General features: G+C 42.7%; 7 protein-coding genes across 16 annotated transcripts in view; 2 read left to right on the top strand and 5 right to left on the bottom strand.

The window, feature by feature from the left end:
* Positions 1–1,941: 1,941 nt before the first annotated feature.
* Positions 1,942–28,596, bottom strand: shtn3 (shootin 3; the record flags this gene model as incomplete). Its single annotated transcript, XM_079497257.1, has 17 exons — positions 28,529–28,596; positions 25,303–25,363; positions 15,566–15,660; positions 14,966–15,131; positions 13,864–13,961; positions 13,279–13,360; positions 11,894–11,988; positions 10,262–10,408; positions 8,567–8,720; positions 6,779–6,959; positions 6,448–6,518; positions 5,971–6,074; positions 5,690–5,704; positions 5,452–5,514; positions 5,213–5,342; positions 4,425–4,746; positions 1,942–2,095 (listed from the first exon to the last, which is right to left on the bottom strand). The coding sequence occupies exons 1-17, from the start codon at positions 28,577–28,579 to the stop codon at positions 1,942–1,944; spliced, it is 1,989 nt and encodes a 662-aa protein (XP_079353383.1). The 5' UTR covers positions 28,580–28,596.
* Positions 28,597–39,168: 10,572 nt separating this feature from the next.
* Positions 39,169–51,775, bottom strand: cysltr1 (cysteinyl leukotriene receptor 1; the record flags this gene model as incomplete). Its single annotated transcript, XM_079497247.1, has 5 exons — positions 51,757–51,775; positions 47,489–47,775; positions 41,240–41,504; positions 40,120–40,389; positions 39,169–39,375 (listed from the first exon to the last, which is right to left on the bottom strand). Exons 2-5 carry the CDS (start codon positions 47,773–47,775, stop codon positions 39,169–39,171), a joined length of 1,029 nt encoding a protein of 342 aa, XP_079353373.1. The 5' UTR covers positions 51,757–51,775.
* A 15,269-nt stretch (positions 51,776–67,044) lies between these two features.
* On the top strand, positions 67,045–70,720 carry LOC306920469 (uncharacterized protein; the record flags this gene model as incomplete). Its single annotated transcript, XM_079497231.1, has 2 exons — positions 67,045–67,125; positions 70,027–70,720. The coding sequence occupies exons 1-2, from the start codon at positions 67,109–67,111 to the stop codon at positions 70,718–70,720; spliced, it is 711 nt and encodes a 236-aa protein (XP_079353357.1). The 5' UTR covers positions 67,045–67,108.
* Positions 70,721–72,666: 1,946 nt separating this feature from the next.
* On the bottom strand, positions 72,667–85,532 carry znf711 (zinc finger protein 711). Of its 3 annotated transcripts, XM_079507691.1 has the most exons (10): positions 85,397–85,532; positions 83,620–83,720; positions 82,030–82,114; positions 81,787–81,896; positions 80,783–81,553; positions 80,324–80,470; positions 77,946–78,119; positions 77,446–77,559; positions 76,930–77,064; positions 72,667–75,882 (listed from the first exon to the last, which is right to left on the bottom strand). In XM_079507691.1, exons 4-10 carry the CDS (start codon positions 81,863–81,865, stop codon positions 74,702–74,704), a joined length of 2,601 nt encoding a protein of 866 aa, XP_079363817.1. In that variant the 5' UTR covers positions 81,866–81,896; positions 82,030–82,114; positions 83,620–83,720; positions 85,397–85,532; the 3' UTR covers positions 72,667–74,701. The 3 variants fall into 3 exon arrangements, with proteins under 3 accessions (XP_079363817.1, XP_079363819.1, XP_079363818.1); XM_079507693.1 differs by lacking the exon at positions 77,446–77,559; XM_079507692.1 differs by lacking the exon at positions 83,620–83,720.
* Positions 85,533–88,702: 3,170 nt separating this feature from the next.
* Positions 88,703–112,904, bottom strand: LOC306927853 (SLAIN motif-containing protein-like). 3 transcript variants are annotated; one of them, XM_079507718.1, is made up of 12 exons: positions 112,631–112,904; positions 108,801–109,017; positions 107,976–108,465; positions 101,325–101,461; positions 98,473–98,598; positions 94,953–95,111; positions 93,965–94,067; positions 93,373–93,511; positions 93,134–93,218; positions 92,375–92,518; positions 89,740–90,043; positions 88,703–89,149 (listed from the first exon to the last, which is right to left on the bottom strand). In XM_079507718.1, exons 2-12 carry the CDS (start codon positions 109,006–109,008, stop codon positions 89,095–89,097), a joined length of 1,950 nt encoding a protein of 649 aa, XP_079363844.1. In that variant the 5' UTR covers positions 109,009–109,017; positions 112,631–112,904; the 3' UTR covers positions 88,703–89,094. The 3 variants fall into 3 exon arrangements, with proteins under 3 accessions (XP_079363844.1, XP_079363843.1, XP_079363845.1); XM_079507717.1 differs by having other exon boundaries at positions 112,635–112,904; XM_079507719.1 differs by having other exon boundaries at positions 94,953–95,093; positions 112,635–112,904.
* Positions 112,905–119,278: 6,374 nt separating this feature from the next.
* LOC306925123 (uncharacterized protein) lies at positions 119,279–133,406 on the bottom strand. 5 transcript variants are annotated; one of them, XM_079503802.1, is made up of 7 exons: positions 133,202–133,405; positions 127,646–127,772; positions 126,128–126,241; positions 124,392–124,505; positions 123,513–123,626; positions 122,311–122,424; positions 119,279–120,403 (listed from the first exon to the last, which is right to left on the bottom strand). In XM_079503802.1, exons 2-7 carry the CDS (start codon positions 127,755–127,757, stop codon positions 120,363–120,365), a joined length of 609 nt encoding a protein of 202 aa, XP_079359928.1. In that variant the 5' UTR covers positions 127,758–127,772; positions 133,202–133,405; the 3' UTR covers positions 119,279–120,362. The 5 variants fall into 5 exon arrangements, with proteins under 5 accessions (XP_079359928.1, XP_079359930.1, XP_079359927.1 ...); XM_079503804.1 differs by having other exon boundaries at positions 127,646–127,769; XM_079503801.1 differs by having other exon boundaries at positions 133,206–133,404.
* A 3,915-nt stretch (positions 133,407–137,321) lies between these two features.
* kctd12b (potassium channel tetramerisation domain containing 12b) overlaps positions 137,322–144,179 on the top strand; it is a 33,447-nt gene continuing 26,589 nt past the window's right edge. Inside the window, exons 1-2 of one of the 2 annotated variants that reach the window (XM_079507779.1) lie at positions 137,322–138,978; positions 142,265–142,396. In XM_079507779.1, coding sequence (XP_079363905.1) covers positions 138,135–138,978; positions 142,265–142,314 — 894 coding nt within the window. In that variant the 5' untranslated portion in view covers positions 137,322–138,134 and the 3' untranslated portion in view covers positions 142,315–142,396. Of the gene's footprint in view, positions 138,979–142,264; positions 142,397–144,179 lie in introns of those variants that run through there. The other variant, XM_079507778.1, reaches the window with a different exon arrangement.

Genomic DNA, 144,179 nt, shown 5'->3' with positions numbered 1-144,179 from the left:
CTATGCTGTAGGCCTCACCAATATGCTCTTGCTATGGTAGGCTATATAAATAGGCCACATTTGCCAGATTGCAGTGAACTCACTCAGATCTAGAAAAGAAAGCAGAAGTTTGGGTTTTTTATATTTGTTCAGTAGCTCCTTTGTCTCATAATGGAATATGCTTCATGAAGAAAATGAACTACTGTTTACATGTGATTTATGTGTTTCAAGAAAGACTCAAGTGGTGAAGGCATACTTTCATCATAGTAAATGTGCATCATGTATTTGCATAAAAATTTTCACAATTCAGTTATTTAATGTTGCACGTCGATTATGGAAAGCGATATAAACAGCAGGCCCTACAAACAAAATTAACCACTTAAACCCTCTATACAGTAAACTAATATACTTAGTTGACTTGGGTTGGCTCTTTACTTGTTTCCCGATCTACAAGCTTACAAAGTATTGCGTTGTGACATGTTGTGAGCTTGTAGATCTGCTATATTCCCCCAGAATAGTGATGCTATAGGGTTCAAGTGGTTAAAAGAATACATGTTGAAATAAGAATGGGTGGATGAAATAAAGAAACAATGAGGGTATCTTAGCAAATGTGCATAAGGCTCTTGCTTCCCGTGCTTGTGAGCCAGCTTGAGGAGAGTGGAAGACACACATGTACCATTCTGTGATGGAAGGACCAATGACAACATTGTGTGTTACCTTACAGTGAGGAAATACAATTTAGGATATAGTTATTCCTGATTAATACTTTGTTGTGCATCGCGTCGCACAAAAACAAAAATGCTGATCTACAAGCCCACAAGCCGCACTGTGAGATGCGGGGAGCTGGTAGATGAGCTATTTTCGGTGTGAAACACCAGTGCACAACTACAGTAAGTAATTCAGGCTTTAGGCTAAGAGGCAGGTGTCTGTGAAGAGGTAGACAAAATACACAAGCACCTCATTCCTCAAAAAGGTGTTCCTGGCTTTCCCCGTTCTTTAACACGTGCATGGCTTTAGATTTTATTGTATATGCTGCTGTTGCATTATCACACATTGATAGTCAACATACTGAAGCTCGTATGACAGCTTCAGCTGAAAAAGCAATAAAAAGTGCCTTTTACATGTGCAGTGCTGTGCTGCATTTGCTTCACGATAACCCTGGTTGTAAACATTGTTCCTTACTGTTTGAGCATTTCCCAGATACATAAGTAAGCAGGAATCTCCCTCCTTTCAGATTCAGGACTAATATAGGTATTAGAGGGCAAGTTACTGAAAATATTCTAAACCTGTCTACTACAACTGGGTGTGCGTGTGGAAAGAAGAAATTAGAGCAAGAGGAAGTAGAAGGATAAGGGGAGAAGGCAGAGTAAGAAATTAAACCCCCCTGAAGACACAAAGTTACTTTTAACATCATTTGTGTGTCAAATAGAACAACCCAAAGTCTTGTAGAGCTGTACATATTGTTACATGCTTATACAGTAACTGCAGAAAACCGAGATTCTGTGCAAATGGTGCAGCTTTCCTTGTACAGTTCAATCTTTCACGTTGTCTTCCAGAATCCAGGACTTGCATTCATAAATCTCTCTGAAGATAGCTCTACACAGAAAATCCAAAGTGTTAATTTGACCCTGAGTGTAGTTAAATCAACACTTAATATCTTGCAGCAGTTGAGACGAAGAACCATCTAAGTCCATAATAATTATCCATAAAATGTATAAATTATGGATAAGGGGTCGGGACAAATAGGCCTTTTCAGAGAGGCTGATTAGACTTAGATGGTTCTTCATCTCAACGGCTCTGCTCAGGTCTCTTGACTTATCTTTGCATCGCTGCAAATAGTTTGGGAGAGGCATTATAGTCAACAGTATATTCAGGGGCGGGTGGACTTAAATAAACCTGAGTCAAACTGGATTCAAACCGAGAGAGATTATGGAGACATGCCCAGGAGCCAAGGAGCCCATCTTAGCATTCAGCATCTGTGTTTCCATTGACTGGGGTGGTATCAGCAGGAAAGCTGGGAGACAGAGTGGTGTGTGTGTCTTCACTTGGATCTGTGTGATTGACTCCATTGGACTGAGCAGAATTCTCAGGGGCCTTCGGGTTGCTTTCACCACTGCTGTGGAGGATAAAGAAAGAAAAAACAAGACCAGTGTGAAGGTTAGTGACCACTTGAACCCAGTGTTGCCAAGTTTGATTATTTTCCGCAACTTTTGCTTTTTTTCCCCCAGAGTTGAAAAAAAAGGAAGAGTTGCGGGTTGTGGTTTTTGGGTCTTGGCAACACTGCTTGAACCTTGAGCATCACTATTCTGAGGGGAACATTTATCAAGCTCACAACACATAGCTTACTTCTTTATCATTTTTATCCCACGATTTTGCAACCCATGGTCCAGGATTACCAGGATTACTGCATGTTTTTTGTGAGGGTACCTACCCTGGGGGACATGGGGAGAGCATGCAAGCTCTTGCATGCGAGAGGGGCCCTTTCGCCAACCCCGCCTTGGGTATGGGCACTGATGACGCGGTGGGGAGACGAGAGCGCACCCACGGCGTCCCCAGCGGAAACCGAACCCAGGACCTTCTAGCTGTGGGGCGACAGCACTACCGACTGTGCCACCGTGCCCCCCACAACACATAACTTGTAGATCTGGTATTTTTGCCAAAATGGTATTTTAGTAGCCAGTCACAATCAATTCACAAACAACTCAGAAGCTGCATCGGATACAATTTATAAGAATCAAACTCTCCATAGTGAATGTTAGACAAACTGCATTGTGCAGGAGGATGCTAAACGCACACCAGTCTTAGTAGTGGTGCCAGCTCACGGCAGAAACAAAGAGCCGATTATTTATTAGAATGCAGAGTAAAAACCAACGTTTCGGCAGTACAACTGCCTTCTTCAGGGTATATGGAAAAACAATTAAAATCACATATATATAGAGCCAGGGCTCAACAGTCAACCAATCACATACTGATAGTGTTGCGGGCAATCAGGATCAGCTGTCTCACATTCCTGGGTTATTAGGGAGGAGTTATACCTCATGAATAGCTGATGAGACTCTGGAAGGTTAATTCCTTGTCACTAAGACAAATAAATCTATCCAAGATATTGTCTATACATTACAGTTTAGGAATATCAAATAGAGATGGAACCACACAGTAAAGAACAACTATACAATACAAAACAGTTCAATCGATCACAAATATATAATAAATATAGAGATACATTTCCATGTCCTGTATTTAACACAAGTCCCCTAAAATAAACTGAATATAAGCCTCTGGTGGGTAGGCCATCTGTGGATCAGAAAGGGGAGAGAATAATAATAGGGTTAAAAAAGTATTTGTACAAAAACATTTTTTAGAATTATTTATTTTTATATTTATAAAAAAGGCTTGAGATCAAAGTCTACATTTAGGCCAAATGGGGACAATGTTTTTAGAGACTGAATCCAGAAAGCCTCACGTTTTAACAACAACTTGTCGATGTGTCCCCCTCTTCTGGGCACAGAGACGTTTTCTATGCCAATATAATGAAGAGAAGAGACAGGGTGGTTGGATTCCACAAAATGTGCGGCAACAGGATAATTCATATTCTTGCACCTAATAGTGCTGCGATGCTCTGCTATGCAAGCTTTAAGTTCACGGGTAGTCATACCCACATATGCCTTGCCACACGGACATGTTAATCTTGTGTGAGGCGTTATGAATTTGGGTGTTAGAATAGCCCCGTTCTTTAAATTTAGTCTGCATATTAGTTAAATGCCGGTTAAGATCAGCGGGTTTACTGCAGATGCGCTTCACTCTACAAAATTGGCTGTAGGGAAGGCTGTTTTTTAGAGGCAGGGGATGACAGCTGTCTGCCCTCAGTAGGCTATTTCGATCAGTAGGGTTTTTGTATAGGTCAGTGTAAAGAATATCATCTTCTCCCCTGGTGATCAACAGATCCAAAAAGTTTAATGAGTAAGAATTTCAAGTGATCTGAGCATGAATTGACAAACAAGAAAAAGTTCTTGAGTTGTTCTCTTGTGCCTTCAAACAAACTTGAGACAAACTGCATTGACATTAGTGTGCAAGAATTCATTTGAATTCGGCCTGGGCGGGTTCGACTCCCGATCCCGACGGCCCTCACTCCATGTCACCCCCCCATCTCTCTCCCCCATTTCCTGTCAGCCTACTGTCTGTAATATAAAATTAAGGCGAAAGCCGCAAAAAATAAATAAAAAATAAAATAATTCATTTGAAGCTTCAAATGTATAAAAACTGTTTCTGAAAGTAACGTGTTACTCCACATTGAGCAATTGTAAAAAAAAAAAAAAAAAAAAAAAAAAAAAAGAAAGGGAAAAAAAAGAAAAAGGATATACACTGTAGATACACTGTATGTTCCAAACACTTTGTACAGGTTTAGAATGGGCCGTGTCTGTGTGCGAGTGAGCGTGACAGCATACCTGACAATACAGCCATTGGGGACCGGAGATCCGGGGGCTCCTTTCTCACACAGAGAGCTCCTCTGAGAAGATCCAGCAGATCTTCTCTGCTCGCAAGAGGCCACTCTGGATTCTTTGCCCGTGTCTGCACTCCTCCGCCTGGCAACCACCGGGCCTGGCCCTGCCCTCCGTCTCTGCGAGGGGCTGCCAGTACTGGGCCCCACGGGGTCGGAAGAGGGAGGGGTCAGACCTACAGGCCCCTCTGGCTCCTTGCCGGAGTCTGTGCTGGTGCGCCTGCCATTCAGGCTGTCAGAGGAGTGACTCATCTGGGCTTCCCGCAAATCTGAGAAAAGGCGGGGAAGGAGCGTAATTTTTATTTTGAGTGGTGCAACCACTCCCTTACGGAGCTATGTGTTTATGTCTATGCTCGCCACCATCTGGCGGAGTCAGATTAACAGTATATAGCAACTAACTAGAAGTTAGTTGCTATATACTGTATACTATATACTGTATAATTAGAAGTTTTTCAGAAAATGTTAGTATTTAGAAGGCGTTTTTAGAATCGGCCTCAGTCCTGAGCTAGTAATTAATTCATTACAATTGAGGCATTTAGCAGTCACTCTTAATCCAGAGCGATTTACAGTACAGTAAGCAAGAACAAAAAAATCATGTTCATGAGTTCAAACCCGGATTGTGAATTGTTCTTACCTATGTACATCCTCTCTGTTTTCCCCTCCCCGTCCCTTCTTCACTTACAGTACTATATTATCATTAACTATGTTTTACTGAGTACGGTAAAATGGGTGTACCTCCAGAGCCGGGCTCTCCTGCCTTGTTGCGCCTGCGCCGGAGGATCACCTCCAGCTCACTGTCCTTCTTCCCTGGAGGGGAGGGAGCCGGCTCCTGAGACCCACGACTGGGGCTCCTCTTTACTGTTTCCTAGCGTGGAATAGATTGTACGATATGTACATTACTCTGCACAGAGACTATATACTATGTTGTAAGCTTTTATTTCTTGCCTTGCCCTCGTGTCAGTTAATTTTCTCACCAGAATTCCTTTCAGTTCCTCCATGGCACTTTCCTGTGGTTTCTCCCCAGATACTGGAGTTACCTGGAATTAGTTTACAAGAATTCTTATTATAGTTTTATAATATTTGAATAAGCGCAACAAATTACATATTTGTGACCATGACCACCAGAACTATATTGCCATGATTAGATAGGGATGTCTTATTTCTCAGATGACCTCACCATCACAAGATAGACGTAGGTGTCAATATACTCACTTTTACGGTGATCCTCTGGCAATGTCGATTGATGCCACAGGACAATCACGGGAAGGGAATAGAGGAGAGTAATCAGTGTGAGTGCACTAAACCTTTAATAAATCTTGGTCCCTTCAATGTGTGTGCATTTTCTTGACATTGGAGCGAGGAGGACGAGTACTGAATAATAAAGCATAGGTAAATACAATAAAACAAAAAACCAAGCAGCAAAATTAGTTCATTGAGACACTGAGACATAGTTGTCAGTCTCATCTGACCCATCACTCCTCTCAAGAACTCACCTTCTTGTCCTGCCCCTTGACAGGCCTGAGGACCACACCGAGTTTGATCCTCTCCATCATCTCATTCACTGCCTTCGACTTCACCTCTGCTCCACCCTCACCATCTGGAACGCGCAGAGAAAGAGGTGGGGGGGGGGGGGTGCAAGGCAAGAGAAAGAAGAAATGGAAAGAAAAAGAAGAAGAAAGACATGTGAGGATATAAGTATAATAAGTGTTAAACAGGAAGTAGGGCAAAGTAAAGTGGAAATGCATTTTCAGAACATGGCTTAAATTACAGCAATGTTTCTCTCCCAGACTACTGCTAGTTCTCTATTCTGGTTCTGGTAGTTCCTCTTCATTCACCTGGTGTGTCCAGACCAGAGGGGAGATCTACTCATGCCAAGGTGGCCTATAGTGGTTAGAGTGTTCTGTAAACATAAGGTCCCATTTTGATTCTCATAACAAAATAATGAGACAGAATACCAACGTGAAACGCACCAGGAGACTGCTCTGTCTTCGGAGAACCCTTTGATCCCTTAGAAGACTTCCGCATGATGGCAATCAGTGAGCTGTTCAATGGAAGGGTAGAGAGAAAATAAGTTCATTGCATTTTTCTCATTCAAATATTGATACCACGAAAATATGTTACAACAATTATTATATTGTTTCTGTTCAGTATCAGTTAAAGGTAAAATGTAATTAAAAACAAGATAATTATGGACAGAGAGAGAGAGATACAGAGAGAGAGAGGTAATTAAACCAAACGCACTACACTCATTCACATAAAAACAAATTGAGTTGTGCATCATGCATCCTTGGGCTCCCTTACCTGAGGGGGTTGCAGCGTGATGGGGGAGGGGGTGGCGGAGGGGGAGGGGGAGGAGGAGGGGGTGGAGGCGGCTGGGGAAGGGGGGCCGGGGGAGGGGCGGCGGCCCCAGCTGGAGGGGGCGGGACGCAGGCCTCTGTCGCCATGGCGCTGCAGCTGCTCTGGGCCTCCTCCAGGTCTCGGACTGCGTATGGTAAGAGGAAGAGAGAATGGAACCGGGCCGGGGTTACACTTTAACACTGATTGAACAATTGATGGAAAACTTTATTAACAGTTTGTAGAATAAGCCGAGGGAAATTCAATACAAGGTCTGCTAAGAGGATTAAAAAAAACCAACAAAGCACTAAGGCTTGTTTCCATTGTATTTGTGTTAGCCATGGACCCCCCATTTGACAAGATTTTGTGTCAGGGTCCCCCTTTAGCTTTGTGTCGATAAAACCTTTCAAGATCATTTCAAATGTTAGATTGTAGATCTCTATCTTCGGCTATTTGATAAATAGCCGAAGTAGATGAATAGCCGAAGTAGAAAATAGGATTCAAATATTTTATTTTGAAACCAAATTGGCTGATTTAGCTGGGGACTCCCTGGAACCCCTGGGGGTCCCCAGAGAACCACGGCTAAACATGATGTATAGGTCATGATAGGGCAGCTGCCTCCCATTTAAAATGAGGTTTCTTTGTTAGATTGAAGGAGGAAGTGGTACAGCAACATTAGAGGGTAATTCATACCCAGGTAGAAGTAATTGGATCTGGACCTGTTCTGTGATGTGATACACACATACAGAAACAAATGAATTCATGCATATCGTAATTGTGTTTTGTTCTCACCAGGTAACGTCTATTTATGTATCTATTTACTTAATGCATTAGGATGTGTCACTTATTGTAGTCAAACATGGTTGTAAAATGCAACTGGTATTTCTTCTGAACCATGACAGCACCCTTCCACATTGCTGCATTTTCTTCTCATGGAATTAACCGTTGTCAATAAGTAGCTAAACCCAAGACACAAGGGGAATGATTTCAAAATGACCCATTTGAAAGCAACAGACAGCTGTTATACAGCACACAGGGGAAAGATCTGCCTGTTTGCCAGATTGATGGTGCCAGCTGCTCCAACCGTCTACACTGGCTAGGAAGGAGCAATGGAATAATAACTGTGAATGGTACAAGCCATTTAGGTCACTGGAGAAACAGTTAAAAGCCTGATCTGGTGTGCACCTTGTACTGTTAATAAAACTGTTAACAAAGTAGCAAATTAAACCCGGAGAGATAATGTAGTGGTTAAATCCATGTGTGCCCCTGTGTGTGTGTGTGTGTGTGTGTGTGTGTGTGTGTGTGTGTGTGTGTGTGTGTGTGTGTGTGTGTGTGTGTGTGTGCGTGTGTGTGTGTGTGTGTTTGTGTGTGTTTGTGTGGTGTCCGTCTTCTAATTTCTGCACCTCTAGTGTGTGTGCGTGCGTGCGTGCGTGCGTGCGTGCGTGCGTGTTTTAGAATGGTGCATTTATAAAACACATTTCTCCAAAGTGCTTTTCAATGTGATACATATAATTGTACAGTTTGTACATTTGTTTTCATTTTTTATTTCAAATTGACTTCATGTTTTTAATTTCAGTTTGTTTTAATGTGTGAGAATCACTGGTTTAAACAGCATTAGGAAACAAGCCCAAATAAGCGACTACACTTTAGAAACAAGCCCCAAAAAACCGCAAGCCGCAATTTACAAGCAACTTTACAGAAAAAACAAGCCCAAAGTCGCTTATAATAAGCGGACATGGCAACACTGCTCCCAACCTTTGTTCTCCAGCTCTGTGTTCCTCCTCTCTGCCTGCTCCAGACGTCCCTCACACTCCTTCTTCTCCACCTCCAGGAGGTCCAGTTGTCTCTGCAGAGCGTCCAGCTCCACCCTCACCGAGCTCTGCTCCAACTCCCTCTCCAGACTCTGCACCTGAAATGCACATTCGATAGAAAGACTAAAATCCCATCCACGTTCGGATGGAGAAACCTCTGCAAATATCTATTTCACACAAGCCGGTGAAACAGTGTAATTGTACGTTACGGTTTCAGTCCTGTGCATAATGGACACTACAATACCGCATATTGCTCGATCCTTCATGCTGTCCAGTTAACCACAACACACCATAAACAGTAAACACACAATAACTCACACATTCACACAAGGGAATCATTCTTAGAGGGGCATACATGTTTAAACACACAGGCACAGAAGATAGAGATGCGATTAAGGTTTAGCTAGACCTAGGCAGTCTGTCAGAATACATGAAATTATACAGAATGTGTTTTTGTCTTTTCAAGGAAGACAGGGTTCTGATAATTCTCTCGATGAGGGATTGCATTTGTGCAACCAAGCTGCACCAAGTAGTGAACGTGTAATGAAAAGAGATCAGTCATCGAAGACGTCAATCACCAGCCAAATGATCTCTCTTGATCCAATGGCATTATAAGAACTGACATGACAGTTTGTGACGCATCTGCATATGTTTAAAAACATACATGAAATGCACACAGCCACACGCACACACACACAGTCATACATACAGCAGATGCACACATGCATGCAATTTGCTCCTAACCAGAGAACACACATATCCTCCACGCTGTACGTATGCACGCACACGCACGCGCGCACGCACGCACGCACGCACGCACGCACGCACGCACGCACGCACGCACGCACGCACGCACGCACGCACGCACGCACGCACGCACGCACACACGCACACACACACACACACACACACACACACACACACACACACACACACACACACACACACACACACACACACACACGATGAGCCAGTACAGTAATACAGTCCTGCCCTATAAATTCTGTTAATGGTGCAGTCTGTCATGCACACAAGTCTTGATGATGTCAGTTGTGTCTCCTGTGCATTTCAGCAGATTACAGTGGCTCTACAGAAGCCCTTGTCTGCTAACTTCTCAAGATCAAGTTCCAGATTAACCACTTGAACCCTACCATCCCTATTCTCACCGGGGGACATTCCCCGGAAAATAGCAGATCAGCTATTTTCGGTAGAAAAGAGATTTGGTGTAGAGGCGAAAAGAGAGCGGACCATACAGAGCTGACACATGTCAACTATGTATTAGGGTGTAAGTACTTCAAGTCAAACACGCTTTGTAGCACAGGAGACTGTGGTGATATTGGACTGCCTCTTCTCCTTTACGAATCAATATGAACTCAAGGCCATGTTCTGGCCCGTTGTTGTATAACTGTCTCAATCGACCAAAATTATTCACAGTAGTCACAGAGCAGTTCACTTCACAAGTGCTCTTTGCTCCCCAAAGAGGAGTCAAGTCACCATATCACACAAGAGCAACATGGCACCCTCTCTCTCCCTCTCTCTCTCTCTCTCTCTCTCTCTCTCTCTCTCTCTCTCTCGTATATAACTACATGTATTTCTTCACGCAGTGAGGGCTGCCTCATGTGTCTCCCGCACGCCGCACCTTTTGCTGATGCTGCAGCCTCTCCTCCTCCAGGCTTTTGTTAATGTCGGCCACATCCTCCAGAGCTTTGAGAAGCTGCACGCTGGGTTCAGAGTTCTGCATCAGGATCATACTCTGCCTGTTGGCCCCTTTCTGTTTTACCAGCATCTGCAGGAGAGGTGGGGAGGGAGGGAGGGAGGGAGGGAGGGAGGAACAGAATGATGTGTGAAGGAGAGATGTAACGGGTGGAGGAAGTGTTAAGAAGAGAGAAGCGGCTAGCTCGCATCCTCCACAGAAATGTACCCATCAGTGCGTGCGTGCGTGCGTCACTAGGGTTTATCTTCATCTTCGAGGTCTGTTTGCTTTTGAGGTCAATATATTGCACCCTTCTTGAATTCAAGACAATCGATAATCTAAGTTATTCATGCACACATTAATTACCAGCCGCAGAATGTGGGTCACACAGTATAGACTAATTGCAACATCACTCACTCATCCAACTGTAAAACTTGGGCTTTAAAGATTGCAGCATTCACCTGGCAGTCTGCTGCATGGAAGTACAATCAACGTATTGTAAAATCAGGTAAGCTGATTCTGCACCAGGCTCTCCCCTGTTTTGTCTGCATGTATGCTTCATATACACACTGAGAACAGTGTGTTTTCGCCCCCTTAATCAGTGGTGTGATATTAATATGCTCCCCTGCAGAGCCACACGTATCCCTGCTGTTCTGGTGTCAGATCCTGACACAAACTCCCCCCGGTGCCTCCCCTGTGATCCTCTCAGATTTCTTTCTTCCTATCAGAGCTGTCTTTTTGTGCAAATCTCAAGTAATTCGAGATTCAACAGCACAGAAAGTGTGTGCAAAACAAGAGGCTAGTGGGCCTGTCACAGTGATAAAATAACAATGTTCTTTGAATGCAGGCCAACTTAAGTCTGACTAAAAGTCTCACGTCTACAGCTCTGCTTCCTATCTGAATAAAATGAACAGTATATTGTTGGGAGAGAGAATTGTGGTCCATTTTCACCACATAATATACATAGGCCTACTAGGTGTCCACAGAGTATACTTGATAACGTGGTAACGTGGTAATCTCCCACGTTACATTGGTTCTAAATTTGAACTTGTCCAAAACTCTCTCAACCTCAGATCAAATGCTTGGTTACGCTATGTCGTGCCCCCAACAAAATCTGAGGCTGGAAAAAAAAGCATTGCTTATTTCGGACCCTGGTCTTGGAATGACCTACAGACCAGACTCAAACTGGCTGCTGTGATTCCCCTAGTGAGCTTTAAAAGGATTGCCATGGGCACACTTCCCATACATTGCTCCTGCTTTGACGTATAGCAAATGTCTGCTTGCTTTTTAGTCTACTAGCAATTTCCGTTGCTTAGTTTTTATTTATTAGTCCTTATTGGTTGCGTTACTAAACGTTCCTGTTCTCCCTTTGAGCTTCTTCGGTAGTGGGTACTGTATTTATGAGCATTGTATGTCCTGTTTTTTGTTGTGTATTTTTTTTGTTACTGGCAGAGCTGTGTCACTTATTATGCCTCTTGTCTTGGCCAGTTCACACTTGTAAAAGAGACTTCAGTCTCAATGTGGTTTTTACTGGTTAAATAAAGGTTAAAAAAAAAGAAAATAGTGGGATGTTCCTACCTCATGTGCATAGGTCTCAGCCTTCACTCTCAGGCTCTGCTCCAAGTCCAGCTGGTCCTTCATCCCGTCATATTCATGGGCGGCCAACATAGACACTAGAGAGACAGAGAGAGAGAGAGAGAGAGAGAGAGAGAGAGAGAGAGAATTGATGGCAATTATAAAAAATAATTAAATATGAATACATTATTTGACCAATAGAGACCCAACTTTATCCAATCATACTGCTACATATTCACAACAAATAAAGACAAACATAACGCCTCGTCTCTCTCCTTGAAGCTTTATCGCAATTTTAAACCACTTTAGTCGAGCACAGGGTAAAACGCAGAAGAAATGTCAAGTGGCCATAACCACTTGCCCAAATGTGTTGACATCATCACATTTGTGATGACAGCTATGGCCATTTTAGCCCCAAGGAGTGTTTTTTGTGCAAAACTAACTTGGAATGGATACATCATCATGAAAACCCCCTAGTTTGACACGTCACATGCTACTTAAAGCATGATGACATTTCGTTTTTTTGAGTGGTGTAAACCACTCCTACAACTGGCTTTTGTGTGCAGAAAAAAATGACCATGGTTGCTATGTTCAAAATAATTTCTGACGTAATTAAATCACACCCGGGTGAACTGGATGACCGTAGCAACCGTGGTCATTTTCTCTGCGCAAAAACAGCCAGTTTTGAAATCACATCCAGGTGTGATACATACATTTATCAAAAATGATAGCTTTTTTTACTTAACATATTTTGTGTGATTTCATTACGTCAGACATTACGTCAGACCACAGCTGATCATGCTATATAAAACCTTACACCACTCAGTTCACACGGGTGTGATTTTTTCCTTATAGGTTGTTAATGGTATGGTCACATATTATGCCATTTATAGAAATTGCTCAACATATGCAAGTTAGCATCCATCAGTTTCTAAATGCTGGGGTGGGTCCCCAGCATTTAGAAACTGATCAACATTTCTAGCATAAAAACATTGGTGTACTCAACATGCCTGGGTTCACATTCTGGCAGACTATATGGGGAGGATTTCAGTGTAATATGTACAGATATTCGGGTTTTCTAGTAGTGTATGTAGTCTATGTACGGAATTGCTAATCCGTGTTATTTCACCGTGTTTGGGTGAGACCGGGTTGCCATGGCAGTCGGTGTGTTAACATTATAGGCCATATATATAGTTTAAAAGGCAGAAAACTAACATTGGTAACAGTCAATGTAGTATCTCCACAGTGCATGAAAATCAGAGCATTTTCAGTGGCAAGTTTCTGCATAATAATATGGGCTTATGTTCAGTTGTTCAGCTATATGACTCATCTCCGGGTCTCAATCCAGTTGGAAACCTCTGCCGTGTGTTCTCCTGCATGAGACTCACCTCTGTTGAATCTCTTGATGGTCTTGTTCTGCTCTTCGATGGTTCGGTGAAGTTCCTTCATTTCTGCTTGCTCCTTCTCCGACTGTGAATGCAGAAAAAGAAAAACGACAAGAAATTAGCTGCAGACACAGACAGGCACAGACAGGTTATATACAGCCAGACATCTTCAGAGCCACACTTTAAAAATAGCATTTCATAAGACAGATATCTTTGTTTATTTTTGTCAGTACTACGACCAAAAGATTGGGTATATTAAAATGGTTGGGTTTCAGCAATATTCCGCAGCCATATAAAACCTTTGAATTGATCAATTGTGCTAACATTAAACGTTTATTACCCTCAAATTAGCATTGCTTTCATACAATTATTAATGTTACATTTACAGAATTGTACGAACACTCATTCTGTGCAGTAAACTCATTTTGCTATTGTAGTTGTGCTACCTAATAAAATCTATGTATAAACAATTAAACATCTTTCCTGTTACACACGTTCAATTATTTCCATTACATACATTTTGTCTCTTGCCATCAATGCCATCATCATATCATTACCACCTTCTATTTTATTTTTCAAAATCCTCACCTGTGACGTGAGCTCCTCTATCTGTCTCTGCTGGTTATGTATCTGGCAGACATATTGTTTCTTCTCCTCCAACAAGTTGCTGACAGTCTCACATAGCTCTGAACAAAGCACAGAAAAGATGTTGGTAAGTCTTTGGAAATCATACCACCAGAGTAGGTTCAATTCAAAATCACACCTACTGATACCTGTAGCTAACTGTTTTGGATATATTTTCATATTTTGTATTGATCACATACCCATCGTGTATATGCCCTGGGTGAGGGGAGTAATACACGCTCAGAGTGGGTGATAAGCAGTATCAGCCTCTGGGCTGTGCCACCATGTACTGAACTATCACAGCGACCTCATGGTTGAGTAGTCACTGGAGTTTATCTGAACCAAAACAGAGTGGACATCAATACAGTATGGGATTGTGGAAAAATCCTTATCCAGCGATAACAAAATGTCCCTAAATTCGTTTTGGGTCTGAGAGGCAAATCTCATCAAATGGTGGTCTGTCTGTGGCTCTAACGCCAAATAAATAATAGACCTTAACCCATTTAGATCTGAGGCCAATTCTACAAAATGTCTTCTAAATCATGACAGTTTTCTGAAAAACCTATGTTTCTATGTCAGTGGTTCTCAAACTATTTCATGTCAAGGACCCCAAAAATTATGTAATTGACCGCCGATACCCATTGGAAAATATGTTGTTCCAGGGACACCCCTAGAAGCAAAGATATGAGTTAAAAACGTTCACTGTGAAAGACTATAATTCAAAGATTTGCGGCACATCTTCAAGATTTTTCAAAAATAGCAGATCTACGAGCTCGTCGCGCGGCACCAAGCTGTACTTCCTGGTTGCCAAGGATCTCTTTTTCTACTGTGGCGCGAAATGCGCATTTGACTGGCACTGGCCTTACGATCCCGGCTAGTGTAATACGGGAGGTAACGTGTTAATATGAAAAGGGTTGAAAAGCACTGTGTTATGTGAATACTATGTCCAAACTTTAACCTGTTAGGGTGAATACTGTCCTGTACCTTTAACCTGTTGCTGGTACTGTGTGAACGTGTCAGGACTGTGGTTGTCCTGTACCTTTAACCTGTTAGGGTTGTCCTGTACCTTTAACCTGTTGCTGGTACTGTGTGAACGTGTCAGGACTGTGGTTGTCCTGCGCCTCTCTGTCCTCCTCCTGGGAGATGCAGTCGGAGATGCTCGGCAGCAGTTCGTCCAGACATGGCCGAGACGACAGGCTCAGGTACTTCAACTTCCTGTTTTCACAGTTGAGCTGGAGTGCAAAGGTCACGGAGTCGTCGTGGGCAATAACGATGAATGAAAAGTATTGAAAAGCAAAATGTTACGATTGTACAATATATCTCCGTCAATGCCAAAACCCTGACCTGAATTTCTGGCCTCTAAATAATTTCATGGAAGGAGGTAGAGCCCGCACAAAACACATGACATTACATATTTTTACACTAGACATAACATGTACAAACTACAGGATGTAATTTTCCGGATTATAATGTTTCCAATACATATATGATATAAATATATAATATATGTGTTGGAACAGGTCTGCAGAGTCATTCTGAGTCATCCAGTCAATCTGTCCATTTTCTTTCTTTCTCCTTCAGACAGCAGGACCCTGGGCTAATCTAATATTATTGATTAGCAAGTGTGTGTGTGTGTGTGTGTGTGTGTGCGTCAGCAGTGTGTCACCTTTGTGGCCAGGGCTTCTGCATTCTCACGGCATGACTTCTCAATCTCCAGCTGAGTCTGCAAAACGCTCACCTCCTCAATCACCATCTGGGACACTGGACACACACACACACACACACACACCACACCACACCACACACACACACACACACACACACACACACACACACACACACACACACACACACACACACACACACACACACACACACACACACACACACACACACACACACACACACACACACACACACACACACACAGAGACAAACAAGGCAATAAACGGCATGTCCACTCCACACTTGTAATGTCTGATCCTTTTGTACGTTGGTGTATTAGGGGGGTACACTTGTATCTACTTCCCAAAGTAAGTTGATGCTCTTACTGTACATACTTCCAATGACAGAGCAAGAGCAGTAGATTACAGAGCAGTAGATTACAGTGTTTTGAACAAATGAATCCATGACCTCTCTACAATTATCACCCATGGAAAACAGAATCTTACCCCAAATGAGTCATTTTTCTATGTGCGAATGTTCTCTTCACGCTTTTCTCCCCTCAGCCTATTGTATTTCTCCCTCTCCTTCCCTCCCTCTCTCCTTCCCTCCCTCTCTCCTTCCCTCCCTCTCTCCTTCCCTTTCTTCTTTTTGCCAGGAGGTGCTTGAAAACTACATTTGCTACTACCTCTAGAAGCGACCGTAGCGGACACTTTTTCATGATTGGCTGCCTCGTCTCTAGGCTGCCTCTAAGCCAATGGGAAACGTACCCATAGTCTGAACGGCATAAATCCCATACTCTGAACGCTGCAATGTGAAGCTGTGAGCTGAGGCAGAGGCTGCGGCACACACACTGATTATACCGTAGATGTTCATAAACGAGAGCTTTCTGCACCTGGTAGTTATGACTGAGTCATTCTTGTTTCTCTCTCCTCCTCACTCTCTCCAATGTACAACCAACTCCTTGGCTCTCCCTTCATTTCTCTGCCTCCGTCTCGCATGTCCTCTCCTTCATTGTCTCTGCGGGTTCCTGTCCACCTCTCTTCCACTCCCTTCCTCACTCCATCCATCACTCCGTTTTCCCCTCCTCTTTCCATATCCCCAATGAGAGTTTCAGTTTTCAGCGTGGCAACCAGGATGCTACCAGGGGTATATCACGGCCATGTGGCTGAGGAGACCAGTTCATATTTCAGTGAGCAGGAAGAAGCTTCCGTTAACCATCCATTAACAGAGCTTCCTCTGGCTAGGAACACACGCTTCCAAAATGGATTAAATCCAGTCTTCTGCCATGGCCTGCCCTGCTGGAAACCCTGAGCCACTGATAGTGTTTTGTGGTAAGGCTCCCCCCCCCCCCCCTTTTCGTCCGTTTTTTTCAACAATAACTCAAAAAACTAAATGATAATATTAATACACAATTTGCTGGTGACCTTAACAAACAATAACGGCCTGGGCCATGGCTCAGTGGTCCCGGCACCTTGGCTGGTAATCCAGTCTGGCAGTGTGCCGCGGGCTCGACTCCCGATCCCGACAGCCTTTACTGCATGTCTTCCCCCCATCTCTCTCCCCATTTCCTGTCAGCCTGCTGTCTGTCCCTCCATAAAATATATAAAATAAAGGCGAAAGCCACAAAAAAAACATTAAAAAAATAAAATAATAATAATAATAACAAGCCTAGTAAGTATACAACAATGAACAATTTCACTACCACCTTTTTATTGCTATGCATCACATAGAAAACACCAATTTAACCCCTAATTACACACCGCCTACCCGGCACTTTTGGTGTGGAGAAGATTGGTTGTTAACCTGCCGTGTGGTCGAGCTCTGCCTGTAACTGGAGCTGTTGTGACTAACCGACTGACTGCCCTCTCAGCAGAGGATAGGTTTTCATAGGAGGGTGACGGGTGACGGTCAAGGGGGTTGCAATGGGACAGAATAGTAGCCTATAGCTTAGCTATAGAGACAGTCCTGTTAGCGGACGGTCACAGGTTCAATCTGGAGTGGCCAATGACGTGTGGCCGTCAACACGTGTACTGTATGTCCTATAACTGTATTTTTTAAGATACTTAAACCCTAAAATTACCACAGACAGACAGACAGACAGACAGACAGACAGACAGACAGACAGACAGACAGACAGACAGACAGACAGACAGACAGACAGACAGACAGACAGACAGAACTAGATAGAGATAAAATAGCAGTAAGATTTTAAAGTCTGACTGAAAAAAGAAGACATTGCGACTTTGCGAGAACACCATCATGACAAAGAGTCTTCATTTGTGTCGAGCAAGCTTGCGGGCCTGCTGACCCCATTCCAATATTGCACTCTTCATTTCAGGTAACGGCTGATGTGCTTGTGGGCTAAATGACTAATGTTTCTTTGTCTAGCTGTATCGCCTGAGCACACACACACACACACACACACACACGCGCACGCACGCAGGCACTCACACACACAAACACCTGTATCTGTGTACACACACACACACACACACACACACACACACACACACACACACACACACACACACACACACACACACACACACACACACACACACACACACACACACACACACACACACACACACACACACACACACACACACACACACACACACACACACGCATATAAATAGGCCTACTCTCCCACCAATGCCAATAAGCAAGACCAGCAATTTCTACAAAGCCATTGATGTAATATGCATGAATACAATTCCCTTTGGAGTAGGTGCTTTTGGCAAAGACACCAAACTGAGCAGTACTACATCATGAGTATCCTAGGGCTGTCCTCGACTAATCCAAACAAACTGTTTAATCATCTATGAGAGGACAGCCAGATTAAAAATGGATATACTGTACATACATTTCAGAACACATTTGAATAGCCAATTTTAAGGTGGGAAAACATTTTTAGGGAGGGTTTCCCCCCCCTCCCTAAAAGGCCACAATACTGTAATACTGTAACAGTATGACATCATATGGCATTTGGAAACACAATTATGGCATTGACATTTGTGCCAATATAGACACAGACATGAGTAAGTAGACCTAGGTAGTCGAGGGGACACAACAAATTGCTCCCTAAAGAAATGTGCCACATAGTTCAATTCCCAAACCTCGACTGACAGGTGCAGTACATCTTGTTTTCCAAAAAGCTCATAACTTCTTCTAAAATGGCATGTTTCTGTTCTTACAGTAACTTGCAAATACTGTACTGTACTGTACTGTACTGTACTGTACTGTACTGTACTGTACTGTACTGTACTGTACTGTACTGTACTGTACTGTACTGTACTGTACTGTACATAAACTTGCATGTGGGCAATATTCTATTCTATTCATGCACAAACACACGCACTGACAAAAAGTAACACATTTGACCAATCTGGCCCCTGACCTAAAATTAGTTTGACATGCAGCCCTGCTCTAAGGGCTCTAACTGTCTGGCTAAAGGACGGTCACAGGTCAGGGGAAAAGGTGCAGACATCGCATAGACATACACTGCTTTTCTATTCTATTCTATTCTTTTGGCACAGCGTCATTGTTTAATGCTATAGAACAGGGGTGGGCAACTTTGACGATGGCGAGGGCCACTATATTTCCACACTCACTCTAGAGGGAAAGTAGCTGATGTGCAAGCTCAAAGCGCGGCGCAGTGCGACGTGTTTTGAGCTTGTAGATAAGCTATTTTTGCTATTATTTGAATTGAATTCCTGATTATTATTATTTTTTTAAGATATTTTTTGTGGCTTTCGCCTTTAAGGGATAGGTATACAGTAGGCTGACAGGAAATGGGGAGAGAGATGGGGGGTGACACGCAGTAAAGGCCGTTTTGGAATCCTGAAAAGTAAAAAAGATTATCGAATTTCAAATGCATTTAGTTATAGTTATGTTAACTTTATGAACTAAATACAAATACATTGGACATAAAAAACAACATTTTATTACTACTCATTAAGGTACTAATTTCGACTGAAGTAATTAAAGCGGGTCATGTTTGCAAATCAATAATATATCAGTATTCTGATATTAACCTGAGGGCCATAAGTGAAGTTGGGGGCTGCTATAGAACACCAGAGCTGATAGAAAGCCTCTTTGGTGGTGTTGCATGTCATAAACAGATGATTAGGGGATTAGCAAACTGTTAGTCATATTCACCCTTTTGTTATGCCCAAATAATAATAACCCTGTTTAAAAATACCTGACAAAAACAGATTAGGAGATTATCAACAACCTCCAACTAAATTGAGAATACATTTGACGGTCTCTGCCAGTCTCCTTTTGGCAGACAAGAAGCCATGATTTTCACGTGTTACTGCAGTATATTTTCAATTAATTATTTCTTCTTTGAAGGGAGCATGTTAAGGGCCACTCACACCGAGCACTATAACAATAATAACTATAACTATATCACTATACCTTTTTGAGGATGTGCATTGACTGCATTCTGATCCCCGCACGCGCACATGCACACGCACACGCACATACACACACACACACACACACACACACACACACACACACACACACACACACACACACACACACACACACACACACACACACACACACACACACACACACACACACACACACACACACACACACACACACACACACACACTTTCATTTTTTTAGGGCAATTCTAGTCTAAAACTCTAATTGGCTGGTGATTTAGTTTACTCCAGAGCCATTGAGAGAGAGAGAGTTAAGACACAGTTAAGACACACACCGACTTCCTTTGTAAACTAAGAATAGTCACATAATATTCAATATACAGCAATTTATGGATTTTCATCAGTATCTTCAAGGCAGGTGCTACTGATAGAACGTACAGTTCCCTGGGAGGATCGCATAGAGTAGGCGAACGAGCGGAAGCGGTCAAAGTACCAGGAGCTGGTGGAGCGATGCCAAAGAAGAGGTTGGAAGGCACGCTGCGAGCCCATTGAAGTGGGGTGTAGAGGCTTTGCTGGCCGCTCACTGTGCAAGGTGTTCACGCTACTTGGCATCATGGGGGCTGCAAAAAGGAAAGCCATCAAGTCCACCATGGAGGCACCAGAGAGAGCCTCTAGATGGCTTTGGATCAGGAGGAGCGATCTGTGGGCCAATGCTACTGGGACACAAGCCAGGGTCTGATCATCCCTGGCCAGGTCACCTGAGGGAGGGCGTATGATTGTTGAAAGACCCGAAACGCCTGATGATCTCAGGAACATCACTGAAGATGTGTCCCAGTCCCAGTGCATCTTAGGATGTATCTTTCATTCATTATGGTTCAGTGTGCTCAGAGATAATAACAATAACAAGAAGAATGTAGAAGAAACCCTTGCCATGGGGCGACCATAGTTTCCATTTACTCAGGTACTGTACTTGGTGAGGTATTTTGACTTTACTTGAGTATTTACAATGTCACAATGTGTCCTGATGATGTGACGCATTGTGAGCTTAGATCTGCTAAATTCAAAAGATGTTGTAAACTTGAAGTACTTTTACTCAAGTGCATTTTGAATATGGGACTTCTATTTGTAACAGAGTTTGTCTACATTGCAATATTGATACTTTTACTTACAAGTAAAACACTTCTTCCATCACTGCTACCGAGTAATTCCAGTGTTTAATGTTCTTAATAGATGTATTATGTGTGTGTTTGTGTGTTGCGGCAAGATAAAAGTCTTGTAATACTGTGCTCTTTCAATGGGTCTGGTCTACTTTATTAATAGCCACTTTGGCAGCCTGGAAGGTAGCCAATGCATTACTTGGTGGTCCTGTTCTACCAAAATAACCTTGTTTGGCTTGAGGTATTATACTGTATCAGACAACATTGGCGAGTGGATTTTGGGATAAGTCAGTAACAGCAGTCACCAGTAAAGGAACGTTAGCTTCCCTCTCTACCAACAAAGGATTCTAGTAAAAACTGAAAGCAACAGCCATGGGTAGTAAGACCAGTGATGCATTAGCCGCAAAACACTGACCCAGAACTACCGTATGAACAATACTGTAGGTAGCCTAAGTGCTGCCACAGGCTTTCAGTACTAAGTACAGAAGAGCAAATAAGTAGGTCTCACGAGTACATTGTGCTTCAGGCAGTTTTTTTGTGCAGAAACACAGAATTAAGTCGCAATAGTTACAAAAGGTTTAGATATTTTTTTGCAATATCGAGGTCTATATAGGTGTAATATTCAACTTGATAATCAAGTTTTGTGTTTGTTGTGTTAGTTGTTCTTTGACTTCCTCAAAACACCTCCTAGACATGTGGTTGCTATAAATATGTGCAGGCACACTTGCAGAGACATCTCTTTTGAAAATGACTCGCATTGTAGTTGCAGTAGGCGTCATAGGTGGCATAAATTACAGACTATAAGCTGCAGAGATAAGCTAAGACTGCTTCCATGGAGCAGACAAGCTCATGTACTGTAAAGCCACTACTGTGAGGAGGTAAGTAGGCCAATCTTCCTTGACATTTGCAGCGTCACACTCCCTGTTACTGCTGCTATGCTGTATCAAGGCTCAGTCTGTCAACAAGACAGTTCATAGCAAATCATAGTTAAGGAGATGTTTTCAGTGCACACAGAATATGAATCAGTGCTCCTGTGCCACTATTCAGAAATATCCATTCTCTAGTCTAGGCTCGCTGGCCAGTAGTTTGACACCCCTGCTTTAGAGTTTGAAATTAAAATGAGCTTGAAATCAAGTGTCCTTTTCACAAAGTTAATTCTACCCTCATTGAGCGGAGTAAAAAGTGTCCATCAAATATGGAGTAGCAGGTAGAAAGGCCTTTTGAAAGACGCGACAATAGACACAGCGGAAGGCAGCGAGGCGGCCCCCCTCATTTTCTGCCACTGAATAATTCATAGGAGAAGATTTTAATAATTCAGTGAAATAACATGATGAGAGCGACTGCTGTCTTCATCGGTGACCGCAGGCCTCTGGGGTGAGGTAATGACTGGATAAAAGCATGAATGAAATAATAAGTCCATGATGTTTTAAATTATTATATCATAGCCACTGAGAAGAGGAATCATCAACAACTCGAAATCCAAATTACTAAATGATGGAATGTGGAAATAAAAGCCAATGTCATACAGCTGGCTAGTGCAAATTATTAAAGGATTTGTTAACTATACATCTTCATTGTGGATTTCATACAAGACTGCCAAGTATGTTCTTCATTAGTTTCAACAAATACTGCAGCTGATGGGGTCAAGATTTTGGATTTATGATGTTCCAACCCAATGAACAGGCTTAGGTAGAAACTGTGATGCAAGTACATTGCCACACCTGTCTTCGCTTCGGTCACAAGCTGAAAAGTTGGCATTCCTCAACAAGAAACGGATTTTCCAAGGGAATTAAGCTGACACTGTAAGTCGTTCTGGATAAAAGTGCGAGCTAAAAGTGCCTAAATATATGTAAAGTACATATGAAGAGATGTTCAAGTGGAGTTTGCCTGGTTCTACAGTTACCAGCTGAACAATTACCATCATGATGCTTCACTCAATTGCACACAGACATGCCGCTGAAAGCAGAGAACGCTGCCTTGCCAACTGTAGATCGACACAAAACTGTCGTGCTCTCGTGTTTCCTGAACCCAAGACCTCTGCTTTGACGCCTTCTCTACCAAATGCGCTTTCAGACAACTCAAAATTTTAAATGTTTTGATTAAAATGGCCAAGAAAGGCATCTGTATGTTAAATATTCTGCAAATATATTTGTCTCACCTCTGAGAATGGTCATCAGAAAGATCAGCAGCTCCAGTGATACTGCCTTCCTTCTAACCCAGATCAATTGTTAATACTGAAGGTTAAGAAGACTAGTATTACATCACCTGCTGTTGGCTGGCAAGAAGGGTTATAAGGTGACCAAAACACAAAGTCAAGTCTTTGGTTGGCTGTCTGACTTGGGAGTAGTCACGGAAACTGAAGCCCCCACCCAAAAATCCCCTAACCCATCCATTCAGAGGGTGAGGTGTTGGCGGTGTCATCAGGAGAGAGGTGTGGAATAAGGTGCAAAGGGGAGGAGTGAGACAACGATATAGGAAGTCAAGGTGTCAGTGTGTCACTGGGGATAGATGAACCCAAGCCCTGTATAATGGTAGCCTATAGAGCAGGGGTGCCCACACTTTTTTGACCTGCGAGCTACTTTCAAAATGACCTCTCAACAAGATCTACCCACCAAAAAAAGTATTATCCCTTGTTGAAAATGTACTAGCGGCACATTTGGGATGGGAATGGATGGAATTGGTAGGGGGTTTTATATGTAACTTCATAATGTAACTGACGTCTATGCTCAACACTCTTGAAAACAAAGTATTGCATTGCGGGTGTGAGCTGACAGGCCCTTTTTGATGTCAATCAATCAAGTCACCTTAATTCCAAGGGGCAGATGCCAAAAATACTTTTACAGGCATTTTTAGGGGCATGTCATGTGATCTACCTGCACAGGACTTTTCTGTTTGGATGTGGGCTGTCAAGGCCAGAAAGTAGGCATTCCTGCATAACTTCCGGGTATAATGATGATGTCACGCGCATACCCTCTATAAGCCCTACACCAAAACTGAAATCTGACGTGACGGCACACTTTAAGTAACTTAATGGCATTGTACCTTGACAGATGAAAAAAAGAAAAAACACCAAGAAAAGATTCACGTATAAAGTATACAAAACCAAATCATTGCGTAAAATCAAAGCTGTTATCTCATCATATCTTAACGATTCTCCACCTGTGGGCAGAGGCCCATTGGTGTACCGTGAGGATATACAAGTGGGCCCCCAAATAATTGGCCAAACACTATGATTATATTAATATATCATTAATATAACAAAATAATGCTAAAAGAAATGTCATGTTTCCTTTAAAAATCACACCCATGTGAAGTGAGTGGTGCAACTCCGTGTGGGGGTCCCCGGGGGGTCCCCGGAAGTTCCAGACCCACAGGAACGCGGCCAAGGTGCCGGCCCGGTTCCGGAAAGATGCCCCGCGTCCGAAACGGTCGAGAAATTACAGAGTTACCATGTGGGGGTCCCCGGAACATCCAGACCCCCAGGTACGCGCCCAGGGGGCCGGGCCGGTTCTGGCGAGCCGCCCCGCATCCGAAATGGTTGAGAAATGACAGTTACCGTGTGGGGGTCCCTCTAATGTACTGTACTGTACTGTACTGTACTGTACACCCCAAATCATCATAGTTAATGTGCGTGCGTGCGTGCGTGCGTGCGTGCGTGCGTGCGTGCGTGCGTGCGTGCGTGCGTGCGTGCGTGCGTGCGTGCGTGCGTGCGTGCGTGCGTATGTGCGTGCGTATGTGCGTGCGTGTTAGGCTGCACAACACTTGGTTGTGAAAACCAACAACAGGCTACAGCGTTATTTTCGTGCTCGGACACAGCCGGAGACACAGCCAGGGACACACATAGCTGTCTATAGGAGTGGTTGCACCACACCAAAAAAATACTTTTTATTGTGATAAATGACAAAATGTATATTTATTGATCCAAACCAGAACACAATCGATTGATTGATCATCAAAATAATATGCTCTGAAAATGAATTTACCTGCTAAGTGGTCAGATGGGTGGGCCGTGAACGCTTTTGAGATTTTCAAGTGGGCCCCGATCCAATAAAGGTTGAGAACCACTGTCTTATCCGGTCAATGGTCATGTAATGTAAACCATACGTTCAGGTTAAACTATTATGTGTATTGTGTACAGTCTTCCCCCCTGCAATGCTGATACATGTGTGCATTGAACTCACCTCTCTTGATGTGTTTGAGCTGTCTTTCAGCCTCATCCCTCTCTTCTGTCAGTCTGTCACACTACAAGGGGAGAGAACAGAGAATAAGGTCAACAGACTGTAGGCAGGCTACTGAGACCATCAGAATGCAATTACATAGCCACGCTGTGACTGAGTACAGACAGGGAGCAGAAAGGTGCATCTACACAGACATAATATGCAGGCGCAATTTAGGGACTCTAGTTATTTATAAGGAGCACAGCTAAGTCTTTGCCTGTGAACGCCCAATTCAAATAAGCGTGATATGTTCTTGGGAAGATTGGGCCATGGGCTGACAAAGAACCTAAGGCAGAGCATGATTTAGAGATTGTATTGTTTAACCACATGAATCCTAGCATCCCACAGAGGTTGACACTAAGGTTTCAGAAGCCCTTGCCCGGTCCTGTCGGGCAAGTACAGGTCAAGTTCTACTTTCCCGAAAAGTAAATAAATGTAATGCTAAATCCAATCGATAACAGTCGAGTGACGACAGTCACTTTGAAAATCTGAATGAGCTACTTGTAAAAGGTTAGCATAATTTGTTCTTCACGAATAACCAATAATATTTAATGAGGTCAGTTGCTTCCCCATTCAAACGCACTTCCCGTCGGGCAACCTGAAAGCAAACTCTTCCTTGCCCGAATGTTTTATTTACTTGTAAATTGCCACGTGAAGTCGGACAACCATTAGTGTCAAGTTCTGTCAACCCCTGGAATCGGGGGTAGCCTATTAATAAACTCAAAAGGCATCTTGTTCATCTAGTTTGATATTTAAATTCAAAGTTATGTCAGTATCCACTACACAGATAACAGCGGAACAATCATTTTGTGACCTCAACACATATTTTATATTTTTATTAGATATGATCTCATCATTGATATGTTTTATAATACTAGAGGTTCGGGCGCTATGCGGCCCTCACATCTACAGTTCACAGTCACACCAAACTATGTGATTATTTCTAATTCCTATTCTAGTTGTAAACTAGATAAAATTACTGTTCAAATACATTTGAGATGCCCGTTAGGAATGATGCCTATGGGATACAATGCCCGTTGGCAGCAGCAGTTACGCAAGTCCCTCCAGGTATGCAATGCCAATACCTGTTGTTGTAACTGTTATACCCATTGTCATACGCGAGACAGACAGAGACACAGACACACACAGTCACACACACAGTTTCTGTGCATTTATAGATAGATTTAGAACCACTTAAACACTATACTTTGTTGCACATTAAATAGTACAAATTGCAGATCTACAAGCTCACAACTTTTGCATGTGAAGTTCATGTGAACTTGTATACTTGTATGCTGAATATTTGCCTCTTTTCAATGTTCTCCTATTAACGTATGTCAGGCTCGGAATATGGACTCTGGAGTTCATGAGCTTCAATACATTATTATAACCTCATCATTTGCCTATCTGGCTCACTAATGAGTGTAGTACTGACCATCTCCAAGGGCTGCAAATGTTGCATGATGGCCTTTTTGAGAACACAGAAATCCTATTAGCTCTGACTGATAACATATCATCTTCATCTGATTCTGCTGTAGGCCTATAGGGGCTTTCTACTAGTACAATGTGATCAGTGGTCCTAAGTGGGCATACAGGCATACATGTGGGCGTATACAGGTTTTCACTAGGACCCAAGTGTTGTGTAGACCAGTGGTGCTCAACCTTTTCAGGCCGCGACCCCACAAAATAATCATATTTGACATTTGATATATTCAAGTCTTTAGTGCTTTTTCTGGTTTTATATCCTCGTAGCAGTTTTTGTATTGATCTGTACTTTTGTTGAAATGTACCCATTCTTCATACTGAAGAATAAAATGTTCAATCAATCAATCAATCAATCAATCAATCAATCAATCAAACCACTGGGGACTCCCTACCCTGTCAAGCACTTGGAATTGAAGGAGTTGAGGCATTACATTTTGTGTGACTCGGTTTCCACAGAAAAATATTGTGAAAATAGCAGATCTGAAGGTGCTTGTACGGCTACTAAAAAAATTAATTGTCTCTTATATTATATATAGCCTATATATATATATTATATCTGTCCAATGTTTGATCCGTTTTTATAGTATCGTTTGTTGGTTACGTTTGATCATGTGGGGACCCCACTGGGGTCCGCAACCCACATGTTGAGAACCACTGGTGTAGGCCAGTATCAGTGACTGATACAGTAGAGATTGACTGCACCTTATTTAGACACATTAAATATATATACACATGTAATGATGCTCTTGTCTGCAACCTAATGTTGCGACCTACTTTTTTGTCCCAATTCTAAGTGGGCATTTGCAAGCAACGCGTTCTAAAACATTCAGAGGTAATGGGAAGTTGTAGAGTGACCCCTTAGCCTACATCAGATAATAACAGGATATATAAAGATGGGGAAGTAGTAGCTCTGGTCCACAGCCCAAGCATTAGGGCTATGGACCAGAGCTAGGGAAGAAGTAGTAGCTACACGGTTATCATTATAACATTCCAATTATTCTACAGCAATAATTGGCTAGAAAATATTTCTTCCTCTGTCCTCTTCATTATCTCTGTCCTTCCTGCCCAAGAGCAGAACACAGACCTGGCCTGGGAGAAAGCACATGGCCCACTTTCATCCACCTAACACACTGTCAACTCTGATAAATCCCTGAAGGGTGGAGGGAGGGGAGCGTGCACCATTTGAGGTTAGTGAGTTCACAAGAAAAGACCCATGCAGGCAGCTCAGACAGTGGCCTATCAAAGGTGTGATGTGAGTGACTGTGAGCCGAGCTTTGTAGAGAGGCAAATTAGGCTAGCCAGTGCATCAATAATAGGTCCAATTCAGTCCACGCTGCATAACTTTAGGACCGCTGGATAAGAAGACAGATATACACCCCACTTCAGAGCACCAAAGGCGCACAGGCCAGCATTCGGTGCACTACAATTAAAATACATCTGAAAAAGGAACCATATATAGTCTCGGGCTACTATTTCTCAGGCAGGTTTATATGCCTGTGTAAATGGCGAGACTATAGGAGCGACAATTTTAGGGAGGGGTCAGTCAGCTCTCTTCCATTAAAGCGACTATAATAAATAAGAGCAAAGCCGGCTGGCAATAAGAAAAAAAATAAGAAAATATGTAAAAATAAACTTCACATTTATATCTACAGCAGGCTACTATACAATATCAGTGAGCACAAATTTAAAGATATCATTTCTTTACCTCTATGTGGATCTGTGGTGGTGGGTCTCTCTCATCTCCGCAGCCCTCCATCTGCGCTGATGAACAGGGTAGCATTTCAACCCCCCGCGGACCACAGTTGAGCAAAAAATAACAAAAATAAAATGTCCGTTCTTGGTAACGTGCTAAAAAACAATGACATATATTTACAGAGCAGCAAGTTTACCGATGATCCTGCATGGTAACTCAGCACATGTTTAAATGCGATTCCATTTTTTACACATGGATGGTTTGGATGGAGACCGCTGCTAGCACCGCTGCTGGGACCCGGCGAAGAGGAGGATCCTCCTTCCCTTTCGCTAACAGCATCATCTGCCCCCCCGTACCAGCCCCCCTGTAGCCCTCCTCCTCCTTGCCCCGATTCTACATTTTATTGCGCATGCAATAAAACGCCTAAAGCTAGCAGCTGAGGCTGCGCGGAGGCGAGGTCTGCTTAAATACCGGTAGGCCTACTTCGTGATACAACGGTGCCAAACGAACTGATAGCCTACTTATTAGCTAGTGCTACGCAGCAGCATCGTCTCATGATTAACATGTCACTGACTGAGCCTGTAAATTACTGTAATAACAACTAGAATAGAATCAGGGAATTCTACGTTTACACAGTATACACAAAAGAAGGGGAAACGTGTATAATATGTTTTGTTTCCAGCTAGGTAAACCCATGATAGAGAACATTACATGCCATCTATGGAGAGTAGTCTCTTGAGTTGAGACAGGTGCTCTAGTCAGTCTAGAGAGATCCAGATGGCCAGGTGGGGGCAGTAATGCTGATGTTATAGCCCATGCAACGATTCATTGGATTGATCCCTATATTTGCATTTTAGACTACTATTGCTTGTGTTATGAAGTAATAATAATAATAAATAATAATAATAAAACTTTATTTGTATAGCACCTTTCATGACATGAAATGCAGCTCAAAGTGTTTTACAGAGCAATGGAGAAAGAAAGAAAAGAAAAGCAAGGCATAAACATTAAAAAATAATAGCAGTAAGAAGTGAAGTATTGTAATGAGGTGAAGTGTGTTATTATACAAATAAGTGTAGGCTATACTCATACTGTGGGTATACAGTATACTCTCTGGCTGTCCTGTGGCTCTTGGTCATTTTAAATAAAACTGTCCATACAACTTGACTTGAATGTAAATGTCCTCTGGTCTCCTGTGTGCAGCTACCGTCTGTTTGATGAACAGAAGGACATATTGATCCTGGTGTTTGATCCGGGTCTCTGGACCGTTGAAGTGTATAGGGGGGGGGGGGGGGGGGGGCATAGTGACGCGTTCTGTAGGATTTTGGCTTATTTGGGCGCCATCTTCCTGCCTACATGTAGGCTAGTAGGATGCTAGGCTACTTGGCTGCCAGTCTGTAGTTTGTAAGTTTGCTTGTCAGTGACGCTGGTGTGTATATTGTCACTGCAGTACAGCATCTTCCATCTCTCTACTATCTTTGACATGTCACAACTCTTCTACTCTATGGCTCTGGATCGACGGTGGTATTATTGCCGTTAGAAATGATCTCCCCTCCCCTCACGTCAAAACAGTTCTCAATGTTTACATCTTACTTGACGAGAAGACATGTGGACATATCCTTATGGAACCAGGGAGAGGGGGAAAAACACCACGAGAGTGACGAGTGATCAGTCAAACGTGTTCTCTCCGCAGTAAATAAGTAATCTGTCTGTATGCGATCTGACCATTATTATTTTGATTACACTGTCATGCTCGTTTGAGGACAGGTAGAGAGCAGAGCATACTCCCAATGTGTTTGGGAATGTTGTTATTTTGTCATCTGCTCCGTTGCTCAGATCTGGACTTATTTATGTTTTGGACTAGGACCGGCGGACACCTGTACTGTAGACACGCAGATGCATGCATGCGTGCAGATGCATGCATGCGTGCAGATGCGATGCGTTGCTTATTGATGATTAAGCCTAAAACAATTTCTTTGTATTGTTAATGTTGCTTTTTTGTTTGGAGCATAAATAAATGTATACCATTCGACTACCAACGTTAATTATGTAGCCTATACATGCATATTACATTTGGGGTAGCCTATAAAAAAAAAATCAACGACCGTTAATTAACCGCATAATGCCATCGGCTACCCGGCTGGGAAATTAACTGTTACCGACATCCCTACACCAGTCCACAACATACAACAGTGTCGGAGTTTGTTACACACGATGTGTTTCCCATTCAATCGGGTCTAGTTGCTTGTCATGCTCAAAAATGTTCCCCTGTCTTTCTGTCTGAGGCAGCGTCGTTTAGATGAGAGAGTTGCGACAACTCTGTCCGCTCAGAGCTCGTCTCTGAGCAAGATGGCGGCATGTCACATGTCCCACACGAGGCAACAAGATCTTAGACCATGTCTACACTAACATCAAAGAGGCGTATAGAGCTGTTCCCCTCCCCCACCTGGGACGTTCTGATCACCTCTCCTTGTTCCTCCTCCCCAAGTACACACCACTCATAAAACGGATTAAGCCCCTGACCAGATCTGTGAAAATATGGCCTGATGGGGCAGACTCGGAGCTACAGCGCCTGTTACAACCCACAGACTGGAGCCTGTTTGCCACTCAGGCCACCATAGACTCCCACATTGACATTCACTCCTACACCTCCTCTGTTCTGGCTCACATCATCTCCAACATCAACAGTGTCACCACCACCAAACAGATTATCACCTTTCCCAACCAAAAGCCGTGGATGAACAGTGAGGTCCGGTTGCAGCTGAAGGCACGTGACACCGCCTTCAGATCAGGTGACAAGCAGGCCTACTGCTCAGCCAGGGCTGACCTAAACAAGGCCATAAAGCAGGCCAAGCTGAGCCACAAGCGTAAAGGTTGAGGATCATTTTTACACCAACGATCCCCGACGCATGTGGCAGGGCATCCAGGCCATAACGGACTACAAACCCTCCAACCCCCCCCCCCCCCCCCCCCCCCCCCTGCAACCGACCCTTCTCTCCCCAACGACCTCAACAACTTCTATGCCCGCTTCGACAGAGACAACCGGGAGACGCCCACCAGGGTTGTCCTACCTGCTGATCTCCAACCCCTCACTCTCTCCACCACGGATGTACGCGCCGCACTGAGCAGGACCAATCCACATAAGGCAGCTGGGCCTGACGGCATCCCGGGTCGGGTGCTTATGAGCTGTGCTGAGCAGCTGACGGAGGTGCTCACGGACATTTTTAACCTGTCCCTAGCCCAAGCAACTGTCCCTGCGTGTTTTAAGTCCACCTCCATCGTGCCTGTGCCGAAACACTCCTCTGCGAAGTGCTTTAACGACTTTCGACCTGTCGCACTCACTTCCACGATCATGAAGTGTTTCGAGAGGCTGGTCCTGCCCCACCTCAAAGCTGGCCTCTCTCCATCCCTCGACAGGCATCAATTTGCCTATCGAGAGAACAGGGGCACTGATGACGCCATCTCCTCCGCCCTACACTGTGCACTCACTCACCTGGACAAGAGCAACACTCACGTACGGATGCTGTTTATCGACTTCAGTTCGGCATTTAACACTATCATCCCATCCAAACTCATCACTAAGCTTGGTGACCTTGTGGCAACCAAGGACCTGGACATCACTCCCTCCATCTGTAATTGGATCCTCGACTTCCTCACAGACAGACCCCAGTCTGTTAGGATAGGCAACCTCACCTCCTCCACCCTAACCCTGAGCACTGGTGTCCCACAAGGCTGTGTGCTGAGCCCCCTTCTCTACTCCCTCTTCACCCACGACTGCACCCCTATGCACGGCACCAATACCATCATCAAGTTCGCTGATGACACAACGGTGGTGGGTCTCATCAAAAATAACGATGAGACGGCCTACAGGGAGGAGATCCAGCATCTGGCGTCGTGGTGTGCCGATAACAACCTGGCATTGAACACCAAGAAGACCAAGGAGCTTATGGTGGACTTCAGGAGGACTAGGGCTGTCACTCACGCTCCCATTCACATCAACGGAGCAGAGGTCGAACGGGTCCACAACTTTAAATTCCTGGGGGTCCACATCTCTGAGGACCTCTCCTGGACCCTCAACACCGCGTCTCTGGTCAAGAAGGCCCACCAGCGTCTCTTCTTCTTGAGGAGACTGAGGAAAGCACACCTATCTCCTCAGATACTGGGGAATTTCTACCGCTGTGCCATCGAGAGCATCCTCACGTACTGCACCACGGTCTGGTACGGAAACTGTACAGCCTCTGACCGGAAGGCACTGCAGAGGGTGGTGAAAACTGCCCAACGCATCACCGGAACATCTCTCCCTGTCATTAAGTCCATCTATGACAGACGGTGCCTGAGGAAGGCTCATAACATCATAAAGGATCCCTCTCATCCCAACCACAGTCTGTTTGCCCTCCTCCCCTCTGGGAGACGTTATAGGAACCTTGGTTCCAGCAGACTTAGGAACAGCTTCTTCCCCTCCACTGTCATCTACCTAAACTCCTCATACACTCCTCTCCCCCCTCCAGTGTCAGCCCCCAACCCATCCACCATCCCTGTCGAGACTCTAGACTAGTCTTGCACTATGTGGACTCGTGTGATATGGCCACTGGACTTGTGGAATATGGTCTCTGGACCTTAGTTTAGCACTTTGTGCATTGGGCCACGTGCAATAAGGGCTACGTGCAATATGGACAGATCATGTTTTTTCTCTTCCTTCTCATATTCTTATTTATTTATTTATTTAAATGACTACTGCTCAGCCCATATCTACTGTTACTACTGTATTAATGTATCCTCCTCCTTACTGACATGTTTGCACTATTGGTGAGATGCGAAAATACTTTTCGCTGTGCTGTACTTGTACTGTACATTGACAATAAATTGAATCTCTCTCTCTCAAATAGTCGACTTTTAAATTTCAAAGTCGACTTTGAAAGTTCAAAGTCAGAGACATTCAGAGACAGTGAAGTCAGAGACAGCAGCCTACTACTATAGCCTACTAGCCTACTGGTAGGCAGGAAAATATGGAGTGAGAACAGTATCAAAAGTGTCACGGTAAATCTTACATATTTGTAACTCACAAGTTCAGATTTGCAACTCACGTGAGTGAACTCACAGGTTCACATTTGTGTTTTGTATCCACAAGTTCAGATTTGTGTTTTGTATCTGTATTTCGCATCTGTGTTTTGTATCTGTGTTTCGCATCTGTGTTTTGTATTTGTGTTTTGTATCTGTAATTGTCTCCACCAGGCCGAAGGCATGGGGAGAGTTGTCTCCACCAGGCCGAAGGCATGGGGAGAGAGTATGTTTTGCACTCCGTCCGTCCGTCCGTCCGTCCGTCCGTCCGTCCGTGTGTCCGTCCGTCCGTCCGTCTGTGATCAGCTAATCTCCGGCACTGTTAACCCGGGCGATGCCACATTTTGCTCACACACTCCCTGGATGCCAACGATGAACCTCTGCCCCAAAATTTCCAGAACGGCCTGTTATAGCGCCACCAGGAGGCCGCTTTGTGCAAAACAAGTTTTTGGACAGTACACCTACAGATTTTTTCCAAACATCACGCAAATTGGTACACAGTCTCTCTAGAGCCATTCAACAAAACGGGTCTTTCAGATTTCTCAGACTCCATCCTGATTGGCTAAGATTGGCTCCCAAAGTTCACAGGAGTGCTTAGTTTCAAACAAAATGCTGCAAATCATGAACACATCGTGTGATTTCCGTGAAATTGCGCACGCACATTCCCACTAGGCCGAGGAAGAAATGCCACGTGAACATTTTCAACTCAGCCTCATGGTGGCGCTATAACTGGCCGAAAAGTGTTTTTACCTCCAACTGCATGGATTTGTGGATAACTTTGTATGCCAACTCCCTAGAGGCCAAGGAAAAACCTTTGCCTGGAATTTTTCACATCTGCTCTTTATAGCGCCACCAGGAGGCCGACATATGTAAAACACATTTTCTAATATTACTCCTTCAGATGTTATCCAAATTTCACGCAAATCGGTACACGTGCTCTCCATAGTCATGTGATCAAGACGGGTTTGTTTGATTTCTCATAATCCACCTTCATTGCCTACGATTGGCTTCAAAACTTTTCAGGAGTAGCCCGCTTTGTACCCGCTTTGTACAAATCGCCACAACTACTCAACGCAGCGTCCGATTTCGGTGAAACTGTGCATGCATATTCCCACTAGGCTGAGGAAGAAATGCCACTTGACAGTTTTCAAATCAGCCTCATGGTGGCGCTACAACAGGCCAAGCTGTGTCTCTCACACACACACATACACACACACACACACACACACACACACACACACACACACACACACACACACACACACACACACACACACTCCTATTGTCCTGGTGGAGACCTGTGCCCAGAAGGGCACTTTTTCTAGTTTGCATCTGTGTTTTGTATTTGTGTTTTGTATCTGTAATTTGCATCTGTGTTTTGTATCCGTGTTTCGCATCTGTGTTTGAAACACAAATACAAAACACAGTTGTGAAACACAGATACAAAACACAGATGCAAATTACAGATACAAAACACAAATACAAAACACAGATGCGAAACACGGATACAAAACACACAACACAAATCTGAACTTGTGGATACAAAACACAAATGTGAACCTGTGAGTTCACTCACGTGAGTTGCAAATCTGAACTTGTGAGTTACAAATCTGTGAGACCTTTGAGACTGTGCTAAAACTCTGCTGCTCTACTAATGAGACTCTTCTGACATTGGGCGTTAACGAACGTCATCATTGGCTGAGGGAATCTGTCAATCATTCTGATTGACAGATTCCTCGGCCAATCAGATCGGTCCGCCTTCAGCCAATCCTATGGCTCTAATGCCCTGGGGGCACGCTGGTCCATAGCTCTAATGCCCTATGGTGGGGGGCACGCGGGTCCATAGCTCTAATGCCCGGGGGGCACGCTGGTCCATAGCTCTAATGCCCTATGGCGGGGGGCACGCTGGTCCATAGCTCTAATGCCCTATGGCGGGGGGCACGCTGATCCATAGCGCTAATGCCCAATGGCGGGGGGCACGCTGGCCCATAGCTCTAATGCCTATGGCGGGGGGCACGCTGGTCCATAGCTCTAACGCCATATGGCGGGGGCACGCTGGTCCATAGCTCTAATGCCCTATGGTTGGGGGCATGCTGGTCCATAGCTCTAATGCCCTATGGTGGGGGGCACGCTGGTCCATAGCTCTAATGCCCTATGGCGGGGGGCACGCTGATCCATAGCTCTAATGCCCAATGGCGGGGGGCACGCTGGCCCATAGCTCTAATGCCCTATGGCGGGGGGCACGCTGGTCCATAGCTCTAACGCCCTATGGCGGGGGCACGCTGGTCCATAGCTCTAACGCCCTATGGCGGGGGCACGCTGGTCCATAGCTCTAACGCCCTATGGCGGGGGCACGCTGGTCCATAGCTCTAACGCCCTATGGCGGGGGGCACGCTGGTCCATAGCTCTAACGCCCTATGGCTGGTCCATTAGAGCTATGGACCAGCGTGCCCCCAGGGCGTTAGAGCCATAGGATTGGCTGAATGCGGACCGATCTGATTGGCCGAGGAATCTGTCAATCAGAATGATTGACAGATTCCCTCAGCCAATGATGACATTTGTTAACGCCCAATGTCAGAAGAGTCTCAAAAGTAGAGCAGCAGAGTTTTAGCAAAACAAAACACAAATCTGAACTTGTGGATACAAAACACAAATGTGAACCTGTGAGTTCACTCACGTGAGTTGCAAATCTGAACTTGTGAGTTACAAATCTGTGAGACCTTTGAGACTGTGCTGAAGGAAGATATATAGCTACAGTGAAGTAGTATAAGTATAACGGCAAAGAGTCAAATTGATTGATTGATTGATTGATTTATTAACAGTTTGCAGAATTACAGTACATTTCAAGTACAACTCAATACAAAAACTGTTAACAGTGAGTGGACGACACCATAAAGCATTACACTTGTTTACAATAGGGCCCAGCCAGTTTTGAATTGCAGCCGTCCGTAGGTGCCCTTTGAGAGCAGTTTTGAAGGAGTCAAGGGATTCGCATGTCTTAATGACTGTTGGTAGGGCGTTCCACATTTTGGTGGCATAGGAGCGAAATTAATTTAGTCCCTTGTTTGTGCCGAATCTGGGTTGCACATGGTTTGTTGAACTCCCCCTGGTGTTGTGGGTGTGGACTTCGTTGACATTAAGGAAGTATTTAGATAGGTACATGGGTATTGGTAGTGTAGCGAATCTTGTGGACCAGACCCATTGCAAGGTGCTGTACTCGTCAACCCTAAGCCATTCCGGCCTGTCAAAGTGGGCAGGGGTGAGGTGGGTTCGGGGAGTGAGGCCAAATAGTAGCCTGACCAGTTTGTTTTGGGAAGTCTGGAGCGTTGTTTTAAGGGCCTTAGAGGTGCTGTGGTACCAGGTGTAAGCGGAGTCAAAGAAACCTTGTACGAGGGCTCCTGTTAGGGTCTTCAAGGTGTTTTTGTTGACCAGTGAGGAGATCCTGTATAGGAATTTTGTTCTTTGGTTGACCTTTTTGATTACGTTGGTGGCCATTTTATCACCGGAAAGATTTGCCTCCAGGATAGAACCTAGGTAGGTAATTTCATCTTTTCGTGTGATAATATTGTCACCCACTCTAACCAAGAAGCCACATGCCTTGCTGAGATTATTATTTGATCCAAATAGAATGGATTCAGTTTTTCCAGATAGTTTGTTATCCTTTTAATGTAGCTCAAATAGAGGAGGCATGTGTCAGTGGAGTGGGATGTTCTGAAGCCAAGATACTTTTGAATCTGTTCATAGACTATTTTTTCCATCACTTTCGAGATGGAGCTAAGAATAGAAATAGGGCGGTAGTTGCCGGGGTCTAATTTGCTCCCTTTCTTGTGCAGGGGGGTTACTTTGGCCAGTTTGAAATCTTGGGGGACCTGTCCCTGTTTGATGGAGAGGTTTATTATGTGGGTGATGATTGGAGCTATAGAAATGGCCGAGTCTCTGAGAAATTTGGAGGGAATATTGTCATGGCCAGTGGCCTTGTGGGGTTGAAGTGCACTCAGTTGTTTTTTTTTTGGCTTTCACCTTAATTTTTTATATTTTTTTTATGGAGGGACAGACAGTAGGCTGACAGGAAATGGGGAGAGAGATGGGGGGGGGTACATGCAGTAAAGGCCATCGGGATCGGGAGTCGGACCCACGGCACACTGCCAGACTGGATTACCAGCCAAGGTGCCTGGACCGCTGAGCCATGGCCCAGGCCGGCACTCAGTTTTTTAAGTACCTCCTCAGTTGTTACCATTGTCAGCTTAAAATCATCTTTACAAACACCTAGGTTTTTGTAGAAGGCTTGGATGTGCCCCAAAAAATATCATTATTAAAAAATAAAATCCACAGACCTGACTCAGTGGGATTAAAGTGTAGTAGGACTTCATTCCTACGCCAGAAAGAACTGGGATAAAACAGGTGGGGGAAATCATCAAATGGTGTGTGAACTGTAACAGACACTGTAACAGACCTCTCATAATTACTGTATATCTTATTTGGAAAATACAATTTTCAATTGAATAATGTTCATAAATAAAAACACTATATCTTGCCATACAAGTGTTGTGCAAAACTAGCAGATCTACAAGCTTGTAGATCTGCTATTTTATAATAAAAATGTGGGACGCCAGGTATAATGTTGTTAAAAGGATAGCTGAGCTACAGATCAGTCACACATTACACATTTACTTCATGTTCCCTGCAAAACACTGCATACTATATATCTGTATGTAGGATTTTATGCTACATGATTGATTCAGTATAAATATTTACACAAGTAGTCATGCACACATGCAACAATATGCACATAAATAAATAATATACTTATTGTATAATTTAATAACTCATATATTGGGTGTGGGTCTATGCATTCTTATAGCTAGAGTGACATTGCGTCCTGTAATTCTCACCCAGATCTCCCGTGTGGGAAATGACACTAAAGCCAAACATCTCCTACAGCGGACCCCAAACGTTTTTGGCCATGCACCCCCTGTTAACTCCTGACCTAACTGACGCACCCCCCCAACGCTAAGTCTCGTTGTATTTGCCGAAAGAATTTGCTGAAATGAATCACAGAATGTCACTGCACTGAGAGACATGCATCTGCTGTATACTCCCGCAGCTGCTCTATACATCTCCTTACAACAGTGGTTAACCGGATTTTGCCATTTGTGCTAAATAACACCATAAAACCGCCATTACCCTTTTCATGTCACGCACACCCCTAGAGGGCGTTCGCGCACCACAGTTTGGGAACCCCTGCGTGACTAGCCTGCTACAGTACTACGTGTGAATAGGAAAAGTGTTGGAGGTGAAATTAATTAAAGTTAAAAATTATATTATTATTATTATTATATTATTTAATTCAATAAAATTTCTCATGTGAATTTAGCTCCTTTCTTGTGGCTCAGAAAAACAAATATTTGGGTGTTCCGTCGTGTTGGGGTCCCTGAACTGCATGTGACTGACTTACTTCCTGCTGCCTGTCTTCTTCTAGCAATGTAAAAGCCATGTCCAAAATGTCTCTGCATGACCAATAGACTCCCGATCCCCCATCCCCACATCCTTGCGTGGTCTAAGTGGAAAGCCTGGTGGCGCGAGGTTATGTGGTCTCAGGCCTTCAGCTGTTCTTGTTCTTGCGAGACTGAACGCTGCACCGCATCCGCGCTGTGCCGAGGTGCCATGGCTTTGCTGGAGCGACGCATGGAGGTCAGGCGAGTGCGGAATCCTTCCCCGGAGAAGAAGTAGAGCAGCGGGTCGAAGCAGGAGTTGGCCGCGGCCAGGCACAGCGTCACCACCACAGACTTCTGCATAGCCACCTGCCAGTTGGAGGAGGTACAAGTGCTTTTAGATATGGGGTCTTCAAAGTTTTTCAAGCGAAGGACCCATTAGCCAAGAGAGAGAGATGAAGACGTGGCATGTTGTATAAAATAAAATCTGTGTTGCAGATTAAACATTTTCATAGATTTCATAGATAGCTTCATAGACTTGTTTGACAGCACTACCATCATTGTTGTTAACGCGTGTTTTCAATACGACAACTATGAAGTATAATCTGGAATAATCTACATCTACAAAGTACCAACATGTAACTTTGTAGTAGTTTGTAGTAAAAAGTATTGAAACATGGAAATACTCTCGTAACAAAAACAAGTATAGCACTGGCTAACAGAGCATCACAGTCCCGACGAGCAGCCCGGAAGAGAATTTCCAATTCATTTTTCCCATAGATGTTTCAGAAAGTATTTATTTAAAGACCTTTAAAGCCTCGGACAAAGCCAACTCGGATCATGACAAACCATGACAATAAACACAGTTTTTTGGGCCGAACAAATAGTTAGAAAGAAGAAAAAAAAGGGTACAACATATTATTTGTTGTTTTTCTTCTTTCTAATGATTTGATCGGCCCAAAAGTTTTTGTTCATTGTCATGATTTGTCACCATCCGAGTTGGCTTTGTCCGAGGCTTACAGGTCAAAATTTCCCATTCAAAATTAATGGGATTCTCTTTTGGGCCGCTCGTCGTCATGAAAGGGGCGGAACTGCGACGCTCTAGTGTGCTACCTTCTCGGCACAGCTGGTGCCGTCCCTCGCCAGGAAGTTGATGTGAAGGCTGCGCTGGATGTGGTACGGCAGGAAGCTGACCAGGAAGGTCAGCGTGACAATGGCGATCATGCGGATGGCCTTGGCGCCGGCGCTGCTCTGCCTGCGCGACATCGGCGACACGCCGCTGCCGCGCAACAGCAGCACGCGGATGATGCCCGCATAGCACAGCAGGATGACCAGGAAGGGAAGGATGAAGCCCACCACCAGAGAGAAGTAGTTCAGCATCATCTGCATACAATTAAAGATGGAGTGCATTTTTCCATCCTAAAACATGACCATCAGGTCCTATGATTATACTAAGAGGAATATCTTTTTCAAAAAAAGGTGTACAGAAAGTGTTAACATTATGTTTTTATGTGGCCAGTTCATTAACCAGGATTAATTAAAGAATGATTACTATATGCCAGGATATCCCCCGTTCAACCATTATTTTGAAGATCCAAAACACGGCGACCGGAACCGGATGTTGTGTGTGTTGTCGGATTAGGTGTTGATCTCTCACTAGCCGATGAGAAGTACAGGCCGGCGCCATTACAGCGACCGCTATGCAGTGTCATGGCTATAACAACAGATAGCCATCCGAAGCTAATGTGAGAAGCCTTTCGACTAGATCGGAACAAAACCTTTATATAACGTATAAACATATAAACGTAACTTACGTTTATTTGCGCTTGCCGAGACTAATGATTAACGTAGGTTACGTTTTTCGGGGAAAGTATTAAGTATACCTGGTTTTCAGCTTAGCACCACATATACCACATATCTTAACTCATTCATAGCTAAATTGCAGTAGCAATAGTTAGCACAGGCCGACATTTTTTTTTTTTTTTAGGATTAAAAAAAAGTAATAGATTCTTTTCTTCTTTTTTTTTCAATGTTAAAAAAAAAGACGTTAAAGACGTCTTTGGCCTGGATGGCTATTTGTTAAAACAAGTCAAAAACGTATTTGGCCTAGAATTAAGGATGGTGTTTGCCAATGATTCGGGGGGCGCCTTGCAATACCCTCAAAGCCCGGTTTCCACCCGACAACGACGATATTATATAAAAAAAAAACATCAATCAATCAGTCACCACTCACCAGCTTGTCGATCTGTTTGCCCGGCGTGGGCGGCTCGAAGCACTTGGTCTTGTTGGTGTGGGGGTCCACGTGTTGTCCTCTTATCAGGAAGGGCGAGGCGCTGGCGCAGATGAACACCCAGATGGCGGCACACACCAGCCGTGCGCGGCACTGTGTCACTAGGCGCAGGTTCTGCACTGGGAACACGATGGCCACGAAGCGCGTGACGGACATGGCAGCCATGAAGAAGATGCTGCAGTAGAGGTTCACGTAGAGGGCATAGGAGCTGCGTGTCGTGGAGAGAGACACGCACAGAAACATTACAAGGTGCCAACTGGAACCAAAATGGCTTCTTAGTCCAAAAAAAAAAAAAGTAATACTGCAGTACAAAAGTACGTACACACACACACACACACACACACACACACACACACACACACACACACACACACACACACACACACACACACACACACACACACACACACACACACAGGCTGAAGTGGGTAAATAAATTCAGTGGGTTGAAAGTTGGGGTACCATTAAAAACATATAAGGCAATGGATTCTGAATCCATTCCAAGCATTAGTTTTGCACGAAAATCACTGCATGGGCTAAATTCGGCAATAGTCACTTGCCCAAATGTCATGACCTCATCACATTAGTAACAACAGCTATGGACGTTTTTAGCTGAAGGACTGCAAATGGCTATATGGCCTTATATAGGTTTTCAATGGTACCCCAACGTTCAACCCCTGAATTTACCATGATCCACAATTTATATAATACTCAATGTTTAATGTCATTTGGATGACCCCCTTTTTTATAGCTTAGATTGGCAGTAGGGCTTTCTTCCTTTCACTGGTCCTCTGCCGCCCCCCTCTGGTTAAAGATAGAATACATGGCAGTCTCAGAAACCTCACTCCCATCTCTGCTTTTCTCCAGAGTACAGCCTTCACGTAAACTGTTAGATCATAATTTTGTTCTTAGGAACTCCCCGAAGATTCTGAACCAGATTAGAAAGTGTTTTACTCTGGCTAATATTTATGTATACACCTATAGCACAATCTATTATTCAAACCTGAAAAATGGCGTATTTTCAGATTATAGGGGACTGAGCTACGTGGAGATCTTTACATAGAGAACGAAGTGGCATCTTTAGCTCAATTGCAGACTAAATATCATATTCCTCAAGCACATTTCTTCCGGTTCCTCCAAATTAGGCATTTTGTGAGTGAACATATCCCAGAATGTACAGTCAAACCCAAGGGCCACAGGTTGACCTAATGCTCACACATCCCAACTCTAAACATTTAGTTTCTGGCTTTGTTGCTGCCTTTGGGGCGTCGGTGGACTCTGGTCAACTCAGAGATGCATGGGCTGAGGAGTTGGGCATTGCAATATCAGATGAGTTGTGGGAGGAGGGCCTGTCTAGTATTCAGAGCTGCTATCAATTCTAAATATACACTTTTTTCATTATTTACAAGTCAGACATCAATTTAATAATTTTCAAAATCTACCTCAGGAACACTGTTTATATGCGTTATTGAAACAACTCCAAACAACTTATCTCCAAATTGATATCAATGTTCTCCAAACTGTCTATTCCTTTTTTTTTATCCCACGATTTTGTAACCCATTTTTCACCCCTGTGTCAATTATCTAATGTGATCCTGGGCTCTACACAGTACACACCCTCCGCCAACCTAGTCCCCATATATGGGGGACATGGGGAGAGCAACGGACTTGAACTCATGCTTCCTTCATGCCTGAGTTGCTCCTCCCTGGTTGGACGTAGCGCGTGGATGGAGCACGTTATTCCAACCAGTTCCTTTCCCCTTTCCTTTATCCAGATTAAAGTCATCCATAGATTACATTACGCAAAGGTCAGAATGAACAAAATGTACCCAGCTGTTTCCGATATCTGTGGTAGATGCAATATCTCCAAGGGCCACACCTTCTGGTCCTGCCCAAAAATGGTTTTGTTTTGGCAAAATATTTTTGCATGGTACAGCAAAATATACAGCAAAGTATACCGTATTAATATTGTTCTAGCTGCCCTGTTCGGATGCTCCGACGCCTCCCTCGCGCTGCCATATACTATACAGCAGACGCTCATGCTCGGCACATTAGTAGCCAAAATAATTATCTTAACTGAGTGGAAGACACCCACTGTACCATGTTTCATTAAAAGGCTTAATGAATTTGTATCTTTGATACATTTGGAGAGGTTGCGTTGCAATGGCCAGGACAGTCTAGCAACATTTGAATATATACTGTATGGGGCCCGATTACAGCTCACCCTGATTCCACTGTGTAACTGCTAGCCTGTTTGCCCTGCTGCTGTGCTCTTGTTGATGTTTATGTTCTGTATGGCTGCTGCTCTGCATGCCCTGCTGCTGTGCTTTTGTTGATGTTTCATGATTGTTGTGCTCAGAGGCCTATTAGTAAGAGAAATCTATGAAAATCTGGGAACTAAATCGTTACCAAGAAATTTCTTCACCAATGTGTTTCTAAAGGTGTCTAATAACATGTACTAAAAGTTTGAAATTCAACTCCCGTGGGAAATTGAGTTATTAGCATAATATGTGACCATACCATAGAGTATATATATAATAGAGACTGAACTGGCGCGAAGCTCCGCCCCCCCAGCTATTCATGTCAGTGGAAGTTGCTCAGTGGCGTTTTGAAGCACCCGGAAGACTGCCGGAAGTCCCTCCCCAGACCTCAACTTTGAGGTCCTGAGTGACGTAGGGCAACCGAGCGCTCAACGTTAAAGCCCAGCTGCACGTTTCCCGGTCATGAATCCACGGGTCCGCCTGTAGTCCCTCCTCCTACCACTAGGACCCAGAGCTTCAACGTTGAATAGCCTCACTGCCCCCTTGGACCATACCCACAACATCCTATATAAGGCAAAAAAGTCCAAATTTCATCATTCTTTAAGTAGCATGTGACATATGAAACTAGGGGGTTTTCATGATTCTGAATCCATTCCAAGCATTAGTTTTGCACAAAAAACACTCCTTGGGAGGAAAACGGCCTCACAAACGTGATGAGGTCAGCACATTTGGTCAAGTGGATATGGCCTAATTTAGCCCAAGGAGTGTTTTTTGTGCAAAACTAATGCTTGGAATGGATTCAGAATCATGAAAACCCCCTAGTTTCATATGTCACATGCTACTTTGGACTTTTTTGCCTTATATAGGATGTTATGGGTATGGTCACATATTATGCTAATAACTCAATTTCCCACAGGAGTTGAATTTCAAACTTTTAGTATATGTTATTAGACACCTTTAGAAACACATTGGTGAAGAAATTTCTTGGTAACGATTTAGTTCCCAGATTGGTCAAATACCTGATAAAATGCCCGCCCCTTACTATATGCTATCTCATCACAATAGGTCTCAATTTCCCACAGGAGTTGAATTTCAAACTTTTAGTATATGTTATTAGACACCTTTAGAAACACATTGGTGAAGAAATTTCTTGGTAACGATTTAGTTCCCAGATTGGTCAAATACCTGATAAAATGCCCTTACTATATGCTATCTCATCACAATAGGTCTCAATTTCCCACAGGAGTTGAATTTCAAACTTTTAGTATATGTTATTAGACACCTTTAGAAACACATTGGTGAAGAAATTTCTTGGTAACGATTTAGTTCCCAGATTGGTCAAATACCTGATAAAATGCCCTTACTATATGCTATCTCATCACAATAGGTCCGCCACTCGTTTTATATACTGTACATTGCCCAGTCTGGTGTATGTGTCATTGTTATGTATTGTCTTGTTTGTCGTGTCTATAAAAAACCTAATAAAAACTAATATAATAAAATTTAAAGAATTGCACAGATTGTATTGCTCCAAATCTAAACTTAGTCAAATGTACCCAACAGTCACATATGTGTGATAGATGTGGTATCGCAGAGGGTTCTGTGTCACATAGTTTCTGGCAGTGTTCAGTAAAAAACAATTTCTGGGGAAATATATTTAATTGGTTCTCCAGACAACTGGAAAGGGATATTCAGTTGTTTGCTCTGATGAGACAAGGGCTCTTCCTTCCCACCAAAAACAGATTCTTAACGCATGTATGGTTTGGTTGCTGCCAAAAAATGTATACTGATAAAGTCTCCAACTTCTCCATGTTTCAAGAGATGACTCAATGAGATGTAAGTAACTGTAACTATCCCTGCTCTCTGATGGTCATCGATCCCACCCATGTGTTCCCTTGTTTTTCTTCTGTGTGTGTGTGTGTGTGTGTGTGTGTGTGTGTGTGTGTGTGTGTGTGTGTGTCTTTTGTATGTAGTGTTAAGCTTACTTTTCTGTCATTTGATGTCTTGTATTGTTGTCTTGTCGTGTATTTGACAAAAAATGTTAAAAAAAAATAAAACATTTATAATATTAACTAGATTTTAAGGCCTTTAAATCTAGTCCTATATTGCACTGATGACGGCAATGGTCACTGGGGTGCATGCGTTTGGTTAGACATACCAACAGTCCGACAGGCATTAGTCCGACAACACCGTCGCTCCCGACATGCGCGGCCGGTTACAACTAACCCGTGGTTTCCTGTGAGGTTTAGGCTTTGGGTAGAGTGTCTGAATAATGCCTGTCGGCGATCATGGCCATGATGTTTAACACATGGCCAAGTGTTAAACACTGCTGTAACACTGCTGTAGTGCCCCATACAGTATTTGTGCAATTTACGTTTGTTTTGACTATTTGTCTATTCTCTCGGCAGGCCCCTGAACAGTGTTTGTGCCAAGTGTGGTGCGTATTGGAGAAACGGAGTGCCTGCTGTGGCACACTCATGGTCGCTGGAGTGACTATTGTCATGGCAGACTCCTGTGGTTCACAAACTTTTTAGCTCAAGACCCAAAAGAAATGTCCCAGCCCTGGGCGTAAAAATAAACGCAGTTCTAAAACAGAACCTTCCCTACATCACGACCAGGGGTATTTTATGGACAATGCTCTGAAATATGCGGAGCCAATCACAGCCTCATATACCAATCGTAACAGCTCATACTTTTGTAATCATTTTCTTTATAGTCATGCCCATTATAATCGGCGGATTTGGAAACTGATTAATTAATGCCCCTCATTGGGGCCCCTGATATGGCATTTCCCAGAATAAATTATATAAGCTTCTAGTTCCTTCCCCGTTCTTTCCTATTAAAACACACTTTTTTTCCCCCTGGCTTTTAATGTTATGTGATTTTAATTTGTTTATGTATTTATTCCTGTTGTCCATGACTCATGTTGGTTCTAATGCTATGTAATTCCTTTGTTCTGCTTGATGTAATTTGCTTTGATTTTAATTTTCTTGTGAAGCACTTTAAAATGTGCTATATAAATAACTGTTGATTTGATTCCTTCTCCTGCTGGCCACCTCTGCAGGGCCATCAACTTTATGGTAACCATTATCAATATGAAACCACCTGCAATCTCCCAGTACCAGACGCCCTTATTTGTTCACAGCCGTGCTTCTCCAACTTTATTGCAACCATTATCAATATGACACCTCCGAGCCGTAGCCAAACAATCTCTAGATCTACAAGCTCACAACGTGTGCTGCATTGAGAAGCATGAGGTCAGTCCATTGCTCTCCCCAGGTTGGCAGAGGGAGTGTAGCGCCCAGGATTACAGATTTTATAGACAATTAACTCTGGGTGAAAAAAAAGTTACAAAAAAAAAAAAGAAAAAAAAAAGAAAGAAAAGGAAATTAATTTCAGTCAGATAACTCACAAATAGATTTAACCGATATTTTCTACAGAATGAGAATACAAGTGTGCATATAATATTTTATCTTGGGTTCGGCTCTGCTACCTTTTTCTCCCTGCTCGGCACAATTAAACACCATCATTAAACATTATGAGCAGGGAGATAGATATACAATAGCAACCCCCCCATGGGGAACAAAAAGAGCCCGCCGGTGGTGCTGGGGTGGCGGTGGGAGCAAACATCACATAACAACCAGGAACTAGAAGGCAGGAAGAAAGCATGCAGTCTAGGTGAGCTTGTATACCCCGCCCAATTGGTCAGCTGACTGCCACGTCAGCGTATGACATGTGGGTCTTGCAAACACTGAATACTATACACCCACATAGTAATGCAGCATATTAACCCCTCGAGTATGAGTATATGTATGCGCCCTTGAGCATAGCATGAAGCCGCTCGAGTATCTGATCTGACTGAACTAACTCTGCAAGCTACGTATCGTTTAGTTACATTCCACCCTTGACCATTTACCGTTAGTACACTGACCTGATCCGACAGAGGAAGTCGCCCAGGTTCCACTGTCCCTTGTTGACGTAGTAGATGACGCGCAGCGGCAGCGTGCTCACGCACAGCAGGTCGGACACAGCCAGGTTGAGCATGTACACGTGGAAGGGAGAGTTCTGCTGATAGGTCCGGATCAGGACCACCAGGGCGAAGCCGTTCCCGGACAGGCCCAGTATGGTGATGACGGAGTAGACCGTGGAGTAGACGGAGTTACGGAAGTCGTCGATGGACTCACATGGTACGGCGGAGCCGTTCTCTGCCATCATCATCTACATGGGGATAATAACAAGATAATAGAAACGACAGCCTTGATTTCCTTCCTGGAAGGTTAGGGACCAGTCGAAATTTAGAAAAGGGGGCCCTGGAGGAAAATAGGGGAGGGCCATGTCTTATTAATTTTAGTCAGAGGGAGGGTGAGCTAATCTTATTTCGAGTCCAAGGGAGGGTGATCCAATTTTGATAATAAAATAGTCAGGGTTTTATATATATATCTAATACTACAGCTTTTCTGAATTAAAGTACAACTTTGGTCAACGATACCCCTCTGTTGCTTTCACTTGGTTCTTCCCAACAGGACCGGTTTTCATTGTTCTCCGTCAATCATTGTGCTTGGCCTATCCAAGTGTGTAAGTACACACTTCAACCCCCACTTTTCAATAGCTTACTGTGTTAGGCGGTAGACTACGAGACCATTGTCCACTTTGGCAGTGAGTTCAAGCCTCACAGTGGAGTTTTTTTCTGCGATTTTTATATTAAAGCAGATTACCAGATTAAAGTTAGGAATAAATAATACTCAGGTAAATGTGATATTAATTAATAGGGGAGGGTGATTCCTTTTTGTTTAATCACCTGGGGAGGGGACTGGATTTTTATTTTCATTCACAGGGAGGGTGATGTTATTTTATATCAGGACACATACATTTCCTCCAGGGGTACCCCTATAGAGCGTCGCAGTCCCGCCTCCTACCCTGGACCAGGAAATGAAACCCAATGCATTATTCTCATAGACATTTCTTAAAGTATTTATTTAAAGACGGTTACGCCGCGGACAAAGCCAACTCGAGTCGTGACAACTCATGACAACACAAACAATATTTTGGACCAAACAAATAATTAGAAAGAAGAAAAAAACGGCAGGTTACAACACTTTTGTTGTTGTTTTTCTTCTTTGTAATTATTTGTTTGGTCCAAAATATTGTTTGTGTTGTCATGAGTTGTCACGACTCGAGTTGGCTTTGTCCGCGGCGTAACCGTCTTTAAATAAATACTTTAAGAAATGTCTATGAGAATAATGCATTGGGTTTCATTTCCTGGTCCAGGGTAGGAGGCGGGACTGCGACGCTCTATATAAATTTCGACCGGTCCCTTAGCACGCTGGAGGAGAAACTTAGTAGACTGAAATGGTGACATCTTATGAGTAGGACCAATTATTATGAAGATGGGTTGAAAATGGCAAAAGTGGTCCTTTAAATAAAAGGGTTAGAGTTCAGAGTTTTGGACTTAAAGCTGTAGGAAATACTTGCCATTACTATTATGGTTGCAAAGGTAATAATTGATTGCCTGAGCCCCGTGGTGGGAGTTCTGGTCTGGTTTTGGTGAATATTAAGTAGTTCCGAGCATTTGGTGGGGGTCTGGGGCCAAGCATTAAAAATAAAATTAGCGTAATTTGTATTGTTGATCTATTTCTACCATATAGAGCAACTTTCGTTCAACTTTGACCCCCCTGTCACATTACCATTTTTGTGTCCAGTATCACTACACCAGCAGCAGCACAAAACCTATAGTTCCATGTGACAGAGGGGTCAAAGTTGAAGGAAAGTTGCTCTATATGTTAGAAATAGGTCAACAATACAAATGACACTAGTTTTGTGGATTCATTATTTTTATGCGTGGCCCCCACCGAATAACTGAAACAACTTAATATTCACCAAAACAAGACCAGAACTCCCACCACGGGCCGCAAGCAATCAATTAATAGTACCTTTGCAACCATGGCAAGTATTTCATTTCAAGTCAAGTGTTGACAACTGGGGAAGAAGTAGAAGGGGAGGTATTTGGTATTTGTCTAAACAGATATCTTGTGTTGTGTTTATGCCATCTCGTGTTGCGTTTATAGCAGACCAGAGGCATTTACAAATTACAATAGAGGCAAGGAAGGCAGCTGCCTCCCCAACTCCCTTTGAAAAACACAGACTGAGAAAAAAAAAAGAGAAATAAAAGAGGAAACAAATAAAAACACCAAACCCGAGAACTATTTTGTCTCGCATCATTCAAAACGGCAACACGGTTGCATTGTTCACCGCGACCCGACTACGGATACGTGGTTGTAGATGGATCGATGGATGGTTCTCATTGTGAAAAAGAAATCCCTTTATTTATACACTTGTGCTCATCTTTCTCTATAATTTTATTTTGCAGGCAGGATAAACTGAAAAGGCGGTTGGCCCGTGATTTCCCCCAGCTGGTGTTTCACTGCCCTGTAAAGCGCAACATCTCTGAAAAGGTTTTTGTTGAAACATTAACAGCAGATAAACTGTTAGACAGGCTACCTCATCCATCAGACACAACAACAACTGAGTCAACCGAGGTAAGCCAAGCTGAAGGTGACAATGAACACACAGCTTCTGGACAGCAAACTACAGAGCACACAAGGACACTGTACAGTGCAGGATTGATATTAAAGACACTTAAGGGGCATTCCACTCATTTTCAACATTTTACTATGTCAATAATATACCTTAGAGCTGTTGTGTGGAAATAATAAAAAAGTACCCCCATTCTGTGTTTCCTAGAACTGGAGGTCTGAAAAGAATCATTAACATGGTGAAACACATCTTGATGACATCATCAAGATGTGATTCACCATGTTAATGATTCTTTTTGTAACACATTCCAGAACTCCAGTTCTAGGAAACACAGAATGGGGGGACTTTTTTTAATTATTATTTCCACACAACAAGGTATATTAATACTTGCGAAAGTGAAAGAGAGAGAATGAGACAAGGTAGATAAGGTACCACACACACACACACACACACACATACACACACACACACACACACACACACACACACACACACACAACCACCCCCCCCCCCCCCCTCAGGTCGTCCCCTCCATCTTCGCTGCTCTAAGACTGATATGTCTGACACTTTGTAATGTACCTCCGTCGTTCCGTTCTCTCTTTCATATTTAGTCAAAACTGATTTAGTCAAGACTGATTTTATCTCATTTTGTTTAGCAGAGTATAAAAAACAATACAATAAATGAATAAAACATACACAAATATAAAAAGGGAAAGTGCCAGGATGATTAGCCCTTGAGGGGGTTCCAGGGAGCCCCACGGCAAAATGTAACATTTAAGCCCAATAAAAAAAAGCGGCTATTCGGCAATAGCCAACCTACAAGCTTACAAGGCATCCTGATGCGAAGAAAAACTTACTATCAGAGCCACGAATCAAATAACACATTTTATGGGGGAAGTTGGGGAAGCACCATATCATAGATCCCGGAGTTTCAACTAAATCAGTTTTGCGAGTGTGCGGCTGCGGCATTCCATGTCCTTCCATTTGACCGGCCTAATGGTGGCGCTATAACAGGCCATTGTGGAAAGATTGGGGCAGTACATTGTTCAGACTAGTCATTGGTCCGACAAACGACAACCCACCTCAAACGGATGCATGTCGGACTAATGCTCCGTCGGAATTACATGGGGTCCCCGGTTCATTGGCATTAAACAAGCAGAGGGCGCACGCCACACACCAACATTGCAGCGGTGCTGACCACGGTGCAGAAGCATGAAAATGAAAGATGTCAGAACGTCTTTTCATGGTTCATTGCCATGATAAAACATAATTATTAAACAAAATATTCCGGTTTGTGCAAGAGAGACTGACTCTTGCAACATTCCAGCATGGCTCAGATCCAAAACTTATATTTTTGACTGTCATTGTAATCTGTTTTCTGTAATCAGTAATTTTACACTTAATTGCATGTTAAATCATATAACCATTAATCAATAAATAATCTCCAACAAATATTTGACGTTCTGAAACGCTTGCTTTGACTTGGTGATGCATTTTAGATGAAAATGTTTCAATTCATGTAAAACATCATCTCGTTTTGGCTGTGCAAGCCTCATTTCCTCCTTCAACAGTGTTGCATGTCACATTCCTTCATTATTTTTGTATGAATGAAACAATAATCGTGAGATTGTAAAAAAGAAAGTATGCATGCAGCACATTTCTTACCGTTCATGTGCAGCCTTATGATGTTGCTCTGTGTGGGTCAGGGAAGAAAAGGCAGGGCAGGACAGGCAGGATGCTTTTCAAAGCGAGTGTATCCGCTCTGAGGGTGTGTGTGTGTGTGTGTGTGTGTGTGTGTGTGTGTGTGTGTGTGTGTGTGTGTGTCTGAGAACTGCAGCAGCAGCAGGTGGTTGATAATGATAAAGCGATAAAAGTAGGACTGTCAGAGTGAGAGAGAGTATTATTTTCTGTTCTTGATCCGCCCCCCTCTTAGATCATGTGATTAGATAGCATGGATAGATAGACAGAGACAGATCTGAATTAATCCCACAGGAGAAATTCTCGTAGCCCCCGATTTTAGCACAAACATTCATTCTACTATACACTGCCTCTGCCACCAGAATGTGGAACGCCCTGACATCTTCCATTATAAAGGACTAGACCGGTGCCTGGCTGTAGAGCACCGAGTCGGTAACGGTGGAAGTTGGAGATCCATGCCCCACCCGGCTATGCAATACCCGTTGTACCCATCTGTCTGTGTCCCTTTAATGCCCATATATATGGAGATTTCTGCATCTGTCTCTCTGTGTTCTTTTATTCCTATATATGTTCTGTGTCAGGCATGCCCAAATATGGAGTGTTGTGATGTCAGAACAGGCCAGCTCCATATATGGAGCATGGACAGGGGCCCTGTCCAGAGACGCGGGCACAACCCACAACCGTGGGTCCGACCGGGTGTGGAGCGCGCGTCTCAAATTTGAAGTCGGTGGGGCTCCTCCTCCTCAAGCGCCGCCTACACCTCCTGATCTGTAACATCTGGGAACATGAAATCATCCCACAGGATTGGAAGGATGCCAACATTGTGGTCATCTATAAAAACGTGACAGAGCGGTATGTGGGAACAGCCATGGAATATATCTCCTCTCCATCGCAGGGAAAGTGCTGGCAAAAATCATGCTCAAACGGCTGGTGGAGCACATCTCAGAAGCTGCTCTCCCGGAGACACAATGTGGCTTCAGGAAGAGCAGATCCACCACCGACATGGTCTTTGTCCTATAAAGGCAGTTACTGGAGAAGAGCAGAGAGCAGCGCAAAGACCTACACATAGCCGTCATTGACCTCAACAAAGCCTTTGACACCATCAATCGAGAAATGCTCTGGAAACAACTATCCAAACTTGGGGTACCACCCAATTTCCTTTCTGTCCTGCAGCAACTGCACGACGGGATGAAAGCCAGAGTCCTCACAGGAGAACTCCACACCAGGACAAAGACCTGCCAAATCTGTGGGCTGCAGTATGCTGATGGTTGTGCAATCTGAAGGTCAGCACAATGCTGTATGTGTTACTGTGTATCTACCCTACTTTATGGGGCAGATACATGGACTCCATATATGTTCGCACAGAGCCTCGCATTTTTCCCAGACGCCAGAGGCCAATGACATGAACACTAGGAATTATCTATTCTGGGGCCAACATTCGGTACAATTATTAAGCAATACTACACGAGAGGGTGTGCTTTATTGTGGTTATTGGCACGCCAGTGATGGTGTCAAGAACAAGGCTTTAGCACTGAAGTGCCAATAATCTAGGTAAAGCACACCCTCGAGTACATTGAGATTATACAACAGTTACCCTAAACTACGGCCACTACGACCGCAAATATCCCATGCAAACTGCTAGCCTAGCCACTCAGCCGGCTCTGCTCTGCGAAACTCTGTCTGATTAATAGCTCAGCTGATCTAAAGTGGTTAAATACATACAAGGATACGCTTTATACCGCTTACCACTGCTCCATCGAGATGAGCCTTCTGGATTAAGTCCAACTGAAAACTGGATTCATACTGTATACACACTGTACTACTAAGTTACCAGCATGACTGCGCCTGTCTGACTGGTTTATCTGCTGTCTGCTAGGGACTGACTGACTGCTACACATTATTAAAACGGGGAAAGTGCTTTCCTTGTTACTAGAGTCAGGAACGATGCAAGTTGGGATATGCACCCAGTTCTGTACAACCAGTAACCACCTATCTGAGCGACTCAACCCCAGCACCCCAGCACTCCCTTGGGTCCTCAGCAATATACAGTACACGCTAAAATATCTTTCTGCACATTTATAGTAGTAGCAATAAAATAATCAATAAAGCAATATGTTTGTTCAGTCTCTCCAGCTCGTTAGTGAACAGAAAATACATTTTCAGGATGGGATACCGATGATATGATTGGATTAAATTGGCAGCCCACCTGGAACTGGAGAGACAGGGAGACCCTGGTACTAAACAAACACTCAATAGAGGCTATGCGCGTGACATCATCGTATGGGTTGTGCAAGGACGTGCTGTGATTGGCCAGTAGCCACTTTGAGCGGAAGTCGGGGAAAACGCTATTGCCAGAACATTCTGTTTTAGCCCTGTCGGGCTGGGACGAAATTGTCCTATATTTGTCGGGCTTGGGGCTGGGCAGTACATTTATAGGCTACATTTATAATATAAAACAGCCATCCTCAGTATTATGGGAGGCTAAATGTTTTTTTACTGCCGTGTGGATTACCATGCCTCTGTATCAACTACGATTTCAGATCAAAGCCTGTGTTCATGGACGAAAATGAATTAAACGGGAGTACAAGGGATATTTCACTTAAAAAAAACTCTCATTTTAACGTCTACTTGGGCTGATGTGAACACCCCAGACAGTTTTTTGCTCGATTCAGTATTAATTTAACTGCCCCGCCCCGCCCCCTTCCTATACAAACCTGTTATAATTTCAAACTCCATTTTAATCATGGTGACGGGTATTGTCCTTCTAATACGTGTTTTTTCATTTACTGTTTTTTAGTCTCCTTCGTGGACTCCTGGAGGAGGAGCCTTTCCAGAATAGTAAATGAAAAAGCCCCCCGACGTATTAGAAGGACAATATCAGTCACCAGTAAAAGTATAGGTGTTTTCGATGAATCTATCATGGTTAAAATGGAGGTTGAAGTTATAATGGGTTTGTATAGGAAGGGGGCGGGGCAGATAAAATGAATATGAAATATCTAAATACTGAATCAAGCAACTTAAAAAAACTGTCTGGGGTGTAAAATGACCAAAGTTTTTTTTTTAAAGTGAAATATCCCTTTAAAATGATTGATGATGTGAACATGACTTATTTATTTTCTATCAATTACACAGCCACTGATAGTAACATAATGAACAAGACACTACTGTTTGACTAGGGAGATAAATTCAAATTAGGTGTCCGATTTCAAGGATACAGATGCCTTATTCAAACAATATCAATTTAATTTGAGCTGTGAGTCAACAACAGAGGTAAATACAGTAGACAGGATGTGTTTTTGCTGAATGTGCGCCTCCTGGCTTCTCTGCACTTTTGACACAGCTGCTACAGACAGTATATCTACAGTATACCTGCTGCTGCTTATACATTAAATAATGGAACATTTCAACACGTCACTCGTGTTGTAAGCTTGTAGATCTGCTATTTCTGCCATGCAGACAGTGGAGCGGCCTTCTGGGAACTGGGAGGTTCCCGTTTTGATGGCGCCGCCGCAATGCTCTTGAGCAACACAATGTCATCACTGAATTACATCCACCGTTGGGTGTGTGGATGTGAGGCATACAGTACTTTGTAAAGTGCGTTGAGTACTGGAAATGTGCTAGTATGAAAATGCAAACACATTTACCATCAAATCATGACTGAAAACAAGGATCATAACTATTATTGAGCCATTAAGCTGCCCTCACAACTGTTTCATAAAGCACTTTATGAGCACTTCTATCAACTGCCTAAAGCAGTGTGTGGTCGACTCCACCTTCTTCACTGACACTAAGTGAGTTATGAGAAATCACGCTGCATACTGAAACTGTACAGCCCTCAAATCTTCTAAATGACTGCTCCATTTTCTAATGCAGTATCCGCACTCCATTTGTTATATGCAACTCATTAACGAGAGCAACAGGAAATGGCACTCAAACAAACCGCTTTTCAAAATCAATTTAGGACAGTTTGTTTTGGTTCTCTGTTACAGAACCTTCACCTTGACTCAGCATGAGGATAAAAACGGACTCTCTTTAGGTATGATTAGACCCCGTTGTTTTAAATGACATAGTCTAAATGTCATAATTGTACACGAGAAATACATTTAAAATTGTAAACTCATAGCTGTATTGAAAAAAATATTGTTCAAATAGTTAATTTCAGTTGAATTATAGTGAAAATAGAAAAAGTGCACAGGTCACAGGTCTCCACCAGGGCAGGTCAGGTTGTGGCCTCCTGGTGGCGCTATAATAGGCCAATGTGAAAAGGGTGCCATTTGTTCGTATGCCTTTGATGGCAATTGGATGATTTGAGGCATATTGTTCCAAAAATGTGTTTTGCAAAAATCCACCTGTTGGTGGCGCTATAACAGGCCAATGTGAAAAGGGTGGGATATATTCCTCAGCCTAGTAGGAAAGTCTGTGAAAGATTTCACGTAAATTGTTCGCTGCGTTCATGATTTGAGGCGTTTTGTTCAAAACGGGCCAATCCTGCAAACTTTGAAAGCCAATGTTAGCCAATTATGATGGAATATGAAATATTGGACAGATCTCGTCTTGAACACATGACTATAGAGATAGTGTGTAACGATTTGCAGGATTTTTGGACAGAAACTGGAGGAGTAATATAAAAAAATGTGTTTTTCAAAAGTCGGCCTCCTGGTGGCGCGCGCACACACACACACACACACACACACACACACACACACACACACACACACACACACACACACACACACACACACACACACACACACACACACACACAGTTATACTTAGGATATTCTTAACCCTTAGACAGATTACTACTGGAAAACACGTGGAGTTTTGCATTAGTCTTTTCTGCCCTGTACGTGATTTTCCGTAGTTCTCTTTTTTTATTAATACCAATATATTAATTCGGTCCGCACCTCTGTATATAGTATTGAGCATAAATATCAACTACATTTCCCAGAATTCCCGTGTCACGTGACACACGTGTATGCTTTCCTATTGGAAACTGACGCCCAGCCCCCAGTGAACAGGGGGGTTGGTTGACTCCTCCGAGGTGGGCACTGGAGGAAGAGTTTTTCAGCCAGGTTTGCAGTCGCCGCAAAAAAAACAATCTGAAAAATGATCCATCCGTGTCCAGTGGCATTCTCCAGTCCCAGACCGTTGGCCGGGCTGCAACATCCACCCTCGCGGATTACACGTGTGCAATGTTTTTTCTTCTCCCCACCGGAGTTACCACCAAGGCTGATGCCTTCGCTAAAAGGTAATTTTATTGTATTCGAAAATGCCCTAATATGACATGTCTAGTAAGACGATCCCTATATTTGGCCCGAGCCGACCTAGTGCTGATATCAGATAGATGTGGTAGAACCATATATGGATAGATCTAACTGGTTTAGTCATCGTGACATGCATAGTCGGAGAATATATAACAAGGGTCGGTACTATAGGTGATCGACGTAGCTAACAAAAACATCTGATCAAATGAATGTATTGTACTGTGTCTTTGTGGGCCGAATCGTGGCATCGTGGCATACAAATAGATGTTTGTATAATTAGTATCACGATAAAATAATATGGCGACGTTAGAATGACACCACCAATGAGTGATCGCGTGTAATGTAGCTGCCCAGCGTATATCCAGCACCATCACGTCACCACATTCCACTGGCTGTTGGCTAGTAGTAGTTGCTAACAAACACTGCACAAATGGTACTGGCTATTGGCCGGGCCACAAGCCCGGGCAATAGCCAGTACCAATGTTGCTGGATGATTGCGACGCAATGGTGCTGGATATACCCTGGGCAGCTAGCTACATTACCACCGATCACTCATTGGTGTTTCATTCTAACGTTGCCATATTATTTTATCGTGATACTACTTATACAAGCATCTATTTGTATTTGTCATGCCACGACTCGGCCCACAAAGACACTGCACAATAAAATCATTGATCGCCAGCAGCCGGGTAAAACGCCATGTAATAGTAGCGTGCACTGACTACAGCTAAAATGTTTATTTCTTTTTATATATTTAGAACTGGCATCAGATGAGGAGGAGGAGGAGGAGGATGAAGAGTCAAGACTGCGATGGCGTTCTCCGACACTGAACCGGATTCATTCATTCATTCATTTCAGGGGGGGCAGTTTTTGGGTGTTTTTTTTATTTAGCCTACTCACACATAACCTGACTCCGCCAGATGGGACAGCAGAGAGTACACTGGGTTCCCCCCTCCTGCTCCCATCTGGGAACTCTCAGGCAGACTTGATGCCCGGCCACAAAACGGCCTGGCCAATCAGCAGCAGCTAGAAGCGAAGTTGCTCACAAAACGGCCTGGCCAATCAGCAGCAGCTAGTAGAAGCTAGAAGCTGCTGCTAGATGTTGCTAGAAGCTGCTGCTGATTGGCCAGGCCGTTTTGTGGCCGGGCATCAAGTCTGCCTGAGAGTTCCCAGATGGGAGCAGGAGGGGGGAACACAGTGTACACTCTGCTGCCCCATATGGCGGAGTCAGGTTAACTCACACACACACCGTCAAGGACTGGGTTTGGGGACATTTGGGAGGAGTAGCTCTGATCCATAGCTCTAAATGCGCATTTAGAGCTATGGATCAGAGCTAGGGGAGGAGTAACTGTTTTGTATGTAGGCCTATTTATTTTCTGTAATATTTATCATTTTATTATGTTAGTAGTCGTAAAAAATAAAAGACGCTTTTACAATGAGTTAGACCTGTCATGACTATTTTGTTCACTATTGTGAGGTTTATTGTATATGACTAAGCAAGTTTCAACTGTGATTTACTCTGTAACGGTAGATGGTAATAACTCAATTTCTTTTTTATAATACAGTATACATTCAAGTCTATATTTTGATACATATCATGGGCACCAAGTCATATCAAAACAATGTCCTTGGATGTGTTTTTTATCAAAACTGTGTTTCTTCATAACAGGTTTTTGAGATACATGCATGAATAGACAAGGTACTGGTAAGACTATGTAAACATGGTATATATCAAAATGTGCGTTAGAATGTCTAATTTTACCCCAAAAAAGAATTGAGTTTATATGATGTTCCAATTTCAGAGCTATGGGGACTTTTAGCTGGATAGGTCAGATTGATCATGACTGACCATGCTATTTATAGATGGCAAAATATCTACAGTGGTACATGTGAGAAACTTTTTATTTTATTTTAATTGAACTAGACAACTCACCCTTTAAAATGAGATATTGCATGGCTATGTATGCCCAGCAGAAAAAAAGTTATTTAGAAAATAAAACTTCAACCGGGCATAACTTTTTTTGGTTGTCCTAGAAACAGAAACAGTGTAAATGCAGGCTCTTTTAAATGGCTTCCAACACAAGAACTAAACATTTTATCAACTCAGTTCATTTTTTTCCTGGAAGCAGACAAGTCAAGCTTTCTCTGAAGGTCTTTCGTTGTCACAGATTCACAACAGAGAATTTTCAATAAATCATTCAAAAACGCCATTCTGGCCATAGAGAAGTCTACCTACTATATAGAAATCCTTGAAACGCTCAAAGAGTTAAATAGCCGATCGTCAATCTATAAAAAGCACAGAGCCAAAAGCGATATTGTGCTTACATCCATAGGGGTGCAAGTTCACACATGCTAGACAGCTACACCCCACAACTAACAAAGCCCTCGATAACCAACCCGGCCTGGTGGTGATATGCGGGCAGAATAGTGCACTTCTAGTTATCTTTGTATCAGATCATGGGTTTTCAACTTGTGGTCCCTGACCAGGCATTTAGTAATGTAGGAAAGTGAAGATTAGTATTTCATTTTATCGACCACTAGTCGAGAAACAATGCAGTAAATGATCTGGTGACGTATGATGACGTGTCAATGTTGTCATTTACTGGGAAGTTGAATGTCAAGAACTTCCATTGCGTGTGTGGCATATATAGAGAGGATGAACGCTGCTTACTTTAACAATCCTTAATAACTCATAATACTGACCCTTACTGTAATTTGTTTTTACATTACAATACCAGTAAGACGCCTGCGTGCACGCATCCGCATCGTTGACGGCAGACTGCTGGGCGAGCGCTGGCGCTTTGGCATGGGGGATCAGATCAACATGGAATGAATTCTGTACTGGCCATATAAGGAGCATGTCTTGAGTGTACAGGGTTTGATGAGGTCAGATCAACATAATATGTTCCATATTATGGAATGTCAGAACAGGTCAGCTCCATATATGGAGATCTAAGGGTGGTAGCGGGGACATGTGTACAGGGATTGATAATGGGCCGTGCCTTACTTTTCGGGCCTGTTGAGAACTCTAGTTTTCGCTGGCTGCCGGGCGCGGCTGCACTAATAACTTAGTCTAGAGTTTGAATGGACAGGTATCAGTCAAAAGGGAGACATCAGGTGTGGATTTGCCCAAGGACCTGTCACAATAGTTTGACGTAAATTACAAAGGTGCAACGGAAAAGATGTATGATGATTTTGGCAGGTGGAGCGTGCTTCCTCTCGATTTAGGTGGCAGAATAAGAGCAGTCAAAATGGTAATTTTACCCAGATTACTATACCTTTTTTTGTCACTGCCAGTGGAAATACCTTTAAAACAATTCAGGGAATGGAATAAACATATCTCACGTTTTATTTGGGATAAAAAAAGGCCAAGGGTGACATTTTCTACCTTACAACTGCCCCGAGAGAGAGGAGGCATGTCTCTCCCATCTTTAAGGGACTATTATCTAGCAGCTCAGCTAAGACCCTTGGTATATTGGTGTAACCGACCCTACATTGCAAAATGGAAAAGCATAGAGTTATCCCTGATGGATATACCAATACAGTCACTATTGGGTTGCACTGAGAGAAAGGACTGTTTCAGACGAGGAGTCAGTGGGTAAATTTATCGTTCAAAATATGGCTGGAAGTTGTTAAACGCTTCCATCTTCAGAGGGAGGCAAAACTTTTAAGTTGGCCAGCATATGACCCTGACTTCATACCAGCAGTATTAGACAATAGGTACAAACAATGGCACCACAATGGCATCACCTCTATATGTACTATGATTAGAAATGGAGATATTGATAGTTTTGAAAACTTAAAGCAGAAATATGGGTTGGCTAACCAGGACTTTTATAGATACTTGCAGGTAAGGGATTATTTTGGTAAAAAGGTAAAAGGGTCTACTCCAGGTATTACAACAAGTCTAATCACTATATTTACAAATGCTTATGGCTCAGGAAGTAATAGGGGTCTTGTAAGTAAACTATATAATGGACTTATGTCGCTGAAAAAGGATTCTACAATATATGTGAAAGAGCGATGGGAAAAAGAGATGGGCATTGATATAAGTGATGAAGTATGGATGAATACATGGAAAACGCAATCAACGACCACTAATTCCTTGATTTGGGGAGACTTTTGTTGGAAAAAACAGATTTGCTTCTTTATTACTCCAAAACAGAAGTCCAAACAGACTGGCAACCATATGGACTGTTGGAGAGAATGTGGAGATACAGTGGTTGATCATGCACATGTCTTTTGGTCTTGTCCTGTAATTCAACCATTTTGGAAGGAAGTGACAACACTTATCTCAAACATTATGGGTTTTGGAATAGATGATACATTCACATCTTTGTACCTGGGACAACTCCCAGATGGGCTAAATCAGGATGACTCCTACTTACTTAAGATTTTACTTGTAGCAAGCAAAAAAGCTATTACAATAAATTGGTTACAAAAGAATTGTGCTACTGCTGACCTATTTATCAACATTGTGAAACAACTACATCTCCTAGAACAGATGACCTATTCTTTAAGACTGCAAAAAGAGCTGGGTGAAAGAAGATGGGAGAAATGGATAGAGTATTTAGCTGGGGGGGCGGATATGGAGTGAATATGGGCTGTGTCTTTCCGGTTGTCAATGAATCCAAAAGTCTGTAATATGTATTGTTGTTGCTTGTTGCTGTACTGTTTCTTCTGTTGATGTTTTTGTTTTAATGTATGCCTTGTTTGTCTTTTGTGTCTCTTGCATATTCAAAAATTCAAAAAATAAAGAGTTATAAAAAAAATCAAACCCGTGTGAACTGAGTGGTGTAAGGTCTTATATAGACTGATCAGCTGTGGTCTGACGTAATGTCGGACGTAATGAAATCACACCCGGTTGAACTGGGTGACCGTAGCAACCATGCTCATTTTTTGAGCACAGACAGACAGACAGACTAACAAAGCCAGTTGTAGGAGTGGTTTACACCACTCAAAAAAGGGAGACATCGAAGAGGAAGGATGGTTGGGGAAGGATCAACATATGGAATTTCAGAACAGGTTCTGACATATATCCATATATGGATATCTAAGGGTTTGAGGTCAGATGTGGAGTTGCTGGCCAATATTGATGACATCAGGGATCTCCATATATGGGCTTAATGGCAACATCAGATGTGTTAGTGGTAGCATGAATTGTAGTGTGTTGTATGTCCTATGGCATTAGTATTTGTGCATGGAGCAAACAGAGTGGTTTGGTAGAAGGCAGACGGAGAAACGGGCATACTCTTTGCAACCCTTTTCAATTAGGGTAGTACGATAAAAACTTGATCGGACAGAGAAAAGTCCAGCGTAAACCTGGATGCTAACTTGTTGGATGTGACGATGTGTAGAACATAGAACATTCATTTATGCATTTTCCTCCAGTCTCGAAGGGGTGTACTTAAAGTATCAAAAGTAGAAAGTACTCATCATTATGCAGAATGTCCCATTTCACAAGTTCAAATTGTATACAAATCTTTTGAAAATAGCAGACCTACAAGCTCATAATGCGTCGCATCACGACACATTGTGAGCTTGTAGATCTGCAATTTTCGTTTTTGTAATAATAATTTAAAAAAAGTAATTTGCAACTAAAGTAATGGAAATTGGAAATACTCAAGTACAGTAAGCAATATTACACGAGAGGGTGTGGTTTAACGTGATTATTGCCACGATAGTGATGCGGTCAGGAACGAGCCGTAGTCGAGTTCCGCAAGCATCACTGAAGTGGCAGTAATCACGTTAAACAACACCCTCAAGTGCAATATTGCAATTATACAACAGTTACCCTTAAAACTAAGAAGATCGCTGAAAAAACATATTTTTTTAATGACAGATGTAGTCACTACGACCACAAATGTCCCAATAAGAAAGCTAGCCTAGCCACTGAGTTTGCTGCGCTCTGGGAAAACAGAGCAGCTGAATTCTTTGTTTTGATTAGGTGTGGAGTGGTGCTCGTAGATTGCTTCCTCGAAACGACCTGTTGTATAATGTACTTTCCACCACTGCAGGTCTGTCACCCATGTACGCCATCAACACAACGTCAGCAGAACTTTATTGATGACATCAGTGATTTCCCGTAACTCCATATTTGGTCAAACGGTCGTATGGCACACAGTCGGTACCACACTGGGTACTCTGACAGCGGGTACAACAGGTACTCTGACGGGTATGGCATAAATGAGTGGGACATGCATTCCCAACTATCAATTACACTGAGCAGACACTATCTTAACAACGTTATGCAACTTATTGTCATGAACCCATTTAGACCTGGTGTAACCGATACGTTGTTTTACCTTAAATGCCGGCTGTGCCCTCTGTGTCTCATATAGCGACATCATTTATTTTTTCATTTTTTTAATACGAATTTGAAGGTTTTCAGAAAACCTTAGGTTAGGTTTTAGAAGGCCTCAGACCTAAATGGGTTAATACATTTTTATTATACAATACAACAGCGGTTGTATTTTTGTCTCCTAGAAGATGCTCCTAGCAACGTTATCAACATCAGCAACGTTCCCTACTTGCATCGTTCCTGAGGCTTGGCCAAACATGCAACATTCCTGAGGTATAGAGCATCGCAGTCCCGCCCCCTACCAGGAAATGATTCTCCGTTCATTTTCCTCATAGACATTTCAAAAAGTATTTATTTAAAGACGTTTACGCCGCGGACAAAGCCAACTCGAGTCGTGACAACTCATGACAACAAACACCATTTTTTGGGCCGAACAAATAATTAGAAAGAAGAAAAAAACGGCAGGTTACAACACTGTTTTTGTTGTTTTTCTTCTTTGTAATTATTTGTTTGGTCCAAAATATTGTGTTTGTTGTCATGAGTTGTCACGACTCGAGTTGGCTTTGTCCGCGGCGTAACCGTCTTTAAATAAATACTAATAGAAATGTCTATGGGAAAAATGCATTGGGAATCATTTCCTGGGCCTGGCGTTGTCATGAAAGGGGCGGGACTGCGACACTCTATAGCCAACTTGCATCGTTGTTGCTGACTTGCTTGGCCCTTCGGGCACCAGCCTAGCTTATTCAAATGGAAGTTATGAACAATAGCGTCTGCCAACACGTGTTGCAGAGCTCGTCCAGCAGAGATGGGAGTCCTAACGATACATCTCACCACTGATGGACACCACTGATCAGCGCGAAAGCACTCGATTCAGATACTACTCAAGTGTAGGAGCTCAAGCATCTCGGGGTCTTGTTCGTGAGCGAGTGAGGTCGAGGATGGAGCAGAAGATCAGCCAGAAAATGGGAGAAGCAGGACTCAGCGTTATTGCGTTGGCTGCAAATATATAATAGTGCAGCATTGTGGAAAAAAGGGGAGCCATAGATGCCGAAGCTCTCAATCTACCGGTCAATCTTCGCTCTGCTTGTTTCTAGTTGATCGTGTTGTCTATCTAGGCCATCGTGTCTCACACTGTCTACGTTGGCTGTTCATAAAACCATACTCAGTCAAGATAGGATCTTATCTGACATCCTCTGAGAGGAAGTAACTTAGTTCACACATTTGTGGCCTCGTCTGTTTGGAGGTAGCCCAAAATGGATATGTTTAATCATAACTTGCATTATTGGGTCATTATTAGGCTATAATGTCAACATTTTTCACGATTTGTGTGTGTGTGTGTGTGTTGTAGTCTTTTTAACCACTGCAATAAAGACGTTTCTGAAAGAAAAAATAAAGTTCTATGAAGTTGAAGTGTGTGTGTGTCTGTGTGTGTGTGTGTGTGCGCGAGTTTACGTGCGTCGTGCATTTGTTGTGTGGGGGGTCTCAGTTTGTGTTTGTGTTGTATTTTCAGCGAAAGCTCTCCCCACAATAATAGAAAACAGAAAGTACAGTAACAGACAGTGAATGGTTAAAACATATACTTTGTCATACAACACAATCGCACAGCAGTGTGACAATAGTGTTGCATAAAAGTAGTGACTAAATCAGAGTACTGGTCCCATGTAGACACACGCGCGTGCGCACGCACGCACACACACACACACACACACACGGTCCTGACATGCAACGCACGCACACACGCCTGTCAATCACACTGAAAGTGAGATGAGTCACTTCAGGAAACGTTGATTAACAAACATACAACACCCGCGTTGTCATGGAGACAACACGCACGTTGCCAGGGACACACAACATGCCTGAACACACAAAGACACTTCACCTGTAGTCCTCAGGCGCCCTCTACAGTCTACATCAACCGTTTCTGGATCAGGGCCCACTTAAAACTCTCAAAATTGGGGTGGGGGGGGGGGGGGGGGGGGGGGGACAAGACGTACCTTACTACTATTGTATTCCATTTTATTGCTTATTTTTTTAATTAATTAATTATCATTCAAATCTTGGGGTTCGGTAAATATTTGGGGCCCTACTTGCAATATACTCATGGCCCACCAGTGGGCTCTAGTCTACATTACAACACTGTATAAAAACACTCCATATCACCATGCATGCCATGCTCCCATAACGTCAACTTTTGTGACATGACCCTCCCCCCCAAAAATAAATGAATAAATAAATAAATAAATAAATAAATAAATAAATAAATAAATAAATAAATAAATAAATAAATAAATAAATAAATAAATAAATAAATAAATAAATAAATAAATAAATAAATAAATAAATAAATAAATAAAAATAAATAATGTCCTGATGGCGCCACTGACAGGAACTGCTTTAACATCATTGAGCTGGGCTTCTGAAGAACTGTATCATGCTATTTTTTAGAAGTGGACTGGTTGATCAACTTCAGAGCTCAGGTATAGAGCAACTACACAAGCTTCAACAAAATGGTGGCCATATTGTTTCAAAGTGTACGAACTCATTCGGACTGTCTGCCTTGTCAGTAAAGGGGGCAAACCTTTGGAACTCTATGCCTACGGTCCTAAAACTTTTTTTTTGTTTCAGTGTCTTGTACACTCAAGACACTGTCCCCACTGCCACGTGCTACCCATGACATATAAAGGACTCTTCCGGCTCTGGGGCGTCTCTATCTCAACGGGAGGCGATGGCGATGCGTGATTGGATTGCATTGGCAAGCTTTCCCGAGACTCCTTGGCTGTAGAAGAGCCGCCATTGGACTGGCCCCATGAAGTGAACGGAGTTTGAGTAACTCTGGCTCTGGTTGACTCCAGGCAGGATTGCCAAGTCCACTTATTTCCAGCAAAACTTGGGGAGAGAACACAACAGAGACAGCGTGCGCAAACGGACGCGAAGTGTGAGGTTGTGACACTCAAACATACGTTACCAATAGAACAATAATCATACTAATAGATCTCCATATATGGAGCTGACCTGTTTTGACATTCCAGCAGTCTTCCGTTACCCAGGCGGATGCATGCATGCAACCTTGCCCTTTAGGGCGAGGTCTTACTGGTTATGTTAACTATTACTATATAATTTTTCACTTGATTGGGTTTTAGCTTATTTAAGAAAAGTCTTCTTTTGGACAGGTGTTAAAAACTAGCACTTGTGCTAATACACTGTAAGCAATGCATCTGCAATGCAATGTAATTGTGATGTCCATGCCAAATAAATAAACATAACATGTTCCAGCATGTCTCTCCTCACAGCTCTCAGAGAAGTCAATGGCCATAGATGCATACTCATGCATGATTCACTGCCGATACATTTATACTTATTGATAGTATGTACATTATGTTCACTCATTCATACCCAGCACAGATGACTGGTGTTAGAATCTTTTATTTTGTTATTTTATTATTATCTTATATTTCCTAGGAAGTGTGGACATTGGTTCAGGCAGCGTCGTGTTCATGTCATGCCCTACAGCACAACCTCCTGATCTCTGTGAGTCAAGACTGTGTCACTCTGTCTCTCTCTCTCTCTCCAAGACAAGACATTACACCTACAAGCAGGTACTGGGGAGCAGACGTGATGACATCAGAGCTACAGTCAGGCAGGTACTGGTAGCAGTCTTATATAAACCTTTAGCAAAAGACAGAAGAGACAGTTTGACAGTCTCAGCCCAACCAGACAGGGTAGAACACCAGCCTCGTTGGGACAACAGAAGATGATACTTTCTCACAGGTAAGTGTTGTTCTGGTTGGTCAATCTGTTCACATGATCGCTGATTCGCTATAGAGCTGCTATCGATTAACTTCGTGGCGATTATTCTATTACTTTAGCATGGCTTTCTGAAATTACATCACGTGGCAGCCAAGTCTATGGACTGTTTTGTTTAGAGCCTAATTTAAATAATAACCGGTTGCCAGCCAAGTCTATGGACTTAATGTTTGTTTAGGGAAGTAAATGACGTAAGACGTTATCTGACTGAATAAATATTGTCCTAGCTGCGCCCCACTTCACATGCAGTGTGATTTTTGTGAAGCAATCGAATATTTGTGAAACATATATATTTTTTGAGTGGCGCTAGCCCCTTCTATGCCCAGCTTTGTGTGTCTGTGTGTACCACGGAATGTGATGATTTGATACGCCGAGCACGGAATGTGATGATGTATGATGATAAGAGCACCCCTCACCTCACACAAGTGTGATTTTTAATAATCTGCTAAATCTTTTATATGCCAATGAACTGACACGATCATCCATGTCGATTAGTATGATTAACCACTTAAGCAAATTTTGTACTAATGTCATACAAACTCAAGATCTATATTTAAAAAATCACACCCGTGTGAAGTGAGGGGCGCTAATATATTAAAGTCTAACTAACTCATGTTGCTATGATTAGGTGATGTAATGGTGATGTAAAACAAACGGTGTCAAAACTAATTCTCTTTATTGTCAATGGTGTTTTTAAAACAAACATTCAACTAAAAATAAACATTACTTTTCCCTTCATTGTCAATGGGATTATTAAAACAAACATTGAACTAAAAACAAACATTAAACCTGTATATAGGAGGGGCTAGCGCCCCTCAAAAATAGACAATCTATTAATCTCACTAACCATCGCGATGTAACACGTTGTGACCTTGTATATTTACCCTATTGGCCTGAATATAAGACTAGACTATTTGACATTCAATCAGTGTTGATTTTGTCGCAAAAAATGTTCGTCGACTACCTTTTTCCACTGACGAAAACTAAATGGAAACTAAAATAAAAACTAAGCTATGATGACTAAAACTAAGACTAAATATATTGACAATTTCGTCAACAAATAAAAATCTATAGTCCACTAGGGACTAGTGGACTAAATGAAGACTATTCAAGAGACTATGACTAAAACTAAAATAAAAATGTGCTGCCAAAAACAACACTGCATTCAATGTTCTTTCTCCCGGGTGCGTACGGTTTTCCGACCAGTCATTGGTCCGACATGCGGAAAACGACTGGATTAAGGTTGGCGAAAATGGGTTAAGGTTGGCGAACATGCACTGCTCTGTGCTTGCGGTTATAGTTAGGTTAGGGTTTGAGGTAGGTTGTCGTTGTCGGAGCAGTCTTGAAAAAGAGTCGTCTTATATTCGGGACAATACGGGTAATTGCTACATTTTTGCCATTTTTGTTTTATAAAAAACTCACAACCAATTAAATCGATTAGTTTGATCTACTGTATCCCTAGATTATTAAGTGTTTTGAGCAGTCAATTCGCCTTGCTATAAAATGTGATTACTGAACTGCTTTAAAATTAAATTGCTCATTTTATGATCTGTTGGTACATTTGCAAACATTTCCACACTCCGAGTTAAACTAACACTGAGGATTTGCTGTGCAAAATAATGTTCTAACTAAGATGCATTCAGTTATGTTAAATAGCAGCTGTAAAAGTAAAAAGATTTTTTTTTATAGATGCTCGTTTGCTTGCCTGGGCTTATGCCTGAGCAGTTTAATTGTAGCATAACACTGAAGAGGCACGCACGCACACACGCACGCACGCATATATATATATATATATATATATATATATATATATATATATATATATATATATATATATTCCTAACCTTCCAAGGGTGACTGAGACTGATTGGATTTTGATTGGCAGTCAATGTTTCTATCTTTCATAAAATCGCTCAGGGAGTGATCCAAAAGATATCATTCAGGCCTACAACTACGGTATATACAGTAGCTGTTGTTGACTTGTCGTTAAAGTTAGTGGTTTGCATGCTGCCATCATCCACTTGAGTTAAAACGAAAATTACTTGCTATTTATAGTAATCGTTCTCAGTCTGAACGGCGATTAAACCTGTCAAACAAGTTAGAAAGAGATATAGTGATGAGATATAGTAGTATAGTAGGAAGTATGAATACCAACAAAGTCGCCCTTTTACCAACTCGCTCCAAATCACCAACATTGTAGCTGTAGGGAAAGCTATTTCAATCTGTAAAGTTTTTGTTTAATACAAATCCACCATATACATGTTATGAGCTACTTCCAAGAAATTCCTTGCAGATTATTTTCTAAGTATCAGAGTATGGAAGCGCTCCAGAACTTAGAAAAAGATCACATGCAAGGAATTTCTTGACAGGAAGTAGCTCATAAAATGTCTACAGTGGATTTGTATTAAACAAACACATTGCAGATAGAAAGAGATTAATTCAAGCTTTCCGTACAGCTGCAATGTTGGTGAGTTTGATGTTATTTAATACAATCAGATAGGACTTTTCTGTTTGGATGAATGGGCTGTCTATGGGAAGTTGCACCTAGTTAGCACCTTGCTGGCAAGATGGCAGCCATGTGCATATCGTCAATTCCTAAACTTAACCCCAGTAAAACTATGCCTAACCCTAAACTTACTTCTAACCTGATTCTCAGTAACATAAAATAAAGAATACAAGAACTGCTGCACCGAGCGGTCGGCGTGAGGTCGGTGGAAAAAAACGAGGGCCAGGTGGATTATGGGCGACGGTACCTGTTACCGGAATTATCAATACATGGAAATAAATACTCAAGTTACTTTTAAATACTTTGAAACTGTACTTAGTTACTTTACGCCGCTGAAGGTCCTTTACCTCCCCATGCAGGGTCCTGCTCCGACGCTTTCTGCTACTGAAGCTGGTGACGGTGCTGCTGTTCCCTCAGGGAGCAGTGCTGACCCTGGTGGCGGGAGCCATGTACAGTCTGCAGGCTCGGTCGTGGCTCCGCTCGCCTCACATCTCCACCAAACCCTCCAACGTGCTGCTGCGACAGCTGGCCCTCGCCGACTCTCTGCTGTTGCTGTACGGGGCCCTCAGGCTGGGGGCGGCAGCGGCGTGCGTCTGGGCGGACGTCGCTGGCCCCGTGAAGACCACGGAGACGTCAGAATGTCAGCGCGTGTGCGTGTTGTTGTGTCAGTGGCTCCTAGATGCTCACCACCTGGCCTCGTTGCTTCTGCTGGGGCTCCTGGGCTTGGAGGCCACCCTCGTATGTCACTGGCCGCTGCAGACCCGCGCGCTCCGGACGTCTCACTTCGCCCAGCTCGGCTGCGGACTGGTGTGGGCGCTGGTCTTAATGGAGGTCCTGGTCTCGCAGGCTGGCTCGGTTTTTGTGTGGGACACAGCAGCAGGGCTCCAGGTGAATCCTCGAGCTCTGACACAGCCACGACAACACGCTGCTCTGTCCCACTCCCTGCCAACCTTCTCCGTTTACCTGCGGAGGGTGCTGTGGCTGACTGATTCCTGGCTCCACTATACTGTCCTCTGCAACAAACCAAAGAGAGCCAAGAGTTGCTTCCATTAGAACCGCTGCATGTGAAAAAGAAATATGCACAATGACTCACTCATTAGATATTTATTTTAATATTTATTTACTGCTTCAGTTTCCAGTATTATTCTGACTCTGAGTTCCTTCAGGCACTAGTTATTATTATTATTATTATTATTATTATTATTGTTGTTGTTGTGGTGGTATAGTTGTCTACTGCAGCAGCCAATATAATGGATTGGTTGCTTTTCATGACACTTAAAATAAGACACTCATGTGCGACACAGTAAATAATAATCACATCGTGGTTTATTTTGGTACTAGTCTGGCAGCCAAGCCAAGGGGCCTTTTTTAGCTAAAGTGGGACATTTCCCACTCTGTTGACCCCTCAATTGGCAGCCAGTCAAGACAAAACAAAAAACAAGACTGGCCATCTTGCTTTATGTAGGCTATGTGTGACACAGAGTAATCTAGTAAGAGAGTGGTGACACGCTTTGATCTCGCCGCAAAGCGGGTGCCTATGGGTGATAGTTCCAAACATTGCTCCTATGGCTGGAACTATTCCATTGAGATAGAATGAGCACTTCCGCATTCCATTGTAGTCAACGGGAGTGTCATTACTCTCTTTTATACTACTCTGGTGTGACATATGTAGTTGTCCCTTTAGGTTTAGGAGACCATTAGTAGGCTACTTTAGATGTCTATTCATTCCAATGCAAATGCAAACACAACTATTCTAGCCCCATGGGCACTGAACAAAATATTGGACCCATTCTTTACAAGTCAACACACATCTTCTGAACATTGACAATAAAATGGCATTTAGGAGAAAATGTGTCATTGACCTATCTCTGTACTAGCAACATACTCTCGCGAGATCTGGTAAGCTATGCGATCAACAGAAATTCTACATTTGAATAATGTAGTGTGTACATCATTGTACACGAAACCCGTCGCACCAGACACCAGTAGTTCTGAGTGCAATGACTTTGACTTGGCTTTGACTGTAAAAAATAATCTATTTCCCATCCCACTACATATACTACTCTACATGTCACTATCGGGTAGAATCCTATGCCTATCTATGTCCAAAGAAGAATGGATCTCTTCCAATGGAATGAATTAGACCTAAAAAATTAACACCTAAAATAAATAGAAACAAAGTAGATCTAAAAAAATATTTTTTAACTTAAAACAATTTTCCCAATTATTTTGGGGACCACTTGAAATATCCGTACGGCCCACCAGTGGGCCCCGCCGTCCCGGCCCACCGTTTGGGAATCGTATTAAGCATTTTAGCTTAAGCAATGATGATATTTATAATTTATGCCACCTTCCTAAAAGCTTAGTTTTTCCATCATCACATTTGTCCGATTAAAAAAAAACATCAAACTGTACCAACCTCAAACTGGGCTGGTCCACATTACACGCTGGTCCCCGGTGCCCGAACTCAAAGATGTTTCCTAATGGAAGGAATTGGTTCCACTTACACATTAAAAAATTGGGCTGGCTGAATTCAGCTACACTACACAGACAATCTCGCGTTGTGACTCGTGTGTATGCTTTGTACCAGCTCAGCTGTGTGTAAAACAAGTCAAACAAGCTGCTTAATGTTGATTGATGTGATGAGACACATTACTGTAGTGTAGTTGTAGAAATGCTTTCGAAAGCACGCGATACACACGCACAAGGAGCTAAATCCAGCCGCCACACTGCCACAGCCATCCTGACGTTGATTAGTGTTCTTGGGCCCCCAAGAACACTAACCCCCATATAATCAATGTTATTATCTTAATGCAGAAACTGAGCTACGTTCCTTGAAACTTTGAGAATCATCTGAATCACTGATTTGATTACTGCTTGTAGGGGTGAAACTTTTTTTCTCCCTGGAAATAAAAACGTCTGGGTTACCGAGGATAGGGTGAAACCGTCTAGTCACAGGACAACACTGCCATCAAGTGGCAAAAAGGATAAACCAAGTGTAAAAAGATAATCGTTTATTTTTGTTCCTCCCCACCAGTAGTTCAACAATCAGACTGAAATAAAAATAGACTAAAGTACACGAAATGAATGGAACTTTAGTATATACCACAATAATTCATATTGTTTATTTTTTTATAAAGCATAAAGAATATGCTTAAGACTAATGCCAATGTCTTGAGCAGAGTTCAAGGGTAATAATCCTGTGTCTGGGACTCACCCCATTAATCAAAACTAGAGTGGTGGTGTGTGTGTGGGTGGGGGCTGATGTTAGTGAGCACAAACATGAACACAAAATCCAATCAATTACCCATAAAACAGAATAATGCATGGTTTCACGCACCACTTTCAATGACAACTCATAGTTCATAGATTAAGGCCTATTCATACTCCACGTATAGTGTGATAAGGTGAACTGGAAAAACTACATGACGTCACGCCACAGTGATAAACGACTCACCACTCACCCCAACACATATCTGTTTTTACTAAGAACCGTTTCGGTGGTCACCCCATCACCTAAACCTGGAGTATGAATAGGCCTTAAGAGTGATGCTTTCCTACCTACAGGCTGAGAGGCAACACCCAATGCCATTTTTACTCACTGACAAAAGCTCAGAAATTGTCCATTATCTGGGATATATATATATCCTCCATACACAAATAATAAAAAAATAGCGGGAGAAGTAATTAAAGTGCTGTCTACTGACTCAAACATACACATCTCAGAAAAGTATTTATACAGCATGTTTGAGATTTGTTTTTTAAAAGAACCACTTTCTTTCTGATTAACCGAGTTCAGTGCTTGAAGAATAAAGGATTTGACAGATGTAAGGCTTGATTGCGATTAGTTATTTGCTGCGGAGAGAGCTCTGTGTCATCATGGGGAACATATTAAGCTTAATTTATGCTGTCTCACGACACCACTGAAATGGCAGACCTACAAGCTCATACGTAAATCTGCTATTTTAGGGCACGTGGCGAAGCATATAGTAGGCTTTAGGCGAGACGGTAAGACCTGACAGCCATCACTCAAGAGGTTACGAGACATTAATGTTAACAGTCTGTCTAATAATCGCCAACATCAAGCAAGAAAGCGAAACATTTTTGTACGCTAAAAGGATATTCCACCAATGTAATCAATGGCACCTCAATTCCATCTTTCTCCAGACCTAATAATCTCACCATTTAATAAACACCCATAAAACATAGTTCTTTTTTTACATTTACAACAGAATATACATTATACATGATTATTTTTTAGAGTGCTCAGACTTGGGGAAAAACAATATACAAAAAAGAAATGAGGTACAGAGGTTAGATTTATGGAATACCCTTTAAAATAAAAAAGGTGTGCTATTGATGTAAACATTGCTCCAAACAATTACTATTTGATCTCAAAAGTGGCCCTTCCTGCGCCTCGGATTAATGACATAATGGCATTTAAAAACAAATGTCGAGAGTAAAAGCTGGTTAGAAAAGGAACAAAATCATACTAGTTGGTAAGTGTGGAGAGAGAGGGGGAGGCTTGTTTCTCCTGTATTCATTCCACGTAGTCTCAAAGCAGAACTGGCATTACGGTCACAAAGCACCACTTGCCATGTTACAGGACACGGTTGTCATTCTTGCAGCATTTCAGCTGAGTGGATATAAAAATATAGAAGATTTGAAACCCTGAATATATATATATATGTTCATAATGTGATTCCTCTGCAGCAAAACAAGACAAAAAAAGTTACAGCTGTCCCACAACATGAATACACTCTTTTTTTCCTTTTTCTTTAAAAAAAAATGTTTTCTCGCATCACTTCCAAAGGTGGTGGTGGTGGTGGGGGGTGTATTAGACCCATGTCACCATGGAACACAGAATGGTCAATTAAAATGTTGCCGTCATCTTCATCATCAGTCTACATCCTTTAATCCTTTTCTTAAAAGCTTTAGATTACCTCTGGGGTTGTGAAACTGCTCGGGAAAGAAGTGTGTGTGAAAATGTTATGTGCGTGCGTTGTGTGTACGTGTGCATGAGTCATGGCATGTTTACATCAACATGTCTTTGTGATGCCTGGCTATATGCTGGCTTTTCTCCGAAGGCCTCCTAAAGCCCTTGGTGCAGTAGTCACAGCGGTGGGGGTAGTCCTTGGTATGGATAGAAATTACGTGCCGCTTGAAGCCAGAAGCGTCCGTACTGTTGTACTCGCAGTACTGGCACTGATAGACTTTCCTGCCGCTGTGCGTCTTCATGTGTTTCTTCAACTCGGCCGGCTGCCGGAAGCCCCGCCGGCATCGCTTGCACTTAAAGGGCAGGTCCTTGGTGTGAAGGGACAGGATGTGGCGGCTCAGGGTGAAGGTGTCCACGGCGGTGAAGTTACAGTGCCTGCACTGGTGCACCTTGTTGCCCTTGTGCGTCTCCGCATGCTTCTTTAGCTCCGACGGCCTGTGGAAGCCCTTCTCGCACACGTCACACTGATGCGGGAAGTCCTTGGTGTGCACAGAGATGATGTGGCGCTTCAGGTCGCTGGAGTTGGTGCTCTTGTGCTCGCAGTGCGGGCACTGGTGCGTCTTGTGACCCTGCACCATCTCTATGTGCCGCTGCAGCTCCCGCGCGTCGGCGTAGGCCTGCGGGCAGTGGCTGCACTTAAAGGGCAGGTCGGCACCATGCTTGCTCTTGATGTGAGTCTTTAAGTTGGACTGATCCGCACAGCGGAAATCACAGTGCGGGCAGTGGTACGGCTTCTCGCCCGTGTGGGTCCGCATGTGTTTCTTGAGCTCCGACGGGTGGCGGAAGCCTTTGGCGCACTCGACGCACACGTGGGCAAAGTTCTTACTGTGCACGGCCAACAGGTGGCGGTTCAACAAGCCCTGCTCAGCCGTCTCATAGTCACAGTACTTGCAGTGGTGTAGTTTAGGCTCGCGGTCCTTGACAATGAGCTTGTCAGAGCCCAGGGGGCTGGTCTCGTGATAACGCCTGGCGTACTCCGTGTACTCAGGAGAGTGCTCGCTGTGATGGCTCAGCAGCTTGTGGCTCTCCATGTGGTTGTGGAAGTTGACCTTCTTGTTGGTTGTGAAGTCGCAGTCGGTGCACTGGTACCTCTTCTTCAGCAGGTGGTCAGGGTGGTTCTTCATGTGGCACTTCAGGAAGCCTCGCGAGCGGAACTTCTTCCCACAGATGTGGCAGGGATAAACGGTCAGCGGCAGGCCGTCTGGGCCGATAATCACAGCTGAGAGAGGAGATTACACGGACAGAGACATCATTTTACAATGATGGAAATTATATTTTAAAAACAATATACAATTCTTGCTTTAAAATGCAATGGGAACAGCTAGGGCCATGTCATTTCTTCAAGAAATATTTTTACAAAATCATGTTGATAATATGTATATTGACCAAAAAAAATTAAAACAAAAATTAACATATAGGGCACTGGTCCTTTAAGAAAAGCGTAGGCGGGGTCTAACGCCAGCTCACGTAGAACAAGGACTATTTAAAGAGGACGGGAAGCGAAGACCGTAGGGTGGACTCCATGTTGCTCCCTGGAAGGAAAGAAACATGCAGTTGCGACCAGGAAGTTGTACATGACAAATCATAGATATGGCACAAATGGCCCAGCAGATGGCGTGATACCACTGAAAGGAGAGATGCTTGTATATCATGTCACGTCATTGCATTTTACAGTTTTATATTAACGTTTTAACAGCAAGTGGATAAGTAAGTCCCAGCATGGATCATCACACAGACAGTAATGTTGGTCGGACGTGACATATGTACAACCATCTCTCCTTTCAGTGGCATCACGCCATCAGCTGGGCCATTTTTGCCATATCTATGATTTGTCATGTACAACTTCCTGTTCTCAACTGCGCATGTTTCTTTCCTTCCAGGGAGCAACATGGAGTCCACTGTACGGTCTTCACTTCCCGTCCTCTTTAAATAGTCCTTGACGTAGAACAGGAAGAGTTGCAGCAACAACAATGCACAGACTAACATGTCATCTAGAACAGATGTAAACAAAAACCTAAAACAAATCACGCAATTGAATAAGAGTTCTAGCGTTTGATCCACACGGACGGTAAATCCGCTAATTCGGTATGGAACGCTCGGCCTGTTTTTTTTTTCAGTGACGAATGGATACATGTCTTCATATACGGTAAGAAAACAGCTTGTGCGAAACTCCTTTCATTAATGTGGTCAACCATGGCATTCATTTATGAAAAAACAGAAAAAGTTAAATATGGACTATAAGAGTGTGATGTAAATCTGATCATACCAGTCTGACACTGCCGATTCTCGCCCTTCTTCTTCTTCTTGGGCTTGGGTTTTAGTGGACGGTTCGGTCCGAGTCCATCTCTAATCTGCAGGAAAGGTGTTGCCGTTCCATTCTTCACCGGTTCAATGTTGTTACCTGCATAGACACACACACAGCTCATCACCATCCACATGGATAGATCCTAGCTCAGACTGGTTCTATCTAAGAATTTTTTAGAGATTTATTTTTTTCTTTTATTTTTTTTTCTTTAGTGTTTTATGATACTTTTCATGCTATGAAATGGGGCTGGGCGGTATGACTTCAAATCAATGTCACGATTATTTCAAACTTTTAGTGGTTAAACAGACTAATTGAATTTGAAGGGGGAAAAAAAAGAAGGAAAAGAAAGAAACTTGCTTCTCGATTATTCGGTTATAGATGTCAGTTATTGAACCTAAACATCGATTTCAACATATTTTTGGTTAATTGCCCAGCCCTACTATGAAAACAGTGTACATCCAAGCCGTAATGTTTTACCATAAGCATTTGCCCAGGACACGGGCACAAACGTCTTGTTGTTTAGGGAGTCGTCGTCTTCCTGATCTACTACCACCTCCATATACACCTGCTCAGCCATGTTTCTCTCTGTATCTACAAACAGTCACAGAGACAACGCCGTTTTAACGCCTAAAACCTGACCTGGGGCCACCTGGGGACCTCCTGTCCGATGTCTGGGTTTCGGTCACTCAGTAGCAGTGGTGGACAAAGTACTCAACCCCAGTCAATATACAGATTTGACTGGTCTAATATTAACTCCTCCACAGGTGAAAGTTTCTCAGACAAATGTACTGTATTTTCTTTTTAATATGAATGCATTGATCTATTGAAATTTAGACATGAAAAATAAATCAATTTAAGTGACAATAGCTGATCTTGCACGTGAGCTTGCGGATCTGTTAAGTACAGTACACTACTCAAGTACATGTACTTCATTGCTGTCCACCACTGCTCCACAGCGGGGCCCGTTTCACACTTACTGGTGTCTTCGTCGTCATCGTCGGTGTCTTCGTCCTCCTCCTCCACTTTGGGCTGGTTCTTCACGGCCATGTAGACCATTTTGTCCCGGCCCACTCCTAGCCTGCCCGACGACGCTGCCTCCAGATCAGGATGGCTGTTGTGGTAATCATCCTCTGTTATTACCTCCGTTCCTCCTACAAGACACAAACGTGAGGGAAAAATACATTCCATGAGATTTAACGGAGGAGCGCTGGTACCTTGTACTTTGTTTCTTGTATGTATGTTTTTATGCTTTGTCTTGTTGAGTAATGTGCACACGTGTGCACATTGGGCTGTTATGTCTGCCAGACATAACAGCCCAACCCCCTGCATTCAGCAGCCCAACACAGTAGTCACTTTACGGGTAAGTCTTAACCGGCCACGTATATGTATGTCGGACTCGGACATTACTAACCCTACCCCTAACCTCACAGGGAAGCCACGGGTGAGTCTTAACCAGCCACGTATGTCGGACGAGATGAGATGAGATGAGATATACTTTATTAATCCCTGAGGGGAAATTGAAGCATTACAGCAGCACAATGTGACACATAGAAAGCTAAAACTACTGGACAGACAGAAACACAAAACACAAATGGACATAAACCACACAAGACCAGCACCACCAAGGACATTACTAACCCTACCCTCACAGGGAAGCCATGGTTGAGTCTTAACCAGTCACGTATGCATGTCGGACATTACCAACCCTACCCTCACAGGGAAACCATGGGCGAGTCTTAACTCACTCAGTACCACAGGACGCCTAATGACGCCTCCCCTTTATGTCCTATAGTGCCATGGGCGCCTTTGGACGCCTTTAAAAAAAATCTAATCCGGTGTGCCGGTGATGACATGCACAATAGAATTTAATTTTCTTTCGTTTATTTATAATGGGCTTCGGTGGCAACGAGGGCCAAAACTGGTGTCCACCAGGTGGCACTGAATGAGTTCAGCCACGTATGTATGTCGGACATTACTAACCCTACCCTCACAGGGAAGCCACTGGTCAGTCTTAACCGTCGAACTCCGTCACGGTCTAAACTTTAGACTCTAAAGCCTCCTCATCCCCTCCACATATTTCTGGCAAAAGCCCTTGAGGGGTGATTTCTCCATTCTGCAAAATGTGCTTCACTGTCTGCCTGTTTCGCTTTTATGTTGTGTGGGGACTGCGGATGAAAATGAGCATCTTTGCTAAATCTGGTGTACCCTATTGGCCTGAATATAAGACTGACATTCAATGTTATTTTTCCACAAATGAGTCTTGAAAAATGGGGGTCGTCTTATAATCAGAGTAGTCTTATATTCGGGACAATACGGTATTCTTTTTACATTGCATTTGTGTGTAATGTCCATTAATATGCTTTGTCCCGTCGAAAAACAAAAATAAGGTAATGTAAAAGTAAAGCTGCCAGGAAACGTATTATTCGGGCATTGGTCACTTAATCGCAAGGTCGCTGGTTAGATCCCAGCTGGAGATCTGGGTTTCATGCATTTCCCAGATAGGCAGAGGGAAAACAATGGACGAATTAGAGGAATTGTTGGCCATGGAGGTTAGGAGATAATAGATATGAGCACGGTGATGGACCACCTTCAAAACCACCGTTTTGGTGAAGAGGTGACCACTGAAAAGGGTCACCTCTTCACCTAAAACTAGAGTCTGAAAATAGGCCTTAATATTCCACAATGAGAATACAAATATCACAGCCAGTGTGAGTAAGCGGTGCCTACGCTGATGATTGTGTGCTGGAATTCAGGCGGTGCTGCTCTATTTGACATGTGGGCGCTGGTATTCATGAGTGTGCTGACTGTGTGTGTGTGTGTGGGGGGGGGGGGGGGGGGGCACTGCAGTGCTTGCTTGTTCAATTAGTGTAATTGGTTGCATCTTTGTGTTGTGTTTGGCTGGCGGATATGCCAGCCAAACTATTCAAGAAAATATATTTTGTGGACACAGAGCACCAGGCATTCTGCAAGGCTTCCTTTGTCCCTTTGTGGAACACAATCACAATTCACATGATAACTGGAGCTCTTCTAGTTGAAGTTTGAACTAAAAAAATATATATAAGTATGTAATATGCATACATTACATGTTTGATTTGATACACCTTGTAATTCCGACGGCGCATTAGTCCAACAACGTGGCGTTGCATGCGGTTAGGGACAGGGTTAGTAATGCTCCATCAGAATAATAACACACACACACACACACACACACACACACACACACACACACACACACACACACACACACACACACACACACACACACACACACACACACACACACACACACACACACACACACACACACACACACACACAGTTGTAGAAATAATCTAGTCTAGATGATTCCACTTGCCTAAATCATCGTCTGCCTCTGCTTTGAAAATGTACACCTTGATGACCTCAGACCCATCGTCCTCTTTGCTCTCCTCATCTTCCATGACCTCAGTGCTGATCTCCAGGGGCGTGTCTCCAATGTCCAGCTTCTCCCCAACCTCATCCACTGCAAGGACATGCATTTTTGCAACAAATAGTTATTCAAAATGGCACTTCACCCAAGATTACAGGTGGAAACCTCTAATGTCCAAAACTTACTTTTCAGGATTCAAATTCAAAAACAGATCTACAAGCTCAAAACGCATTGCTTTGCGTCACATTTCAAGCTTGCGGATCTGCTACTTTTCATGCTTTTGTGTGGCGCTGTAGTATGATCGAGTAGGGCATTAATTTACAAAAATAAAAACACAAAAGGTTTGAAGATGGAGCTAGGTTTCTGCCCGACAGTAGCGGCCAGCCTTCAATGCATTCAACTCACGAGAGATCATGAGATAATCTTCAGAGCTGCTTCTGGCGTCGTCATCCTCGTCCGTCTGGAGGGCGACCGCCTCGGCTGGAAGCTCCTGGTGGACGACGGTCTCCGAGTCGGCCTCCGAGTCGGCCTCCGTGACCATCACCTCCTGGGATACGAGCTCCTCATCCAGGGTGTTCCCTTGGTGCTCGGACAGCAGCTCTGCCACAAACACCTGGTCTGGCATAACGTGGTGATGGTGGTGGTGGTCCGAGTCCTGGATGAGGCCTGAGGTCAAGACGTGGTGATGGTGGTGGTGGTGGTCCAGAGCCTCCTCTATGGCCACCTCCGTCCCCAGAATGTTCTCAGGCATGATGACGTTATGCTCCGAGGGCACCATGTCCTCGTGGCTTTCCACCACCTCTACGTCCACTTCGAGGCCTTCGACCACCTCCGCTTCCAGGCCTTCCACTTCCACCTCTTCCTCGAGGCCCTCCACGACGTGGCCTTCCAGGCTTTCGACGTCCACCTCTGTATCCAGGCCCTCCACCACCTCCAGACCATCCACTTCCACCTCGGCTTCTAGCTCCACTACATGGGTCTGTAGGCCCTCCACCACCTCCGCCTCCAGACCTTCGACGTCCGTTTCCAGGCCGTCCACCACGTGCGTCTCCAGGTCCTCCACTTCAAGGCTGAGAATGCCCTCGTCGGTCATCACATCGGACAGAAGCATGCCCTCGGGCACCGACACCACGATGTGCTCCCCATCAATGTGAGCCAGGCCTCCCATTCCTGCCACTGCAAACACAAACACGTTCAGTGTGTCAATCATTCCAAGGATACTTTGCAATGATATGTAATTTAAGTTGAAGTGCACTGATGAATAGTAGGTAATGATAAGGAGGAGGAAACGATTGACAAGATAATTCTGTGCATCAACTTAAATAATACTATTTCTGTTGCAAAGCACATGATGAAAAGCGCTGTTCACAATGAGTCTGCCAGGCACTCGGTCTACTTCGTTCACCTACCAAGATCTTGCATGATCATTGCATGGGGCATCTTCAGCTCCTGTGTGTGCAGCTCCAACACCCCCCCGCCTTGGTCCATGTCTCTTTTCTCTCTCTCCCAGAAAAGAAGACTGAAACACGCGCCATAGGGAATTGCATTAGACACTTGTTTCATTGTGTGTAATTCAACATCAATGTGACGAGGACTGACTAGACCGACTAGTCGGACGGACCGTGAACAGACAGTTCAGCATGCATACCTACCTTCACATTTGATATGCCAAGGCTCTTCAGAAGGAAACCAGGAAGGTGTTAACGGCACTCCCTTCCATCAGCAGTCATCATGGTGCTGTACACAAAGGAAAATACACAACACTGTTGGCATACATTTTTAAAAGGTGCAAAGGGGAAACAGACTGTCTAATATTTAGCAGGGCTTGCCTGTTAACCTTTAACTACCGATTTTGGTATTGTATTTTTCTGTATTCTAAAGTTATTATTATTATAATTATTGATGAATAAAGCTGCACAAAAAACAACGGACATCTTTATAAATACTAACAACTAACATGGTTACTTCACAAGAACAATGTTGGTAAAAGAGATCCACTGATTATTATTATTAATTCTTTTTTCCTACATGAACAGAATTTCAACTATGACCCAACTCTAAAAACGTCTCTCTGCATACTTGGGTTTCACTTTCACCATACACCACCAGGAATGTCAGGCTGTCCTGGCCAGAGATGGTTGTGTTTCGTGAGGCCATGCACATAGCAGCATTAGCTGTGATTGGACTACTTTTGAAGGCGCAGTCATATATTGTTTGTTTTATACATTTGTTTTGTAAATGAATGCCCTACTCTGTCATACTAGTAGTAAATTAGTAATGTCACTGAAAAGTAGCAAAAATAGCCAAACTACAAGATCACAGCGTTGTACAATAGCACCGGGACAATTTGTTTATTTTTGGACCACGGTCTTATATGAGCTGATTCTAAGATGACCCAATGTTATTTTCCATACAGAGAAACACTTCTGTGACTGTGACCCAGGTAATGAGCGAGTGACATCCGGACTTGGGTACTGGAACACAGCTTTAACAGAAACAGTTTTGGTCTGGACAATGGACATAAGAGGTTTCCACCCAACAACAATTATATACAGACCATAGCCCAACCCTGTTCCAGGTGGCTTAGCTAATAACCGCACTCGGCTGTAAAAATGACAAAGTAGGAGCAGCCACTTAATCTCAGCTTACCCTTGCAATGTTTAATACTGGCTGATAAAAGAAAGAGAAACAAGGGTGACTAATGAGTGTACATGCATGAAGAATGCAACCCCTTCTTAGTGTTAAGTAATATAGGTATGGTGTTGTAATACAGAGCCCAGGATTAATGGCACTTAAAGCTGCAGTCAAGACCATTTCATGATAAGGTTTACGTCCTCTGGTAATTGTAACCTGTGATTCCAAACCAGATCTCCCGTGTGGGAAACGGAAACCTAGAGGGAATATACCGTTCGGCCAGGGAGATTTGGGCCACGCAGGGCACATTGTCAACCAGTAGGTGTCCTACTCCTACCTAGCACCAAGGTAAGAATGTCTCAAAGGAAGAGTAGGGAGACCACCTCCAACAACTGGATGGATGCACCAGTTATATCATATTAACTACACATTGGTTAAAATAACGTTTTATTTTACCATTTACTCATTAGAACAAGTTCCAGATAGGAGGTTTTAACATGTATCCGGCTTAGATATTGGCATATATTATGGATGTTTTCAACAAGTCAAATTCAGTGCAGCAACATTTCATATTTAGATAGATTGATACAAACAAACATCATAGTTACTGTTATCATGGTGAGGAAAGCGGCAAGCGTGGGATGGGTGCACATTTTAAATGGCATACTGGATATGATGACCACATGTAATTGTCCTGGGGCAACATTGCCTGCATGAACAAACCAAACATAAAAACGTGTCAAGCCCACTAAGAGCAGCAGAGGCGTTTTAATACATGTCACGATGGCAAGTTGTTTCCAATCCAGAACGTTTGGGGACAAAGCTCTTCACAGACAGAACTGAAACGTGAAACGTGAAAAGTTTCATGTCAAATTTCTCCATCATGTTCCCCTCGAAATATAACACAATTCTGGTTCTCAACATGCCATGGGTCCGAACCCCCTGGGTTCCATTCAGAAATGACTGATAGTAAGGAACCAAATGGAGCCTTGCAGGTCTGTAACTCTGAGGCCCCTTTTCCACTGGGGTTGAAACAGTTCAGTTATTTTTTTCCTGCCCAATATTGAACCAGTTCAGAGTGTTTCCACTGAAAGGAATTGGTTCAGAACCTAAAAGTTGGATCGGAACGGCGGAACAAAAAATTGTCTGACTGTTCCGTGAAAGCACCAAGGTTCCAAGAATCTAAAACGGAACCAGTTCTAGAACCAAAGTTATTTGGGTGGAAAAGGGGCCTGAGGCTGAGCATGCAAAATGTTAAATTAGCAGTAGCACTGAGGATTTTACTGTTTTTACAGTGTAGATCGGACAATATAAAAAACCAACAACAATCGTATGAGTTGGGGGTCCATTGCATATTGCATATTCAAACCAGGGGTCCTGGAAACTGAAAAGTTTGAGAATTACAGCTTTAAAGGGGTGTGTGTGGACGGTGGACTCAGTGGCGAACTTCCTCTGCCCAGTCGTTCCATCCTGTGAGGAGCACTGCATTGACTGCAACATGCTCCCCCACCAACCAACCCGAAGCATCATCATCATCATCCCTGGCCTGCATACTCTTGGAGGAAGTTCATCATCACAGATAAAAAGGGGGCTGAGGCAGAAGAAAGACTGCCTGGGGACTGGACTGATACATGTAAGCCAGAGCCACTTTGTTTTATGGTCCAAATGGCCTGGGTATCTTGCCGGACCGGTCAATAATGGGTCCTCCAAACCAAAATACCAACAGTGGCTTTAAAGGAGTAGGAGATACTTTCGTAATTTTATAGTATTTTATCAAACTCTAATCTTTAATATAAATCCTAGTTATCTTCCTTGTCATTCATGACTCTTTAAAGCATTCTCCATGAAGACCCAAGCCAAGACTCTTTGCAGCAAAAAAAAAGAAAAAGCCCCGAATTTATGGCCGCCAATGAAAGCACTGCAAACATTATGCAATGAACAGCGGCTAGCTTAGTTACCGCCCTGCCCTCCACCCACTGCTGCTAACAGCTAGCCACCATGCTAGCCGCCCAAGCTAACAGGGCTGGTCCCCCGCCCGGCGCCATCTTGTTTAGCCAAAATAGCTAACATATGCAATGCAAATAAATCGATACCTCGCCGCTATACAGACAGTGTGAATACTTAAAATGCACCAACACTGTGCAACACACACACAGGAGAACAATAAAGGAATAACCAGCCAATGGTATCTCATCCGCGCATATTTTACGCCCTTTATTCGGCGCGACAGCAAACGTCTGGCTGCGTTAGCTAGCGTGCTAACAGCTAGCCCGCATTATCTTCCATGTTGTTTTGGACGCTCGGGCTCAAAGAGGCCCGCTGCGGCCGACTGGGCCCCCTCGGCCGTTTCAATACGCATTTCCAACGGATTGCGAATAATTTTACCTGATAACGTAGTGTTCCGAGTGTCGCGGTGGTTTTATCCCCCTTGTCGGTTCAGTGTGTTGTACTTGGGGTTTATTTTGGACGGTAAGCTAAGTGCGGCCTGCTGGTTTGGATCCCCGGGCGCTCTTTGCTAGGCCTCGGCCAATCAGGTCGCTTCCTGACAAACCGAAGCGTACATGCCACATCCCATGGCTCGGACGAACGGCCGCGCCGTGATTGGCTGGTTTGGTTACTCAGGCAACCGCGCGGTTAGGTACACTTCCAGACCCCGTTCGTTTAGTTCAGAAACTCGTTTTTTATTTAAGATCAAACGCTTCTGCGTTTACTACTTTACACAAGTCTAAAGGCCCAGTGGGTCTGTGTTTACTAACTATTTTATGTGTTAATATATAGGTCTACAACTACAAGTGGAGTTTGTTTACGGCTCCCGGCCCCCCTCATTCCCTCCTTTTACTGTACATATTATTTAGTTTGATGACGTTTATATGACTTTTCTCCCTTTGTTGCATAATAACTTATAGGTTACTGTATACCGGTATATGTCATTCAAATGCTCTGATGAATTGAAATTGGAGGTCAGGGGACCCCAATGGAAACAAGCCAGTGCTTGCTTTCTTGGATTTGTACTGCTTTTAGCAGAGCTTGTATTGAACTGTACTGCCCTGCTGTGCTTATGCAAACCGAATCAATCAATCAATGATAACACACTGATGTAAGCCTATTAGCCTACTTGGAACTGTCTTGCCTAATGGGGTTTTAATTACTTTATGAGTTGTCTATTATATTTATTTTATCTTTTAGTTTTCCCTAGTTGAAAGCATAATTTAGGGATCGCATCTTTTAATTGTGTTGTACTGTGACTGCCTGCAGTACCACTGTACCAGTCTACTATGGCTGCCTTTTATTTACCCCCGTTTTGTACTTTCTTTGCTGTCCACCGAGTAGATATTAGTAGTTACACGGTCATGTGGATAGTGTTGTCCCATATAATATCAATCAACGTCAATCATACTATTATTACGACTCGAGATTGTCCTGTCATATACGTTGTCGACGCTCAGAGCAAGTTGCCGGGGCAACCAACTAGCCAATTAGTATTGCTATTGTTCCTCCCGGCAATGGGATGTAGTGTATAGCCACTCCAGAGGGAGGGCGGGGTGGCCTCGTTTAGCGCGCTGATCCGGCCTGAGTATTTGCGTCATGCACAGCAGAACAGAACAGAACAGAGTACTAGAGTAGGCTACATGTCATGAATGCAGTCATTCTGCGCTGCGGAAGGAAGGACTACTTAATTTATGGGGATTAGAAAACTCGGTCTCAGTCCCAAATACTCAATGGACCGTGGGTAATGGATCAGTTTCCCAAACGTAAGGTCGCGACCCTTCTTGGGTCGCGGACCAGTTTTTAGGGGTCGCGACTAAATATCCAGTTTTTAAAAATCCTTAAGATTCCCTTAATAAAAAAACAAACATTGAACAAAATATTACGAAACGGAACAAAAGACAAGTTTAATACTCATGTATGCATGCCTCCTTTTTGAACATTTGTTTGAACACGGCTGCTATTATTGCTATTGTAGGCAGCCTATCTGTACATTTTCGAGAACGCTAAAAAGGAAAATAAGCGTGTGCGTGTGTCACTGCATGCTCAGTGCAGTGAGCCTGTATCTGAGCCAGTTTTCAGTAAAATGGTGGGGAAGGCTATTAGGGTAATGCTTTCATTTGATAACTGCTTTTAACTATTAACTAGAAAACGTCTTGTTACCATTACTCAGATGGAGTGCAGCTGCACTTACTCAGTGGTGTAAAGTAACTGCATGAGTACAGTACAAATTTGAGGATTATTTTTTTACTTTACTTGAGTGTTTCTAATTTGCAATACATTTACTTATACTCCACTACATTTTGGATCCAAATATTGTACTTTTACTCTACATTTGAAAACGTTGATTTTCATTATTACAAAACATACATTAAAGCACTTCAGCATGATACGTTTTGTCCATTTGAAAATAGAATCAGCTCATATCACGATGCATTGTGAGATGACTTTCTACCTCTGGTACATTTCTACATTGCAGTATTGGTGCTTTTACTTAAAAAAGACATGTCAGTTCATTTCCCACCACTGCTTAGACTGGACTAATATGGATGTGTTCAGAATAATAGGCATTTTACTCAAGGTTCTGGGTTGACTTTATTACTTTTGAAACATCTAAATTTCAGAGGCACTCTCCACATGAGGGTGCATAGCTGTCTATAAGGCACAAGGCCTTTTCGTGCATAAACATTTTGTTTATTATTACAGTGGTATCCAAAAGCAAAACACTTTAATTCATATCCAGATATGCAGTAAAAGTGCCTGGACAATGCATACAGTACCTTATTCGGGTAAGAGAACATCTCAAATAAGAAATAGTGCTGCATGTGGAATGCACCTTGGCACAATTAAACACGGAAATGTTCTCTTTTCTTCAACAGCAGTTTTGTCATAGACTAAGGGCAGTGTGGTCCTGGAGATGTCGTTGTATTGCCATGTCAGCAAACAGCACAAAAACACAAAATATAACACAAATATAGAAGGAATATCCTAACCTGCAGAAAACACCACTCAAGAAATGTTAAAATCCACCCACTAACCAGTGTGGGAGGTGTGAAATAGTGGGTGTTGCATTTGGATCATAATGAGTAAGTTGCTCCATACATCAAAAGGTGGACGGGGGCAAAACCAAACATGCAACACTCATATTCTTGCTGTCGGGCAGAAACCTTGCGTCTCCATATATCCATATCTTTTTTTTATTAGTTATATTTTTAAAATACATTAATGCCCTACTTTGTAGTGCCAGATTGTCTCGCAAAAGCAGAGAAAATATAGCGGATCTATTTTCAAGACTTTGAAAGTGAAAGTGGTTGAGTGTCAGACTTTTTTGAGGGGCAGTAGCCCCTCCAATGTATGGCTTTTGAAGATTGTCATGTGGCTGGCAGCCAAGTCTATGGTATTTTTGTTTAGAGCACTTATGACGTAAATCATTTGCAAGCCAGTCTATGGACTTCAATTTTTTGTTTAGGCACTAAATGACGACGTAAGACGTCATGTGGCCGATATAAATACAGTGAGCGCCCCTTACTTCACGCAAGTGTGATTTTTTTTATAAATATTGAAAGGATTAATTAACAAGCTTGTGACAATGCTTCTTTTTTACATTTCCTGAAAAGAAACGGCTGTGGACATACGGGGTTTCTGTCAGACAGCGACGACATCACCTTCAGTGAGGTTTCACAGAGAAAATAAAAAGACAAACTGTCCACAAAAATATCCTTCATTTCAATTACAATAGCCGGACAATGTCATTTACAGTCCTTATTGTCCCTAACAGCTTCTCACTGTTACTGTAAAGTATCGACTGAATTTGACACAAAAATCTTCTGGGAAGCTCCACATTGGTCCATACAGCAAATGGAGTCTGTGTATCGTGTGCCTCTTCTCCATGTGCAAGTCTGTTGGATGAGAGGTTTTCATGCTCGGGGGAAATACATTTCAAACAAGTTTGTGTGTGTGTGTGTGTAGAGGTGTTGTGCAGCTTGTAGTGCTCCATTCTGAATGGGTGGACAGAGGTATTCCAGTACACAGGGCCGCAGTGGTTGTTTGTCCTATTAGGTGAGGTCCAGGTTTCACGCCTTCATCAGTGTTTACACTCAGTAGCAGCCATCCTTCCACGACTCGTCTGACATTTTCGTCATCCCCAAAGACCTGTAAATCAAATAAGAAGCTTGACCTGAGATGACGATGACGGACCCCAACCTATACTACAACTGGGACCCCAACCTATACTACAACTGGGACCCCAACCTATATTACAAAAAGTGATCATTTAACTCTGAAAGTGTTCAAATGGAACATTGGTTTTGGTTCACTCGACGCCTCCGTTATGATCGCACCAGAAGAATAATTAGCACAATGCTGGTCGCAATTTCGAACCACGGTCAGTGAGGAATATATCTGGTGGTATGTTGTTGCGACCGCATGTCATCAAACCCTGTACACTCAAGACAATTCCTTCTATTTTTGAATATGTATATCTGTATGTGCCTTTTATTTCAATGTATCTTTGTTAATGGTACAAGATACCAGGGTTGTGGCTCTTTCAGAGCGGGAACTCTGGGGGGAGGGAGGGGTAAAATGCTAAATCTTTGTATGCTATTTTTGACACACATGTGACTTGAAAAATTAATAAAGAAACGTTGATTAAAAAAAAAAACATTTCCTTAGTGAAATTATTTGGAATAATCAATGATACCGATTAGGTCTACATTTTAAAAGTATCAATTGTAAGTAGTCACCTCCTGGAGGGCTGTGCAATTCTGCTGCGGGCATTGGGTGACGATGCAACCTGCCCTCTGCCCACCACTGGCCTCCCTGTCCCAGCGGAGGCCCTTCCGACCGGGTAGGCCCCTCCTCCTCCGCCGGCAGGGCCCGGTGACTGGACCCTCCGGACGCCTCCTCCCGCCGTCCCCTGGATGACGGGCAGACCCCTGGACTGCTGTCGAGCCGCTGCCATGGAGCCCACAGGTGTCATGGCTTTCACCGGAGCCCGCATGGAGAGAGGAGACTGGCCGTTGGCCCGTAGCCGACTGTTAGTCATACCTTTTAGGAGCAAAAAAAAGAGCAAGAAGATACATCAATGCCCGAGTTATACTTAATTGTTAGCCGGTGTCACATACTGGAAATAGTGGATCTATGATCTCACAATGCTTTAGATCTGCTATTTTTGTCACACAACTCCGTTTAAATCAGGCTTAACGGTGCTTATTAACACCCTGAGTGGCATAAACGGAGGTCTCCGTCCTATCAAATAGTAACGCTTGACGCTCAGGAGTCAGGACCGACATTAATAAAAGGACAGAACTTTATTGATATCAAAACAGAGCGTATCGATGTAATTTCCGGTTGGGACGTCATCCAAAATGTTCCCCCCATTTTAGTGGATGAGACCGAAAATATTAAAACTCATTGCGATCCCGTTGCTAGTCACGTTAGAATTAATCATACCTCCCGTTGTTTTCGATCGCCTCGGGGGTGTTTTGGCTACATCTAGCTACTTCCAAAATGGCGTGGAGCAACCTTGAAATAGGTCTTGAAGAAACAAATCGTCCTGATTTAATGGTTACAAATACCCCCGGGCGTTCGGGGTGTTAATTTCTTGTAGTAAGAAGTAAGGAAGTACCGGTAAGTAAGGAAGTAAGGAAAATATCACACAGTGGCAATTATAGAGGGTATGCACGTGACATCATCAATACCCGGAAGTTATGCGGAAACGCCTACTGAGTGGCAAAAAAACTACTTAGTCATTGACAGCCCATACATCCAAATGGAAAAGTCATATCTGATTGTATTAACGTTAAACTCACTTTGCCACTCACTTTATGCATGCACATACCCTCTATCTATAACATGATTTGTGACCGCATGATGGTTTTGGTACAGGGGTTCTTCAACAGAGGGTCCAAGTTACCACGCTGAATTATTGTGTGATACAGTAAGGTTTTTCAGACCCAAAATACACATTGGTCCAGGGTAAACTGTTGCAGCCTCCTTTGTCCAAGGTTCACGGCAGGTGCGGTAGTCTCAAAAACAAAGGAAAACTGGCCCTCCACAAAGACTTAAGATTTAAGACAATTGTATCATTCTCATAAAGTGCTCTGTGCTCAAAGTGAAAGGTGCAAAAAAGCAGCCAATAGGACGTTGCACTGACGAAGGTCCTATGACTGAAACGTTTGCTCTTGCTGCCAGTTTTCCTGAAAATACACATGAATCCAACATCATATTTGCAAAGATGATGTGTAAACAAAGAGAAGCATTCAATTCACACAACACTCATTATGATAGCACTGTATGAAGGCATCAACACTGCAGCATCACTTGGAGACAACAGACTTCACACTGTATAAGAAAAAGCTGTGGAATACTTTCAATTTTCGCAGGGGTCAACAGACATTGATGAGACAGTTGCCTAACTAACGTGAGCTAGCTTTGAAAGCCCCTCATCAAGTTTCATAGGGGGAAAAAAGCAACACAGTTTCACACTATATGTAGGGGGTCCATGCTTAATTTCTCTCTCAGCTAAGGAGTCGTTTGGCCTGGAAAAACTTTGAACACCCCCTGTTCTGGTCAAACATGTACAATTGTACATGTTGCATGTGGAGGAGGGGTTACATGTGGAAGGGAAGGGGTTACGTGTGGAGGACTTTCAAACTAGGAAGGGTATGGCCTGGTCAGCCTGCAATGACATGCATAAGATCTGGTCATCCCAGCTTACTAAGAGGTTCAAAGTAAAAAATATTTAGGACAACCGTCGAGCCGATATGGACACTTTATACAAATTAAGAGAAACGGCTGGATGGCACTTACACCCGCCTTCTAATGAGGGCAAAATCTCTCTTGGAAGAGCCACCCATCGACTTCTCTAATATACGGCAACCTTTCCTGTGTTTCTTCACTAGTCCGATCCAGAACAACACACTGCTACAGAGCTGATCATGATGTTATATCTTCCATTGTCTGGAATCCTGCCTCAAAGCAGACCAGAGGTAGAAAACTGTCGTTCCCTGATGTCATCACTAGGGACACAATCACATGCATCAGTAGGCAGGAACTGGGGATGGCAATGAAGGACCGGGAAGTCTGGCGTTGCATTGTGAAATCCATGATCTCGACCGCGGTCGAAAAATGATGATGACTTCAGGAGGGGGAGGGGGTTATGTATGGAGGGGAAGGGGTTATCTGTGGCGGAGGTGGAGGGAGAGGGGTTACATGTGAAGGGATTACGTGTGGAGGGGGAGTGGGTTACGTGTGGAGGGAGAGTGGGTTACATGTGGAGGGGGAGTGGGTTACGTGTGGAAGAGGCGGGGTTACGTGTGGAGGAGGCGGGGTTACGTGTGGAAGAGGTGGGGTTACGTGTGGAAGAGGTGGGGTTACCTGTGGAGGGGGAGTGGGTCAAGCGGGACATGCGGTTGCCAGAGCTCTGGAGGTTAGCCTCCATGCTGCGGCTGTTTCGCACTGCTTCCAGGGATCGCAGGCTGGTGCGGGGGGCCAGGTTAGGCATGCTGTGCCTCAACTCCTCTGGAACACGCACGGACAGATGCATGGATGGACAGACAGACACACACACACGTCACGTCACGAGTACAGCAGAATTGTACACGTGTCTGTTATTCTAATTATTCCAGTGATGTGTGGTGGTGTTGTTAGTGTTTGCCCTCCCAGGACTTTTATCTTACTTGAATGTGATTGCAGACCGGAGCACATGACTCTAGTTTGGGAACAGGGTTTGTTTGTGTGTGTGCGTGTGTGTGTGTGTGTGTGTGTGTCTCCTAAGTGATGTTAATTTCCCACATCCGCATGGCTGCAATTATGCTCTCGTAACGTGAGAGCAAAATGGCCACGGTGTGAATAGAGTAGTGGTTCTCAAAGTGGGGTCCGGGAACCCCCAGGGGGTTCCAGAGGGTCCCCAGAGTCAAATCAATTATTTGAGTAGCAAAATCCGTTTAACCACTTTAAACTCTATTTTACATTTTGGCCATTTAAAAATAGCTGATTTATTTTTAAAGTTGGAATAATCTTGAAAGACTTTAACATCACCTACATAACAGGGCTTCACCAATCTAATGGGGGTGGGGGGAATACAAATAAATACAAATCAATTTGGGGGTCCTAGACATGAAAATAGAAGCTTACCCTCGCTCTTGGCGAACTTGAGCAGCTCGGGGCTGGGTCCCTGCAGCGAGCGACGGGGCACTCTGGTGCGTGCCGGCGCATAGCCCTGTCACGATTATAACATTTACATTGACGATTAATTGTCACACAAATAATTGCGATTAACGAGTTAGTTGCGTTTTTTGCATTGGACATTGGAAGATTATGTATGGACATTTTTCAACATGGAAACGACTATTTAATAATTGTGCCAGGCCTACCTGGCCGTGGTTGGAGGTGGAGGGAGAGAGGCAGCGCGGCGAGCCCAGCGGGGACGGCGTGAAGCGATGGCGGCGCTGCGGCAGCGAGCCGCACTCGTCCTCTTCGTCCTCCAGGCTGAAGCTGTCAAACTCCTGGTCGCTGGAAGGCAGGGTTATAGAGCAGTGGTTTTCAACCCTTTTCATATCAAGGCCATTGACCAAGATAACAATCATTTTACATTCTCTGTGTAGAAATTAAGTATTGCAGATGTTTAACATAATTTAACTCTTGAGAGTGTAAAATGAAACCATATGGACCGGAAGACTAAAAGACTGGTTTTTCAGAAGACTAAATAGGACTAAGACTAAATGGTGTGTTATTCAAAATATTCTGAAAAACGTAACACTGATAATAAGTCTACGATTTTAATGAAACAAAAAAAGTAGAAAGAGGATAATTTAAGCTTTCCGTACAGCTACAATGTTGGTGAGTTTAAAGTTGTTCAATACAGTTTGAGACTTTTCTGTTTGGATGTATGGGCTGAACACTAAAACACTAGATTAAAACTAAGCCTTTAAAAACATCAATACAAATAAATAAAACTATAATAACCTGTAGGTGCCGCCGCCTCCTCGCCGCAGGGACTGCAGCGAGGCACAGGAGCTGCGGCGTGACGCAGACGCAGAGTTGGACGTAGCGTAGTCCTGCCTCAGACCTGAGAGACAAACAAAGTTAAACACACAATACATGGGAGACCAATACTGTACCCATGCGGCTGCCCCTAGTGGCTAAACTGCTAATCGTGTCAACTAGGGCTGTCTATTTTGTCACCGTCGGGTGGAAACCTTGTAAATCTAAATGAAAACCATTCCTTTGTTTAATCATGTGTCAGACTTAATGACTGTCGGACTCTTGGTATGTTGGAAAACAAATGCCTGCACCCAATTTACGACCCAATAAGCTCAGTCTGCAGCTGATAGTCATCGTTACAAAACCTCCGACTGACTTCATATTTCCTTATCAGCCGCCCGTGTAGTCTTTAGACTCTGGGGTAGCCGCAATTTGCAATTACATTTTTTTTTTAAATCTAGAGTTGCAACACCAGTCACTGACAGCCCATTCACCATGTATTAAACAACGTTAAACTCACCAACATTGCACCTGTACAAAAAGCTTGAATTATCCTCTTTCTATCTGCCAAGTGTTTAATACAAATCCACAGTAGACATGTTATTATGAGCTACTTTCTGTCACTAGCTACATTCCGTTTCGAGTTTGGAAGCGCTCCATGGAAATCACTCACCAGTGTCACCACCCGTTCTGAAATGGCACATAATGCAGAAGGCAGCAGGACGTTGCGTTATTGAAAACGAGCGCTTTCAACACTTGCATTGCATTTGTCAGAAAGCATCTCATAACATGTCTACGGTGGATGTTGTTGTCGGTGAGTTTAGGATAACAGATAGGACTTTTCTGTTTGGATGTATGGGCTGTCAATGGCTGGTGTTGCAAATCTAGTGTTGCAAATTGCGGCTCGACTCTGGAAAGTATCTATGGTTTCTGTGGCGAACGTGACATGCGAGGCACGGCGACTACTCACTCTCCTCTTGCAGGCGAGCCATGATCTGCACGTCGGTGAGGTCCTGCAGCTTGTATCCCATGGAGATGGAGTCATCCGACGTACTGAGCTCGCTGTCGATGGACGACTGTGAGCTCAGGGCAGAGTGCACGCCCATCAAACCTGAAACCCAAGCATCCACTGATGGATAAATATTGCAGATCTGTTATTTTGTGGGATTTGTTTACATGTCTCCAATGACTTTATATCTTCATGCCCTGTGTACCACTGATTTTAATTTCCCCCCAGCCCGCGAGTAAGATATAGAATTGTTATTTCCCGTTTATCTCCTCCCTGTTGGAAAACATGTTATTTTGGCCTTGGTGCTTTGCCAACGCAGACAAGCCGTCTCCCTTTAACTATACTAGTAGCCCGTAACCCAGTTATAAACTACATCTGCCCTTTAAAGACTACATATCCCATGCCTTATGCTTCCTGGTTTTGACAGGATGTGATTGTATGAGCTTCCCTGGTTGTTTGACACGTTGCTCTCTGTACCTTCTCAAATCTTGATTAAAATGATATATAAACCGTCTCCATTTTGGAGACGGCAGAGACATTTTGTAACTTGGCTGTATGTGGGATCTGTTCCTGTGCTCTCCGAACTGAAAATGAATTGACAAAACCATATATGCTTCTGACTGGACAATCATTCTTTCTGGTGGACTCATCTTTTTTTATTGGGTATTTAAAAGGTATTTTTTTCTAAAGAGTATTTCCTGCTTAAGGTAACATTTGGATATTGGTTTAATAACCATTTTAAAGGCTCTCTGCCTAGATTTGTGGTGCGTATTTGTGGTGAGTATTTATTTGTACTGATTACTTTCAAAAGTATTTTTATAGTTTCAGCTCAGCTATCGAAGTAATACAGTAATACAGTCCTTTATATTAGCATTAGTAAATATGGATTCTTAAATATTTCCATTAATCACTTTAGACAAACAGCATCTTGCTTCACTTCAAATGTAATCCGAAAAACGAAATCCCACCCCACCCCGACTTCTTTGGCGTATGAGACTTGTAAATGTGAGTAGGAATCAGCTACATGTATGTCTGTCTGACAGTGAGCTATGGCTTGCATTTGAATAAATATGTTCTTCTTGCAGTCCAGTAGAAATGCAACATTTTTGGGTCCGGGGCCGATTCATTTTGGAAGATTCCTAGACCATTGATTAGCAAAACAATGCTAACTTTAAAATCAATAATGCATAATTTCCGGTACTGCTGTCGTCAAAGTCAAATAATGGCTGATGTTATCGGTCTGGCTCAAGACACTTTGTCTTCACTGCCAGCTGGGCCCATCAGCATTAATCTGGAATGTCCTTGTCTGGTGATAATGCACATGGCTGTATGCAAAGTCTGCCTTCCAGGCCTGTTCGTCCGTCTGTCTGTCTGTCTGTCTGCCTGCCAGGCCTGCCTGTCTGTCTGTCTGCAAGGCCTGTGTCTGTCTGTCTGAACACACATCCATAGCACTGGGTGACAACATAACATCCAGAGGCATTTGGTTATGTAAAATATTAGACAAGGTCACCCTCACAACTCACAAGCCAAGCAACAAGTCCACAGGTTCATGCAAAGATTGGTTATGTATAGAGTTTGCACAACAACACAAGTATCGTTGGTTTTGCACAGTGCATATTAGGGATGTGCACGGCTAGTCAACTAGTGTATAAACACTTATGTCCCTGATAATCGTATGATAAATACTAGCTAGCTGTTAAACTATTATTTATTGTCATCAATTTAGTGTAAAACATGCTTTTATTCTAGGAGGGATTTTTTTGTTTGTAATCAACATCCCACAGTCATCGCAGCTCCATTTCCACTTCCTGAAGTGGCAACTTATTTCCCTGAGTTACTCTGAGCAATAATCAGTAGTATAAAGTAACTAAGTACATTTACTTAAGTACTGTACTTAAGTAAAATTTAGAAGATTTCCAAATCTTTACTTTCTACTCCACTACATCTCGTGTACATTTTGAATTCTTGACTTTTACTTGTAACAGAGTATTTCTACATTGCAGTACTGACACTTTTAGTTAAGTAAAAAATGTGAGTACTTTTTTCCCACCACTGGCAATCAATCATCGCAGCATTGTAAAGTGAAGGCTGCCCACACGTACATTTAGAAAGACAAAAAAACAAATAAATACTTTCCCCAAGTAAATTTAAAAGGCTGGAATACAAGGCAATTTCACCTTTTCAAGTAGGATATTTCAGGTCTCCGATCATGTGTGTCAGTTAACAAGACTCAACTAGAACCATTGTAGTATTTTCTGTCGTATTATAATAGTATGCATCTTGGGTGTTTTAGTTGATTTGTTTGATCAGGGCTTGTGATGAATTGTCATATGCCCTACTTTTAGGCGGCATTTAAAATATGGTTTAATTTCCGAATGGCTTTTGTATACCGGTAGTAGTTTTTCGAATGTTGCCCTACTTTTACGCCAACCGTGTACTAATATGTACAATAACAACGTGGGTCGCAGTGCACATCCCTAGTGTCGATAACACAGGTGCAAAGTATTTATAACCAATACGGCCACAAAGCCAAGCTCACCGATATCATTATCATAGCTCAGTAATTTACCACACCCGCATGCAATCACGCTCTCATGCACACACACACACACACACACACACACACACACACACACACACACGCACACACACACACACACACATGGACGGACTCCACACACGGACACACACACACACACACACACACATCTAGTATCCTGAATGCCATCTCCAACCTTCCCTTGTTACTCTGCAGATCCAATCAGAACAGTGATTCTCAAACTTGTTTTCATTTCCAGGACCACCACTATGTTATGCGTTGATACCATCCTGGGCCCCGGAGGTTTAACACTGTTTTTATACTGTAAAAATCTTAAGTGTTAAACTATCAATAAACCCCCTCAAGGCACCCCGGACCCGCAGGGGGGACCGCCATGGGTCTTACTGACAGTTTATTTAACTGTCAGAGTTAATTATTAAACACAGAGGATCCCAGAGAGACCCAGATCTAAAAATGGTCTTCAAATGAGGGTCCGTGGCATGAAAGGGAAGAGGTTGAGAAACCACTGCTTTATAGGACACATTAGTGCATGTAACTTGTTTTCAATGCAGTTACAGCACAGATGTTGTGCAGAGCAGAGGTGTTAATTAGGGCTGCAACTGTCCATTATCTTTTCAGCCTTTTGATTAATATTAATAGTTTTATTTTATACTGTACATCAACGAGCTGATTAACTTCTTAAGTGTAATTTTATACTTTGTCACACAACGGTACCGTGAAAATAGCTAATCTACAAAGATCAGATATTTTCACCATTTCTGAAATGTTTTGCCTATAATAAGATACCCAAAATAGGGTTTCTTTCATTTGCAATAGATTTTAAGTTACAGATGATCAATTACTGTATTTTCTACAATTGATTAAATGGATGACGTTGGGTTTCATTGTTGCACCCGCAGTGTTAATCTCATCATGCCATACCTGAGTTGCCACAGGTTAGTAGGGTGGATTTGTTAGTTGATTTGTGGTACCCAGGAGAGGTCAGGCCTGAGCTGTGGATGACGGCATCCCCCGAGGGACTGCTGTACATGTTCCTCCACCGGGATGCTGCAGGGGACAGGACAGGACAGTGTTAATTTTGTTGACTAACAGACTAAAGTTTTAGATATTTAGTCGACTAAAAACTAAATGGTGACTAAGACTACATCAGAATTTGCTGTAAAAATCAGGACAGGACAAGACACACATTACAATAAGCTCCTGAGTTATATTTTAAAGTAAAAAAAAAACACTTAATGACACAAGAAAAAAAAAAATTATTAACGGTGACGACATCAGTAATGAAGAGGACCCCCAAATTGTATTTGGCATCCCTCAACACCAAATATCTCTGCCAGAAATAGCCGATCAACATAAGCTCATAACGTGTTGTGTCGTGACGCGTTGTCACTGGGAACTTGTAGATTGTAGAGCTTTTATTTTCCACGCAGTATAGGTATTTAATAGGGCTCAAATGATCAAACACTACAGTATATTCTTAATTTACCAGGGCCCCTCAGGGGTCTGTGCTTGGCCTTCTCTTTGTTCTCTCCCTCTACAGCAAATTTCTTCACCACAGCGATGCGTCATCAACTCGTAAATCCTCTATTTTCTCCAAATGTTTGCGCCAGAAGTAGAACTAGGGATCATGTGGTTAAGTATGTCATGATGACGCGTGTCGGGTACATTGTACCTTGTGTTGAATCGGTGAGAAGTTGGGAACAAAACTTCGAGTGAATACCAGACGACTCGCCCCTTTACCAACTCACCCCCGCGAAGTGTTAATGTTAACAGTTAATTTAGTATTTCCTACCGTCTCTGAAATCTCAAAATTATCTTGTATACATATTTATTTGATTGTATAGTAGTCGATCTCTATAATCTGTCTCATGTTATTCTTTCTTAATTTTACAGAGACGGTGACTGCTAAATTAAGTTAATTTAGGACCTTCTAGCACTTAATTTCGTTTTATTAAACACATCCATGTAGCCCATATTTGTAATGGCGTCATCATGCTATTATGCCCGTGGATATACAGAGTGAACTTAACAATGATAAATTAATATGATAATACCTTTTATATAATCACCAACATGAATTATGTTTGTTATTTACAGCTATAGGTAGAGTAGTGGGGCGAGATGGAAAAGGGGCGACCGCACCCTTTGAGTTGGATGCACAGAACCATAAAAGAAACCCCACACACCTTTAGTAGGTCATTTCATAATGCCAGAACAGGTCCTATTTTTGACATAAAGTAGAGCTCTGCGATGAGGGCATAATGTTCCTTACGTACACCACTACACCTGTTGGAAAGCACCTTCATTGTTAGCTGTACATCCATGTGTGAACGCCACGGTGCCGGCAGGCATCACTGGTGGAAAGTAACAGGAGTACATTTATGTACTGTACCTAAGTGCAATCTTGCTATATTCTTTACTCAAGTTAGTATGTCCATTTTTCGATACTTTATACACACACACACACACACACACACACACACACACACACACACACACACACACACACACACACACACACACACACACACACACACACACACACACACACACACACAGTAACTCAAGTTTTCAAAGAATTATAGTCGAGTAAAAAAGAACAATAAAATATGTGCCTCTGAGGTGCAGTGGAGTAGACTTATGAAGTACGATAGAATTACTTTCCGGCACTGGCGGATGTTGGTATTTAAACATGTGGGCTGAGCCAGGGCCATGGGGGAAGGTAATCCAACCCAGGCCTCATTCAGAGCTGGTGTGAATAGCTTTGTTGTTCCATTCTGTCGTTGGTGCAGGAAGCACTGGCTTCAAGCACCGTCAGTAACGAATGGGATCCAAGGTTATGGAATAGGTTCGAAATAATGAAAACCCAAAAAAAAAAATCTAAAAGGGAAATATATAAAAACAAATCTTAGCACACACAAAAATTGGAAGCTGTGTTGTTTTTACAAGACAAACAAAAACAACCAAAAATACAAAAAATACGATTTTCTCTGTGATTTTACTTTGATTAAATTACTCTTCATGTTTTGTGAACTGTTCGGCTGCTGTGTTGAGTGTTCAGATGTGTGGGCCGCGGAACGCCTTTCAAGAATTACAAGTGGGCCCCCTGATCCAGAAACGGTTGAGAACCGCTGCGGGAAGCTATGTGGGACGTTGTTGTCAACATGATTCACAGGTCCTTGCTGCTGTGAGCAGTAAATAAAACTACAGTCACAGGTCCTTGTTGTTGCGAGCAGTAAATAAGACTGCATTCACCGCAGGGGGTTGACGGCGTCACAGGAACCAGGTGCTCCATAACTTGGTCAGAAAATGCTATGGTAGTAAAAGTCACAGAAGCCGTTCTCGCATGAATGCGAATTGAAACTTATTTGAACACTGTCTTTTGTAAGACATAACGTTCCGACATAAAGGTATAACAGTTAAACTAAATTGTGTACCGACTGCCGTTAGCCGTTAGGCCTACATAGAGTGGACTGCATTCATGGTGGTGTAGTGATAAGACTGATTCTTATCTCTTGTTTTGTATATACAACTGTTTGTTTGTTTTAGGGGGGTTTTTTTGGGGGGGGGGGGATTATTTTTTTTTTAGATACCGTAGTGTCATTGGCCTCATGGTGTGCTTTGTTCATAGCGCTCACAAGAAAGCATTTCCTTGCATTGTTTGCACCGCGTGTGTACCTACTGACTTTAAATAGCTTGGCCAGTGGTGGACAAAGCACCCCTGCCATTACTGTTTGGGCAGCCCTGGTGTAAATAACAGTGAAGACACTTACAGTGGTCCAGACGTGTCATCAGCGTGCGACGTGCCACCTCCGTCTCGGGGCTGGGATGGTCCAGAACCTGCCGGCACCACTTCAAAGGAGACTCTGGACCCATGTCTGCTGCCTGCTTCTTAGGAGACACATAGAGCCTGCAAGGAGGGAAGGAGGCGAAAAGAAAAGACAAGTTAAAGAAGCACTTCAACGGCCTGGGCCATGGCTCAGCGGTCCAGACACCTTGGCTGGTAATCCAGTCTGGCAGTGTGCCGCGGGTTCGACTCCCGATCCCGACGGCCTTTACTGCATGTCTTCCCCCCATCTCTCTCCCCATTTCCTGTCAGCCTACTGTCTGTCCCTCCATAAAAATATAAAAAAATAAAGGCGAAAGCCACAAAAAAAAAACATTAAAAAAAGAAGCACTTCAACCATTTCCCCCTTTTCTTCATTTAATTGCTCCCGCTGCATCTCATTGGTGGACTATGGATGGTTCAGAAACCTGCCTACCAATGACTTCATCGATGGGCTGAAAGAAGCTGAAAGAAACTACAGTTTATCACTCTGGAAAGACAACATGCTGAAATAGAGGCCGTTCTTGAATTAATACACAATAAAAAAAAGTGTTCTAAATGACCAAAACTGCCTAACGATAATGTCACTGGTAGGTAGACAGGTTTCTGAGCTGTCCACAGCCTTCCTCTGAGACAGAGTGAGAAAACAGAATTATTTTATAGTTAATTAGTGAGGACCAGTTAATATGAACAGAGGTTGAAAATGGATGAAGTAGTCTGAACACATAGTTAAATACATGTGGCCTAACATTAATTTTATTACATGTTTCAACCTGCCACCCTTATTTTAGGTCAACATAAAAATACTAAATCAACCTAAGTTTTCCAAAAATAGAAATCTAGCTGTGACACATTGTGAGTGTGTAGATCTGCTATTCTTGCTATTTGTCATTACTCGTCATACGACAAAGTATATCAAGTAGGGCGTTAAGTGGTTATGTTTCAAGCTAGTCTGTAGCGGAATGTTTGGATAAGAGCATTAAATGCTTTTGTTGGCCTGCCGCCTGCAAAAACAAAAGGTGCTGTGCGTGTTTGGCTTTTTTGTTTTTGTTAAAACAAAAAAGGTTATCGTTACAGTGCAGGCTCTATATTCCATTTCTGATAGTAATCATTGCTATAGTATAAAGTGTGTTTATCAGGTAACAGTAGAGGTTTCCCCATCTCTCCAGAAAACTGAAAATACAGTTGGGATACCAATTCCATCCAACCAGGAGAGAAAAAAAGAGTGTTTGTCAAAGAGCTGAAGAGACAGGAAGAGCCCTGTTACCGAACAAACACTATACAGTCTAGAAATGATTACTTACTATGAGAATATAGAACTATTTAACACTTATTTCAACAAAACAATATATAACTTACACCACATTTAATAATGACTGTATATAATGTATAATGTGTAATGTGTACAAGAAGTATGTCTTAGCTAGTTATATAATGGTTCCGCAGCAAAATGAAAAAGTGGAGAAAAGGTGTACAATCATGAAAATAGACACAAGCTGTCACATTGACAGTTTTTTAATGATCGTTCATTAATAGTAATCGAGGCAAAAGTTTGAAATAATCATGATTACTGATTTGAAGTCATATTTCCCGACCCTACTGTGACATGAGATGAGTAAATACCACAAGTCAACAGAACAACCTCCGGCCCAAACTAATACAACTGGTTTTTCCCTACCCGAAAGCCTATCCTGTCCAACAAACCAGGCTTTTTAACCAGGCTTCCCGGACCTAGAGAGGTTGTCCAGACTCGCTCAGCAGCAATAGCAGCGGGGTGCTTTGCCCTGTATCCTAATGTGCTCTGCATGGTCTGATCCATCACTGCACATTGCACTGAGAACTTAAGAACTCTTCAAAAGATCAATCTACTGTAATAGGGATTGATGTGCTAAACGGCACCGTTTAGCGGAGCATTAAGCCCACACAATGCCACAATAGTACTGGTGACTGGTGTGCAGTAATTTAGTAACTAATTGATTTAATCAATTATGAAAGATAATTGATCATTTAATAAAATGCAATGAAAGAATCTGAGAACAGTACAAGCTTTGCAGTTGTAGATTGGCTATTTTCCCTATTTTTTCAATGTTTTGAGACTTTCTGCTTATAACGACATGCCCAAAACATGGACAGAGATTATATACTGATTATTTTATTAACGTATCGATTATTTAATTATAATCGATTCATGTGATCAGTTCGATTTACTGTTGCACCCCTAATGCTGGTGGTGGAGCGTGTGTGAACCATTGGCCAATCACGTGGGATTGATCCCAGGGAGTCAGTCAGTCGCACGAATGCCTGCGCCCACTGGTTTTGAACGAATCTACGTTGGCAACTCATCATCCCACTGGACAAATACAAAGAGAGCCGTGATGTTCCACTGGGATGAGAAACAATGCAGAGAGTTATCCAGGTCACACAATGGCCTGCCGGAGAGCACAGCCTCAGAGAGACGGAGAGTCAAACCATGGCAAGACCTGTCACAATGAATAGATACATATCGTATAATAGCCTAATTGCAATTATTTGAGATAATCACAATTATTTTTTGCATATCGTCATAATAGTTTCCATGTTCAAACATCTTCTGGAAATAGCAGACATACAAGCTCACAAAGCGTGGCGATGTGACGCGTTGTGAACTAGCAGATTGGCCATTTCCACTATTAATGTTTTTTTTTTACCCATTTTGGGCGGGAACCCCTTTTGGTGTTTTAAACATTATGTTATAATTTAGCTATTGAAAAATAGCAGATCTACAAGCTCATAGCGCGCCACCGAGTGGCGCGCTACAAGCTTGTAGGTCTGCTATTTTTTTTAAATCGTGAAAATATTTATTTCAGAAAACTGGAGGATTTAGAAGAACTTTTTTAAATTTTGAGGTCAGGCCTGAATGGGTTAAGTATAAAGGTATTAAATATGTCAAGTCATTTTTGTATATTTATATGTTATTTGTCATATAAGAAAGAGTAGAACTGGCACATCTACTGGATGGCAGGTGCAGGACAAAACAGTGGATAAGGCAATATAAGTCTGCACACTGTAACTTTGTAAAGCAGTCAAGGCTTTATTATAGATTAACGTTTCGTTACGACACACTCTTCAGAATAGTTGTCATATCTGCCCTGCGCAACTTCAAAGCCTAAAAGGCCAAATAGAAATGGATTTTATTTATTATGTTACGGTGTTCAATGCCAAAAACACAATTAAATCGTTAATCGCAAATTATTTGTGTGACAATTAATCGCCAAGTGAAATTTAATTTCAGCCCTAACCGTGGTCTGCCGGAGAAAACAGCCTTACAGAGAGTAAGTAAGTAAAGCATAAGCATGCATAAGGAACAAACGCAGGAAAAATACTTCCAAGTCCATTTCCTTTCTGTGTGTAGTTCTTGTGTTCTCCCTGCTGTGTTCACGTGGGTTTCTTCCCACAGAAAAAGACATGCATGCTATGGAGTCAAACACACTCCTGCCAGGTCCCTTGAGCAAGTCACTGGAGTGGCTGTGCTCCTGATGGGTGAGTCCACAGAGATCAATACTAGAGCCCACTAAAGTTCCCAGAGCTCAGGATTTAATAGTATCACCTCCTCAGCTGGGCCCAAATAATGTGAAACCGAGCCGTAGTATTACTAAAGAGAAACCCCCCCCCCCCCCCCCCCCCCCCCACAAACACACACACACCAGCCAATTTCCACAGGGCCCGGATCACATGCTGTGTTTAGCCATGCAACAGCATCCAGCCCAAAGCAGATCAGATTATGGACCCTGTGTGTGGATTACTGGATGTTGTGGCTACTGGCTCCTGGGATGATAACCTCACAAAGCAAAGCACATATGGTAGGGCTGTGCAAATTTCAACGGACTCGGATGATCACAACTGGTTTGGCTGCTAAGCCCCATGGCTGATCTGCTAAAGTTAAGTAGCTAACAGCAAAACAACATGGTCAAGATCAGCCATACCAGCACACAAATGTACCCACCACCCACACATTAACCCATTTTGACCTGAGATCAGATTCTAAAATTGTCTTCTAAATCCTGACAGTTTTCTGAAAAAGCTATGTTTCTATGTCAGTCGTTCTTCGATTTTTCATAGCGCGCCACTCATGCTATTTTTCAATAGCTATATTATAACATAATGCTAACACCAAAAGGGGTTCCCGCCCAAAATGGGTTAAGACAGATTTGTAATGCAAATATTACATGATTAAACTGTTGTTAATGAAATCCTGTTGAGTATAACCTGTCTGATTAGACCTTTGTCCCAAACCAAGACAATAAGGCAGACATGTACAAACAGTGAAACTGGACACACACTCGGGAGCGAATTCATGTGGCCACACTCATAGTTTAAAGTCATCCATGAACTAGGCCTAATAGCTCTTGCCTTGGTCGAAACAATTAACATAACATCCCAGATTAATTTTGTTTAAAAAGGGAAATAAAGCAGGCTTTAACCTTTAACGACTTGTTGTTTAAATAAAGGACGGTAGCACTGTGTCCTGTTGAAATTTGCCAAAGAGCTGTTAAGTGAAGTCACGCTGGCAGCCGATTAGCTGCTCACATGAAAGAGCCCAGCTCAGCTGTAAGCGAGCGCCAGCCCCCTCCCTCATATGTCAACACTGCTGTGTTGCCTACAGCTCACTGGCTATATCACGCTCAGTGCTGCCAGATTGTGTGAGAGAAATAAGCAACCAGGTCCGAGAAAACAAGCCCAAAAGAAGCGACTAGGGCCTAGCCGCTAGAAAGACAATTTGGAAATAGCCGATCTACAAGCACACAACGTAGATAGGCTATTTTCAACAACAAAAAAGAAATCTTGCGAAAAAGTGACATGTGGAATATCTGCAACTCTAGATTCATCCCATTATAAAAAATCTAGAGTTGCAAATTGCGGCTACACAAAAACCCACTTCTTTACAGCTGTGGCTGTAAACCCGTGATAAATAAAGCTGCTTCTGACTGAAACATTTGGACCGTGGCTGGTCCCCGGTCCAGACATTGAAAACCAGTGCTCTAGCTTCCTCCCGGTCACTAGTCATGATCAAAGTGTGCCTCTGTCATAAAGGTAGACCTTTGCAAGTGCAAGAATAGCTCAGATTACACTCTCCCTGCCTCTGTTGCTGCCTGGGAGGAGGGGGAAAAACCCCTCATCTAGTCTTTTTCATATTGTCACTGTCGGAGGGAAACCTTAATGTAGGCCTGTCACAATCACAAATTTAAGTTTATGATTCATTGTCACAGAAATAATTGCGATTAACGATTGAATTGTTTTTTTGCATTGAACATTGGAATGTTACTATTTGTACTTCTGCTTGCCTTTTAGGCTTCGTAATCACAAATTGAACAGGGCAGATATGACAAATAACGTTTAATCATTTAATTTTTTTTATAGAATAGCGGAAATAGTTGATCTACAAGCTTACAACACATTATGAAGTGGCGTGTTATAAGCTTGTAGATCTGCCATTTCTGCTATTTTTGAAAACATTTTTCAACAAGTTTCAAAGTGTTACTTTTCAGGAAATGGAAAAGAAGAACCTGTGTTCCAAACAGATCCATTGTAGTTATTATTTAGTACAACTACAAGCTCTTGTTAATGCTTTTCATTACTTAAGATATAGCGATAATAGCATATCTACAAGGTCACAACGTGGCGCTTGCAATGTGTTGTGAGTTTACATGACGCTCTTAGACTTGTATGACGAAGCAGTGCATCAATTTACCAAAGAGTTCATAAATAAAACATTAAAAGTTGAAATATACGCCGGTTATACGGTTGAAATATAAGGTTCCTGCCCGACAGCAACGACATCATGACTCCCTCTGCCGCCACAATACTTAAAGGGCGAACGTGGATGTAACTGGAAAAATGTCACAGTGACTCATGTGGCTCAAAGGGCTGTTCTTCAGAAAGACATACAAAACAAACAAATACAATGATGGAACCATGCTTGTGACATCATTGCTGTGATGTACGTGGATATTGGATAATGCGTGTCACCTCTCTCCGCTGAAGACAATATATCACATCATATCGTCGCTGTCAGGCAAAACTTCCCCCCCCTAAATTATTGCCCTACAAATAAGTAGCTAAAATAGCCTATCTATTAGACATGGCGTGAGCTTGTAGACAGGCTATTTTAGCTACACATTTTGTAAGTGAAAGTGGTTGAATAGTAGTAAGTAGCCTTGCCGAGCCATGAGGCCCATAGGGCAGGAGTCTATCTCCCTTTTCTGTAGCATGAGGCAGCTTGATGTACAAGTACACCCCCTGGACATGACGCTAGTATGTCGCAGGGACTTACCCCCAATCCAACCCTTGATGCTGAGTGTCAAGCAGGGAGGTTGAATAATAACATAACATTCACACACACACATATATATATATATATATATATATATAGTTTACTGAGGCACTACACTCTCTCTCTCTCTCTCTCTCTGCATTCTATGTGGTCCTAGTTTACTGAGTCACTACACCGTCTCGCTTCATTCTAGGTATGCGTTTACCTGGCTTATAGTCGCTCTTGATAAGAGCGTCTGCTAAATGTCTAAATTGTTGGGAAGACACCGGAGACACCACTGACACCTACCAGCTGTCCTCGTCCTGCACCTCCGCACACTCGTCCTCCAAGTCCAGCACGTCCAACTCGTCCAGGGCCGTCTGATCCACCCCCGAGTCGCTGTCCGCCAGGGTCTCCGACTCGTAGCTGTCCTGACAGGGGCTGTCGTCCGCCGTGGGACTCTGCCCCTGGCTCAGGGTCGGTCCGTTACCGTAGGGCAGCGCCGCAAACCCCCCACAGGGCCCTTCGTCGTCGTCGTCGTCGTAGTCCTCCTCCTCCTCCTCCTCCTCGTCCTCCAGCCTCCCGGCGGCCGTGGGGACAGGGGACATGTCCTCGCTGCTGCTGCTGTCCAGGGGAGGGGACAGCTGCTCCAGGTCTGTGTTGCTGCTGCTGCTGTGCTCCAGCCTGAGGCGAGAGTTGTTGGTGACACCTCCTTCACAGGACAACCGCTCGTTGATGTTGGTGCCCACGCCGGCTGTGATGTTGTTGCTGTTGTTGCCGGTTCTGCCGTGGAGTTGGGCTATGAGTCATGAGCAGGACATTTTAGTTGATTTATCGTCAATGTTGTAATTTGTGTTTTAATAGTGTTTTTGGCACTGACTGGACATTGGAACGAAAAGAAAAAGAAATTACATTTGAGCTTGCCTTTTAGGCTTTTCTAAACACAAACTGCACAAGGCAATAGAGTTTATAATTTCAAACGCGAGCTCACTAGACATGAGGGGCTATTTTCGCAAATATCTTTTTTGGGGAAAACTCATGAATGTTTTTGAATGGAAACGATTCCAACAATGAATCAAAACAAGTACACTATACAGTAGTGATTAGCTCAAGTAAATCTGCGATCAGGCCTACCTCCGTGGAGCCTGTTCTTGCCTCCCCGGTTGCGGAGCGTCTGGTTCTGGACCTCCAGGCGTCGGACCAGCTCCTGCAGCTTGCGGACCTCTTCCAGCTCCACCCCCGCCTGCTCCTCCTCGTACCCGGGCTCAGAGCTCTGCAGGAGGCCGCTGGAGCCTCCATGGTCCGCCTGCTGGACTATGCTGGTGCTGTCTGGGACCACCATGCTCCCAGTCTGCCCGCCGGGGAGAGAGAGAGAGACAACAACACTGATGTAGGCATGTCACTATATTAGATAATCGCCTAATTGCAATTCCAAAAATGCAAAAATAGCAGATCTACAAGCTTGTATGTAGATCAACTATTTCTGCTATTTTGTACATTTTTGGAAGGAAAATATATTATAAATTATTAAATGTGTCAATTTATTTAATTTATATACAATTAAATCATTAATCTAACAATTATTTGTGTGACAATAAATCGTCAGCTTAAATTTGTAATCATGACCCTACAGTACACTGTTGTCAGCTTAGGGCTAGGCAATTAGCCCAGGCCATAATATATCAAAGCCAATATGTAGGATCAATAACCAAACCGACCTACTATGACCGAATAATCCAGAAGCACGTTTTATACATTTGTTTACAACAAATCGACACAAAATCAATTAGTCTGATTGACCTCTTAGCCATGAATTATATTTCGTTGTACAATACAAGGCAACAAAGTCTTATGCACACCTGATAGGCTGTGTAGGCAGGGCTCAATGTATTCAGAAAGAATGCACATAAAGTGCACAAAGACCCGCACACCGTCTGCACTTGCAATACGAACACTTTATTTAGGCAACATTTCGGTCAAAGACGTTCTTCAGGAATCTCTTGTACAATACAAGAAATAGTGACAATATAAATAGCGTCTAAGTCGGGTGAAAACCTCATCCAAACCTTGTCCGATAAGCCTATCTCACAGAATTTCCCCGCCCCCCTTAATACGCCCCCTTTCGGGGTTAGTGGTGATAGCGTGACGTCACTCCATAGACGCTTCATGTTAACAGAGGTAATTTAAGAAGTCTACAACTTTTGTTTTCTCAAGGTAAGGTTTGTTCTATCTGTTCGAGCTGATTTACCATATTGTTTGCTTCATAATAATATTGGTCTGTCACATTTTTACATTAGAAAATGTACTTAGATTCTCCAGAGAAAAAAACGTGTAAATGCCCATGTTAAAGTCACCACTATTTACCGGAAGTGGGCGTGAAAAACGGGCTGTGAGATAGGCCTATTGCAAAACTGTTACTTTTCAGGATTCAAATAAGAAAATGGCAAATGTAGCAGATCTACAAGATCTATTGCGTTGCTTTGTGTTGCGTATCGAGCTTGCAGATCTGTAGTATGATAAAGTAAAAAACACAAAGGGGTTAAAATATGGAGGTTTCTGCCCGACAGCAACAATATATTATTTAATTATTTTGTTGTCGTTTTCGGTCATAAGCTTAGACTTTTTACATCACCTCTTTTAGAGCGGTTTTGAAGGAGGGTAAGGAGTCACATTTTTTATAGCTGTTAGGGCGTTCCACATTCTGGCGGCATAGCAGTAGAATGAATTTGCCCCCATTTTTGTGCCGAAACTGGGTTCAATGAGATCAGTGGGGCTCCTTCTGTGTGTCTCTTTTACGCTATTGAAGTAGTCTGACAGGTACATGGGTATCCCTGTTTTAATGCGCATTTTGAAGACCAGGCCCATTATTGCAAGTTGCTTTACTGTGTCCTCTCTACCCTCAGCCATCCCACCCTCGCATAATGAGCAGGGATTAGGCGAGTTCTGGGTGTAAGGCCTCATAGTAACCTGACCAGTCTGTTTCAGGAGATCTGCAGTTTTGTTTTAAATGCCTTTGAGGTGCTAAAGTGGGGTCTGGGGGTTCCCCCAGGGCAGGGGTCCTTGAGGGAGTCCCCAGAAAAATTAGGAACGATTTAACCACTTTATAATTCTATTTTATACTTTGAAAATAGCTGATTTACAATCTCACAAGGTTAGTGTGCAGTGTTGTGAGCCAGATTCAGTAGAATTTCTTTCTTTTCTGAAAATGTGGAATACTTTTGGAGGGAAAAAAGTTTTCAACACAAATATTCTCGTTGGAGGTCCCTTGTACAAAATCTTTTCAGATGGGGGTCCTCGACATGAAACTGTTTGAAAAGCAGTGGCTTAACACACATGCTGGTATTATGTAATACTGAAAACATGGCAACAAAAGGCACACCGACCTAAACATTAACTAGGTTGTTAATATTATGAATTATATTAGAATTGAAACACTCATAATTGTTTTGAACAGGGTCACAGGTATCCTTGGAGACCACAGGCATTTTCCTTTCAAAATAAAAGGTCACAGGCAGTGGTGGTGGACAGACAAAGTACAACAGTACTTCAGCGAAGGCATACAAAAAAGACAACAAATGGCCCTGGCCAGCCTAGCGGTCCGGGCACCTAGGCTACTAATGCTCGAATAGCGCATTGCGGGTTCGAGTTCTGTTCCTGACAAAAAAAATCACTAGATTTGAAAGAGGTAAATGGCAGAGAAAACCATGCAAGCCACCAACCTGCACATCAGTTTCCCATCCAGTGACTCTACCCCTGAGCCACTGCCGCCCAGAGTGTGTGTGTAGCCTACTTTATTTCACCCCTTCCAGGCAAGAAATTTAGTGCAGTCGAAAGTACAATCATATTTGTCTTTGAAACAGCAGTGGAGTGAAGTCATAAATAAGTAAAGTACAGACACCCAAAATGGTAATACTGTACAAGTACCGGTAAGTACATAGGACACACTGTGACATAATGAGTGGTGTAAAGTAACTAAGTACATGTACTTGTACTTACCGCTAAGTACAATTTTGAGCCATTTGTATTTACTTGAGTGTTTCCAATTTCCAATACTTTTACTACCGGTAGTTTACTAGTAGGCTAGTAGTATTACTTCTACTACTCCGGTCCATCTCAGATCCAAATATAATCCAATTTATTTTAAAACTAGTTACTAGTTACTTTGTAGATTTTGATTATTATTACAAAACATACATTAACAACTTATTGAAAATAGCCGATCTACAAGCTTGTAGTACTGCTATTTTCAAAAGATGTTTTTATAAATGTCAAAACTTCTGAAAAGGGACATTCTGCATTATGAATAGGCTACTTTTAATATCAATACTTTTGTACTTGTACTCAAGTATTTGTATTAATTCCAGACTTAACAGAGTACTTCTACAGGCCTACTTAAGTAAAAAAAAAAAAAAAAAAAAAAAAAAAAAAAGGAGGACTTTTTCCACCGCTGCTTTGGGTCAGCGTTTGAATGCCCACCACCGCGCCATTGATAAACTTAGCTAGGTGGCTAACAGTAAGCAACGGTCATCATTATGCCCATTACTCAGTCATTATACAAATCCTACTGTAAGTGACACTGCTGCATCTACTACTAGTGTACTACATGACGCTTATAGCTGGCAATGCACTGCAGCAAACCCACAACCCCGGCGATAGATTAACAAAAAAGCGAATTCTGGACAAACTAAAAAATACATTATATAATCGCTTTCGCGATTGTTATGTGTTGCAATCCCAGGTAACCCTTTTTTTTGCTAGCGGCATGCTAATTCTTCGATGAATTGAGTATGCGAGAACAGTCAGAACACCAATGGGAACAAGCCGAAATGCTTTCTTGGTGTCATCGTTTTAGCAGACCTTGTGTTGTAACTTGTACTGTACTTACTACTTCCCTGTGACTGTCCATGCAAACTGTTAATAAAGTGTTCAATTAATCAATCAATAACACGCAAAACAAAACGTACCTACCGGCGGCGGCGGTGCGTAAAGAGCCGTGTTGTTGTCCTTATGCAAAAACAGGGGGTTTAAACTTCAAATCCTCGGTGCATGAAGCGACTGCATGAATCAGTCGTTTGATGCGTGGCCTCTGTGCGCTGCGTGGCGCGTTGATAAACGCCGTGTTTGTGGTGTGATTGTCTAGATAATACTAGTGTAATTAACGGTAGATTAATCCATGACCATGGCTGCTGCTTCACCATCACTGTGTTGCTTTGCTTGCTTGCTGCTAAAACCGATGGACTCTAGTTAGCCCTCGTGTTGCCAGATTGTGTGAGAGAAATAAGCAAACAAGCCCAAAAGAAGCCACAGGAACAGCAGATCTACAAGCTCTTTACGATTGTAGAATGTATATCGTAAAGTAAATGTGTGTGTGTGTGTGTGTGTGTGTGTGTGTGTGTGTGTGTGTGTGTGTGTGTGGGGGGGGGGGGGGGTCTTTTGAGAATCCCTGGTTTAAACAACCCCCAATGTAAATAAGCCCAAAATATACACTTTTTTAACAGTCTTTGTATTGAGTTTGTGCTTGAAATGTACTGTAATTCTGCAAACTGTTCATAAATATTTCAATCAATCAATCAGAAACAAGCCCAAGAAACAGCAAGCCGCAACTACCAATATTTACAAGCAACTTTACAGAAATACCGCAAAAACGTCGCTTATAATAAGCGGACATGGCAACACTGGTTCGCCCTCAATCACCACGGGAGACTCTGCAGTCCCATAGCCCGAACGGATGGCCGCGCTCTGATTGGCCAGTTGGGATCCGCTTTCCCCCAAAACAGGTTGCGAAAACAGTAGATCTACAAGCCCACAACGCGTAACTGCCTCGATGCTTTGTAAGCTTGTAGGTCGGTTATTTCTTTCTGGTGAGCGCATACTAGTATGAAATCAGGCGTAATAATTACCCTGGCAGCATTTATGCATGCAGTAAAAAATATTGCATGCATTACAATAAATAGAATAGAAACTAAGTTAGGTATACTCACGTGCACACATCCGCCTGTGTGTGACAGCAGAGCGCTGGCTCTTTGGCATGGGGGTCAGATCAACATATGGAATGAATTCTGTGTCTTGAGTGTACAGTGATGGAGATCTAAGGGTGGCAGCGGGGGCAGTGTCTTGACTCTTGAGTGTATATAGGGTTTGATGAGGACCCAGGTAGGGCCGTGCCTGTTGAGAACTCTAGTTTTCGCCGACTGCCGGCGCGACTGCACAAATACCTTTCGGGCAGGCCGCAGGCACATCTGGAGTTTAAATGGACCGGTCAGTCAAAAGGGAGACATCGAAAAGGAAGGATGGATGGGGAAGGGTCAACATATTATGGAATGTCAGAACAGGTCAGCTCCATATATGGAGATCTAAGTAACTAAGGGTTTGAGGTCAGATGTAGAGTTGCTGGCCAATATTGATGACATCTCCATGTATGGGCATTGCCACATGGGCTTGATGACATCAGGGATCTCCATTCTCCATCCCCGATGATGTCAAGTGATGTCACATGATGTCACAAGGTCATGCCTGGGGTGACTATAACTAACTAACTAACTAACTATCTAACTAACTGAGTCAACTGACTGACGGGAAATGGACGAAAAGAGCGGAACCGTTTCAACCCCGGTGGAGAAGGCTCCAGAGTGTATCTTACGGGTCTATTTGGTTCGATTCAGTTTGCACACTGTCACAGTTAAATTAGTCTCCCGAGAGTCGAGACAGCTCGACATTTGACCTATTTGACTATTTGACTCAAATGCAAAGGAAAAGAGAGCGCTGTTTTTCATTTATTTTTTGACGATGGGTTCTCAGATTGCAGTTAAATAAACACTGGGTTTTACAGTATAGATTGGGGTCCTATAGTTGGCGACCGCATGATCCGCATCAATGATTCAAAACCTTTTTTTATTTTCAAAGACCCCCAGTACCCAGTTTGTATAGCCTATGCCTTGTGCAAAACGCGGCTGCCAGAGTTTTAACAAAAACTAAGAGGAGAGATCATATCACTCCGGTCTTAGCCTCACTACATTGGCTCCCGGTGGTTTATAGAATCGATTTTAAAATCGTATTACTTGTTTATAAAGCTCTTAATGGTCTTGCACCATCTTATCTCCTTGACTGTCTGCCCAGATATGTACCTAACCGCCCCCTAAGGTCCTCCACTGCTGGCCTACTCGAACTCCCCAAAAAGGTGGCTAGTAAGAAATATGGCGAGGCAGCATTCTGCTTTTATGGGCCAACAGCCTGGAACAAACTACCACTGCGGATCAGACAGGCACCCTCTATAGACATTTTTAAGACACAGCTTAAGACTCACTTTTTTACTCTTGCTTTTAGTTGAGTTTTAAAATATCTGTTCTTATCTTTGTACCACTGCCTTTGCCTGATTTGACACTGCCTTATTGTACTATTGTTTTAACGGCATGCCTGTTTTAATGCTGTTTTTTTTCTTGCTTTTGTTTTTATTATCTTTTCTGCTCTGTAAAGCACTTTGAGCTACATTTATGTATGAAAGGTGCTATATAAATAAAGTTTATTATTATTATTATTATTATGCATTAGAATTTAGAGGCCACAGACCCCCCATTTGATGCCATTTACCTCTGTCTGGAACCCCAATTCTACACAGTAAAACTCAGTGTATTGCGGTACACTACACTCTTGATTGATTGATTGAAATATGTATTAACAGTTTGCAGAATTACAGTACATTTCAAGCACAACTCAATACAAAGAGTTGTGCTCTTAGAGTTACAAACTTACAGACCCGTATTAAGGGGCCATTATTTGGACCCCTGCATGGTGGTCCCCGAGCCTGACATTGAGAACCAGCCTGTTTTGTCATTCTCACTCTGCACTTGCAATGCAGTCATTCATTGATACCGATACATCATCCCAATATCCAGCAGATGGCGCTAGTGTGAGGTGTGGCTTAAATGGAGCAAAGCAATTTATGTGCACATAGGCTAGCACTGAGAAAGTGAGGTTAAGACATTGTACTAACACAGTACATATATTGTACTGTTTTGTTCCTGTAAGTGTTGTTGTGTTTGCTTTTGTAATCATCATTTTGAACGAAACAGAACTTTCATTCATTCTGTGTGTTTCGTCAGATCAGTATATCGATTCTGTAGAAAGGCTTGCATGGCTTCCTGCAGAACTTGTTTTCGAAGATAATAACACTGCATTTTATTACCATATTGTTTACACAGACACACCCATGTGGATGGAACACAGCTGACATGGACGAGACACGAAGACACGCAGAAATACAATTAATTTACATCCAGATTATAAATACAAGCCTAAAGCATTATGGGTGCAACAGCTAAAATAATTAATTATAGTTCGTTTAATAAAATAAATTACATTTCCCCAACAGTTAACCATATTCAACCCGGCATTTTTGGCATGTCGCTTTCCTTCAAAAACATTACAGAAAACAATTGATCTACAAGCTCACAATGCGTTATGATGCAATGCATTTGTTTGCATTGTGAGCTTGTAGATCTGCTATTTTATGTAATGCATTTGAGTATTTCTTCCAGCACTGCTGACATGTAGCCTACACACAGTATGGATGTAGGATTGCATGAAGCCATCAGTTTGGGGGATTGAACAGAATGTCTTTACCCTGAAGCTCTGTTGGCCCACTACAACACAAGCATGTATAAGCATGCCTCCCACTCTACTCTACGTGTTCACATAAAGAGACACTCATCACCACAGCAGTATATAGACTATGAGGCACAAGGCACATGGACGCATGCCAAACACAATCAAATGCACACTCCTTCCCTTTGGAATCCTTCTCTGTTCAGACTCATTTCAGCTTGTAGATCTATAGGGCTTAATTGTTTTGTAATAGTATTATTAAAATCTACAAAGTAACTTGTCACTGAGGTTTTCAAATAATTGTACTGGATTGTTTTTTGTCATTTTTTTTTCTTGTTTTTTTTAGGACAATATTTGCCTCTGAGATTGATGTATAAACTATTGCAAAATGACCATGATGTTGGACAAACTCAAATAAGCCTCGACGACCTTGCAGGCGTAGGCTATGCAAAGTCTAAAATATTTATTTTAGATAGCATATTATGTAGACATAGCATTCTATAGTGTATACTTATTGCGACCTTCACCGTAGGTCGTATACTACCAGCAACCGGCAAAACCTGTCAGTCAGTCCGTCACGCCTCGTGACACGCTCCATATATGGCCACTACAGTATTCATTCCATATGTTGATCTGACGTCATCAAACCCTGTACACTCAAAGCACTGCCCCTGCTGCCACCCTTAGATCACCATATATATGGAGTTGACCTGTTCTGACATTCCATATGTTGTTCTGAACTCATCAAACCCTGTACACTCAAGACACGCTCCATATAGGCTTATGGCCAGACCTCATCAAACCCTGTACACTCAAGACACTGCCCCCGCTGCCACCCTTAGATCTCCATATATGGAGCTGACCTGTTCTGACATTCCATATGTTGATCTGACCTCATCAAACCCTGTACACTCAAGACGCTCCATATATGGCCAGTACAGAATTCATTCCATATGTTGATCTGACCGCCCATGCCAAAGCACCAGCGCTCGCCCAGCAGTCTGCCGCCATCCAGGCGGATGCGTGCACGCGACCTCGCCCTTTAGGGCATCTTACTGGTAGTTTAATTGTAAAGATATTCTACTGTTAGACGAATGTTAGGTTTTCTTATGATGATTTACCATGTGTTGTTCTTGTTTACTGTAAAATTACTTACTTTGACTTAATCCTCTTTACCCCGTCGAGGGGCATAGGGCGTCCACCAGAGCTCTCCATCTCACTCTTCTGGGCCTGCGCTTTTGCTTCCTGCCAGCTCATTCCAATGTCCTTTAGGTCCTGGAGAGTGGAACGTCTCCAGGTGTTTCTTGGCCTACCCTGTTCCCTCTTCCCCTGTGGGTTGTAGTCCAGGGCCTGTCTTGTGGTGTTATCGGTGTCCTTTCTAAGGGTGTGGCCTATCCAGTTCCACTTTCTCCTTTTGATGGTACTAGCTATACTGTCCTGTTTTGTGATCCTCCATAACTCCTCCATTTGTGGTTTTGATGGGCCACCATAGCTTGAGGATGTACCGCAGGCATTTGTTTACAAACACCTGGAGCTTGTTTATTAGGCCCTCGGTTACTGTAAAATACTGTGGATTAATTACAATTGTAAAAGTATATAAAACTGCCTCAAAATGTAACTATAGTACTTACTTAATTAAATGTAAGTAGTTCCACATTCCATCACTATCCCTGTGAATGTGTGACAAAACGGCTCAATGCATGATCCTTCTCTGTTCGGGCTAATTTCACAATCCAATAAAATTCCTTCATCCATCATGAGAACACATTTATTGCATAGCAGCACCCTAGTAAGTGTGATGTAACACCTGCAGCAGCAGGTACAGACCTGTTGTACAAGTATGTGCAGGGGATCAGCCAAGATGACTGGCTCTCCCTCAACCATGCACATCTAAAACCAAGGCTGGACACTTCAGTGCTTCTCAAGCATTTTAATTCCAAGGACCCCGTTGGTATGCATAGATTAGATTAGAGTTAGCCTTGTAGACCAGTTTCCCAAAAAGTGGATGGGGACCAAATTGTGGGTCGCAGACACATTTTTATTCAAATTCAAAAAGACAATCAGTAATTTGACGAAGAATTTCTCTATTGGGCTAAAAGGTTTTGGAAGAAACTCTCAGAGTTACAGACGTGTAAAGGACCCATTTGGTTACTAGCCAGTCTAGCCTATATAGCAAAATACAGCTTGGGGACTTTGAGAACCACTGGCATACTTGAACATAAGTGCAGCAGATTGCATAGTAAACAGACTCGTCTTATAAGAAATAGTATTTTCATGTAAAGTGCATGCATAATTTTTAAAGCCCAAACATTGTAACCATGTAATCATAAGAATATACATTAAACTCGGCCTGCGAGAGTGTGAGAGAAGATAATAATGGTTCCACCATCTTTTGTGTATTGCAGTGCCTAGTGTTAGATGTAAATATTTGCCGTTGTTGTTTGCATGGCTGACTGGCGCTAAATTCACGTGTCTCATATTACAGGACTCCTGTCCTGACATGACATTGTCTTTGCTCTGATCATGCCTGTAATTACACCACTGGCTGCCTGGCTCTCAGACATTTTCATGTCAGGGAGCCCAAATGTAGCCTATATGTACAGTATACAGCCACATCTTAAATTATTTTGTGTCAGAGATCCAAATAAGAAAACAATTATTATTTTTTTAACTTTTTCAAGAAAACCATTTTTAAATAGCCGAAATATAAAATATGATTAAAGTGGTTAAACCACGGATAAATGTGACAGATCACTTTTTAGTTATGCAGAAAAATAACTCTCAAAATGTATCATTATGAATATCTGCAATCTAATACATTTTATATTAGAGCTAGATTAAACCAGTAAGACACCCTGAGGTCATGAGTACGCATCCGCCTGGGTGACGGAAGACTGCTGGGCGAGCGCTGGCGCTTTGGCGTGTGGGGTCAGATCAACACTGGGCAGCATTCCTTTTCGAGTTTATGATCCGGTAGGGAGCGGTCGAGCGGATGATAACGTTGCGCCATGGAGGAGTCATCAAAGATAAAGCTTTATTGTCCATTCAATTTACATAAAATGGAAATTTGTCTTTGGCACACCGGCAGTCAGTTACAACAATAAAACATTACATGAAATACACAGAAAAGGCATTCACATAAACACAACAACAGTGATCATCAACAATGGGGATTAGGTGAACTTTGTTCGAATTTTGTTGTAGTCATCAGGCAGGAACCCTCAATCTGGAACTTACTTTCCCTCAAACCGATTTTTCCCAATAAAAGCAGGAGGCTATGAGAGAACAAGTCACTTTTACGTTTCACGTTTATTCTTCCGGTTTGAGGGAAAGGAATTTCCAGATTGAGGGTTACGGCCCGATTACTACAAAACAATGACTACAACATGATGTAACAATATCATCCGCTCCTGACCGGATCACACGGCAATTTTGTAACACAGACCAGGCTTTCCTCCGAGGTGGAAAGCCTGGTGACACGAGGTTAGATCAACATATGGAATGAATTCTGTACTGGCCATATATGGAGCGTGTCTTGAGTATACAGGGTTTGATGAGGTCAGATCAACATATGGAATGTCAGAACAGGTCAGCTCCATATATGGAGATCTAAGGGTGGCAGCGGGGGCAGTGTCTTGAGTGTACAGGGTTCGAGGTCTGGCCATATATGGAGCGTGTCTACAGTATACATTGAAACTACTCAATAAGTAAATTTGAAGCCAGATCAATAAAATCACAACATTTTGAAATTTGTATTTATTATCATTATTATTAAAACAAAACAAAAATATAGGGGTTACTTTAAAGAATTTGTCCTGAAGACACTGGCATCATTTACAGGCATACGTAGGTACATAGTACATACTGGATTTTGTTGTGCTGCTGATGGCAGATTTGTATTGACATATTTTACAAGGTGCAAAAGCGAAATAAAAAACTCAAAGACAAACTCAAAGACAAATCAAACTTTTCAATCACTGACTGCATTAGAAAAATTCCTTGTAAATTCTACATGGTAAACATTATGGTCCTACAAAAAGCAGAAGTTGAGACTGACAGGATGATGGATGGAGTTTCAATGATGGCGATTGTGTTTCACTTCTTCTTGGTAGCTGCCTTCTTCTCTGCTTCTATCTCTGTATGAGTATGAGAGAGACAGAGAGAGAGAAATGAGGATCAGTCAAAAACATTGAGAGTCATTCCATTCCATTTCTACATTGTCAGACTGGGTTAGACGAACTGTCAGAATCTTAACTGTTCCCAAAATGGAACTCGTGCTTTAATTTGGTACACAGCCACATTTTCAAATGACACACACATACCATTCATTGAGTACACACAACTAAGCATTCACTGCACAATGAAGTGCAAAATTGAAAACACAATCATAGAAATGGAACACACATGAATGACTATGGAGAATGAGCCATTTCTCGTTTTGTAAAATGATGCAGTGTAGGCTTACTTTTTCATAGTCAAACAAAACAGCACACAAATACGCAGCAAAATTTGATTTAATTTATTTATATTACTGTAAACGGGTTAGCTCAAACTGCTCAAAAAGGGCCCCCTTCCCAAGAAATACTGTAATTAATAGGCATCATGCCACCGGTTCCTGCCTGGTCAGAGGGCCTTATCCACATCACAGGGAATGTTCTCCCTGTCCAAGCAGCGTTGGAAGAAACGCCTTGAGTTGTGCATAAAGCCCTGACAGGCAAGTCGCGTCTCCACAAGCCTTCTCCATGGCCTGGAGCAGTGTGACCCAGCTATGTGGGTTCCGTTCATATACCGTCCAAGCTGAAAATAACTCTTCAAAGATTCAGGAAAGGAGAATAAGGTGAAAGGTATAGAACTAGAAAATGTGGGTGGTCCGACTCCTAGAACCACTCACGCACTTGAGCAGCCCGGTGGAAGCTTGCATTGTCCTAGATGACAATGTAGGCGATTTACTGTGCTTTGAGATTTGAGAAGTGTGTGCAACAACTGAACATTGTGTGTAGTGTTTGGACAAGGTGATGTGTATTTGACATCAGAGTGTAAAGAAGGAAAGTCAGAGTCTAATGCAGATAAGAGAGTGTGATGTAGTGCAAATTGTGTTGAACGATTAGGTACATGAAATGAAGGTTATGCAAATTGTGCCAAATTTTCGATTTGTGTGTTTTAACAATCGTGAAAAACTGTAAGCGATAATCTCAAATGGTTGTGACCAGGTGATCGTTTGCTAACGAGAATGGTGCTTTCCCGACTAACTTGGCGGAATGGTAGCGATGTCACAATCAAGAAATTTTACTTGACGATTAATTGTTGTACAAATAATTGCGAATAACGATGTAACTAGCTCTTTGCTAAACCCCACCCCAAAAAGCGATTGTCCAATGCGATTCCAAATAGTTTAGCAACTGTTGCTATGCAGGTCAAGCTTTCGCCACCTAGCCACCACATAGCTGTCAATGTTATTTTGCATGGCTGTGTTGTTGAACATATACACAGCTTAACGTCGGGAAAGTTACACGCCTGACGCAGGTGATGGCAATAATACTAATAAGACCGTAGTCTTACCGTGCAACATGAAAACTCCTGTCAGGTGGTCGTGAAAAGTTGATTTCTCCCTGTCATTTCCTTGTATTTCTAGTTTATTTAAATAATGTCATGCACATTTGTCCAGTGCATAGCCTACTGCAGGCCCTATTTATATGGAGAAAGCCCATCATTTTACATGCATCTGAGAAGGACAGCTTGCCCTGTCTCCTCGCTGATAATGTGCCTATTGGACGAGGACGGGTTGGTTGGGGAGGGACTTAGTGAAGGGCTAATTGTGTTTTTGCATTGCATTACATTTCTGTTTTCCTTTTTGCAAACAAAAATGCTGCATATGACAAATAATTTAAACATAGGGCAAGGCTTATCCTTTTAGCATAGCGTTGTTACCGTACTACTGCCATACTGTTTCTTTTTGGGTTTTTTAGCTTCTAAATACATTATTCAAACAAAACAAAAAACAGACAAGTGTGGTTGCAGAAATGCAGACAGATTGGACACTTACCCTTCTGTGTGGGCAGTGGGTTCTTCTCTTTGGTCTCTGCCTTTTTCAGAGATTTCTTGTTGAAACCCTTCACTTCGTCTTTCATCTGGGCTTCCGTCTTCTCTGCTTTTATCACTGTACGAGTATATATATATGAGAGAGAGAGAGAGAGAGAGAGAGAGAAATGAGGATCAGTCAAAGACATCAAATATTCACAACCTCTACCTTGAATATTGCAATTTGACTTGTCTACTGACTGGGGGAGGCCCCTGTTAGTGAACAAACACTCCAGTCTAACAATAATTACTCTGAGAATACAGAGCTATTTAATAATATGCTACTTACGGTATTTTGCTTATGAATATATGACTTACTGCTCCTATTATTGTGTTATGCTTTTAGCATAGCGTTATTGTTACCGTACGTACTACTGCCATACTGTTTTTTCATTTATTTTTTGAGTGGTGCAACCACTCCATTATAGAGCGTCGCAGTCCCGCCCCCTACCATGGACCAGGAAATGAATCCCAATGCATTTTTCCCATAGACATTTCAAAAAGTATTTATTTAAAGACGGTTACGCCGCGGACAAAGCCAACTCGAGTCGTGACAACTCATGACAACACAAACAATATTTTGGACCAAACAAATAATTACAAAGAAGAAAAACAACAAAAAGTGTTGTAACCTGCCGTTTTTTTCTTCTTTCTAATTATTTGTTCGGCCCAAAAAATTGTGTTTGTTGTCATGATTTGTCACGACTCGAGTTGGCTTTGTGCGCGGCGTAAACGTCTTTAAATAAATACTTTCTGAAATGTCTATGAGGAAAATGAACGGAGAATCATATCCTGGTCCATGGTAGGGGGCGGGACTGCGACGCTCTATAGAGTCCCTGGGTCTGTCCGAGCCATGAAAATAGCTTGGTTGGTTTTCACCATTTCTCAACCGTTTCGGACGTGGGGAGGTTTGCCGGAAACGGCCTGGCCCGGCCCCCTGGGCGCATTCCGGGGACCCCCACACAGTAACTGTCATTTCTCAACAGTTTCGGACGCAGGGCGGCTCGCCGGAACCGGGCCAGACCCCTGGGCGCGTTCCCCCCAGGGACCCCCACACGGAGTTGCACCACTCACTTCACACAGGTGATTTTTTTAAAGCTTCTTAATAAATTATTCAAACAAAACAAGAAACAGACAAGTGTGGTTGCAGACAGATTGAACACTTACCCTCCTTTGTGGGCAGTGGGTTCTTCTCTTTGGTCTCTGTGGTTTTCAGAGATTTCTTGTTGAAACCCTTCACTTCATCTTTCATCTGTTCTTCCTTTTTCTCTATTTCTATCGCTGTAGGAGTATGAGAGAGAGAAGATCAGTCAAAAACATTCATGGAGTCATCACAACATGTATTTGTATTATGTGGGTCCATTCCAGTTTTACATCGTCAGAATGAGTTTGATGAACTGTCAGAATTTGATTGAGTGTGTACATATATTACACAACCCCTACTTTGAAGCAACATGACTTGTCTCTACTGACTGGGGGATCAATGCCTGACCCACCCAGGTGACCGTGGTCTTACCTTGCAACATGAAAACGCCTGTCGGGTGGTCGTGAAAAGTCATTTCCTCGTATTTCTAGTTTATTTAAATAATGTCATGCACATTTGTCCAGTGCAAAGCCTACTGCAGGCCTAATTGACTACATTTAGAAGACATTTTGATGCTCTTGCAACTGAAATGATCGATTATTTATATGGAGAAATCCCATCATTTTACATGCATCTCTATGGGGGAGAAGGACAGCTTGCCCTGTCTCCTCGCTGCTAACGTGCCTATTGGACGAGGACGGGTTGGTTGGGGAGGGACTTAGTGAAGGGCTAATTGTGTTTTTGCATTGCATTACATTTATGTTTATGTTTTTGCAAACAAAAATGCTGCATATGACAAATAATTTAAACATAGGGCAGGGGCTTATTGTGTTATCCTTTTAGCATAGCGTTGTTACCGTACTACTGCCATACTGTTCTTTTTTGCTTCTTAATAAATTATTCAAACAAAACAAAAAACAGACAAGTGTGGTTGCAGAAATGCAGACAGATTGGACACTTACCCTCCTTTGTGGGCAGTGGGTTCTTCTCTTTGGTCTCGGTGGTTTTCAGAGAGTCCTTGTTGAAACCCTTCACTTCATCTTTCATCTGTTCTTCCTTCTTCTCTGCTGCTATCGCTGTATGAGTATGAGAGACAATTACAATTTAGCAGACGCTCTTAATCCAGAGCGATTTACAATAAGCAAGAACAAAAAAGCATGGAAATACATCACATACATAAAAATTGTTATCATGAAACATGCATAAGCTAAGGCGTAACAGTGGAATTAAACTATACATACTATACTATACATATATACTATGAAGTGCTATGACTACATAAAATGCAATTCTAGTGCCGTCTATGTAACATGCTATAAGTCTGTATAAAATGCTATTTAAGTCTATATAAAGTTCTATCTAAGGGTCTAGGGTAAGTGCTACGGGCCATGATGGAGTCTGAAAAGGTGGGTTTTCAGACTACGGCGGAAGATTGGGAGTGGGAGAGAGAGAAGGTCAGTCAAAAACATTCATTGAGTCATCACAACATGTATTTGTCAGTCAAATTCTCCTTCATTGTGTACTTAAATATTATTTCTTAGAATATTGTATTATGTGGGTCCATTCCAGTTTTACATTGTCAGAATGAGTTTGATGAACTGTCAGAATTTGATTGAGCGTGTAAACATATATTACAAATTCACAACCCCTACTTTGAAGCAACATGACCAATGATCAATGCCCCTGTTAGTGAACAAACACTATGTACATTGATTATCTCAGAATATATAGCTATTTAATATGCTACTTATTTTGCTTACTACTACATACTATACATTTTGAGTGGTAGCGCCGCCGATGTCACAATCAAGACATTTTAGTTTACGATTAATTGTTGTACAAATAATTGCAATTACGAGATTACGAGATGCAAAAGCAGTGCAATACATTTCTGTTTTCCATTTTGCAAACAAAAACGCATATGACAAATCAATGGGAGTCGACCCCATGCCGCCTAAGCCAATGGGAGCCACCTAAACGCCACCAGCCAATCGCATAGTAGCGACCTATAGTCATGATTGGCTGCCTCCTAAGCTATGACACGGGCACGGTGGAAGTCTGCAATGCCCAGACCACACTCTCAACCATAGACATATATAAACACTGCAGCGGAGCGGAGCGCCTGATAACACCGGCTAATGTTATATGAGCAAAGGAAAGATGCACAACAGAGACAGCGTTTGTTTCATCTGACAAATGTAATATTTCTTGTGTTGCTGTTATTCAATAATCTCAAATAGTTGCGACCAGGTGATCGCTTGCTAACGAGAACGGGCTTTCCGGACTGACTTGGCAGAGTGGTAACGCTGTCACGATCAAGTCATTTTACGATGTAATTGTGTTTTTGCATTGCATTACATTTCCGTTTTCCTTTTTGCAAATAAAAATGCTGCATATGACAAATAATTTAAACATAGGGCAGGGGCTTATTGTGTTATCCTTTTAACATAGCGTTGTTAGTCTTTTTTGTTTTTTAGCTTCTTAATAAATGATTCAAACAATACAAAAAACAGAGTGTGGTTGCAGACAGATTGGACACCAACAGCTATATCTTGCGCCACCCCTTACACCTTATCCCTAAACTTATTTGCCATTTTAAAACATTTTAAAATAGTTTAAATAGCTGATCTAGAAACTCACAACGTGTCGATGTAGATTGGCTAGTTGACCATTTCAAAATGTAAGATAGGGCCCATACCTTCCTGTGTGGGCAGTGGGTTCTTCTCTTTGGTCTCAGTGGTTTTCAGATTGCTCTTGTTGAAACCCTTCACTTCGACTTTCATCTGTTCTTCCTTCTTCTCTGCTTCTATCACTGTAGGAGTATGAGAGAGAGAGAGAAGATCAGTCAAAAACATTCATTGAGTCATCACAACATGTATTTGTCAGTCAAATTCTCCTTCATTGTGTACTTAAATATTATTTCTAAGAATATTGTATTATGTGGGTCCATTCCAGTTTTTCATTGTCAGAATGAGTTAGATCTAACTTAGACGAACTGTCTGAATTGCGAGTGTAAATATATATTACAAATTCACAAACTTACTCTACCTTGAATATTGCAACCCGACTTGTTTCTACTGACTGGGGGATGTCCCTGTTAGCGAACAAGCACTCTAGTCTAACAATGATTACTCTTAGAATATAGAGCTATTTATGACTTACGGCTCCTTTACTATATACTATACATTGTGGCCATTAGTATCCATTGTACAAGAACGGACTCTCCGGACTGACTTGGCGGAGTGGTATCTACAATAAGGCGAGGACAGGCGTCGTCCGCCTGTCTAAATCCATTTCTGGCCTGGCCAAAAAAAGGACAAAAACAAGACCTGAGAGCCATTAGTGGACAGCTGATTGGCCGTTGCGGTAGAGCACGACCCTCAATCACCCATTGGAATGCCTTTGTATCCTACTCGTCTGGCAGGTATATCTCTTTGAAAATCTTTAGTGCTACGATTGTGCGCAGGGAGACGACAATTAACACATCTTGCCTGCCCAAAATGTAATTCTTGCCTGCCCAAAATGTAAATGTTGGTCTTTGTCAAATGTGTCTCGATGCAACGTTTTGTGACCTTGTAGATTAGCTATTTTTTTGCTATTATTATTATTATTATTATTCATAGTGATATTAACCTCAAATAGTTGCGGCCAGGTGATTATGTAATTAGTGTGTCAGGGCCACGGAGTGGAACAAGTTCTTCCACGGCTGCAGGCTGCGAGTTAATCAGTAATTTTTTTTGTTTGACTTCCTCTCATGAGGACAATGGAGGGGGAGGGGTTGAGCCGAACTGAAAGACAGCATGAAGGGTGGGGTCACCATCAACAGTGGTGGGAAGTAACAACTACATTTTCTCAGGTACTGTGTGTGTACTCTAGTGGAATTTTGTAAATGGTTAAATCCGTCTGTGGGTTTTATAAATATTGAACAAATGAAATGTATTAACAAGAGTTTGTGACTAAATAACTACTTTGGATCTATTGGAACACAGCTTTTTTCCCCATTTCCTGAAAAGTAGTTTTGGACATAAGATTCTACCAGCGACGATATCCTGCATGGAGTCCTTCAAATAAAAAGAGGGGACCAGGGGCTTATTGTGTTATCCTTTTAGCATCGCGTTCTTACTGTACTACTGCCATTTTCAAACTTCTTAATAATAAAGTATTCAAACAAAACAAAAAACGGACAAGTGTGTCTTCAGACAGATTGGACACATACCCTCCGGTGTGGGCAGTGGGTTCTTCTCTTTCGTCTCGGTCCTTTTCAGAGAGTTCCTGTTGAAACCCTTCACTTCGTCTGTGACTCGGTTGTCTGTGTTTGAGTCCGGCATCTTGGATTAGTTCTGCTGGAGACGGAGGGAAGCAGAAGCAGAGTCAGCTTAATCGCCACATCACAGGTTTACAGGTGAAGAGTGGCCAGATGGCATCCGCGGTTCCCAGTTCGATCCCGGGCTCCCCCAGAGTTAGTGGTGAAGTGAAGTTGCTCCAGATCTGCAGGTTGGTTTCCTCCGCCATCGGTGTATGAATATGTGGGTGAATGTAATCTACAATCTATGTAAAGCGCTTTGGATAAAAGCACAAAAATGTGCAGAAGTGAAATTCTTTCTGTGCGTGCTCCATCATGTTGTAGTATTCAGTGAGAAACAGAAGATAGAGGATAGCCAAAGTGAGAGCAGAAGGAAAGAGATCGAAAACAGGTTACATGGAATGTACACACACACACAAACACACACTTAAAAACATGGACTTTGACTATTGTAAGGAAAGGACATGACAAGAGGAACATGTTCGTACAGGTAAAAATCCTGAACCACCTCAGCTAAAAAGAGACGCGCTGATCCTTGACTACCCCTGAAGTTATGTGTACTTCACTTTAAAACAGGCCTGAAAATCCACCTTTTAGTAGGCCAAAGGGAGCGGAAATAATCACTTCTCCCGGCCTAGACAGTTGATCACGCTCCCCCTCTTTACACCCCTATTCTTTTTTCTTACACTGTATTTAATTGAATACATAGGACACGAATGGTGCTGTTCCTTTTTGACCAAAAGTGTTTGACTGTACTCTGTTATGGTTTTCACATTTCTGTTTATAAGAATTCACGCAATCAAACTGACACACCCACACACACACACAATGGAGAACAAACATGTAACGTGTAGGTAGTTGAGGTGTCATGTTACACTCTCATTCTGTAATGTGTGCACCAGCCTGGGAAAGGGCTCATGTCATAGGATAATAGGGCAGTGGTTCTCAACGCCTAGACGAGGGACCACGAATTCAGGCCCCATATCATGCTAAATATCCAATAGTCAAAATGATTGACTGAAGCCAAAACAGCCTACCTAGAATCAACTAGGAACATGGAAAGATATGGCATGCCAATAATAATGCATACTGTAAACATTAAAGCTATGTAAGTATGCAAGTATTTATTTATATATAGAGAGATTTTTTTTACCTGCTGATGTACTGTGCTCTGCAGGTTCTATGCGTCTGGATGTAATTTGTACCAAGCAAACTGTTTAAATAGAGTTAACACGCCCTTTTAGCTGCCAACCTGACACCAAGCCACACAGTCATTGGCCAGAGCCTTTCAGGAGAAACACTATCATTGGACAGAGATAGAAACCAATGCTGGACTACCTTCGGATCTAATCTAGTAATCTGACTCAGCCTCAGGTTTGATATGCCTGCAGTGGTGGAAAGTATAAATTGAGGTACTTTCCATTTTTCCATCCATTCTACATCCCAGGAGTCATATCGTTTAAGTTTAGTGAATACAGTGTTTTTTACTAGTTTTCTTTTTTTGATACTTTTACTTAAAGGACCAGTTTACTTAAAAAACACACGTTTAAAAAGAGGGCCGGCAAACTCGTCCTTTAAGTATTTCTTCCAGGACAGAAAAACTTTTTTCATCATGTCCCGTATGTAGTATTGTGCCACTGAATTTCACAGCAGCAGATGCTCATACTGAGTCATGTCTCTGCCGAGTGCGTTTGCTTCACTTGTAGCACCATCTACTGGATTGAAAAGGACACGACAGAAGCCATGACGAGGGGAATCATGTGATACTGATAGCCTACCCTAGATTTTATATATTTTTAAATAAGTGTTAAATAGCTCTAGTAGTAGCCTACTCATTGCTATAGAGTGCATTTGCTAAATAACAGGACTAGGAGTCTCCCTGTCTCTCCAGCTCTCAACAGAAAGTCAATGTTCAGGCAGGGACACCAATCTAATCCAATCAGGACAGAGAACAGGAGGTAACCGGAAAAGTAGAGCCTTTTGTCCTTTTCCGACTAGTCTCGCGTAGCCAGACAACTATTCCACAATCTCCGAATGCTATATAGAGTCTGGATTTATAGCCCCCATGAGCTGTAAGGCATCTATAATGCTACCCATAGTTCACCCTGCAGCAACAGTATCACATTGCAGATACCAAGTTACAGCAATGACACTACTGGCATCTATAGTCTATATACTTTGTTATAGCAAATGATCCACAACAACACAGTGAACTCCAGTGAACGTTGTTCGTATGTACACTTAAAGAGGGCAGAACTGGACAAGTAAATAGTTATATTTTTTGTCAGTTGAGAGAAAGTGTTTCAAAGTGTCAAATTACAACAACAACTAAATCATAATAACACTCAACAACCATAATTCATGGAAACCCTTGATCCACGGACCTCCTCCTCAGCTCTGATCAAGGTTGGGCACCCTAATCAAACTACTATAGTGACACTGCATTCCTTTAAATCCTGACATGGCCTTCATTATTATATGTACTTAATTATCTGTTTTGAATCTCAGGTATGTTTCAGAAAACTATGCAGATTGTCATCTGCATAGTTTTCTCATCAACATAGAGTACAGTACCACACATTAATTGACACCACAAAGATTTAAGCTACGTTGTCAAACACAAAAGTAGTTTAGCTTGTAGAACTTCCTGTCTCCTCATCTGTAATAACCTAATATGAAGTATACTGCGCACCCATTCACCTTTGCAGCTAAGTGTCCCTTTCTCGGACTGCAACTGTACTTACTGTATAAGACCCATTTATTGAAATCCCAAACATGGAATATACTTGGACCATGCATTATGCCACATATAATGCCCGTCTCAGGACGGCCACCTGTCAGTACTCAGTAGACAGTGGATAACTTCCCAGTCTTGCTGGGTAAGTTGGGTAACTATATAGCTAACTGCTTTAACCCTGACATCCCAATTTTGGGCATGTCATTATAGGCTAAGAAGAAAGGACAATTGCTGATCTACAAGGTCACAACATGCCGTAATGTGTTGTGAGCTTGTAGATCAGCTTTTCCCCAAAAATAAGTTTTGATAAGTGACTTATTTTAAATTGTGTAGCGCAATGGAATAGAGTAGACACTATGACACGTCAAGAGTCAATTAGTACTGTAGGCTATACATTTGTGTTCTGGTATCATTGATCACTTGTTTTGCATGTCCGTGGCAAAAATAAAACATTCATGGAAATGTCCATCACATTCACAAGCTGGCATAGAGATGCCCCCGGGTGCAGATAGCTGCTGTACTATCATGGTTAGTGGTGGTGGCGGCAATACTAATAATTTTAGTCTGGATATATCAAATCCTGTGTTGAGGATCACACAAGAATAGCATGCACTTTATGAACAAAATAACACCCAAACCAGACAATTAATTAAAAGGTTTCATAATTACAGTCTGCTTGAGGTGTTAATGCAGCTTTAAACAAAATAGCAGACAGTGGAACTGGTACAAATAGAACTCATCTTCTCCTCCTACAGTGCGTACTGTCAACCACATTCATCCCCATAGCCGACACTGGCATGGCCCTTCTCAGCTTCAATGGTGTTTTTCATACCAATCGTTGCATAGAAGAATAATGGTTTTGTTATGCGTACACACCCATGGTACTGTGCCAAGAGAACTCACGAATAAAAACAAACGCACACAGCCTGGGCCGTGGCTCAGCGGTCCAGGCACCTTGGCTGGTAATCCAGTCTGGCAGTGTGCCGCGGGTTCGACTCCCGATGGCCTTTACTGCATGTCACTCCCCCATCTCTCTCCCCATTTCCTGTCGGCCTACTTACTGTCTGTCCCTCTATAAAAAAAATAAAAATAAGGCGGAAGCCGCAAAAAAAAAACAACGCACGCACACGCAGTCAAGTTGTCTACCGATGTTAACCATCTCAAACCCTCACCCGAACCTAACCTCCCTAAACCTAACCTTAACCCTCTCCAAGTCCCAACCCTTAACGCACCCCTCACCAACCTTAATCTGGTTGTTTTAACGCACCCCTCACACCAACCTTAATCCGGTCGTTTTAGTTAACGCACCACTCACCAACCTTAATCCGGTCGTTTTAGTTAACGCACCCCTCACCAACCTTAATCCGGTGTCAGTCTGTCTCTGCCCCAAAAAGCAAGAATTTCAAACCCAAACCCGTCTCTTTCCTTTTGTTTTAATCCATTGGATGATATATGCCCCATTATCTTAACTTGTTTTTTTCGTCCACGGACATGGAGAAAACGGATTAGAAAGTAAATAATAAACTTCATTAATTAATTTAAAATTCATCCACCGCAGAGGAGCTGTCAGTGGTCAAAAGCCAGTGCACCTCACGGGGCCAGAGAGCCTTCTGCTCTGCTCATCTTTTTTTTGTATATGCTCCAAACTAAGCAAAGCAAAGTTCTTTGTTTACCCAGGGAAGTGGACTAAGCTCGAGATGCTTGTTTACAGCCACACCCTGCTCATAGAACATTTCATGGTAAAAGGGCTAATTTAGGTCCAACGCATTAGAGCTATAGACCAGAGCTAGGTCCACCTAAATGCTCCGGGGTATGCCCTATGCCCCATGTACCAGGGTCAACTCACATAAATTACCCAAAACTAAAAGTTTATGTACGTGACCTGCCTCGTCTAGAGCGACACCCAGGACTACGTGAGCCATAGCCAGCTCCGCCACGTCCACGCCACGTTGACGGAGATGACCAATTTGCAACCTGACCAACTTGCAACCGTACACACATGACACATCCTGTATCGAAACACCCTTGCCCAGGATGTACCCTGCTCTACGCAGGGTATGGCAGCATCCTGTGTCCTCAGGCCTTCAGGAGGAGGCAACCCTGTACTGGCATTAGTGGCATAAGCCGGTGCGGGAAGCCAGGATGGCCTCCACAATCCACCGGGAAAGCCGTACTTTAGTAATAGGGTTTCCTTTAGCTCCGGGCCTCCGGCACCGCACCCCATGTCACAAATACCCATACCCTTCCTGAAGGGAGATGTCTTGTCTTGGTCATGTACAGTCTCTCAATATTTCATATCAATGGTCTTTTGTTAGCTTTTGTTTAGACTCTCGTAGTTTTTTTCGATTCTGACGATATCGAGCGATATCGATAGAGTCTAAATCTTGGGCTAGTCTTTTGTCAGGTGTGTGCTGTGAACAACAAGTGTGACTCAGCCTTTTTAAACATTACCAAATACAACCAGACAAGGAAGGTAAAAAATATATATAAAGGAACACTGAAAAATTATACTCTGGGAGTCTGGGAAAATCTGGGGAAATCGCTAGCCACGCCCATTAAGAAAATATGTTCTGGCGATGAATAATAAAGTGAAACGAAATGAAAATTCAGACTGAGTGTCAGGCTAGGCAGCGACCGCACCACTGTGGATCAACACCATGCAGGTTGGCACCTTGAGAGACACAGTTCATAAACCCAGTTTAAATATGTAGCAACAGTAGCAAGCAACGTACTTACTTGTAGCAGCGACCGTTGAATCTGTGCTAGAAGTTTGGACAGGATTCACGCTGTAGCTTGTGATGTGTTGAGCAATGGAGTAGACCCAGTGGACTGGATACAGCTTAATAGATGTCCAGGTATTTCACACAGACAAAGACGCTGGTTTATTTAGCAGCCAACTAATGGAGCATCAGTCACTCACTGCGCGCCAACACAGTACACAACAATGACAACATATAATGGAAGTGACGTCAGATCTTGTACACACAGCAAAACAAAAAGGAGCAGTGCACCACCCTGTGGCACCAACCGGCACTGCATACTGACTGTTACAAGCTTCACAGATGAGGCAGCAGTGTGCACGTTTGTCTAGTACCAGGGTTTCATTCTGTGGCTGTACCTCAGTCAAGGGACTGGTGTCTGGTGTGTGTGTACGGTGTAGTGCCAGCAGGCCCGGCAGCAAGCATATCCAAGATAAAGACAATAAGGAAGTAAAAATAGGTCAATAGTAAGCATGAAATAATACAATATGAAGGACTAATCAGAAATTGATCATAAAAAAGTCACTCTCATTAAGATTGAAGTTAAATTTAACCTAGGAGATTCATGTGCAAGCCACTGAGGAGACCTGACCGTTGGATTTGAATTTAGGGAAAAGGGAGGAAGCCTCTGCATGTAAATTACTGACCTAGCAGTGTGTTGCTGGGAGATATAATTATACATGTCGAAAAAATCTACCAAAGATTGTGTGGCTTGAGATGATTGCGGGTAGAATGATTCAGAAGCTGTTTTGGTGTGTGCATTCCATTTTCCTTTTTTCATAACAAATAAATATGAACAACACAAATACAACACTGCTCACTATTCCATTGGAATTAATATACTCCAACCTGCTTCTGGTACAGAAATTACATCACCTCTGATAGCACACTATTATTAGAAATAGTTTTCTTAAATTATGGATCGTTTAATTTCAGCAATATTTCATATATTATGGTTTCTTAAATATTTTTCTTTCTATTCCCATTGGTTTTTCTAAGTGTTTATTTACCCCTGGGCCACCGACACAGGACTGGGATTCGAACATTGAATTTATGGACGTACAAAAGTAGCTCTTTTTGCTGTCCTGGGCTGACATTCTAGTGCTCAAGAAAGGGTAGAGTAGAGCCTATTTTGCTAGCGTTGCATATTTCATTGAAGGGAATAATAAATGGAGCTCTTATGCTGCATTGTCCTGACAGTGAATGGCACCCCGCCCCATTACTGTAGCTTCACATGCTATGGAAAAAGTAGGCCTATAGTCAGATTTTGATATAAATTGTATTAAAATTAAAGCAGCGGTTCTAAAACGTTTACGTGTGAAGGACCCCACAATTGTATAACAGGTTTCTGCTTGACAGCAGCCCCAAATTGTGCTCAGGTGCAGTACTTGAGTAAATGTAGCCTTGGTGTGTACTAGGGCTATATCTTGCGACAACCCTTATCCCTAAACTTATTTGCCATTTTTGTACTATTTAAAAAAACCTTTTAAAATAGTTCAAATAGCTGTTCTACAAGCTCACAATGTGTAGATGTAGATCGGCTAGTTGAACTATTTTAAAATTATTTTCAAAATCGTAAAAAATGGCAAATTAGTTTAGGGATAAGGGATAAGGGTGGCACAAGATGGAGCCCTGTGCTGTGGGCAGCCTGCATGGAGCCACTTCCAGACTGGCGGTGACAGGAGACCAGTGGAACCCCACTGGGGAAATCACGGACAGATTTCTTTAGGAAACAGGCAGAATGGGGCCTCTTGATGGCACTGAGAAGACAGACACACACACACACACACACACACACACACACACACACACACACACACACACACACACACACACAATGGAATGTGAATCCACGTTATCAGTCTGGCTGACGCCAGGCTAAGGGTCCAGGTACAGCACGTGTGTAAGTGTAAGGGAGTTGTGTGTCACAGTAGTTTGGGTCAGAACGACACTGTGTTCGATTAGAGCAGCCGATAATGAGTCGGAGGCTGTCGAGATGAAGCTGTGAATGGCTCAGACAGATCTCACTGTGAACTAGAACGTACCCGCTGCTCTCAGACAGGTTCAGTGTGACCTGTAACAGTCCCCGCTGCTTTGGCAGGTCCGTTCATTAAAACGGATAGAGTTGGTGTCAAAGTCTTTTCGCCACTTTGAGTGGTTGCTAACTTGCTATTACTATATATGAAGACATCAGCATTGTAGGTGAGTACCACAGACAAAAAACAGTCTAAGTCCAAATTTCATTCTGATCCCTCCACGAAAAGGCCTCGTTGTCCTGACCCCTTATCTATCATTTATACATTATGGATCAATAGTGTGGACTTAGACTGTTTTTTTACTATCTAACTATATTATATTATACTAACTATATCTCTAATCCCTAAATCTAACTTGTGAAAATCCTTTTTTAACCATAAAACAATCATTTGTCTTGTGAGGAGTGAGGAAAATGGTCCCCACAATGTCTATTTCTCATATTCTACAATACTTTTGACATTTGGTCCTCACAAGGAATACCAGAAGCGTCAAGTATAGTAGGCTCCGACACGAGCACGCACGCACGCACGCGCACACGCACGCGCACGCACACGCACACGCACACGCACACACACACACACACACACACACACACACACACACACACACACACATTCTGATAAACTTATAAACCTGCCTCTTTATTGGGATGCACCATTAGGCCTATTGAAATATTGCATTGTTGGCCCATATCCCAACATAAATAGCTTGAATGTAGTGTTTTTATTTAAAAATGTTCCAACTCTTTTGAAAGCTTCTCCAGAACACACTGATATAATTTGTAGCCTTCATCATCACAAAAGGCTTTTTCAGGCTTTTTTAAATTTATTTTTCAACATAATTATTATAAAATATTTATCTGCTAAAACCGATATATTATTTTACAGTGATAGTGATATATTAGTTTAAGGCCAATATTACACACAGTACATTAGGCCTACAGTAGCAATAACAATAAATGTATAGTTGCAATGCTCAGTTCACACAGGTGTGATATTTTTCAATTTTATACAAACACACAACAGCAGTGACAAGACACATGAAACAGAAGTATGAAAATAATTGGCATAAGAGGCGTGTGGCATGTACGTCAGCTTTAGTTTACTAGTTACTTTGCAGGTTTATTATTATTAGGCTATACTTTGCAGATATATATTTGTAATAACTATTAATAGCCCTATTTTATACTTCGGCTGATCTACAAACTCAAGCTTGTAGATCAGCTATAAATAAAAATAAAAACATTTTAGTAGACTACTTTATTGGTGCTCTAATATAATATTGTGATGCTAATGGTTTGTACTTTTACAAAAAAATATTATTATTTTTTAAATACAGTCCAACTTGTAACGGAGTATTTTTGTTTTTTCACATGTATAGTTTTACTTTTCCACCACTGGTTCGCACCATAGACAGGCTTGAATAATCCATGGTGCGTAAATATTAATCACTAGATGGCGCTGTTACCCCATAATACAACAGTAGGCCGCTCTGAAGTAAATAGTATACATTTTAAAATAAATGCACATTCTACACACAATTTTGCAACATTGATGTTGAACTCTTAAGAAATAATTTAAAAGAATTCCCGGTTCAGATTTCCAATACAAATTAACCAAATAAAGTAATTTCATTGTAGGCGTTAATTTGAAGTTAAATAGGCTACTGTAGTCCATCCATTGGTTCCCCTCAATGGTTTGTAACAATCTTATACAATTCACACTTGAATTTATTGATTATAGGCCTATAGGCACTGATTATAGCCAGGCAGGCTAGTAGGCTGCATTGGGGAGATAAAAAAAACAACCAATAATATTAAGGTTAATTTAAATATACTTATCAACGGGGGGCCCTTGAAATTAAAAAGGTTGAGCAATGAGCATCAAGAGTCAAATGAAAGCGTGGAAAAACAAAAAAAACAAAACACTTTATAGTTACAGAGCTATTGGATGGCCTCTGTAATAGCTAGGCAGGCCGCGTCATCCGCGGGTAGGTGTGGTTTAGCTTTAAAGCAGATTAATATTACAGTGAGCTCCATAAACGGTGCAGCTTCACTTACAGTCTGACATTCTCACAGGACAGAACGGAACAGAACACAACACAACAGGGCGGTCGGGCTGCATGTAGGCAGCTATAAGCTGCAGCTCTCTGCTGGTTGATACAATGAATGATGGAGAAGTGGCATGTCGGCTTATCCTTGTTCCTCAGCACTCACTACATCGCAACATGCCTCTTCTGCCTCTACCTCCTCGAAAACTATGGAGATGGAATCATGGGACAGCTTGAATATTGAACTCGGGCCACCCGACCCAGTTTTTTGCGCCGAGACGACCAAGCGAAAATGAGTGAAAGAAGAAGCCGTTGTTGTTGTTGTGGACCGTTAATGACCGTGCGTGTCCAGGTAGTACAAGTCGGATTTAAATTTCGGGATATTATCGCTGCTAAATAGCCTATACGCGTAAAGAAGCCACATGGAACCGGTTTCCATTCTCTGTAATGTGAACTTCTCCGCTATGTTTTAATCGTTGTGAACAGCTATTAGTTAGAATAGATGGCTTCGTAGCACCTTAACACTGGCTTATTATACATGCTTGGTGTGAGCGTGGAAGGCTGCCTTTGCGCAAAATATAGAGCACCGCATTTTAGACGCTTCGTTTACTAGTGACAGTGTGTTCTTCCGAGTGCATCTGGATCTTCGAGCTTTATCCTGACAAAAACACACCTCACTGACACTTCACTTTTTTTTCCCGAATCCATATTAGGCTAATTGGGCTATACTGCACTGTAGTGCAATTTGAACTCGAACCTTTACAGAGGTGACAAAGAAAGGGTTTCAGTTCCCTCATCCTTGGCAAGGACTCAAGCCACCATGGCTTTACCAGATAGTAGCATAGCCGCAGAGGAGGCAGCCTTCCCAGAGATTATAGAGCTTAATGTCGGCGGCCAGGTGTACATCACTCGCTATTCCACACTCACAAGCGTGCCGGACTCCCTGCTGGGGGAGATGTTCACCCGAAAGTCCAGCAAAGGACTGGCCCGGGACACGAAGGGGCGCTTCTTTGTGGACCGAGACGGCTTCCTGTTCCGGTACATCCTGGACTACATGCGTGACCAACAGCTGGTCCTGCCGGACCACTTCCCGGAGCGAGGACGTCTGCAGCGGGAGGCTGAGTTCTTCAACCTGCCGTTGCTGGTCAAGCAGCTGGTGCCCAAAATCAGCAAACAGAACTCTCTGGGCGATGAGGGCTGCCAGAGCGACACGGAGGACTCTTCGCCGTCGGTCGACAACACCCGCACCCTCGGGTCCCTCGGTGCGGCTGCCGCCGCCTGTGCCAGCCTGGCGCCTGGCAGCACAGATGGCAAGCGAGCTGGCTTCATCACGATCGGCTACCGCGGCTCGTACACCCTGGGTCGCGACAGCCAGACCGATGCCAAATTCCGGCGCGTGGCACGCATCATGGTGTGCGGAAAGACCGCCCTGGCCAAAGAGGTGTTCGGGGAGACCCTGAACGAGAGCCGAGACCCTGACCGGCCGCCGGAGCGCTACACGTCCCGCTACTATCTCAAGTTCACCTTCCTGGAGCAGGCGTTCGACAAGCTGGCGGACGCGGGCTTTCACATGGTGGCGTGCAACTCTACGGGAACCTGCGCCTTTGCCCACGAGCAGACAGACGACAAGATCTGGACCAGCTACACCGAATATGTGTTCTACCGTGAGTGAGACCTCATCACCTTTGCTCTCCTGGCCTATCCCCCCCCCCCCCACACCCCCCCGTCTTTCTTCCATGTGCCCCCCACCTCTCCCCCGAATCTCCAACTCCACTCCAGTCCACGATCCTCCAGCCATCCTCGATCCCAGCACCAGTAGATGCACCATACCGCAGAGATGATCCATCCCCACATCTCTTCCTACAGAGTCCGGATCTTCTTTGACTCTATCCTCTGCATTTTGGGAGACCCCCCCCAAACCCCTCCCCACTCCTCTCCCCCAGCTGATCCATGCTGTCCCTGTTCCTCAGCCAGCTCCAAACCCTCGACCAGTAGACCTTCTGACTGCTCCAACCCCTCATCCAATGCCTACAGAGATCCATTCCTTCTAATCAACGACTCCTAATATCTGCTGTACATAGCGTATAATATTATTGCAATACGCCTTGGTGAAGCACAATGCTGTATCTACTTTTTTCTGGAATTGAGCCCTGATGTGTCAATAGAAGTGGTTCTCAAACGGACTCCCCAAATTCATGCATTTGGCCGTGGAGCCCATCCGGAAATATTTTGTGCAACAAACCTCCATACAAGATTTGCATTGTTAAAATGATTTAATAACTTTTCAAATCTTTCACATTTTGTTTTCTTCCAAGATTTAAAAAAGAAATAGCCGACCTAGAAGCTCAGTGTGAGCTTGTGGATTGGCTATTTTCAAACAGCTGATGTACAGTATATGGTTAAAGTGGTTAACTGTAATTTAGGGTTTTTTATGCTATATCAACTAATCTTTCTGACCCCAAGGACCCCTGGGGGTCTCCAGACTCCACTTTGAGAACACTGCTCTATATTAATACAGAACTAGCCCCATAGGGCCTCATAGAACGGGCTTTAATCAGTGGCCATGGTGTACAATAATACTGTAGTACTGTACTGTTCTCTCCTCAAGCACATTCAGACTCTCTCCTGCTCTCGTCTGAACTAAATTACCAAATAATTGGACGTCTTATCAGCCTTGAGGGATGTGAACAGCAGCGCCGCACAAGAAAGAAATGTCACGTGGAAAATATAATTTCCTTAAGGTTTTTATTTAAAAAACATGTCTAGCGCCAGAGTGGCTGGGAACGGGGCCCGTAGTTTTGACTGTGTATAAATGATAATTGTCATCTTGAATTATGCTTTTTGTTCATCCCCCTCATCCCCTCATAAAAAGGATAATATAGCCACATGGATGAAGGAAAAAGCACAGTGAACTCTTTGTTGTGAAGGGAAAAGACTGTGGCACCGAAAGACAGTTCTCTCTCTGCTGGTGAAATGTAGGACAAGTCCGCTTGTACTGTAGGTGCGTGTGGAATTTCCTGTTAATACAGATGTTGGCCGCGTGTCAAACAAAAGCGAACAAAACGCCGGAGCTGGAAAAGCGCTGAAAACGCTCAAATGTCAAGATTTCTTGATAACTGAATGGAGGGGGGGAGAAAAAAACCCAACAAGGTCGCAGAGGCAGAAGATGAAGTGTGTTTATTGATTGTGCAAAGGAGCTTTCAGAATTCTACACAGTAGAAATCCTGTGTACATGTACAGTACATCAGCTTTTTTGCTGTGTAGGCTACTACTCGCCCACGCCTAAGAGGGCAGAGAAGATTAAAGGTGTGCTATCGCTGGCAACCAACTCTTCACTGTTATTCCCTCTTTATGCTCGTTTAGCTTAATTGCTCATGAAAATGTTTTTACAGTGAAGTGTTTATTTGGAAGAGCCCTATCTGGCCCCAGAGCCCATTCTAAATGCTATGGTTGCCGCACCTTTTCTCCCCCCCCCCCCCCCCCCCCCCCCCCCCCCCGCTACCACAGAGTGTTTTTGTAAACGACGACGCTATTCATAATATTCATTTTATTATTGCAGATTAAGCTGTTGCATATTTGATGATAGCTCTCACTTAGTGTAAGTGAATACCCATGAGGCTTTGCGCCGGCCCATAGCCGAAGCGACATGTTTGCCCTAAGCTGTAGGTTGTCGCGAGGGTCGTTTCCGAGTCGACAAGACGTAAATGATAGTTGTTAAAGAAACAGTACTGTCATTTTTTCAAGTACTGCCTCAGGACAAGTTGTGCGTGCACCTCAGGTACCTCAGGTTCAAAAGGTTCACGGCGAATCCACCTGACAACTTCACATCAGCACCATGCCAGAATGTGAAAATACAGTTTGAGAAGTCTACATAACCTAGGGTGGCAACAGTTAATCGAACAAATCCGAATCAGAATTAGTTTTATTGGTTTGAAATAAAAAAATAAAATAAAAATTGTAATAAGAATAGCCTATCTACAAGCTCTACGGCTATTTTTGTGTTACACTGTTGTAGGATAAAGTATTAAATAGGGCTAAAGTGGTTAAACGGACTTCTCTGTCTATCGATAGAATAATCACCAATAAAATAAATAAAATAATAAAACCTATTATGGCCTATATGTAATGTTAGGGGACTGACTATCAAATTGTCGCTGTCGGGCAGAAAACTACATACCGGTATGTCTAAAAGGCAATGAAAAAAACTAAAACAAAAAAAGTGTTCCAATGTAGTTGTTGTTTTTTGTCACAAGCTCTTGTTATTGTTAATATACTTTTCATTTAGTGATGCACCGAATATTCGTCCGCAGAAAATATTCGGCAGAAAATATTCGGCAGAAAATGGCTAAAAATGCATTTTCTGCCTATTCGGTTTCGGCCCGAATAGGCAGAATATATATCACCGAATAGTGTATGCAATTAATGCATTCAAAAGAGCTGAATAAATGTACCCATAATAGTGATTATTATTTAAGTTCAGTTTTGCCATAATCATTTATTTTGCCATAAATCAGGTAGCTTTAAGGTACGGCCATGACAGCAATGGTAAGAAAAAAGATATATAATATTAATCATATTCGGATATTCGGTTTTCGGCAAACTGTTTCCTATATTCGGTATTTGGTTTCGGCCAAGAATTTCCTTTCGGTGCATCTCTATTTTCATTGGTTCCATATTATAAAACCCACACATTCGCTTAAAAGAAATCTAAAAAATAGCAGATCTACAAGCTCACACTGCATGGTGAGCTTGTAGGTCACCTACTTTCCTACCTTTGTGCGACACCAAGTAGGGTATTACTTTATGGACTGCGACTGCGGTGAAACACAAGTGCTCATTGGGTTGAGATGCTGACAGGCCTGGCTGTGTAGTGCAAGATTTCATTTGAGCGGAGGTGTCCGGTCGTATAGCGAAGGCAGCAATGATAAATGTGTCATTCTGTGTTTCTAGAATTGGACGGTGAGACGCACCAATACGTTCAGCCGACTCGCCGCAGATAAACTCTGACAATAGAAAAATGTTTGTTTGAAATAAAAAGGTGAAGTGACTTGTCCAATAAAAAGTTATTTTATTTCTATTCTACTTTTTATTCTCCTTTCGTGATTACTGTCTGCCTGTGATAACAAGTACTTTAGTAGTATTTGAGCACACTCATATATATTAATACTGTACTTGAATGCAACAAAAAAGCACATCCATATTAAAAATATACATTCTTCACTTGGGCAAAAGCTCCTTGTGACACCGCTATAAGTTTATCAAACTTGAACTTAAACCCATTAAGACCTGAGACTGATTCTACATATGCAAGCATGCCTTCTAAAGCAGTAGAAACCTTTTTGTGTTAAGGCTGCGGACCACCATTTGAAAATATTTTGTGCCAGGAACCCCAGAAAAGAAAATTTGTTTAAAAAAATGCAAAATTAGTCAAAGATTTTCAAATACTTTCCACAACACAAAATTATTCAACTTTTGTTCTGCTTGTATCTGCTGTTTTTGAATAGCCAACGCTAATTCTAAAATAACAGTTGCTTTCCCGGTTTTAATGGGTTAAGTCAAGTAGTTCTCAAAGTGGAATCTGGGGGACCCCCAGGGGTCCTTGAGGAGGGTCCGTATTGATAGTTAGGAACCCTTGCAGCTCTGTAACTCTGAGAGTGTGCAAATGGAACCAAATGGACCCGTCACCATTTGTACACTCAGGATGGCGTGGAATAATAATGTGCAAAGTACTGGGGTACTGGAGTACTTGAAATTAAAAGTTTGAGAAGCGCTGCTTCATTGGTCCATGGGGACTAACCCATAAAAAGGGACTGTCCTTGAACAACAAGCTGTTCCTCATATTAATGATCAAAGATCAGCCTGCAGGGACTCCTCTGCTCACCTTCTATTGTCTGCCTTTTTATGCTCCTTTCATTCTTTGTCCCATTTTTTTTTTTAAATCTGCCGATTTACTAAATCAGTGGTTCTCAAACTTTTTTTGTTTCATGCCAAGGACCCCCAAAACGTATCTGTATTTGGCTGCAGAACACCATCTGAAAGGATTTGGGTGCCATAAGAAAAGATTTGTGCTGTTTTTTTCGTAAGTAGAAGATCTACAGTGCGAATATTCCACAGAAATAGCTGATATACAAGCTCGTAACTTGTAGATCGGCCATTTTCTGCAAAGATTTGGTGTAGAGGGACTATAGCATAGAGCTCTGGGGAACCCTGGTCAGCTTTAAGCGGTTAAGTAGAATATACAAAGACAAAGGTTTTAATGATCTACTTAGTAGATCATTAAAACCCTCATATGTTTGTGTGTTGTTGCTAATAATCTCTCTAATTAGTCTGGAGAGCACACCCAAATCAAGTAGTAGATTGAGCCAAAAACATTCAATAAAGGATTTGTATCACGTACGGCTTCAAGTACACGTTTGCGTCTGATGTAAACGAGGAGGTTGTTGTTGTAGCCTATGTTGTTTAAGGACTGTCACAATCTTAGGTGCGACTCACACGTGCACAACAGATTGATGTATGCTTGTTGTATGAGATGTATAGCTGATGCAAGCTCGCAATGCATTTCCAATGGGAGTCACATGGTTTGACACAACATTTGTGTTGTATGAGGGGGAGGGGGGCAGTCGAAACACAGCCGAAAGCCATACAACACAAATGTTGTGTCAAACCATGTGACTCCCATTGGAAATGCATTGCGAGCTTGCATCAGCTATACATCTCATACAACAAGCATGCATCAATGTTGTATGCTAGATGTAAAGGTGTGAGTCGGGCCTTACTCTGAAAACACAGGCAGGCAGGCATGCAGAGTGAGAGTGGATGTTATCATTCTTATCAGAAATAGACCAGCAATCACTGTTGTATGTGA

This window comes from Electrona antarctica (genome assembly GCF_951216825.1).
Source record: "Electrona antarctica genome assembly, chromosome: 1".
NCBI lineage: Eukaryota > Metazoa > Chordata > Actinopteri > Myctophiformes > Myctophidae > Electrona > Electrona antarctica.
The sequence above is the reverse complement of the archived record's forward strand: the minus strand, read 5'-3'. Positions and strand labels throughout refer to the sequence as shown.

Excerpts from the sequence above, each read along its gene's own strand:
- LOC306927853 (XM_079507718.1), bottom strand. The coding sequence starts at position 109,008 with ATGGTGGTCCCAGACAGCACCAGCATAGTCCAGCAGGCGGACCATGGA. Across the intron at positions 98,599-101,324 it reads GATGACACGTCTGGACCACT|CATCCCGGTGGAGGAACATG; the intron begins GTAAGTGTCTTC and ends TGTCCCCTGCAG. Across the intron at positions 92,519-93,133 it reads CAAGTTCGCCAAGAGCGAGG|AGGAGTTGAGGCACAGCATG; the intron begins GTAAGCTTCTAT and ends TGCGTGTTCCAG.
- LOC306925123 (XM_079503802.1), bottom strand. The coding sequence starts at position 127,757 with ATGCCGGACTCAAACACAGACAACCGAGTCACAGACGAAGTGAAGGGT. Across the intron at positions 124,506-126,127 it reads CCCACTGCCCACACAGGAAG|CGATAGCAGCAGAGAAGAAG; the intron begins GTATGGGCCCTA and ends ATACTCATACAG. Across the intron at positions 122,425-123,512 it reads CCCACTGCCCACAAAGGAGG|TGATAAAAGCAGAGAAGACG; the intron begins GTAAGTGTTCAA and ends ATACTCGTACAG.
- znf711 (XM_079507691.1), bottom strand. The coding sequence starts at position 81,865 with ATGGACCAAGGCGGGGGGGTGTTGGAGCTGCACACACAGGAGCTGAAG. Across the intron at positions 81,554-81,786 it reads AATGATCATGCAAGATCTTG|TGGCAGGAATGGGAGGCCTG; the intron begins GTAGGTGAACGA and ends TTGTGTTTGCAG. Across the intron at positions 80,471-80,782 it reads AGATTATCTCATGATCTCTC|TGGATGAGGTTGGGGAGAAG; the intron begins GTGAGTTGAATG and ends ATGTCCTTGCAG.